General features: G+C 41.3%; 4 protein-coding genes across 8 annotated transcripts; 2 read left to right on the top strand and 2 right to left on the bottom strand.

Moving 5' to 3' along the window:
- The first annotated feature begins 6351 nt into the window (after nt 1–6351).
- Nucleotides 6352–39740, top strand: LOC115044470 (TGF-beta receptor type-2-like). Of its 2 annotated transcripts, none has more exons than XM_029503487.1 (10): nt 6352–6642; nt 13319–13463; nt 13554–13813; nt 29423–29721; nt 29815–30063; nt 30236–30349; nt 30932–31069; nt 32955–33096; nt 37784–37911; nt 38659–39740. In XM_029503487.1, exons 1-10 carry the CDS (start codon nt 6561–6563, stop codon nt 38914–38916), a joined length of 1815 nt encoding a protein of 604 aa, XP_029359347.1. In that variant the 5' UTR covers nt 6352–6560; the 3' UTR covers nt 38917–39740. The 2 variants fall into 2 exon arrangements, with proteins under 2 accessions (XP_029359347.1, XP_029359348.1); XM_029503488.1 differs by having other exon boundaries at nt 6561–6642; nt 13554–13747; nt 38659–38916.
- A 13416-nt stretch (nt 39741–53156) lies between these two features.
- On the top strand, nt 53157–88820 carry LOC115045295 (IgGFc-binding protein-like). Its single transcript, XM_029504907.1, has 36 exons — nt 53157–53209; nt 54098–54148; nt 54241–54365; nt 55096–55736; nt 56282–56715; nt 56797–56960; nt 57962–58138; nt 63217–63442; nt 63856–64101; nt 64615–64716; nt 65973–66120; nt 67392–67512; nt 67645–67977; nt 69751–69922; nt 70171–70268; nt 70663–70793; nt 71178–71347; nt 71860–72074; nt 72157–72348; nt 72821–73018; nt 73466–73902; nt 75008–75126; nt 75651–75847; nt 76135–76273; nt 77095–77277; nt 77483–77628; nt 78181–78527; nt 79608–79831; nt 80012–80153; nt 82330–82663; nt 82946–83062; nt 84132–84233; nt 84832–85021; nt 86659–86922; nt 87639–87781; nt 88260–88820. Exons 2-36 carry the CDS (start codon nt 54100–54102, stop codon nt 88482–88484), a joined length of 7251 nt encoding a protein of 2416 aa, XP_029360767.1. The 5' UTR covers nt 53157–53209; nt 54098–54099; the 3' UTR covers nt 88485–88820.
- Nucleotides 88821–89758: 938 nt separating this feature from the next.
- Nucleotides 89759–96227, bottom strand: LOC115045296 (dysbindin-A-like). The gene is made up of 10 exons (XM_029504908.1): nt 95837–96227; nt 94641–94694; nt 93674–93724; nt 93521–93581; nt 93280–93412; nt 92524–92656; nt 91969–91991; nt 91445–91591; nt 91161–91289; nt 89759–90869 (listed from the first exon to the last, which is right to left on the bottom strand). Exons 1-10 carry the CDS (start codon nt 95890–95892, stop codon nt 90610–90612), a joined length of 1047 nt encoding a protein of 348 aa, XP_029360768.1. The 5' UTR covers nt 95893–96227; the 3' UTR covers nt 89759–90609.
- Nucleotides 96228–97443: 1216 nt separating this feature from the next.
- Nucleotides 97444–110894, bottom strand: LOC115045477 (uncharacterized). Of its 4 annotated transcripts, none has more exons than XM_029505182.1 (9): nt 110596–110894; nt 109278–109431; nt 109024–109172; nt 107348–108059; nt 106973–107102; nt 106272–106444; nt 104254–104403; nt 103950–104155; nt 97444–102527 (listed from the first exon to the last, which is right to left on the bottom strand). In XM_029505182.1, exons 3-9 carry the CDS (start codon nt 109066–109068, stop codon nt 101247–101249), a joined length of 2697 nt encoding a protein of 898 aa, XP_029361042.1. In that variant the 5' UTR covers nt 109069–109172; nt 109278–109431; nt 110596–110894; the 3' UTR covers nt 97444–101246. The 4 variants fall into 4 exon arrangements, with proteins under 4 accessions (XP_029361042.1, XP_029361043.1, XP_029361044.1 ...); XM_029505183.1 differs by having other exon boundaries at nt 109278–109380; XM_029505184.1 differs by lacking the exon at nt 109278–109431.
- Between the last annotated feature and the right edge of the window lie 17150 nt (nt 110895–128044).

Raw genomic sequence — 128044 nt, 5'->3', positions numbered from 1 at the left:
GAATAGAGTCTCTGTCTATGTTTAAGGTCTATAGAAACCGTGTCTGTCCCCCGACCACCTAAATTTAGAAAAGTTAATAAACCCAAATTAAACAGAAGAGGAGCTAAAAACAAAAACGAAAGTAAAATCAAAACAGCTACAAATTCGATCTCAAATTAGATGAGGACTGTTGAATATTCAATCACTATCATCAAAATCTCTACTAGTAAATGATATCATAGCTGATCATCATATTGATTTATTTTGTATAACTGAAACGTGGCTGCAGCAGGATGAGTTTGTTAGCATTAATGAAGCTACACCCCCAACTCATGTTAACTTTCATATCCCTCGTACCATAGATCAACATTCAGTCATCATTCACAACAATGCCATATCTAAATTCAAATGAGGATTTCTCCCATACGCAGGTTGACTTTGTGATTAGCACCATGGCCACACTGTGTTCAAAGCTTGATGATGCCGCCCCTCTGAAAAAGGAAGTATTCAAACTGAGGCTTGTTCCCTGGTATAATTCCCAAATTTGTGCCTTAAAGCAGACATCAAGGAAATTAGAAAGAAACTGGCGTTCCAGTAAGTCAGAAGAGTCTCACAGAGCCTGGAAAGACAGCCTAAAAACATATAAAAAAGCTCTCCGCAGTGCTAGAAGTTCATATTACTCAGCACTCATAGAAGAAAACAAGAACAACCCCAGGTTTCTCTTCAGCACTGTAGCCAGGCTGACAGAGAGCCGTAGCTCAGTTGAACCAGTGATCCCCTTAGCTCTAAGCAGTGATGATTTTATTAACTTTTTTACAGATAAAATTCTCACGATCAGAGAAAGAATTTATCAGCTCTTGCCTATGTTAGATAAAAATCCCCTACTGAATACAGCAACTCTTGAATCAGCTGCAACGCCTCTTTTACATCTGTAATCATTCTCACCTCTGAATCTCTCAGAGCTAGCTTCTATAGTTTCATCATCCAGACCGTCAACCTGTCTATTAGACCCAGTACCAACTAGCCTCTTTAAAGAGATTTTTTACTTAACTGAGCCGTTTATTCTACATTTGATTAATCTGACTTTATTTCTGGGTTATGTACCTCAGGCTCATCAGACCGCAGTCATCAAACCCCAGCTTAAAAAGCCCAATCTTGATCCAGATGTTTTGGCAAACTATAGACCCATATCGAACCTTCCATTTATTTCTAAAATCATTGAGAAAGCTGTAGCAAAACAGCTACACTAGCATCTGGATGGGAACAGTTTGTTTGAAGAGTTTCAGTCAGGATTTAGAGCCCATCATAGCACAGAAACAGCGCTGGTTAAAGTCTCCAATGACATTCTAATGGCCTCAGACAATGGATCAGCATCCATACTTCTCCTTCTAGATCTTAGTGCTGCATTCGACACCATAGATCAGAATATTTTAGTACAGAGACTGGAACATGAAATTGGGATTAAAGGAACTGCACTAAGATGGTTCAAATCCTACTTATCAGACAGACATCAGTTCTTTTTTTTTTCATGTTAACAGCAGCTTCTCCTCGTGTACTGTAGTCATTCATGGAGTTCCACAGGGTTCAGTACTTGGACCAATCCTCTTTATGCTTTATCTCCTTCCTCTAGGCAACATTATCAGGAAACACAGCATCAACTTCCACTGCTATGCAGACGATACTCAGCTGTACCTATCAATGAAGCCAAATGAAGTCACTCAGATAGTCAGACTGCAGGCATGTCTTGAAGACATAAAAGTCTGGATGACTGGAAATTTTTTACTTCTCGACTCTGACAAAACAGAAGTTATTGTACTCGGTCCTAAGCACCTCAGAAAAATACTATCTAATCATCTCATCAGTCTGGACAGCATCACTTTGGCTTCCAGCTCCACTGTAAGAAATCTTGGAGTAATTTTTGACCAGGACATGTCCTTTGTCCCTCACATAAAACAAGTTAGTCGGGCAGCTTTCTTCCACCTGAGAAACATTAGGAAAATCAGAAACATCCTTTCTCAGGATGATGCAGAAAAACTAGTCCATGCATTTGTAACTTCTAGGCTGGACTCCCGTAACTCATTACTATCTGGATGTCCAAACAAATCTCTGAAAGGCCTTCAGTTATTTCAGAACGCTGCTGCATGAATATTAACAGGAACTAGGAAAAGAGATCATATCTCTCCTGTGTTAGCTGCTCTTCATTGGCTGCCAGTAAAATATAGAGTAGAATTCAAAATCCTTCTGTTAACATATAAAGCTCTTAAAGGCCAAGCTCCATCATATCTCAGAGAGCTCATAGTTCCTTACTGTCCTAGCAGGCCACTCCGCTCTCTAGATGGAGGTTTACTTGTGGTTCCTAGAGTCTCCAAGAGTAAATCTGGAGGCAGATCGTTCAGTTATCAGGCTCCTCTTCTATGAAACCACCTTCCAGTATCGGTCCGGGGGGCGGACTCTTTAGTAATTTTCAAGACCAGGCTTAAAACTTTCCTGTATGACAGAGCTGATAGTTAAAAAGTTAAAGTCTACTACTCTACTCTTTAGCTATGCTGCTATAGGCCTAGGCTGCTGGGGGAAGTACTGAGTTTCTCTCTCTCTCTCTCTCTCTCTCTCTCCCTGTCTCTCCCTGTTACCCTCTCCCTCCCTCTCTCTCGCTCTCCTTTCCTCCCCCCTTGCATGCGTTGATAAGAACCATTCTTCTTAAAAAAACACAGTTTCTCTCAGTTCTAAGCATTTATACTGCATTTACTAACCATGTTCTGCCAAAGTCTCTGTCTCTCCCAGTTCCTCTCCTCTCTCTCCCTGTCCTCATCCTGCAGGTGGTGACTCATCACCATCCCATGTTCCTGCAAAACCTGCTGGTCCCATATCTTCAAGAATTCTGTAACACAGCTCATCTCCATGAAATTCATGTAGCAACATGTTCATGCCTACACCCCACCTCCAATGCCTCTCTCTCTCTCTCTCTCTCTCTCTCTCTCTCTCTCCCTCTCTCCACCCAACCGGTCGAGGCAGATGGCCACCCCCCCTGAGCCTGGTTCTGCTCAAGGTTTCTGACTCTTAAAGTCTCTTTAAATAATTTATAAAGTGTTCGGTCTAGACCTGCTCTATATGTAAAATGCCATGGTGTGACTTTGTCATGATTTGGCGCTATACAAATAAATCTGATTTGATTTGAAATCTGATATATTCATATATATTCAAATTATTTTGACTGTGGCCGAACATACAGAAACACACACACTCACAAATACAAAAAACCTAAAATCTACATGAAACGTTCTCTTTGGGAAATAGCATTTATTGCATTTGACATTTATTTGAAAACCCTTTAAAACTAGACTTTCATGCAACCAAAGGATGCAAAGAAAGCCCTTTCAAAGACAGAATAATGCATTGTTAAGGTGAGCCTTTTACAGGTATTATTAACATTTCTTAAATTTTGGATAACCATTCTTACTGTGGTTGTCAAAACGCGTCAAATTAATTTTGGTAAACTATTCTTGTGATTGTCAAAACACATCGAATTAAAATACTCTGAACGAGGCTGTGATTAACTCTGTGAGAAATGTTAAGAGAAGATAATGGATTTTCAGATTTCTGTAGAAAACTATCACATTCAATTATCATTCTGGGGAGTAGAAATGTTCTGAAACAGCAACAATTACACTTAAATTATGGCAAAATGTGTCTAAAATAATGGTATGGTAATTATGGAATAAGGCTTTTAGTTATCACGTGCAGAGATTATGTAAATTCAGTGAAGAGCATAAATGATCCTGATGATGGTACCACTGTGTGATACTGGCAGCTATTGAATATAAAAATGTAAGGGGAGAACTGAATGCTGAATCTGTCTTCACGATGCCCTGGGGCCTCTGCAGAAAAGCCGAGCCTCTGACAATCTCAGATGTTAGCAATAGGTGTGGTGAGCATCATAACTAGCATATAGTCCTGTCCAATCAAGGTAATAGTTGAATAAAAGATGCACTGCAGAATTCATAACCTGCAAATGAGGGACTAACTATGAATTCATGGGTTGGTAAGAGAGGATAAAAAATTCAGAAACACTGTAAAAAATGCACTGCATATAATCATAGTCATGTACTTGAGAACTCACTGTTAAGGATAGTTATAATGTAAAAAGAAGACCCAGGCTGTGAACCCCAGAAAATCCCCTCACATCCTGTCTAACTGAAATAGGGATTCATATTTTAGACACAAAGACAAAATCAGTTTATTTGTGGTCTGAGGCTGTACGCTATAGTTTACTATGGCTGTCACATGGGACACAAATGCAAACACAGCTCCAATGTTCTGGGTCCTGACCTTTGGTGAGGATTTAAGACGAAAGGGTTGAACAGGAGCTGTGAGACACTATAAAGTGCGTGGCTCAGTTCCAGTGTTGTCAGAAACTAGCATGCCCTGACCTGTTGCAAATATGAGCAGAGAGACCGGCTCAGCAGTTTCACCTCTGTCACTAGGCTCTGTTTCTGCACTGCAATCAAAACACAACTGAAAGTGCTTCCAGATCATCCATCACACGTTTCACTGAGGTAAACAACTTAAGTTTGAATTCATAGACTGTGCATAAAAATTGACTTATACTCCAGGTCTGAAAAATGAAGTCATTGCTGAAGCAGCTTAAATCTGCATTCTGTATATGGTCTCATCTGCTTCCAAAGAACCAAGACATCAACAGTAAATTCACAAACTCAAGGTCTTAAAATGGCAAACAACTGTCTAAACTAATGTCAGAGGTCATGGTGGGTAGCCACTTGGTTGAATATCATTAAGGAGCTACTTCCAAAGCTTCTGCAGCACTGATCATGTTTATTAAAAACATGACATCATAGAGAAAAAACACTCAGACCTTGCATTCCCAGTGAATACATATTGTGCTCTTGGCCACATTGGTTTTCATAAAGAGTTGTTGAGTCTGCAGTAGTTGATGGATGGTTCATTCCCTGAGTTATTCGTTTGTTTTTAAGTTGAAATTTGGGAACAACGCAGAGGCTGCCAGGAAGAATGTGTTAGAGACATGACATGTTAGCGAGGGTGTTTGTCACAACAGCTAATGTCAAAAAGGCAAAAGACTAAACCACAACAGAGACAAACCCTACATAGCAGTCACAGTTTGGCCAATCAATGTCAAGACTAGTGCTGTAAAAATTACCTTTGTTGAAATTTACACAACATAAAGAATGCTAATGTCACTGTGAAGAAATTGTACCTTCAGGGGTGTTTGAAATCCCATCACATCCAGGCATGAATATGGGGAATTTAATAATTCCAATTACACCCAAGAGTCATAATCAAAGGGGGTCAGACCACCCCTACAATATTCAAACCCCGCCAAAATAAGGTCTGTATGCCAAAGAAAAAATTTACCAAGCTGACACACTAAGCTGGTGAACATTATACTTACTTAAAGGTCTGGTAAACAATTGAAACTGTTAAATGATACAACTAACCACTAGCATCTTAGACTGGAACAGACATGTAACCCAGTGTCACGCCTATTGATCTGCAAGCTGCTGTTTTAGAGCCTCTAGTTTGTTATTTTTGTGTCAGCCATCTTGATTTTTTGAAACCAGAAGAAACCATAATTGGAGCAGAAGGTGGAGCTGAGCTTCTGTCCACTTTTATCTACAGTCTATGGGCCAGACTTAGACAAGTAAAGAACAGAGATGCTTAGATTATGACACTAAAATCAAATATATACAGAATCTTTAACTTCTGTGGGCTTACATTGTTATTGTCAGATTGCTGCCAGGCTTCTGTCAGCATTTAGGTCAAGGCACCAGCTGTACCTCAAAGAGCTGATTCTGTTTTTGTTTTGTTTTGTTTTTTAATTGTCAGGGTTAAGGCTTCATAAATAAAATCCCCTTTAAATATCAGCCATCAGAAGCCATCGTTTCAATGAGCTATCTACCTTAAAATACAGAGCACATGACCTGTTTGCTTTTAGTGGTGACTTCATACACCTGATCTGCCTCTTTGGAGACTTTGAAATGTATTATAAAGACCATCTTCAAAGAACATAAGATTACTTTTGACACTAAAATGGTTCTAATATGTGACTAGTATCGGTGTTGTCGTTTCCAGTCATTTGAAAGTTTCTGAGTGTGTGTTCGCTCTAAGTCCTACCCTGCAATGACAACTACTGCAAGTTCTGAATATTTCAGGCAGCAACATTTCACAGCCTTGGGTTTATGTAACTGTAAACAGAGCTGTTTACTGTTACGATTTCCACTATTTGGATATGCAATTACACGCACACACACACACACAAAGAGAGAGAGAGAGCAAAAAGAGAGAGAGTCCTCCCTCCCCCGGTTTCCTGTCAGAGTGTATACTCAGTGTATGGATGGTTCAGCAGTCAGTCTCCAGCTGCTGAGCGGAGTGGAGCAACACACACACACACACACACACACACACACACCACACGCGCGCGCGCATGCACGCACGGACACACACACACACACACACACACACACACACATACTGATGCACCAGCGGACTAAGGGCTCTTTAAGGTTACCCTTCATGTGAGTATCCGTTGGGACAGAGGAACAGGGATCATGGAAGCACAGCGCTGCTCTTTATCGTTCCGCGGAGTTTTATTGCTCGTCTTCACGCTGCTGCTGGAGTCCGGGAATTCCGGTAAGTTGGCGCATATCCTCAATAGCGAGAACACTGACTGCCACGAACTCCGTGCTGCTGTCACTGGTGTGGGTTAATTCAAAGCTTGCTCAGACGGCATTTTCTAAAGATCCTTGGCAGCCCGTTACGCACGACGTAGCGGACAGCCAAGCGCAACAGGTGACTCGTAGAGCGGCCTGTCTTAGCGCGCAACTCCGCTCCTCTCCCCTCTGCTCTGACCGCTGCACACTGCAGCGTTGTCTCGCACTGCATATGTGTCTGCACATTGAGGTGATTAGAAAGATTTTTCCGCGATGAGATAAACCTTTACTGCAAAAAAATAAAAAGAAAGAAACGAAAAGAAAAGAACTTTACAGAGTCTGCCAAGGCTGATGGTGACAGTGAGGCTGGAAAAGTTATTATTCATAGTCTAAAAAGTGAAAATCAAACTTTGATACCTTCAATTATGCTGCTCCTGCCTCTTACCCTTTGAACTGATGATGTCATCAAGATCAAGCGTTTGTAACAGAAAACCACAGAGATTATAAATAAGGCAGAGAGGCTCGGGCATTTTTCAGACTGGATTATAAATCTAAATTTCTCTGCAGATACACAATGGAACTTGTAGGATGCTGTAGCTACTAAAAAAACTAAACATGAGTCTGTTGACTTGGAGATATTTTTCCTTTAAACTGTATCTTGTGAATCTTCCAACATTATCAAAGCGCCATACAAAATCATTAGAATAGCTCCCTAAATCTGTCTATAGTTCAGGTAAACTTCTTCTTCTCAGACTATAGATCAGGTCTGGTTTCTCTCCGTCCACAGAGAAATGCTCACAGACGTTTTGTGCATCATGAGTTGCATAGATTCTTTTCCACATGATCACAGTGTTCCTCTCCACATGTTAACAGTGACAGTATAACAGACCTTGCAACTTTCATTTTGTCGCAAAATGACTCCTCCCATGCCAGTAAACCATAGAAACCTCCCCTTCACTTGGTGACAAGTGGCAGACTGAACACTGGATTGGGATGAACTCATCCAAAAATAAACTTCTGTCTTGGCTGTATTGTTCCTTATCCCCTTCCCTCTTCCTGCTGTTTATTCCTTCCCTCCTCCCACAGTGAGGCCTATTTTGAACCTGGAAATCCCACATACCAGAAAGAGTGTGTGGTTGTGCTCCATTGTATGTGTCATAAATAGACACACACACACACCCTGACACTATGCACAGAAAAACATACAAGCTTCCACCCACATGACCTATTCTCCCACACCACTGCACACTTGCACACACACTCCTTGTTGTTGACTGGAGGAAGCAGCTCACCACTCTCAGTGTTGGAGTAGCTCAACATGCTGGTTACACAAGCAGCAGAGCTGCGTTATTTTGTTTTTATGTTGCTGTCACAGGAAGATTTCCTTCATCCTTCCTTTCCAGGAAATCTTCAGGGCAGAGACCGCTGTCAGAACAAAAGATAATTTGAAGATGACAATCAGAAGTCATGGATGAGTGGGAGAACAATGGGGAAACTTAAGTGCTGACACAGCAACTCTATCTGTCACTGGCTTTAACATATCTTGATGTATATTTGCAGTTAGATGTGAGTGTTGAGTCTTAAATTGAGGGGGCATGTGTGGGTCTTGTGCAGTGCTGTTAAGCTCCGACTGCTACTTTGTTTAAACCAACTTTATTGTCCTTCAGATGAGACGGTCACTCACTTTAACCCTTCTGACGTTTTCCATAGTTAGTTAGGAGTTTTTCACCATATTAGTCTTCTTCCCTTTGTGCATCCTCTACTATCAACTCACTTTACTGAGTCCCCGGGTCAAAGAGAAGAAAGAGGGATGGAGGGATGGTGGTGACAGATGTAGAGAAGGGGAACCTGAGAAAGCTTAATGGATGAGGAAAGGAAGGATTAAGGTGGAATTGGGGGAGTGGTAGGATAAATTTCAGGAGTAGGGCTTGCCTCTTGCCAGTCATCTCTCATCATTTAATTTCAGTGCATAACACACACCTACGGTGCTCAGGGATGAAGGAACCTTAGCTTCATACTGTCATCTGTGCTTTTTAAACAATCGTACTTTAATACGCAAACACAAAGAAATACATTTTAAACCTGTGGTTTCAATTTAAAAAAAAGTGTTATTTTTATCTAATTGGTGTATAGATTTTTCAATTTTTCCATTCACATTTCTGCAGTGGCGCTCCAGAATCAGGCTGTTTTGGAATTAGCTTTATTTCTGTGGTTCTGTGCTTTACTAATTCAGTAGTTGCTATTAAATTAGTAGTTACTAATTTACTAGTTCAGTAGCAAATCATTAAAATGCTTTAGCCCCTTTTGGCTAAGATCCTCTAATATCCAGTAGCATGATTTCCCTCCTGCAGAAATCTCACATTTCAGTTACAGCCCCTTCGGGAGCCATCAGGAGTCTACTTAATGACAGTCCATGCATTCCTCCTCCACCTTCCTGTGACGCAGTCAGGTCACTAGTGTTTTCACATTGTAATTCCTGCAAAGGGAGCATCAGCAGGAGCCAGTGGTAATAAAAGAGCAAGTCCAAGTGCTTTAGCAGCTGGTAGAGTGACCCACATACCACCAAAGACCTTCATGTATAGTTCGACTATGAACTGGCTCAGTCAGGACCCTTAAGAGTTAAGGTCTAGCCTCTAACTAAGACCAACATCACTATCATTTTATCGTTCCCTTTGAACCCAGCAAACATCAAAAATTATCCCCCCTCTTCCCTTGTGTAAAACCAGTGTTCATATATTTTCCTTAAATATATATAGAGGTGCTAACCTCCTGATTAATGCCGGTCCTGAAAAGCATGAAAACGGTGGTGTGCTTAAGGAAAGGCTTCATGAACATTTAGGGAGCTATGCAAGTTTTTATCTCTTTTTCATGTGAATGATATGAGAAGAAACAAAATGTCTGTGCAAATGACAGCTAGAGTTATGAATAGCCCAGCATAGCATATAGACTGGAAAGGGGCTGACACTGCTATCATGTTTGTTTTTGAAGTTTTTTAGAGTTTTTTAGAAACATATCTATCATCAGTTCAGTAATTTACTGTTAACTTATTGGTTTTGAATTTTTAAATCTGCTGTGTTTTCATGCATTAGCGTGTCTGTGTGTGGGCCACCACTCCCTCTGTTGTTCACTACAGATTACAACCTGTAATCCCTAATTAAGAAATATAGACAATCTTGCAGTGACCTTGCACTGAAAGAAGAATATGACCAAAGAAGGGTCTGAAAGTGTGTTTCAGCTTCTGATTTACAGCTTTCTGAGGTGGCAGTACATATTGTCTCTGAAAGCTTGACTTCCAGCCTTCCCTGTTGGGTGTGTCTGTTTGGTGTCCCTTTGAGAGCGACTGGAGCTCTGGCAGCAGATCATTGAGGATAATCCTGGGCTCCTCAAAGCATGACATTTTGGTGTTGCAACATCATGCATAGTTATGCTACCAAATTTGTGCATCAGACATTAAAGAGGCAGCAGGAGACAGTAGACATGCAAAAGCTGAAGTCTGAGAGTATTTTTACAGCAGCTCCTTTCAGGAGCTGATCCGAACGCACGTTATCAGGGAGAAAGAGTAGCAGTAAGCCTAAGTTACAAGTTGGCAGTGTAGCTGTGAATATGCCAACGAATGAATATGTCAATAGTGTTGACACTTGGTTCTTAGTTAGTAAATAAAACTCCAACTGAAGTTTATCCTTCTCCCCCCTTGCTTCTGAAGATAAGGCAGAAAATTAAGAGCTCTGTGTTGTTACAGAGTAGCATCATCATTTTTTTTTTCTAAAATGACTGTAAATGTGATTTACAGTACAGGCCAAAAGTTTGGACACACCTTCTCGTTCAAATGAATAGGAAAGTGTGTCCAAACTTTTGGCCTGTACTGGATGTCTTTCTTTTTATTTTCCTGTACTGACGATTTCTTACAAGTCCATTCAAAGAAATAACCCTAACCTTCAGACAGGAACAAAGAAGGTGAGGCTGTGCAGGAAGACAGCAGCATGTTTGGCCAACATGGCACGGCATGTCATCGACAGCTTACTAAGGTCACAAGCTGCACAGAAAACAACTCAATGTGCCTCTCATCCAGATTCAATCACTCACACTATACTGCACTGAAACAGCAGGTTTTATTAGTGGTTGTTTGGATGCTGTAACATTTTTCTAATTCATGCTGTCAGGGTTTTAAGATTGTTTTACTCCGGCTGTGCTTTGTGTTAAATGGGTAACTCAGCACACACACACACACACACACATCATATAAACATACCCTGCAGGAGGGAGTTGCTCACAATGTAGGGAGGGCAAAAAGTCTAGATTTGCATTAAATCTGAAGTCCTTCTCTGGTCAAGATCTGCAATTCAGGTCTGCAGACGTGCTGCTGTGTCAGTCAATGTACTGATAGCACAGATGGTGCTGCGTGAGATCTGAGATGCGTGTAGAGTGTTGTAGTTTTTTTGTTGTTGTTTGCAAGAGAGCTGCTCCTTTCATCACAGAGAAATCCATATCTGTCATATCAGACTTCTTCTGCGGAGATTAAGGACTTCACCTGCATCAATGTTCAGATGTTTCTTTGTACAGTTTATAATTGACAGTTAGAAGCTAATTATAAAAAATGAAATGATGATCAGAGTAGAATCTACAGGAATACACTTAATGTAGCACGGCTCAGTCAATAGACATCTTGCTTGAGGCAGCATCAGCTGCTTTCCAAGCTTCACAATTGCAGCCCATTCCCCAGCTGTTCACCAACCAGCTGACCAGTAGCAACCAATCATTTCAAGCAAGTGTATGGCTCAGGGCTCTTCAGTAGGTACTCTCAAAGTGTGAGTAGTTGTCATTGTACTCTATTCCAAACTAGAGTAGGCAGGGTTCATATTTTACATCTGCAGCTACAGGACATCGGACACCCCCCAGCCTGATCCAGACACCACAGGTTTTGACACACACAGTGTTACTGAATTGAACTGGGGGGACTAGATTTATCAGAGTGAATTTTTCCAGTGACCACAGTGCAGCACTTACTGCTGTAACAGTTAAAATTATTGAATCTACAACACAAGGAACTGTATTAAAGAAACATTTTAGTCACAAGCACCATTTGTCACAAGGCCAGTGCTGGCAGCTGGAAGGAACAATAGTATGGTGGCTCAGGTTACTGACCGAGGGTGATCATATGGACTTAAAATGATAGTAGTTGGTGCTGTGAATCATTTATGGTCAAAGAATCACCTCAAAACATTTCAATTCTTCAAAAAGACTGAAAACAGAAACCCTGAGCAAGAGATGGTAGTTGAACAGCTGCTAGCCCAAGAGTTGTCAGGACTTGATCCAGAACCTCACCATGACATCCAGTCTGACCAAGGATTTAGTGACACCAAGGCTTAAACTCAGACCTCCTTGCAAAAGCTACCTTGGTGAACCACGACACCAGTACAGTGCAAAAGTAGTACAGATTCCACCCAGCAAGACAGGATAATTAGAATCAAAAGCCACAAGGAGAAACTTCCTAGAATCAACGAAAGAGCATTTTAATGCTTTGTAAACTTCAAACTAACTATAAACAAAATGCACAAGCAGGAGGCTTGGAGCGAAAGAGGCAGGTCTGAACAGTTCAACTGGAGAAGCATGGGCTTCTCCAGTCATACTAAAGAGAATGACAGGGATAAAATTTTACCAATTGCACAGCCAGTTCAGGCAGCACGCAACCAATTGTCCCACATGCTTTACCTTCCATCCAACTGCCTTGATGATATCAAACCATGTAAGTGTATCCCATGGCCATTACAAGGTGCAAATGAAGACAGAGCAGCAGGAGAAGGAGTTCTGATTTCAGCTGTAACTGGTCAGCACCTGAAAATAAGCCACATCAGTCATCTTGCTATGTTTTGTAGAGTTTGTGGTGGATTTGATTTCACATCTCACAGATTTGCCCATTAGCGTCTTATTTCCAAAGATATCCAGCTTTCACAGTAGATCAGGTCTTTCAAGTAATCCCTGTGGCAGGCATTTCAGAAACTGCACAATTTTTTGGTTTGTGTGTCTGAAGTGGTCTGATCCCAAAAATAGTTGTAGTCTGGCACAGGCTGTCGTAGCTGTAGTTTGGTTCAACTGTGGCTGCCGGTCTTGGTGGTTTATTGTGGTCTTGGCCAATTTTTGTATGACTTGAACATTTCTGTAGGTCCCAATCAACACTTTTGAGGTGGTTGATCCAGGGAGATGGAAGGAAACCTGGTGTAACTGATTCACAGGTTGCGATGATGGTTGTCTAGGGTCTTGAGTTGAGAACTTGGCGTGGGTCTTGTTTCTTGCCTGCCTCTTTTTGTATATTGTGTAGTTTACAGCGATATGCTTAAAAGTGGCACTTCAGTTACTTGCAACATATATTTTTAATAACTTGTTGAACAAGTTCCCAATCAAGAGCAGTTTTGTGCAGATTTGAAACTCTGACAACAATCAGACAGAAAAAAATGAAGATTTGATACTTGGTTTGGACTTGTCTGAAAGACTTACAGCTGCACAAACCGTTTACAAAATATTTGAACATTACCGGGGCATCATATAAGCACGTGCAAAGTACTGCACAAAGTGATGGCCCAACAGCATCAGTCGGGAACTGAAAGTTTCTGTGTTCATTGTGAAATGTGTAACTAGCTTCATGATGTGTGTTTTTTCAGGTATGCCATCTTTTTACCCTTTTAGTCAGCTATGTAAATTCTGCGACCTGGAGCCGTCCTCGTGTAGTGGCACAGGGACCTGCATTTCCAACTGCTCCATCACCTCCACCTGCGCTGATGCCAACGAGGTCTGTGTCGCTATCTGGTAGGTACCAGTGGGCTGTTTCTTATCCCTCCTGTGGGATTCAGTAGTTGGCAGCTCATAAGATGCTGATTTCCTGTGTTTGTTTCCAAGGTGGAAGAATGAAACAGGTTTCTCCATTGAGACTCTCTGCCACGACCCATCCATGCCACTGTATGGGGTTATACTGGATGACTACAACAGCACCACCTGTGCAATGAAGGAGAAGAACACAACACATGGGATAGCTCACTTCTGCTCCTGCAAGGACGAGGAAGAGTGTAATGATAAGCTGTTGTTCTCCCCCAGTGAGTTCACAAAACCGACATCCTGTGTGAGATTAGAGGTGCAGTCATCTACACACAGGAGCATTAGTAAGTCTTCAGACCTAGTTACGTCATGTCCAGAGTCATTTGGCTTGCTTGAAAGTGCTGTTTTGCCAATGGTTCTACCCCTAATGACTCATAATGACAAAATGAAAAAAACCTTCAGGTCATCCCGTCAGCCATACTGCTTTTTGTTGGGGTTTGCGCATGACCAATCCCAGCTGAGAGTGGGGTGAGAGGGGGTGGCTGGGAAGTCACCAGTCTCATTCATCAACACCAACGAATGTCACCAATCAACCTATGTGAGGACACATCACCTGTAGGAAACATGTAGACTCACAGAAATGGACCCCTGAAGTTTTCTGCTGTGAAGTGACAGTTCTGAGAGGAGGAAAATAGATGGAACAGACAATATCAGAAATATTACACTGTTAGGAAAGTTAATATTCAGTTTCAGCTCAGTTTAACACCTAATGGTAGAGCTGTTAAATCCTAGGACCTTAAAACCGTGAGTTTTGGGAGTAAAAAATTATGCTTCCAAGGTTGTTTAATAAAGGAGGGCAAAGCTAGGAATGCAAAGCAAAAGTCTTTCAGAGACCCCACTGCCTTATTTCAGTTCACAATCTGAGGCAGCGTAAGCAGTGTCCCCTGGAGGATGTGGGTCCTGAATTAGGACAAAGTTCAAAGTAGAACAGAATTAACAGAAAGGAAACTGGATTTAATTATAACTTTCTAATAAAATAATAAAATCATAATAAAAAATCAGAAATAATTCAATTAAATGGTGGAAATAATTAAGTACAGTACAGACTGGTTAGAATATGATGATGACAATAACAATCAAGCATCATCGCCATATTGAGTATTTCAGCCTGCTCCTTTTAAATGTGTTTGTCTTTTTATTCAGCTGCATGTATCTGATTGGCTGTATATGCACAGATACACATATGGACACAAATCACATCTCCTTCACCCAAATGCATAAAAGCAACAGCATATAATTCTGATATGGTTTATATAGCTGTATTTCACATCTTCTGGAACTGTTATGAAACGGTTAATTGTTCAGTTTACAACATTTAAATAACAACAATACAGCTGCTTTGCTTCTTCAAACTTCAGATGTAAATGAGTAACCACTTCTACACTTATTCACTGCTCATTACGCTGTTGGCTGCTGTTTTTAAGATCTTTCATTAGGCATTAATCAATACTCCCCTTGTAATATCACCTTGTCCTCCTCTTCTTCTTCCTCCTCCTTTTCTTTCTCCTCATGCTCTGACTTGCTCTCTGTATGTAAATTGGTATTTAAAGCTGTTTGCAAGCATTTCAGAAACTGTGGGTGCTTTTTGGTTTGGTTGGCAGGGGGTGGGGGGTTTATGACTGCTACTGTCTTATGGAATGACAAAAGAATGCATCACCACATCACAAACAGGAAGTGGAAAGCCAGTGTTTGCGTCATATGTAAATAGTGTTTGGGGAGGCCTCAGCACGCTGTCAGTTACGAAGCTGGGTGTGTTTGGCTGCTGCCTTTCAAAGTGCTGAGAAGAAAAGTTGTCTGTCTGTCTCACCCTGTAAATGTGTGTCTCTGTGGGTGTGTGTGTGTTTGTGTGGGGCTGTGTAGGCCAGCCACACTGGAGAGCTCAGACTCATAGTTTCCTGTCTGTGTTTAACTCAAATCAGAAACATCTCCAGCACATGGTGAACAGGCCCTGAAAACAGAGAACAGTATTGCAGCAAGTGACGCTGAGCTAGAATCAGTCAGCTGTGCAATGGGGGAGCTAATTTATTCTGTTACGGAATCAGGTCTGATCTAATCACACTGCATATGAAGTCTTTGCTTCCTGACCACGGAACCAATATTTAATGTGCTGGAGTCAAAGTTATGAGGGAGGTGCATCCTTCACTGGATGAACATTGTGGTTGGCCTTGGCTGTGTCAGTAACACTTCCCAGTTTGCATCATGTGCAGTTCAGAGAGCAGACGCCACATGGTATTTTCATTATAAACTGAAGAGGCAGAGAAAAAGCAGTTATGCAGTGACAGATTACCACCTGGTCTTAGCTCCGTTCCAAACCCCTAAAACAACAATGTGTTTGTTGAATGGTTCAGACAGGTCTGAGATTCAGTCACATTGATGGCTGTTTCCCAAACTACAGAGGCAGTAAACCAATCGTGGTTTAGGAGGGAGCTGCTGAATTAAATGAGATTAACACAGTCCACTGGTTCATGAACTTGTGTTAATTTAGTTGAACCTGATTTATAGGATCAAACAGGTACCTTAAGTGAGATAATATAGGTCTGACATTTAATGTTAGACTGGGCCACAGGAGTAGTGCACTAGTTTCAGTATCACTATATCCAGGTAGACAGAAAGTTGACTGGACTTCATGGTCTCTGTTCTGACAGGCAGTAAGAGCTGTGGAGCTTTATACACAAAGCATTTGTCTGTACAAATGAGTCCAGTTAAGGTCAAGACACCTGGAAACACACGGGAAGCAACTGACCACAGTTTAGACAGCTAAAAGAAAGAGGAGTCACGTAGATAAGAGACTTCAGTGTTTGTTTGTTTGTCTGTTTCATTTTTGCTTGCCCCTACCTGTCGATACAACCAATAGGAATGCATCAGTGGTCACAAAATCTGTGTTGTCATAGAAACAATACACATGTTTGGCACTGTCAAGGGATTAGGTACAGGATGTCCTTGCTCAGGCTTCTAAATATTTATTTCAACTTGAGGCTAGAGGAATCTTGGTGCCATGGTTACACAGTGGGCCGGTGGTTACATACAGTAAACAAACAGCATCCACCTGACTGAAAGTCCAGCCACTCCACCTCCTCCAAACTTGGATGTTGTCAGTCTTTGAACTCCATCATCTCATCTCAACAACCACAAGAGATCACCTACTAGTGAAATGCAGCTCTGGGTCATAGCAAGCTGCTGCACAGACGACCTGTGGGCTCATTGTCATTAACACCTCAACTTTTAACTTATTGAATTCACAAGCTCACATTCACAGGTAAACAACTATTAATTAATTACTTACAATTGATTGATTTATTAGCTCAGTAAATTATATCCTAATGGGTTTATGGTGTCAGTTTTAAATCTTCAATACAACAGAGACAGACAGAGACAAACAACCATTCACACTCACATTCAGACCTACGGACAATTTAGAGTCACCAGTTGACCCAAACATGATGTCTTTGGAGGGAGGAAACCCACGCAGGCAAGGGGAGAACATGCAAACTCCGCACAGAAAGGCCACACTGTGCTGCCGCACTGCCCATACTAGGTCTTCTGTGGGCAGTAAATTAGCTATAATTTACAACCATGGGCAGAAATGGTAAGAAGGTTTTTCTATTCCCGAAGCGTATCTTGCAAACAAGCTTGAATTATGTCTTCTGGTCTGTATCTGATGCTGCACTCTGCTCGCCTGCTGATCTTTTACAATCATTACTTAACCTGCAACAACACTGCTTGATAATAACGAAATACTGTAGCAGGAAAGCCCTGGGACTGAAACCCAGTATTAGGCCTTAAACAGCCATTTAAACACACACACACATAAGGAACCCTGAGGATAAGGGCTGTTATTCCTTCCTCCCATTCAGGACACTTGCAGCAGGAAGTCTTAGTTTGTTTATTGGACCAGTGCCACAGCTTATTCCTCTACAAATGCTTCACATTGTTGTTCCCCAGCATTGCATTCTTATGACGTGAACATAATAGTGTGCTTGTGGTTTATTGCGTGAAAGTAGTGGACTGTGAGAGTCTTTGTGCATCCTAATGTGCTATAAATGTTGCTGAGAGGGAGTGACGTTGGGACCCCACTGCAGCGTTTGGTGGACTGCTGAGTGACAAGTGTGTTGCACATTCATTTAGGGGAATATGTGCTGGGTGAGCTAACACAGCATATTTCCTCAGCTCTAAAAAAAAACAGTGCTTCTTGTGGCTGACCATGCAGTATTAATTCCACATATAGTTTGACCTTAAGCAGTAATAAATTAAATTACCTGTGTTTTTATCCACGATTTTTTTCTCATCCATATGGAGCTGTATTTGTGGGTTTTAGCAGCAAAAACCTTCCTAATGTAGCCTTATAGCTCACTCTCAGGTTTTCTGCCAGAAGTCCTGACAGATGGCTTTTAAGGATCAGTATGAATCTCAGTTTTGCTTGCTTGCTTACTTGCTGCTTAAGCAAGTTACATACTGAAATATCATGTTGTGACAATAAACAGCCAGCCATGACTTGCTGAGGTACAGACTAATTAGGAATTCTTCGACCATTCATAGCATCAAACCAATTTGGTAGGCTCATTAACATATGGTCTTTTGTGACACCTATCCCTGAATACCAGACAATCATGACCGAAGTGCTGATTATAATGTTTTTATTTTGAGAAATGAATAGTTTTTTAAGAATACATTGGCTCAGTGTGGGTTGAGACTTGAGACTTGTATCGAACAAAACCCCTTTCCCACATTTTACATTATTGCTCTGTCAGTTACTGTTTTCTACTCCTTATTTTTGACATCCTGTATTTTCCCACTCATTGTGCCAACACCACTAAAGCACATCTGAAATGATCCCTCTCTGGACCTTGACCGCAGGGATACAGCAGACTTTTGTGATCAAGGTCTCATAAAGATGATTTGCAGTAGACTAATGCCGCCTCTGAGTGTCACTTACATGTGTTTTCCAGCTTGTGATCCACCTTCAGTGGGAAGGGACGCACTATATACTGCCTTGTCGCAATAACAGGGTATCTACAGCTGTTCTCTTGTGAAAGTAGTTTTCACATGCTTGGAAGTGTGCTATGAAAAGAATGAGTTCAAAGTAGAACTAATTCATTTATGTCATGGATTCCTTCTCTCACACAGTCTTTTTCAGCACATACATCGCCTGAGTACCTCCAGGCCATAAATGGCTTATTTTGGTGTCCCTCATGGTGAATGAAGTGTTCCTAATGACATGGAAGTGGTGGTGTTGGGGGAAGGGTTCTATTTTGACGATAAGGATGTAGAGGAGATAAAAATATGGAGAAGGAAAAACTGTTGAGAAAGATTCCAAAGAGGAAGAGGCAGGAGGCACACAGTGTCAGCATGTGACAGCTCCATGATTCTAAGGTGTAAAGTCAAAGCTCTGTGTTTTCTCCTCTTTCTTGTGCAAATAGTCCCCAGTTTGTGTCCACAGCATTACTTTTTTTTTTTTTTTTTTTGCTTCTTTCAAGCACTCTTTGCAGTCTGCAAAGAGGAAGCAGCGAGGATGATGGATTGGGGGTACTAGAGGAAAACATTGCTCAGTGCATATTCCAAGATCTGTTTTTTTATTCTTATATTTTACAGTTTCTTCCTTAACCATGGAATCTTGGCTCTTTGTCAGTGAGTGTATCAAACACTCCGTCATACAAAAAGAAGACTGTTGTGATCAGGCTCATTTAATCTGCAGAAAGAGGAGGGAGGAGAGTGTCAGGTCAAAAGACAGATGATCACAGGGATTAGGAGGTAGATGGTGAGACAGAGTGACGAAGAAAAGACACGGACCTGTAGATGTGGGCCTCGTTGCTGAGGCAGTGTGGGTTGCACAGGCAGAACTGTTACCATAGCAAGTAAATAGTGAGTATGATAGTCAGTTTTAGTCAGTGTTACCAGCCTCTGTGTTTCTGGCTCACAATCATATGATACCAGCCTTGATGAAGGAAGGCTATTTATATATCTAAGATGGTACAGTAACCAACTTCATTGATGGTAAACTTCAGAAGCTGTCGTATTTAAATCTGGTCATAAAATTATGTGCTATGTAATCATAACCTAAACAGACTACTTCCTACATATTCTGAAAACACAATAGATCACATACCATGACTTTATATGACTTTATAAATAATATATTTAACATTTTATCAAGCGATTTTTCTCTTTACGCAACAGCAGACATGGAGCAACATGAGTGTTCATTTGGTTTCAAGTTTCTGCACTGCTCTTTCTCCATTTAGCTTTACTTTGGTCCCACTAGAGGAAACCAAAAAATAAAATAAAAAAAGGTAACACTTATTGTGAAAGTCTTACTAATAAGTGTTACCGTAATACCATCAAGTATTCATAATAGCTAATGAGGCCCTTATAAATACTTGATGGCATTACGGCTAACCCTTTCACTTTTTACAATAGTGTGTCCCTGTGATAATCTTCCAGTTCGCTTTTAAGCGAATAAATGCTGAATGTAAATCTTAGCAATATAGCATGATGAATATATCATTAGATTAGAAAACGCTAAAATGATGACAACAATCATCATCATTCTGTTATTTATATTGAACAGTCAGTGTGATTATGCAAATAGAAAAATATCTGCAAATATCAGTCCATTCCAGTCCACTCCCTCCCATATTCAGAGAGGCAGCTGGTCTGACATGTAGGCCTTTTGCAGATGTATACAATTTTTTCCAAGAATTCTAAATAATTTTGCACTCTAAAATGTATTGATATCCAGTATGGTAAATGCACTGGGTACATTAAAAGAACAAAACTTTCACAAAAGAGACTTAGCCTCAGTTGAATCCACACTCTTGGTCCTTCAGTGCAATGCTTATTCGCACGTCCTTAAGAAAAGTATTGTTTACTGGCTAAATTACAAGTCTACCTTCACTTATTCAAGCCCATGCATTTGTCAGTTGTTTTAGGATAATGTGAATGTGGCCTGCTCTCCAAACCAAAATAATGCATGTATGAGCCCGGGACAGTACAAGCTCCAGTTTTACTGGAAAATATCTAATTATGTTTGTGGCCTTGCAGATATTCACAATATAGTTATTGTGAAACTGCATGCAAGCTGGCTGAAAAAGAGGATTTTGATCTCTTAAAAGAGGATTAAGGAAGTTGGTTAAGTTGAGCTATGAAATGGTTAAAGTGAAATGTGACCTAAATGTAATATGATAATTGAGATTTTATATCAAAAGGTGCTGTTGAGTGATACAAGTCAGAAACAGTTTTTGTATTTTTACACTTCACAGCTGAAGTACCAAAACTTTCTCTGAAGACTTTCACAACGAAAATGTAGCCATCATACTGTCAATCGGTCAATTGCAGCATTGTGAGTTGTGAGGACTGGAGATTTTATTTTACTCATTCGCACTCGACTGGTGGACGACCTCCATTTTTCCATGATTTGATGAAATATTTAACTAAATATCACACAATAAAATATATACTGGTTTCAATTGAAATGTCAGGCTCAGTCAACATTTATAATCACCCTAAGTGTTTTGTTAGCACAGCAGACAAAATGGCTCAGTAAAGCCTGTCAGATGTGTAGTAGAGCCTTTGCAGTGTTTATAATGGCTCACATATATTCAACCATCACCTGTTTCAAACATGAACTCACGTCTGGCTGTGTTATTTTCCGAGGAAAGTAGTTCCTCTTTAATACCCAGCTCATAACTTTGTTATTCATAAAACACAGAGAGGATCCAAGTAATTAGTAACTGTTTAGAGCACTAAGGGGGTGAATCAGAGATGGCAGGGTTTGAAATCCGACCTGTTACATCCTGAACCCACACACAGATGGCGTGAGGAACTCAGCCAGTCGCAAGGATCCCTTTATTAGTCCAAATGATGTCTCAAACCTCACTGAACGCTGCATGAGAACACTTTGGCATCCTGATTGGAAAAGGCAACATGAGTCCCATAACTAGTTTGTCTTGGCAACATCTGATCATTTTGTGCCACAACTACACACACATACACACACACACACACACACACACACTCCCTCACTCCAATCATAGCAGATAGATGGTAAAGAAATAGACATAAAACCTCAAAAACCTCTAGGCAATTTAAAACCCCTTCAAGTATACATACAAATACTGGCACATGGATTTTTTTTTTTTTTAACTCCTCTAAAAATCTGTGTGTGTATATGTTGACTTACTGCTGCCCTGCCCAGACCAATTCAAGTAAGATTTACAACAGTTACAAAATGAACCACAAAATTAAGATATTATTCATGCATGCACTGCATGATCACACAGCACACTGCCATATGACGGATTCAAAAGCTTTCACTTTTATAAAGAGGAATTTAAAAGCATATGAGTTAGACCCACTTTAGCGTAATGTGGCTGTTTGATTATATGACTGTTGTTGCTTCAGGCACAGGAGCTGCAAAATAGCTGGAAATGTCACAACATGCATGTAAGCTTCCAGCAAGTATTGACTGGATTGGACTGGTCTGTCTAGAGTTTGCAACTTCATGATACCATTTAGCCTCTAACTGTGCTTTTCCATCATAGTCAATAATCATGCAAATCAGCTTGTTATTAGATCTGTTTTCCAATTTCTGTCATGACAGAAATAAAAGAAATCAATCACTAGTGAATCGGCACATTATAAACGAGGTACAACTCGTTCCATAAATTGCATTACAAAATTATGTTAACAAAGTGAGCAAGTGAGGTGAGGTGACATTAGAATGATTTAATTTTGAGTGAAAATTTTTGTTTTTGTTTGTTGTTGCTTCTTTGAACCATAATTTAAGTAAGTGTAGGACTTTGGATTATTCCGCACATTGAGTAGATTTGTTTGAAAGGCGTCCTTTTCCTCTTATCATCAAATAAACTGACAGGACTTTTGTAGCCAGCTAACTGTATTAGCATTATCTTGCTGACCAGAATGCTCAGTATAAGAAATGCTTTATTAATCCCCAGAGTGAAATTCTGCATCTCTTACAGTTAAAACAGTAGGACACTGCATCGATGAATAAAATATTACTAACGCTGGTGTAGTTTTATGATTGGAGTTGGTGTGCTCAGTTAAGGTGGCAGCAGATAGATGTGTCCAAACTGCACTGTCTCTGCGCTCACTGTTCAACTGCAAAGCGCAGTGCCTATCACATAGATGCTCTGAAAGAGCCGACCATTTTTTCACAAAAGCTAATTTCAGATCTTTTAGAAATGAATAACTCAGTGTGTGGCAAAAAACTCTAAACTGTTTCTCTTTATGAAGTGTTTATATTTGTTTTCTCATGATTTCATTCGTTTAAATAATTTGACAATTTATTGAAGTTGCCGTAGTTGATCTTAGTTTTTACTGGTACATTTTAAGGACGCTGTAGTTCTCAGTCATGGCTACTCTGTGGAAAATCTGAGCACTTAATAGATGCAGGGAGATGCAACTTCTTCAGTGGTAAGTTCTCTGTGCAAGCTCCTCTGGCCTGCCAATGTGGCAGGAGGGTATCAGTCCCTTGAGAGACAAAGTGAGACAGTCTTTGAAAAAGTAGTCTGCCAGAGCAGAGCAGGACATTCCCAGCAGAGCCAAGGCAGACAGGCCCTCCACTGTTTCTCCCTGCCTTTCAAAGCTCTGAGGCTTGGCTGCTGCTCTGTCCTGGCTGACTGTCAGAGTCAGAGAGGAGATATTTAATGCTATAGCTCATAAAGCTGTACAGGCTGCTCACGCTATTGGGAGTGACCACTGTTGTGAAGTAGAGTAGAGAATCAGCTCTTTGCTAAGATCACAAACATGAATATGAATATATTTTAAAGTCATTGTTATGAGTGGAGGGCATGATTTACAGTGTTCTATGTGGCAGCAAACAGCATGTTGTTTTCATACAGCACGTTTTAAGAACCTGAGTAATGGCAAGAATTTGCAGTGTGATGCTTCTGCGTGTAGTGCCCAAAACACGCACATCAGGCTGTGTCCCCCAAAGACTTCACTTCACTTTTATGCCTTTTCTGTGGAAATGGATGCTTCGCCTCTCCGGAGAGGAGGGATGTATAGAAAAAAATTTATGGGTGCTGGATGAAACAGGCAAACTGGAATCCAGACACTGTTTGAATTGTAAACTACAGTATTTCTATATTGTAGTTTTCATTGTTAGTGGGCTTGTCCGCCATATCTGTACTGGATTCAAATTGCCTTCACATGCATACAGAGCTATATTAAGTTCCATTTTAAGACAAACCAAATATTTCCCTTGTGTACACCTACCAGCATGAAGTCAGATGATGAACACCCATGGCATGTTCAGCCACACTGTAAACACAAATGCCAGCTGCTCTAACGAAGTAGCTGCTCATCAGCTCACAAGTGTTGTTGTAGTATTATGGGTCTATATGATACTTACCAAATCCAACAAATGAATGGTAATTCTAGGTGGGTGCCACTCAGTGTGGGGAAGCCTTTGTTTTCCCATCACAAAATTTCCAGAAGTCTTGTGAGTCAGTTTTATCGTTTAGTTTCTGACTACAGGCTTTGAACATCTCTCTGTGGAGACACTTTCCCTGTATTCATGTAGAAAATAGACCTGACTTATAAGCAAGTGTCATGTATGCGTGTGCGTGTGTGTGTGTGTGTGTGTTGTGCGGATGTGTGGGTGAGTTTGTGGCTCATGCATGAACACCCACGCACCTCTGAATGTTTATCATGAAATTTTACTGTACCCTAAGCCAATCGTTATCTCACTGCAGCTCCTCTGTGGCTAAGAAAGGCAATGGTGACAACAGTTTCATGAGCTCAGTTATAGTAACACGCGTTGGTGATGGTAATAGCATTATAACAGAGGAAACATCATTTAGCTCCCTTGTGAAAAAGGTAACACCGTTAGTAAAGGTGTTCATTTTATATTTCATGTGTAAAGCTGGTTTTTGGTGGTTTGAAAAAAAGGGCAGCAACTTAATTACAAACTGAAGGTTTCGAACTGCAACAGAAAAACCAATTGGTTATGTCACAGTGGGTGGCCACATGGAAGCAACTTAAGATAAGCTACTGCTTAAACACTCAATGGTTTTCTGTGGTGGAAGGCTAACAACAGCAGTCATATGGAAATCTGAATTTGAATTGATAACCTTTCTACAGTCCCAAAATGACTCCTCTATTGGCTTTTAAAGCTGGTGTTTACGACAAAACACTTCATCTACCCACGTTAGCTTCACACTCAGTTTTTGCATGGCTGGCATGGCAGCAAACAATCATGACTCATGTTGTCAGCATTCACCACAATCAGCAGACGCTATAATATTTACCTCTTCATAGCAGACTCTTATGATTCAATTCATAGGCAGTCTTAATCAAATCAAATCAGATCAGATTTATTTTTGTAGCGCCAAATCATAACAAAGTTACATCAAGGCACTTTACATATAGAGCAGGTCTAGACCCAACTCTGTATAAAATTATTTAAAGAGACCCAACAGATCCCCCGATGAGCAAGCACTTGGTGAAAGGAAAAACTTCCTTTAAGAGGTAGAAACCTCGAGCAGAACCAGGCTCAGGGGGGGCGGCCATCTGCCTCGACCGGTTGGGTTGAGAGTGGGAGAGAGAGAGTGAGACAGGCATTGGGGGGGGGGGGTGTAGGCATGAACATGTTGCTGTTCATGGAGTTCATGGAGTTGAGCTGTAATGCAGAATTCGTGAAATATGGGACCAGCAGGTGTTGCAGGAATGAGCAGGATGAGAACAGGGAGAGTGAGGAGAGGAACTGGGAGAGACAGAGACTTTGGCAGAACATGGTTAGTAAATGCAGTATAAATGCTTAGAACTGAGAGAAACTGTGTTTCTTTAAGAAGAATGGTTCTTATCAACGCATGCAAGGGGGGAGGAAAGGAGAGCGAGAGAGAGGGAGGGAGAACCCTAACCCTAACCCCCTGGACCGATGCTGGAAGTTGGTTCCATAGAAGAGGAGCCTGATAACTGAACGATCTGCCTCCAGATTTACTCTTGGAGACTCTAGGAACCACAAGTAAACCTCCATCTAGAGAGCGGAGTGGCCTGCTAGGACAGTAAGGAACTATGAGCTCTCTGAGATATGATGGAGTTTGGCCATTAAGAGCTTTATATGTTAAAAGAAGGATTTTGAATTCTACTCTATATTTTACTGGCAGCCAATGAAGAGCAGCTAACACAGGAGAGATATGATCTCTTTTCCTAGTTCCTGTTAATATTCATGCAGCAGCGTTCTGAATTAACTGAAGGCCTTTTAGAGATTTGTTTGGACATCCAGATAGTAATGAGTTACAGTAGTCCAGCCTAGAAGTTACAAATGCATGGACTAGATTTTCTGCATCATCCTGAGAAAGGATGTTTCTGATTTTCCTAATGTTTCTCAGGTGGAAGAAAGCTGCACAACTAACTTGTTTTATGTGAGGGACAAAGGACATGTCCTGGTCAAAAATTACTCCAAGGTTTCTTACAGTGGAGCTGGAAGCCAAAGTCATGCCGTCCAGACTGATGAGATGATTAGATTGTATTTTTCTGAGGTGCTTAGGACCGAGCGCGGGACTCCATGACTGACTACCGTACATGAGGAGGAGCTGTTGTTTACATGAACAAACTGATGTCTATCTGATAAGTAGGATTTGAACCACCTTAGTGCAGTTCCTTTAATTCCAATTTCATGTAGTTGTTTTGCTACAGCTTTCTCAATGATTTTAGAAATAAATGGAAGGTTTGATATGGGTCTATAGTTTGCCAAAACATCTGGATCAAGATTAGGCTTTTTAAGCTGGGGTTTGATGACCGCAGTCATAAATCCTGAGGTACATAACCCAGAAATAAAGTCAGATTAATCAAATCTAGAATGAACGGCTCAATTAAATAAAAGATCTCTTTAAAGAGGCTAGTTGGTACTGGGTCTAATAGACAGGTTGACGGTCTGGATGATGAAACTATAGAAGCTAGCTCTGAGATTTAGAGGTGAGAATGATTCCAGATGTAAAAGAGGCGTTGCAGCTGATTCAGGAGTTGCTGTATTCAGTAGGAGATTTTTATCTAATGTAGGCAAGAGCTGATAAATTCTTTCTCTGATCGTGAGAATTTTATCTGTAAAAAGTTAATAAAATCATCACTGCTTAGAGCTAAGGGGATCACTGGTTCAACTGAGCTATGGCTCTCTGTCAGCCTGGCTACAGTGCTGAAGAGAAACCTGGGGTTGTTCTTGTTTTCTTCTATGAGTGCTGAGTAATATGAACTTCTAGCACTGCGGAGAGCTTTTTTATATGTTTTTAGGCTATCTTTCCAGGCTCTGTGAGACTCTTCTGACTTAATGGAACGCCAGTTTCTTTCTAATTTCCTTGATGTCTGCTTTAAGGCACGGATTTGGTAACTATACCAGGGAGCCAGCCTCCTCAGATTGAATACTTCCTTTTTTAGAGGGGCAGCATTGTCGAGATTCAAACGCAGTGTGGCCATAGTGCTAGTCACAAGGTCATCAACCTGCGTATGGGAGAAATCCTCATTTGAATTTAGATATGGCATTGTTGGGAATGATGACCAAATGTTCTCTTTAAATTTAGCCACAGCATCTTCAGATAAACATCTTCTATAGCTGAATTTATTCCTCAATGCTGTGGAGCCCATTAAAGTAAACTCAAATGTAATGAGGTAATGGTCAGTCAGGAGAGAGATTTCAGGAGAAATTGTTAACTTGTCACTGTGTTAGGACAAGATCAAGAATATGATTGTAAAAGTGAGTGGGTTCATTCACATGCTGGGAAAAGCCAATTGAGTCTAGTAGGGAAAGAAACCCAGAACTAAGGCTGTCGCTTTCTACATCAACATGTATATTGAAATCTCCCAGTATAATGATTTTATCTGTCCTGAGTACTAACTCTGATATAAACTCAGAAAACTCTGATAGGAATTCTGAGTACGGACCAGGTGGACGGTATACTGTAACTAACAGAACTGGTTTTTCACCTTTCCAGTCTGAGTGGGAAAGACTAAGAGTGAGGCTTTCAAAAAACCTGCAGCCAGATTTTGGTCTGGGGTTGATTAATAGGCTTGACTGAAATATTGCAGCCACCCCACCTCCTCGACCTGTGGTACAGGGATATGAAAGTTAACATGGGGGGGAGGTGTAGCTTCATTAATGCTAACATACTGATCCTGCTGCAGCCACGTTTCAGTTATACAAAATAAATCAATATGATGATCAGCAATGAGATCGTTAACTAGTAGAGATTTTGATGATAATGATCGAATGTTCAACAGTCCACATTTGATCTCAGTGTTATTTGAGACTGAATTTGTGGCTGTTTTAATTACAGTTAGGTTTTTGTTTTGAGCTCCTCTTCTGTTTAATTTGGGTTTATTAACTTTTCTAAATTTAGGTGGTCGGGGGACAGACACAGTTTCTATAGACCTAAACATAGACAGAGACTCTATTCTATTCTCAGCAGGTGACCGCTCTGATTGAGGCGCAGAGGAGCGTGTTAAACTGCGGCTCTGCCTCCTGGTCTCGACTCGGGATTGTCAGGGTTTTGGATTTCTAATAAAATCGGCCATATTCCTAGAAATGAAAACAGCCCCGTCCACGGTGGGATGGACACCATCTCTCCTAATTAGACCAGGTCTCCCCCAGAAAGACTTCCAGTTATCTATGTAGCCCACGTTGTTTTCAGGACACCACCTCGACAGCCAGCGGTTAAATGACGACATGCGGCTGTACATGTCATCACTGGTCCGATTGGGGAGGGGGCCGGAGAAAACTACAGTGTCCGACATCATTTTAGCAACAGTACACACCGATTCCACATTAATTTTTGTGACTTCCGACTGGCGAAGTCGGGTGTCGTTACTGCCGACGTGAATTACAATATTAGTATATTTCCGTTTACCCTTAGCCAGCAGTTTCAGATAAGACTGGATGTCGCCTGCTCTGGCCCCCGGGATACACTTTACTATGGCCGCCGGTGTCGCTAACTTCACATTCCTCAGAATAGAATCACCAATCACTAGAGTCGGCTTTTCAGCGGGTGTGTCGCTGAGAGGGGAGAACCTGTTGGAAACGTGAACTGGTCGCTGGTGAACCGGGGGCTGCTGCCTACGACTATGCCTCTTGTCTCGGACAGTCACCCAGCCGCCCTGACTAGATCCCGGCTGATCGGGAGCCACTGGGGGGGAGGAAACTATCTTAGCTGCCGTATGAACTCGTCTACGATGGCCCGTACCGGCTACAGGGCTAGCTACACTAGCATAAGTTGGGCTAGCTAAAGTGCGGAGCCGTGATTCTATTTAATTAATTTTCGCCTCCATTTCTACCATCATCCTACATCTATGACAAGACGTGCTATCATAAGAGGAGGCAGAAGAATAACTACACATGAGGCACACAGAACAGGAGAGGAGAGGAGGAGGAGGAACAGAGAGTGGAGACAGAGAGCTAGAGGACATTGCTAATCGGGTAGTTTGATTAGCGAAGAGCAGAACCGGTTATAGCCTTTGGAGAAAGGGGAGATATTGACTTTTAAACCTAGTGTTGGTGTGAAAATTATTTTCTGTCGGATTAATCGAGTGAATTAGGAAATAATAGCAGAAGAACAGTGGAAACAACACACGAGATGACAGAGCACAATAGAGAGCACAACCGCCAGTGACCAGAAATGACGCAACACGCTTACCGCACAGCTTGTGTGTTTGGAGAGAACACTAGGAACATCAAACACTTGAACCCAGATAGGGGACTCTCATAGTCTGCTCAAATTCACACTCCTGGCCTGCTGTAAATGCTGTGTGTCATGCCAGTTTAGTTCTAATCCTGCATCCAATTCTTCTTTGTTTTCTTGTCTTAATGGTTGTTTGAAAGGCCCAAAGTCATATAAGCTCACACTCTTCACCTTTTTGTAAATTCCATCTTCCATTTTATTTTACAGTTGTGGATCCACCTCAGGATTATAAGTTGATGTCTGTGATCCTGGTGAGCTTGCTTCCCCTGTTGGTGATGGGGGTCATAGTTGCAGGAATGTTCTACTGGTACCAAGCCCACCAGCGACACATGCTCCACCAAGAATGGGAGAACAGCATTAAAAAGCGCAAGCCAAGGGCCGGTGGGCTGGACTGCAGCGATGCCTGTGCTATCATGATGGATGATGACAGGTCAGATAGCAGCTCCACCCACGCCAACAACTTGAACCACAACACGGAGCCGCTGCCTATAGAGCTGGATCTGCTGGTATGTAAACATAATGCTACTAGAATCTTTTCTGTCGATCTGTTTTGCATTCTAGCTTTCTCACTGAAATGATCACTGTTTCTCCTACCCCAGGTGGGCAAAGGCCGCTTTGCTCAGGTATACAAGGCTAAGCTGAAACAAACCACCTCAGATCAATTTGAGACTGTGGCTGTGAAGATTTTCCCCTTTGAGGAATACGCCTCCTGGAAGAACGAGAAGGACATCTTCTCTAACACAGACCTCCGACACGAGAACATCCTCCACTTCCTGACAGCTGAGGAGAGGAAGGTGGAGAAGCAGTACTGGCTCATCACTGCCTTCCACCCCAGGGGAAACCTACAGGTGAGACCACCTTGGACAGGTGATTCAACATTAGTGGGTCGATGTAACTCCATGTAGTAAAGTGAAGCCCACAGTCTTTTTTCAGTAATTTTAGTATTAATCTATCACCAATTCTCCACTCCCTCCCTCTTTTCATATTGTCACTGGTAACCCCATGATCAATACCCTACAGGAATACTTAACACATCATGTGATCGGCTGGGAGGAGCTTAAAGTACTGGGCAGCTCTTTGGCTCGAGGAGTCGCCCACCTCCACAGTGACCACCTTCCCTGTGGTCGCCCCAAGGTAGGAGAATATGAATATATGTGTGTGCACTAAATGTCTGTCCATAGACCGGTTAATAATACAATTCAATAATTTTATTATCTCAGTATCTCTTCCTTATTACTGTACTTCATCTCAAGATTATATTTTTTGGGGGGGGTATTTTGATATATTAAAAAAAAAGGATTCTTATTTTGTGATCTATTTGGATATTATAGAATAATTAACCTGTTTTCACCACATAAACAGCCTCCAAAAAATTTACAGTATCTCTGTGTCCATACAATAGTGAGGTTAAATTTAAATATTTTTCTTGAGAGTGGCACATGATTGTCCTGAGCTTCATGCCACCTTGGAAACCAAAATGTAATCAAAAATGTTAGGCCTTAGGTTAATATCTACAAAAGAGTTACAGTAAAAAACAGAGCCATTAGCATGGTTTACTTATCAAGTTAATGATATATTTGTTATATTGTGGTGTTTCTTGTTTTCATTTTCACAAGTAATTTAATGCTTATAAACTCTCTAGGCTATACATCAATTATATCTACTTTTAAAACCTTTATTTGGAAATTCACAACTGCACCTGTGTCGTACTTGAAGGTGCCAATTGTCCACCGTGACTTGAAGAGCTCCAACATCCTGGTGAAGAACGATCTGACATGCTGCCTGTGTGACTTTGGCCTGGGACTTTGCCTGGACAGCAGCCTGTCTGTGGATGACCTTGCTAACAGTGGACAGGTCAGATGTCAAGCTCTTTCACTGTTCATTATGTAGCTTGATTATTTAGTTCTTCAGCAGTTAAACCAAAATATTTCCCTGTGGCTTGAGGAAAAGCATGAAGAACAAAATCCAAGCTATTATTCAGCTGTTTTCCAACAATGAATTTGACTTAAGCATTTGTAAATTTCAGCCATCGACTCCCTATCAGTAAAATGTCACACTTGTTATAAACCTAAGTACACACCGGCAGATGTTTCAGAGGTCTCGAATGGTGAAGGATCTATTATATCCTGCCATGGTAACCCTTTGTTTACCATCAAATCCCTGCATTAAAAGAGCTTTCGTTTGATAAATTTTATGTATTTTTTTGTTTTCTTTGTTTAAGTCCTTGCGTGTGGTTGTGTGTTGTGTGATAAAAGATGAAGTACAGGCTCTGTTGTGACATGTAGAGCCAATGTCAGCAGGACTTGGTATCTTCTTCTGTATGATTCACTGCTTATAGACGCAGCAGCTGCAGGTGAAGAGTGGCAACATCTGTGAACACACATACAAATAAGGACCATTTTGACCTGTTATCTATCGGTGGAAAAAAGCAGAGGTCATGATGTGTTTGTGAAAACTTTAAATCTCTAGCTGCCTGTAGTTAAAACTTCTGTGCCTTTACTAGAGGCCTATGGGAAATCTAAAGTCTATTTGGGCCCTGGGCCAAAAATTCATACAGCTGCTAAGTAGAATTTAAGGTATATATATATAACAATAAAGAATAAAAATAAATACCTAAAGAACTTCAATGTTGTCAACTTGTAAATAACCAACACAGACCCCTTTTCTCCCTAGATACGGTGACTTTTATAAACCCCTTAGCTTTTCCTCATCAATCAGCTGAAGACACAGCTGCAGACTTTGAACAGACTTTATCTACACTCCTAAGTGAAGAAGTTCTGATTTGGCTCTGAAGCCTCCAGACTGTCAACCATCTAGGTTCTTTTACCAGTAGAAACCTATTTGACAGAGAATGTGCAGCTGAGGAGAAGTGAGGGCTGATTCTGACCTGCTCTGTTCTCTGTCATGATTAGGTGGTGTAGTCTGTTAATGCATCACCTACTTTATTGTCCATTTTCCTCTAAATTGAAGTATCATTAAAAAATTAATACCATGTTTTAGTGGGACACATTAAGAATATATTTACTGTTAATCCTAACCCTGTACTAAATCAAGTGTGAAGTAGGGCCATTTTCCATTAGATTCCCATACAATCTGACTTCGGTTTACACCTAGTGGAGTGACCCCAAAATGAGGTTTAGATACAAAGCAGGTTTAAGGCTCTTCAGCACTGGCTTCATACCCAGTATCTACGTTCACTTTTATATAGTCTATCTTCTGGACTGGATGTTCTGCCGGGAGGACAGAGCAGCAACACATTCCAGTGAAAAAGACACAAATTTAGCCTGAAGGGGCATACCTAAATCTGGCAGTTTCCTACCGAGATGTTATTGGTTATATAAGAAGGGAATACCCTAATTTTGAGTAATTGCTGGGGAGTAAATTTTGTCAGCTCTCAGCAGCCCATAATAATCTAGGGCTCCTATCAGTTGTCTGTGTTTCCTGTTCAAAAGCTGCCAGGTCACAACGACACTGCAAGCCACAGCAGGATCGAAACTTTGATGATTAGATATCATAGCTCATCTGTAATTTGACTGCTCTGTTGAATAACCCATACGTGTTACAGGTGCAGTCTGGTCCAGTGTTCCCTCTACCTATCAAAGGGTGCATCTTAATGCATCTGACTGAGCCCATCAGCTAACTGTTGGACCAATATGAACCTGACAGTGGGAGAAAGTAAACATTGTGTTGGTGGTGTGCTGCAGTGGTCCTGTGTTAATCCTGTCTCATGTCTCTGCAGGTAGGCACAGCACGCTACATGGCTCCAGAGGTTCTGGAGGCTCGACTCAACCTGGAGAACATTGAGTCCTTTAAGCAGACTGACATTTACTCCATGGCCCTGGTGCTGTGGGAGATGACATCCAGGTGTGAAGCTATTGGAGGTTCGTGAATCCACACACATCACATACACACCCACATTGAGTAAGTGTTTCAGGCTGCTGTAGGTAGTGAGATGTCCTGAAACACAAAATCACACAGTCACGTAGGTATCAAAGCAACTCCTGCAGAGATGTGTACCACTGTGATAATAGAACACATCAGGAGCTTCAGATCCTAACATTAAGCTCAGTAGTGGAGACCAGGAGTTAACAGAGGTGAGTTTTAATCAGTGATGGGAATAGGATGTTAAAATATACAGCGTTACTAACAAGGTTACCATTACCAACAAATACATGGGGCGCGTTACTATAATTGAGCTTATTAAGCTGTTGTCACCAGAAGCGACTATAAATAATTTGTTTCTCAAGCAATAACTGATTTCAATTAGAGTGGGGTGCATGGCCTAAGGCTTGTGTCATAAACATTACCATCTTCACTTTGAGCTGTGACACAAGGTTGTGTATCTTTGAGGGAGTGAGGAAGACGAAGTTGTGGTGGTGCTAAATGTGGGTTTTTTAGCCAGATTTGACTAAAAGATACTCACAGGCAGAAATCTGTAACCTGGTTACATCGGTTATTTCCACATTTTCATTAACACTTTTTCTCTTCCACTAATCTCATCCGTTGTCTCACACTCAAAGTTCAGTTTATTGTTTGCTCTAATTCTCCTGCTTGACTTCACACATATATATAACTGCTGCATGTGTGTGATCTACATAGTACAGACAGTGAATTCAGCCTACTGTCTCTTGTTCTGCAGTGGGTGAGTGTTTGTGTGTCAGCAGGGTGCGTGATGGTCTTAATGTCAGACTGCAGCTTGACCTCAGCTCCAGGTCTACAGCAGGAATCTCAAGAATGTCTTCTATGTTCAGGAGGCGATCTCAACTCTGCTGTTGCCCTTCTTTGGGCAGGAAATCAGTGGACAGTGTACCTGTGTCAGTTGGCTTTGCGTGCATATGTGTGTGGGAGCATGTGGCTTTCAATGCTCATGAACCTTAAAGGAGCCATGTGAAAAATGTTGCTTTACCACAAAGCCAATGTTAGTTAAATCTGCCTTCAAAAAGTCCAATCATCTAAAGACTGACTTATCTACAGCTTGTATTCAAAGTGGAAAAATGGGATGGGCGAAGAATTTGATTGTTTGAATTTACCCTGCAAAGTATTTTTGCGAGACCAATTGCCCTTTTCCAGTGAAGCACGAGCAAGTTTCAATGCCCTCACAGTTACTTAAGTTTAGTTGCCTCAGCTCGTTAGCCAGACATGCTAACTGAGATAGCCACAGTTGACCCGTCTGCTCTGTGAATCAGTGTCCATTTGTTCACTTCTCAAACCAAACAAAGACATATTTAAATCTATGACTTCCAAAATTTCTACCTTGTGTTCTGATTGGACTAAATAACAGCCTTCTCTGCTAAAAGCAGGCAGTTTATCTGATCCCCATCCTTCCTTTTTCTAGACAGTCAGAGACATTTAGAATGAGACAGTCACATTCCAGCATGTGTGCTTGTTTCAGAGAGGTCGAGATAGACAGTCTCTATCTCTGTAGCAGTCTAGGACAGAGAGCAGGACAGAAATACCATCCTGCTCTGTTGTTGTTGTGGTCAGTTATAGTGTGTTCTCTCTGTGTGACTCTGAGTATTTTATGGACATGTCCTGAATTAGCCCGCAGGGTGCGGCAGCTCCTGCATGTCCTGTGTGAGCTAAGGCTGACTAGGGTCACTGAACAGAAGGAAGGATTTGCAATGTGCTGGCTGAGGTTCAATGAAGGGAGACAACCACTTGCAAAATCTGGTGAAGCTGTTGAGGTTACACCAAGGATAAGAGACAGAGGACAAAATATATTTTTCTGAATAGTCTTACTAATTTTATTATTATTTGCTGCTATGTTGATTCCTGGGTTGGATAAGAAGGAAAATTAATGCTTAGCTTTAATTAAGGTGAGAAAAGTAGACCAATCAGCATCTCAGCATCTCAGCATGTTCATTAGCACATATCCATGTATCCACATATCCATCAGTGCTGCACAAGTAAACATTGATGCAATTAATAGAAATCAAGCAAGAATCCTCTTCACATTGGGCAAAATCACGAGATTGGGTCATTTTGAAAACATGCTCAACCATATCCACTTAGTGTCTTTTTTCAGATTTTTGATCATGCCACATAGTCTTTATCAGCAGGTGCATAGCGCTGTCTTGATAACAGATTCTTTATCAGGTATAAGTGGGAGTGGTGAAGTCACTCTCACTGTACTCAGCGTGTCCACACATGCATGATCCAGGTTCACTTTCAGGCAGAAGAGGTGTTTGCCTAACTTACTGTATTTTAGTTTCTTTAACTGCCATCAAAACACAGACATTTAACTTTCACAGCTCCCTGACACCAGCCACAAACATGCTGCAGGAATTCAGCCCACAACTTTGGAGTGTTTTGTTTTGATTACAGTGGCCTTGCAGGTTAATTTCTGATCCTATAGTTTGCGCTCCGTCTAGCTCAGATTAGGGTTCTATCTTACGCCTATTTAGAGTCTCGTACAATAACGATGGAGCTGTGTTTCTCTTTAAATAGGAAATCCCAGACGGTGCAGCAAGCAACTGAGGCCTTGCGAACCTCTAGGCCACAAAGGTTTCAGACAAATAATCTGAAAAGGAAACTGTCGTAAACCATTTTCCGCCCCTCAGATTGGATATACCAGAATTTTTACTACAGGCTCCAGACAGCAGAGGAAAAATGAGACTGAGGCTCTGGTTGCAGTCTCAAGCGAAATCTGCTCTCAAACCACAGATGAAATTCTTCTCATAGCTTTCAAATGTCAAGAGAAGGAGAAGAGGCCACACCTCTCATACAGGCTGCAGTGGTCGTGAGCCAAATGCAATCCCCATTAAACGACTATAAGCACCAGATCAGAACATGAAGTGTAACCTGTTCCTCTTGGTCTGTTTAAAATCTGCACCATCTTTTCGCATCTCTGTTTTCGACCTGCTGTCTGCTATTTACAACATCTTGATTACAGCAGGACTAAACAGCAGAGAGCTAAGCACCACTCCAGCCTTACCATGATGAAGCTCCAGTTCCATATGTCGAAAACAGGAAGTGTTGGCCTGTAGAGTCAGATTCTCGGCACACAGCTTCATTCCCAACCCTCCAATTTCCTGTCCAGGGCTTCCACACTAACCTTCCCACTTCCTATCTTTGAGGATGCAGTGGCAGAGGCTGCAGGGACCTGGTTTATATGGAACTGCAGCTTCTCCTAGCACTGATCATTCTGTCCTGCTAAGTAACAAAAAGCTTATTGAATATTTAAACTATTAAAAAAAAGTTGATGTAGACTCTGGGACCAAAAAATTTATCCAAAACTGGAAAATCTTCAACATGCATTCTATTTTATGAGAATCATGACCCTACTGTAAATCTCACTTGATAAATTATACATGGTATTGTGTGAAAGACGTGTGGTGCAGCAACATAAATGGGTTTGGCCTTATCATCAGATGTCAGAATGTATCTTCAGATGTTCCTAAAATTCAATGGCATGATTTGTCATAAAGGGCGTATTTGTTTCAGCATACAAGAAGTCAGCCATCTTAGATTTTATGCACAAAATGTGCAAAACTTTGAAAACTTCATGGTCTGTACTACACCTGACATGCAGGCACATAATGAATGTTGGCTGTGTCATGCAGCCTCCACACAGCAGCCCAGAGCTTCACAACTTAAGCTTTAGCATAATTGCTCTCTAAGTTTCTTTCTCTACTATCCAGAATAGAGTACTTGTTGAAATGTGATTAAAGGAAAGTTGAAGCATTCAAAATATCCGGTCATTTGTTGAGAGCACAGTTGGAAAAAGTGGACCACTTGTTACTGCCCAAGGAGCAATCTAGGTGTTACAGAGGTCATTAGTCTTGAAAGTGGGTATCAAACATTTCAACTCACTGAAGAAATCATGAGAAAAGCTGAGATTCTTCCAAGTATGAAACACTTAATGTTAATAATAATATTAATGGCATTTGACAGCATAAAAAATAAGAGGCTGAAGTGGTTTAATGTAAGAACAAGATCAGGTGCATCTAACTTTTCTGTTAATTATTTCCTGGAGATCCAACAAAGATGACTCTGCAGCAGCAAGTGTCTCATTTCACAGCAACTGTGAGATCCTCAGAGCCGGAGACTGACTGCAGCTGTTGTGAGTTCTGTTTCATTAGGTCTGGACCGAGTCCCAGAACATAGTTTTTAGTTTCTCATGGTTTTGAAATCACACTTTCTCATCTCTTCTCTACTCATTCATCAACATGAAAACACGAAATAAAACGGAGACAGATTGTGAGTTTGTTGTTCCGCACAGTCTGAGGTTGTGAGCGGAGCTGGTTTGTTTGTTGTTACAAATGATCATCGAGTGTCAACACATTTTCTTTTGCACAGAGACATCATTAAAACTTTTTATTTTACTGTCACCATCATTTGCTTTAGTTCACAAAGCTGACAGCTCAGTGGTCAGGGTGAATGGCAAGGAAGCTTTTACACCTCCTGATTCCATGAACTCCATAGACCACCTGTCTCACTCTGTCTTCCTCTCATGTTTTTGTCTCTCTCAGAAAGCCTTAACCTAAGCTGAACCTTTCTGCAAGTTACTGTAACATAAAGCCAAAGACACAGATGATGACTTGTATCTGTTTGCATTTGTGTTTGCAGAGGTGAAAGAGTATGAGCCGGCATATGGCTCTAAAGTGCGAGAGCACCCCTGTGTGGAGAGTATGAAGGACAATGTGCTGAGGGACCGAGGCAGACCTGAGATCCCTGAAACTTGGCTGAGGCACCAGGTCAGACACACATCTGTGCTGTGCACATAATCTCCTCCAAAACAATGATCTAAAGACATATTCACCTTCCTTAGTTAAAACGTTTATTCATTTCTTTGCAGCAGAACAAGTTGAAAACGCAGAATGAAATGTCCCATTTTAAACTTTTATTTTGAAGGATTTTTTTGTGGTTTTATCCAAAACCTGCAAGGTTGGATGGTGGGTCCATGTGGGTGGGACTTGGGGTGTGGTTGAGGGCAGCAACTGTTTTGTTGTGAAACAATGTTCCAGAAGAGCTGACAGCTGGTTTTAAGGTTCATTTTTTTAAAACAGAATGTGAGCATTTCTCTGTGGAATGATACTTTCAATATAGTCATATAGAACCCAGACCTGATTTATGATCAAAGACCACACCCCTAGTCTGCATGGGCCTGAAAGACGTGAAGTGAATTAAGACATCCACCAGCCAGAGGATAACAGTTGCATCTATTGTGAGCTGAGTTTCTGTCTGGTGAATGGTTTTAATACCAAGATTCACTTCACTTTTACCTCTGTTTTGTTCTCTAATGTCCAATGATGTCCATCAGCTGCATCCGTGTTCATCAGATAATTTTTGTTGCTGCAGCTGGAAATCAGACTAATAACTAACACAGAGCTCTAATTAGAGACTTTTAAAGGTGTTATTAAAGATGGAGGGTAGCCATTCCTGTTAGTCCTGACACTGTGATGCCAGAGTCTCACATTGATTCCCTCCTCCTTTTATCACAGGGTGTTGCAGAAATCTGTGCCACCATAAAAGAATGCTGGGACCATGACCCTGAGGCCCGGCTCACAGCACACTGTGTGGCAGAACGAATATTTGAGATGGCGGATGAGATGGACAAACTCTCCATCCGCAGCTCATCAGCAGAGAAGATCCCTGAGCAGCCGAAAGTCCCGGTAGAGGTGGAGATCCCAGAGAAGGAGGTGAAAATCACAGAGATTCAGGAGTTTATTGTGGACTGTTCAGTGAGCGACGAGAAGTGATCCTCGAGCAGGGGTACTTGTTCTGCTCAAACATATTCAGGAGCTGAGCTCTTGCAGGACTTTGAGCTGCAGGGCAACATTCAACTCTGGCCCAGCAATGACAAACTCTGGGTGACGCTTCTGGTCTTAACTGTGTCTAAAATAATAACAAATTGCCTTAATCTGCTGAAAAGCCAAAAGAGTTAACTGGAAGCTTTCAAAGATGACAGAGAATGGAGACAGACAGCTCCGTCTCTATTACTATTAAACCAAAGACATTTAATGTGCACTTTATCATTCTATACCAAAGCATTACAGGTATGTGTCATGTTGATGTGTTCATAAAATCTGGTGTGTTGGAGTCCTGAAAGCTTTTGCCTTAAACTGCCTTTGTGTGTCCGACGTTGAGCCAAAGTTTGAACAGAGATGTTGCCTTAACACTAATGATGCTATGGCCTCCACCCTCACTGACCGGAAACTAAAGGAGCATGTATGTTTGAGCGTGTGTATGCTGTTGGTGTGCAAAAGAGAATGTGTCTGGCTGTGTCGTTTTTAACCAGCTAAACTTAAACCTGTTTGCCAGATAAACAAGTACAGTGTGCATAGTGACAGTCACTGTACATAAGAGAAAATCAGCCAAAAAGGGGACTTAATCCTTGTACTTATCTTTGAGATTAAAAATGTAACAGAGATGTATTTTTTTAAAACATTTTCTATGCTTCCTTCTCTGTATATATAGGAAACTGAGGAGGATGCCAAAAGTCTTTTAATCTGCTTTACATAAATGTTGTCATATGTAAAAACTGTAAATCCTTTATGAATTAAAGTTATTTCTGTTTACTGAGGTTCTGCTCTTGGTCTCTTTGCAATGAGACAATGAAAGTTGTCTGCATTCAAAGTTCTGGTCCAATGTATGTCTCTTTGGTCAAGTGAGAATATCTGAGTTTGAACTATGATGTTTTAATATCTTTCTAATGTCTCTGTGCAGAGAACAACTAAGGCTGGAGGGGTCTTCTCTGCACGTTCTTGTAAAGGGAATATGTCAGTAAATCCTATTATTATTATTAAATATTTTGTGCAAACATTCACTTGGATTTGAATCAACTGATTAGATTTTGATGTTTCATGTCTCAGAAACTGAGGATGTTTCTTGCATGAAATACCTTGTTAATGTTATAAAGAAGTTTTAAGTCTTTTGAAGTTACAAACCATCAAGAACCAAAGCTCTTTGGCCATTTTTGGATAAGGAGGGAATTAGGGACAGAGTCAGGCACTGTCTTTGACTCGAAGTGTGTAATGTGTGTCCAGACCCTCTGGAGTTATTTTCTGTGGTTATTTTATGGTCTTACATGGTCTTAGCTAAAATCAGCAGTTACATGGCACCAGACTGAAAATACTTTGAGATTTGGGGTTTTCATGGAAATACCACATGTGGATTAAAGTCATATGAACATATGTTTTATATCACTAAAATACATGAAAAGCACAAACACATAAACCGATCATTTGAAACATCAGGTTGCATAGTTCATGCTATTTTGATACTGGAACTTCTTTAAAGCACAGGACACACCTACTACACAGGCTCATGGTGTGCAGGAGTCAATCCTAGCTGGCACCTGGACAAGCCCAAATAAAGGAACGAACAGCCATTCACACTCATGCAAGCCTACAGCCAATTTGGATTCACTAATTCACCTCAATGTCTATAGACTGTGGGAGGAAGCCAGCACAAGCAGAGGGAAAATATTTGACGTAGTGTAATATTACACTACAGGCTTTGTAAAAGCAGTCCAAAACTGCATAGACTGAACATCTGTAAAGCTGCATACTATCTATGGACCATCTCACTGTAGAAAAGTAGTTGGATTGCATTGACGATCACGGTGTCTCAGTCATGAATGCCACTCAGTTTCAGGTTTCCTTCAGCGCTACCTGATATTATTTTATTATTTTATTATTCATTATTTTATTGATGGTCCTTTTATTCTAAATATGGTTTTTGGTTGGTTTAAAAACAACAAAAAAAACTACTTCCACATCCACATGAAAAGTGATAAAAAAGGAATACAGGCAAAAAGTATTGGAGTTTGGCAAATTCTAAAAAATAAGGAAACAAGCTTCAATCCTATCTTATTTCCTCTACCATAGGAAACATGGACCATCCTTTCTAGGCAATTAAAAGAGAAAGTAGACAATTCCTTGCTGCAACGACAATAGTTTAAGCCCAGCAGACATTAATTAATGTAGACACAGTGCACCTCTATTCTGTTTGTTTCCTTAATATAGATTAGTTCTATTTCTGTCAAGATTTTGCCAATATCTATAGTTATTATCAGCTCCTATTGTGTGACACAATAGGAGACAATTCTCACAATTCTCTCTTTAAAAATGAAGCAAAAAAAGAGATTAAAGAAAATTTATTTAGTAAAATTTACTTTGCAGAAGTCAGTTCTTTATTTTTATTCAACTGCTGGCATAATTTTTATGTTTTCAATTAATATAATCACTGGTTTCAGTCCTTTTATTTTGGTTTTGGTATTTTTGTTTTTTTTTTGTTTTTTTTTTAAACCTAGATATTGCTGAGTCAGATTTCTTTTATTTACTTCACATCCTTTCTTGATGTTTCCAATAAGGTTCCATTGATTTTTCAGTTTCCCTGAAACAGCCAGACTCCTCATATGTCTACCCCTCATATGTCTGTGTGCTATAAAAACATATAGACACTATGAAGATAAAACAGATGATCTTTGTCTTTGACAAGTCTTTGACAAGTGTCAAGTCTGCTCATTAGCGAGCACACTGATATCTTTACACATTGCAGTCCTGATATATCTAAGAGCAACTGTGAAGAGAGTGGTATAATCTTTGTTATCAATCGAACAAGTTGACCACATTAAAAATGTTTCAACCAAAATCATAATTAAAGAGGTAATTACATCTGGTTTTAATTTGATTATTGGTTATTGGTTTTATTTTAGGTATTTTCACAACTTAATGCAATTTAAACACTTGCATCTTATTTTCCATGTTCTTTTGCAATATAGTTCTAATTGTTTTGTTGCGTGTCTTGCTAAGTTACGTTTACTATTGTAAATTGTTATTTTGTTGTTGTATATTGTTATTTACTCTGTACCTCAGACCCTAAGAAACACAATCTCTGTCAGCTGTAAGTTGGCAAGTAAAGTTGAGTTGAGCTGATGATGACAACATGAAAAAGAATTTAGTTGTCTCCTCATCCGGTGTCAGCATGTGGCCAAGGTTTGTACACGTCACATCATCTTGCAGACCTGGACGAGACACAGTCAGAAATTTTATGAGGCACATCTTGGACTGTGACTGGGATCTATAGTGTTGCTGTTATCAGCTCTGCAGCTCTGCTTCTCTGTATCTGGACAAAATTGTTTCCTCTACTTTTGATGATTATTAAGCAGATGTTTCTCCACTCTTACATATGAGTGAGTTTTTATGTGCCTGAAATTTCTTTGAGAATAGGTGTATTCTGTGTTTTCTTTACAGTCCAAGAAATTAACTCCAAAATCCTAAAGTAATGAGCTGTGGTCCAGTAGTACATGAGTCAGGAACTAAGCAGTGAGTCAGACACAGTGTCTGTGTGTGTGTCTGTGTGTGTGTGTGTGTGTGTGTGTGTGTGTGGCAGCTGCAGACATTCCACGGCAGACCAGAATTAGTACCAGAGAGCTGTAATGACAGACTGGACCCACGGAACGGCTCTGGTTGGAGAACAGGGCACAGACGGCACCACATCATATGTGTACACACACACATACTTGCATAAACACAGCTCTGAACGACCCCCTCCTTCTCTCTGGCTCACTCTTTTACTTTCCATCTTAAAGCCTCAGTTCTCCTCCTCCTCAGTCTCTGGTGTTTGTTCCTGGCATCAGTAAGTCTTCTCAGGGGCAAACATCCTGTGCCCACCCTGGACTGCTCTCAGCAGTGAAGTGAGATGTGCGCTCAGGCCTGGCTTGTCTGGTCTCAGGAATAATAGCTGGATTTGCACAATTTGTGACTCTGACACGACATTGTCCACATTTTAATGTTAGAAGTGATGTTTCCACTCAGATTGGAGTTAGTGAAACAGTTTTGGTTATGGTGTAACTTCTGCAGAAAAAAAACTTTTTGTAAGGCTTCAGTGCTAAGAAGAAGCCTGAGTGGCTCGGTGAGTTAACACGCTTCACTGGGAACCTGCTGCATCCTGTTTGATATATTAAATTCATCATTGCTGTTGTTTGGCCCAATGAGACTGCTTATTTGTAATCTTATAGGTGGATGAAAATTTGATGCCAAAAATATGTGAATACACAAAGAGCCGGTCTGTCTGAATAATGATTAGAAGAGCAAGTGTTATACATACAGTACTGTAGACTTAAAGCACACTTCCTGTCTGCAGGCCATCTGTCCCTGTCCCTCTTGTCATCAGGATCACCAGGTTGAACCAACAACTTGGTCAGAAAATATTTGGGATTTTGATAATCCCTCAATTTGAGAAATGTGAGTTTTCATCATGGCCTGCGCCTGGCAATGCAGCGAAGAGTTGTTATATACCAAGGTCACATGGGTCCAAACTTAATGTGATTGATGAGTCTGGTTTTTATGGTTGTAATTTCAGCAACACTGAATATTTTGGAACAGGAAGTCTGTATGACTTTGTTATACTTTGTCTAATCTTCTTCACTTTGTACATTGTATATTGTATAGATTGAATGGCGTGGATCTGGTAGCATAACAAATTCCGCAATTTTGCCGTGAGACAGGAAGTTAGTGTATCTAAAATAAACATTGTTCAACTTGTCCAATTCAGTCTCACAATGAAGGTGCCATAGTAATATGGAATTACATACACAGCACCACTAGAAATAACTCTTCTGTGATGATCATCCTTTAATGTTTCTGACATTTTGATTGTGTAGTTTAAATCCCATGTACATGTGATTTGTCTTTGTTGTTTGGTCTTTGGCTCCACACAGTGGAGTCAATAAAGAACGTGTATTAAAAATGGGAGATCTTATTTGCACTAGAAGCTTGTCTTAATGATGAAATAATAAAATTGATACATGAATTTTTTTTTAAAGAGTTTTGTTACTTAAATACATTTTAAATAAATGTATTTTGTTTATTAAAAAAAAAAAAAAGTCCTATGACCGGCCTGAATGAATACCAGCTGGTTGCCCTCACCCAAAAAGTCATTAAGTGCTTTGAGAGGTTGGTTATGGCCCACATAAAAATGTCAATGTCACTGTGGACCCGCACCAGTAAGCTTACCGCACAATCAGATCCACTGACCATGCCATTTTGTCAGTGGTTCATACTGCCTTCACCCACATGGAGAGTAAGGACTTGTATGACTGACTGCTCTTTCTGGACTTCCTATCTGCATTTAATCCAAAAATACCCCAGACTCTGGTGACAAAAATTAACACACTTGGACTGAGCATCTGTAACTGGGTCCTGAACTTTCTAACAGACAGACCACAATCTGTTAAGATCCACAACACTTCATCCTCCAACGTCTTCCTCAGCATTGGCTCCCCTCAGGGCTGTGTGCTGAGCCCCCTGCTGACATATGACTGCACAGCAAACCACCCCAGCTGTCATATTCATACATTTTTGGATGACCCAGCAGTGGTGGGTTGCATCAACAACAACGATGCAAAGACATGAGGTGGAACATCTAGAGGGTTGGTGCAGAGAGAACAATCTCTGCGTCAATGTGAAGAAAACACAAAATTTGGTCGTGAATTTCAGGAGGAGCAACCACATCCCCTCTCCCCTGCACTTCGGAGGAACAGCGTCAGGTACCTGGGCATACATCTAACTGACAACCTCACCTGGAGCAACAATGCCTAGTGCCATATTAAGAAGCCACACCAGCGACTCTACTTTTTTTTTATAGGCATGCTGGACCTGGAAGCTCAGTCTTGACCTCATTCTACAGATGTGCAGAGGAGAGTGTCCTCTGCTCCTGCATCACAGTGTGGAATGGTGGCTGCTCTGCTGTAGAGAAAAAGGCCCTGCACAAGTTGGTGAAAGCTGCACAATCAATTGCTTTGGTCAGAAGCTTGGAAGCCTTTCAAAACACTGCGGCTTCGCAGGATGACCTTCAACTTTCTCTGGAGTTGGTGAAAGACATTTCAGACCTTGCAGAGTATGTGGAAGTGAGACCTGCTGACCCAGAGCATGTAGCATATAAAGCAGAGGAATTTATTGAAGTTGTTGGTGTTATTTCTGCACTTTCCGACAAAGATATTGACCACACATTTAGAGGAAGTACTCCACCGGCACCAGGCCTTAGACACAGCAACACACAAGGACCATGACATTTGGTATTTAACATACTGACTGCAGTTCGGGAGCACCGACCACCTACGGTGAATTTAACATATGCGGATGTTATGGTTTCTATTAAAATTCTAAATCCCTACTATGAAGTTTACTGAGGCAGTATAAAAGGATGAAGGAACACAAAAGCCACAGTAAATCCTGGACCCATGGGGTAAATCAAATCAGATTTATTTGTATAGCGCCAAATCATAACAAAGTTACATCAAGGCACTTTACATATAGAGCAGGTCTAGACCAAACTCTTTATACATTTATTTAAAGAGACCCAACAGATCCCCCGATGAGCAAGCACTTGGTGACAGTGGCAAGGAAAAACTTCCTTTAAGAGGCAGAAACCTCGAGCAGAACCAGGCTCAGGGGAGGCGGCCAGAGAGAGAGAGAGATTGGCATTGGGGGGGTGTAGGCAGGAACATGTGGCTGCATGAAGTTCGTGGAGCTGAGCTGTAATACAGAATTAATGAAATACGGTATTTGGTTTCTTCTTTTGTTGGACATTGCTTTCAAGTGTGAGATGCTGAAGGCCTTGGCAAGCAAAGGCAACTGTATGAAAGGAGATAAGGAGAGTTCACTTTGTCCCCATCAAAGGCTCTAGATGCACTGGGGCTATTTAACTTTGAGCAGAGTTACACTGCTCTGTTGGGGAAGCAATCGGGACATGATTGTATGTAATGCAATTTTCTATTTCTCCAGGTGAAAGAAATAATGTGCTCAACGTGACCAAGCTTGGAAGATTTAATACAAGCAAACACATAAACAAGCAAGCAACAAGTCAGAGTTGTATCTAACTAGTCAGCTGAGTTCTTTCTCCCAGGTGGGTTAGAGAATAAAAATAAAGGAAATAATTCAGAGATGAGTATACAGACTTCAGTTTATATTTTTTGGCAGAAACTACAGTTGGTCTCACCTGAGACATGTAGGAGCTGGCAGCAGCAGATCTGAGGAGCCCACTCATACAGTACTGTAAAAAAGTAGTTGCCCCCTTACTGAGTTCTTATTTTTGCACCTTTGTCACGCTTGCCATTTCAGATTAAGCAAACTTCAATTTAAGTTCAATTTAGGATAACTCATAAGTAAACAAAATGTAGTTTTAAAGGGCCGATTTTACTTATCAAGGGAAAAAGCCATCTGAACCTACATGGCCCATGAGAAAAAGTAATTGCCCCCTAAACCTAATAACTGGTTGAACCACCCTTAGCAGCAACAACTGCAGTCAAGTGTTTGTGATAACTGGCAATGAGTCTTTCACATCGCTGTGGAGGACGTTTGGCCCACTTTTCTTTGCAGAATTGTTTTAAATCAGCCACATTGGAAGGTTTGCGAGCATGATCCACCTTTTTAAGGTCATGCCACAGCATCTCTGTTGGGTTCAGGTCTGGACTTTGACTGGGCCACTCAAAACCCTCATTTTGTTTTTTTTAATCCATTCAGAAGTGGACTTGCTGGTGTGCTTTGGATCATTGTCCTGCTGCAGAACCCAAGTGTGCTTCAGCTTGAGGTCACCAACTGATGGCCGGACATTCTCCTTTAGGATTTGTTGGTAGAGAGCAGAGTTCATGGTTCCTTCAATCTCAGCAAGTCATCGAGGTCTTGAAGCAGCAAAGCAGCCCCCAACCATGACACTACCACCACCATGTTTCACTGTTGGCATGATGTTCTTTTTATCAAATGCTTCATTTCATTTTACGCCAGATGTAACAGGATGCACTCCTTCCAAAAAGTTCACAGAATATTTTCCCAAAAGCTTTGGGGATCATCAAGATGTTTTTTGGCAAAAGTGAGACGAGCCTTCATGTTCTTTTTTGTCAGCAGTGGCTTTCACCTTGGAACTCATATACACCATATTTGCCTCGTCTCTTTCTTATGGTTGAGTCATGAACACTGACCTTTACTGAGGCAAATGAAGCCTGCAGTTGTTTGATGTTGATGTTGTTGTAGGTTCCTTTGTGACCTCTTGGATCAGTCGTTGCTGTGCTCTTGGGGTAATTTTTGTAGGCCGGCCACTCCTGGGTAGGTTCACCACCGTACCTTGCTTTCTCCATTTGTGAATAATGGCTCTCACTGTGGTTCGCTAGGGGGCCAAAGGTTTAGAAATGGCTTTGTAACCTTTTCCTTGTCACCTTGTCAAACAGGTTCTATTTAAATGACCTCTTGATTTGAAAGGTCTGGCAGCAATCAGGTCTGGGTGTGGCTATGAAACTGAAACTTAATCACAGTTACCTCATCATTTAACAAGGGGGGCAATTACTTTTTCACACAGGTTCATGTAGGTTTGGATAGTATTTTCCTCTTAACAAATAAAATCATTACAGAAAAACAGCATTTTATGTTTACTTGTGTTATCTTTGTTTAATATTTAAATTTGTTTGATGATCTGAAACAGTTGAGCATGACACACATGGAAAACAATAAGAAATCAGGAAGGGGGCAAATACTTTTTCATAGCACTGTACATGGGTGTCTGTGATGGAAGCAATAATTATTATTCATTTTTTTTCTTAACCAGAGTTTGAACTGTGTTTAAATGTGTACTGACTTACTCAGTAAGCAGTCTGAGGAGTGACTGGAATGCTACAATTAATTAATTATTTTGAAAATTAACAAGAGATCAATAATAGACAAAAACACTGCTAGTTCAAAAAATAATCAACAACTCCACTGCAGAGGGATTATGGGACAGAATAATGGACTGGATTGGTTTGACCCAAGTGCTGGGTTCTACCATCATTGAACCCAACCTGGTGAGTGGAATGATTTGTATGGCTGGGTTACGTATTACCCATACACTGACTTACTTACTGTCTTATTACTTTGTCACCTTTACATTTAATAATCCTTCAATGATTCTGTTCCACCTCTGTAACGATGTTTGGGCTATTGATTTCCTGTTTCACTTTCGAAATTACATGTAATGAAATTTCATGGTTGATTTACTTCATGTCTTTGCTCAGTTTCCATCCTCAGTGATTGTCTGTCTCACTTGTGTCCATGTGTCTGGCTCAGTTATTTAAATTGCCTTTTTTCTTCCTGTTGAGGTCCTCTAGTTTTAGTCACTGTGCTTCCATTGCTCTCCAGATGTTATTGCTTGGAGTTTGGCTTTTGTTTACTCACCAGTTCCTCTCCTCTCTCTCCCTGTCCTCATCCTGCAGGTGGTGACTCATCTCCATCCCATGTTCCTGCAACACCTGCTGGTCCCATATAGCATGAATTCTGTATTACAGCTCAACTCCATGAACTTCATGCAACAACATGTTCCTGCCTACACCCCCCCCCCTCCAATGCCTGCCTGCCTGTCTCTCTCTCTCTCTCTCTCTCTCTCTCTCTCTCTCTCTCTCTCTCTCTCTCTCAACCCAACCGGTCGAGGCAGATGGCCGCCCCCCCTGAGCCTGGTTCTGCTCGAGGTTTCTGCCTCTTAAAGGAAGTTTTTCCTTGCCACTGTTGCCAAGTGCTTGCTCATCGGGGGATCTGTTGGGTCTCTTTAAATAAATTTATAAAGAGTTTGGTCTAGACCTGCTCTATATGTAAAGTGCCTTGATGTAACTTTGTTATGATTTGGCGCTATACAAATAAATCTGATTTGATTTGATTTGATTTGACCAGTGATCCAGTTTGAATCATATTGTAAGTCAGTTTTGCTACTGAAAAACCCCCTGTGCACCCATCTGCCAGTGAGAGAAGTCTGGCTACATGGTGTGACACAAATGACAGCAATGAGCTGTCACTCAAAGTGTTTGCTGCATTTTGTAAATACTTAACGAGATATTTACTATCTGTCAACTACACTCATTATATTTTAAATTCTGTAAAATTAAAAAAAATATGAAATGGTAGTTTCAATGTGAATGTTATTTACATTCACATTGAAACACAGAAACCCAGACAGCTATTTTTGACACCAACTTCTCCTGCTATAAGTGCTTTGCTCAGTGATTGCAGCTCTTACTGATGAGTTCAGAGGACCTGATGCAGCTGTATGTTCATAAATTACCTGTGGGATTCACTCATGGCTCTGAGCACTGTTATTCTCTTACAGATGGATGGGGAAGCAGCTCTTGAAGGACCATCCCAGCTCTCTCAAAAATTTGAGTGTTGCATTAACATCTAAATAGTCTGCTCTATATGACCAGTGATACTGGTGTTTGGCTTTTTTGCCCTGGTGTCACACAGTTTTTGTACTTGTAGATTTGACATTATAAATCCAAATAAAATGTACTGGAATTTTTAGGGAAACTGGATCAAAGCAGACAGGAAGGAAGTTTGAAATGCTCCAGGTTGGTTACCTACAGCCCAACTTCAGGTTTCTCAGTGCTAATTTAAACCACAAACTACATTTACCAGCTTTCAAAATTCAAAAAATAATTATATATATAAAAAAAAACATTCCAAAAATGTTCATTTAAAATGTATTTAATGGAATATAAAATTACAATAAATGGCATACCTAATGTCAAATTGTGGACTCCATCTTTTAAGGATTCTGTCAGTGACAGCGGCCCAAATTTTAAAGCATATTGTGCTTCTTTAAAGTTTCTGGGGTACCTGTTAGGAATTTTCATGGACAACAGATGAACTACAGCAATATTGTTTGAGAATGAGAGGAGCCTGTAGGGAAGCACCTGTTGGGAAAGAATGCCAAAATTAATGTTTGACAGTTTAGTCACACATACAGTGCAGAAGTATTTGCATACCCTTTTTATCATGTAAAGGATTTGTCAATTTATTTCTTTGTCAATATTCTCATTATTTGTTTGATTTAACCAAAGAATCCTGTGTAGAGCTTCCCTGGGGGTCTCTCTGAAAATGCAAAAGAAAAGATAAATAAACGAGACAAAGTGATTTTTTTTTTTTTTTTTCACATGACTGCTGCTGAGTGTTATAGTTGTGATAATAGTTTGCTTTAGGTTTTTTTTTATTCCTTGCCAATGAACTTGTTTTGAATTCTATTTACAATGGGAATAAAAGACACAGTTTTTTGTTGTTGTTTTTCGGTGTATGTATGGCCACATTTGGTTTGGGGTCCTTTGTGTGAAAGGTCTTAATCACAAGTATATATATATATATATATACTTGTGATTAAATTAACATTTGCAACAATTACATTAGCTATGTCTTTGTTTTCAGAAGATTTTTTACTGTGGCCAACATTTTCCACACCAACTTAAAGTAAAAGGACAAAAACTAAGCGTATTAGCTATCCTAAAAATGTTCATAAGGTGGCATCTAGCCTACTAGCATACTAGCCTTCCAATACCCTTACACTGTTTTAAATGGAGACATTAGCTGCTGCTAGCCTAATTATGCCTGACATTGGTGACACAGCATTTCTTCACATAAGTTCACTAATGTAACCAACACTTTAGCTTAATGTTACAATTTAGCTGAGAGTTAATAGCTAAGACAGCTTGCTCTTGGCTGTCCTAAAGTATTCTAAATTTCGTGTGGTCCAAACCAGGAAAGGGAGCTCAGCCGCTTGTATCAGTCCTTCGATTCCTCTAAAGCAACCTTGACTACGTGCAGCTCACTATCACTTATATCATAATTCCTCTCTGAGGGTGACAATTTACAGGAGAGAGAGGTGCAGAGTTGGAGGCGGTGAGATAACACCAGGTCAGAGGCATCCACCTCCACCATGAACTGTATGAGGGGAGCTGGGCAAAGTCAGGACAGAAGCCATGATAAAATGCCTGTTTGAGTCTGAAAATGGCCTGGAGGCCTCATTGATATAAAAAACAGACTTGACGGGAGAGTGTGTGCACCCCTAAGCAAGTTAACAAGCAAAACAATCCTAAATATAAATCCAAAGCAACCAAAGAAGTTTCACAGGTAGAAAAGTTGGAATGTTTGTTAATTTGCTGTGGTCACCAGTAAAGTTCATTCCAACAGTCCTTCACTGCTTGTGCTGCATTTGGGTTCTTAAACAAGGCAGTTACAGTGACTGCAATCAGGCAAGTCTAAAACACTACCAGACAGTTTACAGAGTGATTTGCAATAAATAATGAGATTTGAGTTCTAGATGCTGTACTGCATTTAGACTGCATACTCCTGCACAAGGGTGCTACTTATGTCCTACCACACCAGTCCAGGCTTATTCAGTGTGATTACCATGCTCCTCTCTGCTGCATGTTACAGGTCTGTCTTATGGAAACTGATTAACTGATTAATATGTGGATGTTTTTGCATTTTTGGCAAATAATATGACCAGTGATCAATTGTCACAGAACTGAAGGAGCCAATTCAAATGTGTGTGTGGATCAAGAACCTATCACTTAATCTTTAATGTCTCCAGAATGGTGCTATCTATGCATGTAAATCAATACATGTGACATAGTGAGCAGTGGGGCCAGTCTGAGACATAAACTTAAACCAAATATCCTCAATCGTAAACACATCTTTTATCAATAAAAGATAAAAGATTAAAAAGTTCCTGGTTATTTAAGTAAACGCCTCATTGGCTGTTCTCTGACAGTCTGAATTGTAGAGGGGCAGACCCATCTGTATAAACATGAGCCACTGGTTACACAGTGAGTGTAAAGATATATCTTCAGAATTACAGCCAGAGCTTAATTTCATCCTGAAGATCAGACACGGCATGGTTTGTGTTCCTTTATTCTATGTAATGACTCCCTTATTTGTTTCTTCAAGTCAGGAGCGTTCAAATATCTTCACCTTGACTTTAAGATACACAATGTACTTCAACCAATTATGTAAATTTGATTAAAGGATTATTATGGATGCTGCTTTGTACATTAGCAGTGGGCTAACCCATCTCCACCTTTAGTATATATTAGTTTTATAGGCAGTCATCTCATGCCACGCTGGTGACACTAAAGTATTAAAAAATAAAGAATGAACAAACAAGTTGAACAGGTAGGCCAGAAACTGATATTCAGCATAAACAGATACAAAAGACACATAAAAAAAACAACCATATATATTAAAGTTAATGGAATCTGATAACGAGATTGACTGAAAAAAGAAAAAGGCAGCATTCACGTTCATTGCAGGTAAAAGTTCTGTAGAGTATAAATCCCTCTATCATCACTGGAGAGCTAAATGACTTGAGTAATTTTTTTATGTCATCATCACAGGTTAGTGATGATGACATTATGGGAAAACAAATTATCTACATTAATGACCTGGTCAAAGGACAGAGGGCCAAAATCTCAGATCAAATAGAGGACATGAGAAATAGAAAAAGTTAATTCATGTGTTTGTGGTTGGTAGCTTTAATTAGCTCAGGTGCACTGAGGCAGTCAAGTGGTTTAGAGCTGAAAGGCATTCCTCTCTCTGTTTCCTGGTAACCTCTCTGCTAATTACTGTATAAACAATTAAGACATAAAAGCCCTCCCAAAAAATAAACATAAATGTTAACTTCAGAGGAAAGTAGGTAATCTGCAGTTTACTAACCTCACATTAAAGGATGGCAAAGCAAAGATCAGAATGAATCCAGTACATCAGATGAGTAATTCAGGAAAAAACTAACTGCTAAACATAGCAGATTAAGTTGAAGACAGGATCTAACTGCTAATGCAGTTTGGTGAAGCATTTATTTTGTGGCTGTTGATTTGAACTTATCATGGACTCTGTCATTTCAGTATATTCACTTGACTTGCTAAATTCAATCATGTGTCTTGAATTTGATTGTAAAACATTACGTTTTTAGAAATGGTATAATGAAACTCAATCAGGGTGACCTGGTCCTGTTCTTTGGGAGATTGTCGTGCTAGTTACAGTGTTCCTGCAGGTTAGATCCCCACCTTTCCTCTATTGACTGTTCATCACACTGTCAATCCTCCAACAAAAACAAACACACCAATACTCTATATGTTTTTCATTGACCCAGAACTGAGCTCTGTTGTTTTATCTACAGTATGGCTGTGTCTCTCCCTGTTTCACAGCTATAAGAGCGCTCCGATCTGCCTCCTGCTGAAACAGCATCCATGGTCAGCTCCAGGTACAGTAAATGCCTTTGTTGATACTTGTGGTGATTGAGAAACTTTCATTATGAATCTTTCTTCATGCTTTCATGAGAATATGTTCGAAACTATAAAAAGTCAATAATCAGGTTGATTGACTACCTGAATATTGGCTTAAAACACTTCACTTGCAGTATGTTAAATAACTGTTTCATTTATAATGATTCTTTTTATTAGGACCGGGTTTTAAAAAAATCTATGAGAATAATCTGCTATCCATCCATAAAGTCCGCTTAACATTTTTTCTGGGGATTTGTGAAACTGTCAGAATACTCTGTACAGAGCAGCAGAATTGACCACCATTTCTTTCTTAAGCGATGAAGGGAAAAATGCATTATCCAGTTAAAATTTAAATATGTTCTGAATCACCAAGGCATGTGCTGTCAAAGACAGATAACATGACCAAGATTTTGTTTTGTTATTTAAGGTGTGTTGCTTTATTTTTCAAATATCAGTCATGCATTATCCAGGAAAATATTCCACTTTGAAAGGGTCTGGTAGCTGCTGATTGCATCCTTATGAATGGAATCTTTCACGATTAAAGATGAAAAGACATTTGAATTATTAGTGAGTTCCCTTTCCTTTGCTTTGTAAATATTTAGTTTGCCAATATTTACACTACAATATCTGCTACATCAGTGAGACAGCACAACAGCACAATGAGCCTAAACTGGACATGTACACTTGATGATAAAAAAATCCATGTACCTGCAGAATTATGAAACTGTGAAACTGTGCATGTTTGCAAAGACGCCAAATTCTTAATGTTCAACACTGTCAAGACAGTAAGAAAAATGATTTAACATGAATAAATATGTATATGAGATTGAAATGGATTTTGACCATTGTGTATGTTTCTCTATTAGCAATGGAAATAAAGGGTCTTGTGGTCTGTTTGGCCGCTGCACTCTCGGCAGGTACTAACCCTACTGAATATTTATATTAAGCAGTATAATAAACTGTTCTGGATTATTTTATTTGGTAAAATATCTTATCTTCTTTCTTTCAGTGTGCCATGGTTGTTTGACGGGAAAAGAATTTATCACAACATTTCTTCCAAACTACAACAGAGCTGCTAGCTCTCTTGAAGTGGTTCTGACTGCCCAGGGCTCTTCAGCGAACGTTCTCATTAAGGTGCGATTCGTGTTTATTATGTTAAAGAGGTGTAATGCTGCTATCGTGAAAAAAAAAAAAAAAAAAGCCCAAAGCCCTCGTACAGCAGGCAGATGAGCATGTCTGCAAATACATGTAGAGTTGTGAAATATTGTCTCAACGGCTACATTGCAGCTTCAACAAAGGTTTCTTTCACATGATTATGATGCACAATTGCTTACTGTCCAACTGCTGTATCCTGTGAGTCATTCAACTACATGACCTCCAAAATGAATTAAACATATTAAAGTCAGAAATGACAATTAGAAAATAGGAAGAGGCACAGGGACTGTGCAGTGGGAATAACTTTACTTGTAAACTCAGCCACTGCCACTTAACATACTTACATGTTCACATATCTGAGAGAAGAGAACCACCTCAACCTGTTCTGCTAATCCTGACATCAGGATCTAATAGTTGCAAGACACAGTAGGTTTGTTGTAATTACAAGACTGAGACTAGTCTCAGTTTCCAAATACAAACTGTGGACTGGGACCTTTGATACCTTCACTGTGTCAATATTGAACCTAGACCTGCTATATTAGCAAAGCACACACCTTTGGACAGTATGGGACAAGTAGTACGATATATATAGACACATAAGACATTAAAATTGTATAAACTATATAGTGTTATATATAGTGGTTAAAAATTCAATTGCACAGAAAGTTAATGTCCAGTTTTCATGTCTTTTTTACATGTTGGTCCGCAGGTTGGTTCACTGGGCTTCTCCAAACAGCTGATGCTCTCTGCAGGTGAAACAAGACGGTTATTTCTGCCCCCCAGAGCTATGCTGACGAGGGATTATGAAAAAAACTCGGCTGTCCGAATCTCATCTAGCGCTGACATCGCCGTGGTCTCTTTCAACCAAAAGTTTGCCACCGGAGATGGCTCAGTAGTTCTACCAATGCAAGAACTTGGTACTGACTACTTTGTGTACACACCTAGGTGGAAGGGGAAGAAGTTAAGTGCCATTGTTAATGGCAATGACATCAACCTGATCACTATTACACCTGTTGCAAATGGGTTGGTAAATAATAAGAGGTGGTCCCGTGGTAGGCCAGTGACCATAATTCTGAAGCCCTACGCATCCCTCCTGATAAGGAACAACAATGATTTGACAGGCACACGTATTCGATCCCAAAATCCAGTAGCTGTCTTAGCAGGCCACATGTGTCTAAGTTTGGTAAGAACATGTGAACATGTCTATGAACAGCTCCCTCCAGTGGCAAACCTTGGTAAAGAATACCTCGTGCCCATGACTGGCATGACAAAAGCTACAAGCTTTGCAGTGATAGTAGCTACTGTGGACAACACTGACGTGGTACTGCTGGGCCAAGGGAAACAGCAATGGTAATGTATTAAAAAAATACTGTTGAATATATAGATAACGCTATGGTGATCTATCTCTTTGTTTGTTTACCATCTATCTATCCACCACACATCTAATAGATTACTGCAGAAATTAGCTGTACTTTTGCGCTTTTCCCAAATTCAGTGGATTTTAAGTGAGGTGACTGAAATAAGATATTTGGTTACTTTTCAGCCTATTCATTTTAGCACATCTTATGACTTTCAGCAGTGGACGGAGTTTGCCAAGTGATTGTGGACATAGTTCAGTTGTATGAGCTGCTCCACACCTGTCCTCCAGTTTTCATATGATGAAAACTCTACAGTTTTGTCAACTTTAGGGAGAATGAGCAAACTCCATCCACTGGTGAAGAAAATAAAAGTGGACCTTTAACAGTCAATGTCAAGCAGTTGTCAATATGTCGTATGTACCATCTCATACAGCATAAGATGTGGCATGTAGTATGTTCCCATTTCTTTATATGACTGGTTACTGTATATTTTGAGTTGTAAAACTGAATCTAACCAGGCTCATATTTCATACACAGGAAGCTTAGAAGAGCTGGACAAGTAATCGTTAAGAAAATTATCTTTCATCGTCCAGCGATTATCAAGAGCAACAAAAAAGTGTTGGTGACATTTACCAGTGACAATCACCCACATGACCCTTTTCTGATGGTACTGACCCCCACGGAGAGGCTTGCGACTGCATGGACTGTAGACACGATGAACAGTGTGGATAGTTATGTTTCTATTATATCAGAGAGGGAGGGGTCAAGTAATGTGAAGGTGTGTTTGCGGAGAAACTGCTACTCACCTCATTGGACACAGCTCCTGTCAGATAAACAGTGGGTGTGGTCTAACGTACCTGTGGGGAAATTGGCGGCTCATGTTAAAGTGCTTGGTGATGCCCAGATGGTAGTCTACGTCTACGGTGGGAAACATAGGCATGGTTATGGAACTGCAGGGATTTGCTCAGAAGGTACACCCGCAGCATACACACACACATAGACACAAAGGAGGATGAACTGAACTTGTGTGACAATTGATGTATTTCTGACAGATGTTGCTCCACCCACACCGGCCCCGGATCCCTGTGAAAGTGTGAAATGTAGGGCAAAGCAACGTTGTGTGGATGGCGAGTGCATCCCTGTTTCCACAGTAACTTGCTATGCGATAGGTGACCCCCACTACCACACATTTGATGGCCGGCGTTATGACTTCCAGGTAGGGTGAGATGTCATTACAGAAGAATATATCTGTTATGGGTCAACAGAGAGACGTTGACTTCATTAAAATTTTATTTAAACCCCTCTAAGTAAACAGGATAGAGGGAAAGAAAATACACAACAACAATAATAAACTTTTCCATCAAGTTCAAATAATTTTTTTCTGCTGCTTAAGATGTGCTGCCAACAGGCATATTTCAGGTCACGATCAGGGGACACCTGCTCCTACAGAAACTGAGTGACTTCTGGTAACTTTGACATTCTCAACCCCTTTGGCCTGAGAGCACCGTTATTGCAATACTGATGAAACGCGTGTTAAATGTAAAATTATGTTTGGAAGGAAAGGCCAACCATGACCTCTGAAGTCAGTCAGTCAGCATTGGGGAGGGTCGATGTCTGGAGCTGCTGATTCTGCTTATACAGAGTTAATTCAACTTTTGAGACATAAAAAGTCTGAAGCTGCACTCCAAAGATGTTTTGTGTTCAAGTCAAGACGTACAATGACTGTTTATCCCCAGGACAGTCAATGGATGATGACACTCAATTTTCATCCCTATCTTCTGGGAAAGATTATATCTTTTCAAAGTGAGGAAAAGCTTTGTTTTCGTTGATTCACTCTGTTACAGTGCTGATATGAAGCTGCTCATCCCGATCAGGTGATCACATACTGTACATACTGCTTGCTTCAATACATTGCAGTATTTTGAGCTCTAATTAAAATATTTGTTAAGGACAGAGTCTTTGCAAATACTTTTATTGGAACAGTAAAATGACTAAAGGATGTATAGAAACCAGATCAACATAGCCATTATCAGCCATGCTTTAGTCTCATCACTGAATAGAATTTATGGCTGACTTTTGCATTACTCCATCAGTTTTTGTATGGAAAAGTAGGTCTTTCACTGGTGCTTGTGCTGGTGCAGTACCATAACTTTAGCTCAGTGTTTCTGCTGCGGTATATGGTCAAATCCATTCAAAACAAACCTTTTTGTTTTCCAGGGCTCTTGCACTTACATCATGGCCACAGTTGTAAAATCAGCATCCGACCTTGTGCCTTTCACTGTGACAACCAAGAACAACCACAGAGGTAACCGGCGAGTTTCATATGTGAGGACTGTGACTGTCAGTGTTCACAAGCAGACGATCGTCATTGGCAGCCATAGAGGACGAGTACAGGTAACAGATTCTCTAACCTAACCTGCACTCTATTTTAACTAATGGTACAAGCAGTAAACAAAATAATAAAGTCACCAAAAACATGTTTCTGTGCTTGACCAATGGAGATGTTGTGTTCACAAGCATTATTGTTTTATACAGACAAGCTGAAAACACAGACATTGAAATGACATCAAATCAAATTAAAAATCAGAGACCCAACAGATGAGCAAGCACTTGGCGACAGTGGCAAGGAAAAACTTCCTTTAAGAGGCAGAAACCTCGAGCAGAACCAGGCTCAGGGGGGGCGGCCATCTGCCTCGACCGGTTGGGTTGAGAGTGGGAGAGAGAGAGAGAGAGAGAGAGAGAGAGAGAGAGAGTGAGCATTGGGAGGGGGTATAGGCAGGAACATGTTGCTGCATGAAGTTCATGTAGTTGAGCTGTAGTACAGAATTCATTATATTCAAGACATGGGACCAGCAGGTCTTGCAGGAACATGGGATGGCGATGAGTCATCACCTGCAGGATGAGGACAGGGAGAGAGAGGAGAGGAACTGGGAGAGACAGAGACTTTGGCAGAACATGGTTAGTAAATGCAGTATAAATTCTTAGAACTGGGTGAAACTGTGTTTTTTAAGAAGGATGGTTCTTATCAGCGCATGCAGGGGGGGAGGAAGGGAGAGCGAGAGAGAGGGAGGGAAAGAGAAAGAGGGAGAGGGGGAGAGAGGGTGACAGGGAGAGACAGGGAGAGAGAGAGAGAGAGAGAAGCTCAGTCCTTCCCCCAGCAGCCTCGGCCTACTGCAGCATAGCTAAAGAGTAGAGGAAAAGTTTTAAGCCTGGTCTTGAAAGTTACTAAAGAGTCCGCCCCCCGGACCGATGCTGGAAGTTGGTTCCATAGAAAAGGAGCCTGATAACAAAGATCTGCCTCCAGATTTTCTCTTGGAGACTCTAGGAACCACAAGTAAACCTCCATCTAGAGAGCGGAGTGGCCTGCTAGGACAGTAAGGAACTATGAGCTCTCTGAGATATGATGGAGTTTGGCCATTAAGAGCTTTATATGTTAACAGAATGATTTTAAATTCTACTCTGTATTTTACTGGCAGCCAATGAAGAGCAGCTAACACAGGAAAGATGTGATCTCTTTTCCTAGTTCCTGTTAATATTCGTGCAGCAGCGTTCTGAATTAACTGAAGGCCTTTTAGAGATTTGTTTGGACATCGAGATAGTAATGAGTTACAGTAGTCCAGCCTAGAAGTTACAAATGCGTGGACTAGTTTTTCTGCATCATCCTGAGAAAGGATGTTTCTGATTTTCCTAATGTTTCTCAGGTGGAAGAAAGCTGCCCGACTAACTTGTTTTATGTGAGGGACAAAGGACATGTCCTGGTCAAAAATTACTCCAAGGTTTCTTACAGTGGAGCTGGAAGCCAAAGTAATGCCGTCCAGACTGATGAGATGATTAGATAGTATTTTTCGGAGGTGCTTAGGACCGAGTACAATAACTTCTGTTTTGTCAGAATTGAGAAGTAAAAAATTTCCAGTCATCCAGACTTTTATGTCTTCAAGACATGTCTGCAGTCTGACTATCTGAGTGACTTCATTTGGCTTCATTGATAGGTACAGCTGAGTATCGTCTGCATAGCAGTGGAAGTTGATGCTGTGTTTCCTGATAATGTTGCCTAGAGGAAGCAGATAAAGCGTAAAGAGGATTGGTCCAAGTACCGAACCCTGCGGGACTCCATGACTGACTACAGTACATGAGGAGGAGCTGTTGTTAACATGAACAAACTGATGTCTATCTGTTAAGTAGGATTTGAACCACCTTAGTGCAGTTCCTTTAATTCCAATTTCATGTTCCAGTCTCTGTAGTAAAATATTATGATCTATGGTGTCGAATGCAGCACTAAGATCTAGAAGGAGAAGTATGGAGGCTGATCCATTGTCTGAAGCCATTAGAATGTCATTGGAGACTTTGACCAGCGCTGTTTCTGTGCTATGATGGGCTCTAAATCCTCACTGACACTCTTCAAACAAACTGTTCCCATCCAGATGGTCGTGTAGTTGTTTTGCTACAGCTTTCTCAATGATTTTAGAAATAAATGGAAGGTTTGATATGGGTCTGTAGTTTGCCAAAACATCTGGATCAAGATTCGGCTTTTTAAGCTGGGGTTTGATGACCGCAGTTTTAAGAGATTGAGGTACATAACCCAGAAATAAAGTCAGATTAATCAAATCTAGAGCGGCTCAATTAAATAAAAGATCTCTTTAAAGAGGCTAGTTGGTACTGGGTCTAATAGACAGGTTGACGGTCTGGATGATGAAACTATAGAAGCTAGCTCTGAGAGATTCAGAGGTGAGAATGATTCCAGATGTAAAAGAGGCGTTGCAGCTGATTCAGGAGTTGCTGTAAGTAAGTAAGAGATTTTTATCTAACGTAGGCAAGAGTGCTGAGTAATACGAACTTCTAGCTAACCCTAACCCAGGCTCTGTGAGACTCTTCTGACTTAATGGAACGGGTTAGGGTTAGGGTTAACCCTAACCCTAACCCTAACCCTAAACCCTAATTTCCTTGATGTCTGCTTTAAGGCACGGATTTGGTAATTATACCAGGGAGCCAGCCTCCTCAGATTGAATACTTTCTTTTTGAGAGGGGCAGCATTGTCGAGATTCGAACACAGTGTGGCCATAGTGCTATGGTATGGCATTATATATGGCATTGGGGAAGAATTGTTAGCTTGTCAATTTCAATGCCATATATTAGAACAAGATCAAGGATATGATTGTATCAGTGAATGGGTTCATTCACATGCTGGGAAAAGCCAATTGAGTCTAGTAGGGAAAGAAACCCAGAACTAAGGCTGTCGCTTTCTACATCAACATGTATATTGAAATCTCCCAGTATAATGATTTTATCTGTCCTGAGTACTAACTCTGATATAAACTCAGGAAACTCTGATAGGAATTCTGAGTACGGACCAGGTGGACGGTATACTGTAACTAACAGAACTGGTTTTTCACCTTTCCAGTCCGAGTGGGAAAGACTAAGAGTGAGGCTTTCAAAAGACCTGCAGCCAGATTTTGGTCTGGGGTTGATTAATAGGCTTGATTGAAATATTGCAGCCACCCCCCCCCTCCTCGACCTGTGGTACGAGGGATATGAAAGTTAACATGAGTTGGGGGTGTAGCTTCATTAATGCTAACATACTCATCCTGCTGCAGCCACGTTTCAGTTATACAAAATAAATCAATATGGTGATCAGCTATGAGATCTAGTAGACTAGTAGAGATTTTGATGATAATGATCGAATGTTCAACAGTCCACATTTGATCGCAGTGTTATTTGAGACTGACTTTGTGGCTGTTTTCATTTCAGTTAGGTTATTGTTTTTAGCTCCTGTTCTGTTTAATTTGGGTTTATTAACTTTTCTAAATTTAGGTGCTCGGGGACAGACACAGTTTCTATAGACCTAAACATAGACAGAGACTATTCTCGCTGAATAGAATCACCAATCACTAGAGTCGGCTTTTCAGCGGGTGTGTCGCTGAGAGGGGAGAACCTGTTGGAAACGTGAACTGGTCGGTGGTGAACCGGGGGCTGCTGCCTATGACTATGCCTCTTGTCTCGGACAGTCACCCAGCCGCCCTGACTAGATCCTGGCTGCTCAGGAGCCACTGGGGGGAGGAAACTATCTTAGTTGCAGTATCAGCTCGTCTAGGTTGGCCCGTACCGGCTACAGGGGGAGACTAGCTACACTAGCATAAGTTGGGCTAGCTAAAGTGCGGAGCCGTGATTCTATGACAAGAGGTGCTATCATAATCAGATCTCATATCAGAACCGTTTATAACCTTTGGAGAAAGGGGAGATATTGACTTTTAAACCTCGTATTTGAGTGAAAATAATTTGCTGTCGGATTAATCGAGTGAATTAGGAAATAATAGCAGAAGAACAGTGGAAACAACACACGAGATGACAGAGCACAGCGGAGAGCACAACCGCCAGTGACCAGAAATGACGCAACACGCTTACCACCACAAGCGGTCATCATCACTAACTGCTAACTAACAAACTTATTCATTTCAACATCGATTTTGGTGATTTGGAAGATCACATCACAGATTTTATCATTTTCAATGTACAGTCTGGGCTCAAGCTCCTCAATTCCACACGCATCTTAATAACAACACATAGTGCAACCTTAATTGATAGTATGCTATGTAGCGTAATTGATAAAAAAAAAAAGTAGAAATGGACTAATCATTGATTGTACAAGTAACCATCTGCCATTGTTATACATAACCTGCAGTAATACAATGATGCCCAGAGACAAAAAGAAAAGATGGTGCAACTCACAAAGTAACTCAGAAAATAACTAGATAAACAATTTATTGTCTTAAAAAGATTTTCTGATGTGTATAATTGGAACAGGGTCTATGTTGAAGCAAAAGGGATATTAAATACACATATGAAGAAAAATTTGTTTATGTATACAAAAATTTTAGGTCCTTGGTGAGAATATTACTAGTGATGTTAAGAGTCAGAGATCATCAGTTGCACAGTATAAATACTGTTTCAATGAGGAAAAGTGAGCATGACTTGAGAGCAATAGTATGTTTAAAGATAACCAGGTTGGACAAATTACAAACATGCCCTTTTTCAAATGCTTAAGGCCCGTTTTTTTTATATCAAAGTCTATGAAAGTACTTTAAATAATTTTTCATGCTCTCATTATTAGTATGCGTACCGCTTTGTTTCAGTATTATATAGGTTATATTTTATCCTTTCATTTTAGTATTTTGAAATAATAATAATACGTATAAAATAAACCAAGAACAAAGAAACAAAAATCTTTCTGCTCTCTCTCTTTCTTTCTTTAAAGAGGAGTATGGGAGATTGCAGAGATTGGCTGGAGGGGAAATGCCCTGATCATGTAGTGGAATGATAGAGGAAACTGACATTTTATAGTGGCCTGAAGTATGGTATAGATTAAAAATCTATTGAGGGTAATTAGCTAATGCACAGTGCAAGTGCAACATTGCAGTTCTGGCTGGTTCTGGTTCTCTTCACAAAGTCATCACAGTTTTCTTACACTGGACCAACAGGTGAATGGAGAACTTGTCTACTTGCCTGTTAGTCTGTTGGCTGGCAAGGTCTCAGTAAAATACAGTGGAGGCTATGCTGTTCTCACAACTCACTTTGGCCTGACAGTAAGATATGACTGGAACTCAAGGCTATATATCACAGTGCCATCCTCCTACTATGAACACCTTGACGGCCTCTGTGGAAACTACAATGGAGACAGCAGGGATGACCTGCCTACACCAAAAGGTGAGGAGGAAACATAACAGGAGGAAAAATGTTTGTTGTCATAAAACATAATCTTTAATATCCAAGAATAGCAGATTCAGTCATTTCATCTCAAAAGTCTGCCATCACTAAAGTTGTGACATCAACATTTCACATCAGTGTGTTAGAAGACCTTACCTTGTCATCAGGTCCTGCGTCCGACCAGGCCACGCCAGTAGACACAGATCAGATGTTAGTATTTCAATAGTTTAGTGCAAAGAAAGAAAAAAGTAGTCCTGCTCTTCAAATAATACACTGTCAAAAATAATTATTGATATCCCGACTCACTCACAATCCACTTTCTCCAACTATGCTAAAATGACCTGGTAAGAAGCCCCCTTACCCACAGGACACATTTTTGTGTTTCTGAAGTTTTTCCTTTTTGCCTCTTGTAGGTTCTCATGTATCTGATGTGCTAAAGATGATCAAACCCTGGAAAGTGAAGGATTCTGATCTGTTCTGTAATGATAACTGTGGTGGTCACTGCCCATACTGTTCAATTGAGCAGCAGAACCACTTCCGTCAGCCCAGGTTATGTGGCATTCTAACACAACCAGATGGACCATTTTCACCCTGCCATAGGAAGGTTGACCCTGGCCCTTACCTGGACAACTGTGGCTATGATGTCTGTCTTAACAAAGGTAAAACAATAACTGAAGATTTTCACAGTTTCATTATGTGTCATGAAATGGACAGGTTTTTAAACTGGGCCTGGTTACATGTCGGCTAACTGAAATATGCAGTCACAATTCTTCTTAAGCTAATTCAGACTTGTGACTGATAAAAAAAGAAGGGACCTAATTAACTCACCACTTCCTCCACTGCAGGAGACCCTGGTTCCTTCATCATCCCTTATAACCACAGTGTTTGCATATAAAAGCCCACTCGTTCATGGAGCTCACCATGCATCGTGACACTAAAAAAAAAAAAATATATATATATATATATATATAATTTCACCCTGTCTGTGGGTGAAGTCAAGCTGTTTCTGACAGTCACTGTCAAGATGGTGAGGGCTCTTCAGTCACCTGGGGTTACATCATAGAGGCTACATCCATATTCACTTCTAATGTGGGACATATGCAGCACATTTCTGTGATGTCATCAGAAACATGTTTACTTGCTTGTAATAATGATGTGATACTGGGATACAGGAGCACGACAGATTTTCTGTGAAAGCCTGAAGACTTACTATGATGCCTGTCTGCTGGAGGGAGTGAAACTCACTGCTTCTTGGAGAGATGATACCAAATGTTGTAAGTCTGAAATTTATTATTTTAACTTTTTTACAACTGCAAGTATGAAAACGTAAAATGATCCACGACCTGAACTGGAGGCTGTGTTGTGTTTTCTGCCAGAACCCTAACTCTGACTCTGACTTGCCAAACCACCACAGCTCCTAAGCAGGCGCAGCCGAGTCAGAATCAAACCCAATTCAGCCCAGTGTTACCTTTGGACCTGATATGAGGTGTCAAGAAAACCTCAATTGAATTTTCATAAAGATTACTAGAAACATTCAATTGGAAAAAATAACAAAGTCGCTAAGAAAAGTGAAGGTAAAAGGGCATTGTGTCTGCGCAAATACTTTTTTGCCTGCAATTATCCAAAAATACAACATAAATGTTTTATATTTGATAAACACAGATGCAATCTTACACTAATATGAGCAGTGGAAACAAACAAATCCTAAATTATCAGATGTTTGACTCCAGTCCAGTTTAGATGGCAGTTTTGTGCAGTACAGCTTGTGTTTCTGTTTGTGACATGACATGATGACAGATTTCTAGAATCTCCCTCGTGGTCTGTTTCAATTGTATTAAGTATTTAAATATCTGTTGTTGTATGTTTTTTTTTTTTGTAATCCGTCAGTCTCACTGATAAAGGTTCAGTTGGTAACCTTAAGCAGGCTGTTGTGGCTGGCCAGCCTGGACTAATTGTAAATTATGTTTTAGTACAGCTGTATGATAAAGGCTGGTGAGAGGCAGGACAATGCCATGACATAAAATAAGCATAGCTGCCTTTCGCTTTTCATGCCTTTGCATCAGCAACAGTCAGCACCCAAAGCTTTATGTTTCAGGTTGTCAGTTCGCAGATCTCCTTTATGTGAACATGATACTACAATAGCATGTTCATTGATCACAGACGTTTAATAATAATTAACTGTCAGATTTTGGCAGTTATAGGTCAAAAATCACTGTCATAACTCACAAATTCATATACCAATTCAAACGTCAGCCTCAGTTTGACATCATAATGCTCTGTTAAAACACCTCTGTAACACTGTAACTGTACTGTAAAGGAAGAACAGACTGTGTTTACTGGAACATGACTGAATTCAGCTTGAGTAAGCTGTGAGGTGGTGATTATAGTTTTAATTGTAGCTTAAGCTACAAATTTTTCAATCAATAAAAATTGATGAAGCAAATATATTGATAACCTTTCTGAACTTGATGGTGTTCTTGCAGTGGTTTAGGAATAATGCTCATGATGATGTGCACCCTTCCCTCCCCAGTCCCCTCCTGTCCATCAGGTACCCACTATGAGTCCTGTGGTTCAGCCTGTCCTGCTTCCTGTTCGTCCCCTGATAGTGAAAAACAATGTAAGGAGCCCTGTGTGGAAGGCTGCCAGTGTAATAGCGGACTGGTAATGAGTGGAGAAAGGTAACATTACAACAAAGTGAAAACACTAAACTGGTTCTTATGGGGACAGTGCTTTACTGACACTGTGCATGTCAGTGTGTGTATCTATATAGGTTAGGTGGGGACAGGTATCATGCAAAAACAGAAAAAAATGTGTGTGTGAGAGAGGGGTATTCCAAGTAGTTGTAAGGAAAAAAACAAGTAAAGTACTCTCCCTTTGCTCTTTGGTACAAGGGTGAGCAGTGCTTAGTAACCATGGACAAATGAACTGCAGCAGTAAACATGTATTGTCCAAAAAATAACATCTAAGAACAGTAAAATTGATGGTGGTGCAAAATATCTCTCTAAAAATGGAGAATAAATATAATCAGACTGAAATCAAACCAGGAGGGTTCACTGTTGTGCCCTGAAATGTTGCTTCTTTGACACCCTCCATCAAGTCCTCTCCAGCTGGACCCACAACACCAGTACTACTAGAAATCACTCTTCGACAGCTTGAGGGAAAAGCTCCAGCTGTCAGTATGAGGGTTTCACTGCCTCAGTTGTGTTCAACTGTGACTCAAAAGCATTGCATGTGAATAAACTCAATCCTGTAAAATGCTGCACTTAAACAAATTAAATAAACTGAACACAACAAGCAAAAACATGCATGCAAATTTTCACCACTGGAATTCAATATAGATATATATACAATTAAATAAACCACTTAGACAAAGATGACACTCAGCATAAAACCTGTACCAAGTCTTAACCTCTTTTGTGTTTGTGCTGCATCCAACTAGGTGATTTAAATATTTAAATTCATCATTAAACGTGACTGACAATATTGATATAGTAAAGGAGAACATTATGCAACAGATGCCATTGTTTAGCTAACAAAATAAAAAAAAAAAAAAAAACAAGCACGCCCTGTGGACAAGATTACAGCTGCTGGCACACCTGCACACAAACACATGCCTAACAGTTAGTGTTGTGAAGTAACACCATTCAAACTTCTACCGCCAAATGAGCTGAATGAAGAAATTGCAAATTGAGCCCCTGCAGTGTAGAGGGACAGTGCTGTAGTGAAGCTCAAATGGAGCTCCTCTGCCATATAGAAATTTAGAAATTTCTCTATCTTCTGACCCTGTAACGTGAAATAAATGCATAAGAGTAGGCATAAAGGCATATTTAGGTGCAAATTAACCACATTAAATCTTACAGATAACATATAAACAGTTAAATGCTCAGCTAATCAGCATAACTGAGACAAACACATTGTTAATAATTGTGTGTCTGTGTGCTTGTTCCAGATGTGTTCCTGTGTCATCTTGTGGATGTCAGTATAAAGGAAACTATTACCCACCAGCCATCACTTTTTGGGGTGATGGCACTTGCAGTTCAAGGTGTCAATGCCTTAAAGGGAAAGCCAGTGTAGGTCTCTTTCTTTATATATGTATATGGCACAAGTGGCCATCAACAAATTACACTGATCAGTATTTCATTTTATTGTGTTCCTGAATTGATCTGATGTTCTGTATGTTTTCTACTATCCTCCTGGTGAAGTGTAAACCATTTGCCTGTAAGAAGACTGAGTACTGTGGCTTGAAGGGTGGGATCAGAGACTGCTACCCGACAACTTATGCAACGTGCCGAGGCTCTGGAGACCCCCACTACACAAGCTTTGACAACCGGCGCTTCGATTTCCAGGGCACTTGTACTTATATTTTGTCCCAAAACACCAAGGGATCAGACCAAGACCTGATCCCGTTCCAGGTGCTGGTCCAGAATGAGAACAGAGGCCGTAACAAGGCTGTGTCCTTCACCAAGTCTGTCTCACTGAAGATCTTTGGGAACATCACCATCAGCATGAGCCGTGCTAACCCTGGAAAAATACTGGTAAGATAAATTTTCCTACAGTGCTGATCGCTTGTCCTCACCAGATATCTGTCTTGTGTAGGTACAGTAAAATGCAATAGACCACAGGTCTTAGTGGAGACAGCATCCAGAAAGTATTCTGCAGTCGTTTTTAAATTGGGTTTACATTTAAAGACTCATGTGGCCTGATGTAAAGCTGGTACCTCCCACTGTGCTGTGGTGGTTTCAGTGGATGGCATTGACACCTAATAGCAAGTTGGATGGGGCTTTTCTGTCAGGAGTTGTACTTGTTATTGGCAAATTCTCAATAAGTGATATTGCACATGTGAATAGTTATCCCACTCTAAATATCAGTCCTGTTATACTGCAGACCTATCCAGGTCTAATCGCCCCTCCAGCTGAGTGAGTGGGGGGCAGGCAGGTGGGGCTAATCCTAGTTGGTATATATTTCAAATGGGGATTTGAAAAGATAAAAGGTTCCTTCTAATAAATGCTTCTTTCCAGGCAGTGGCAGTATGTGGCTGTAGCTATTTTTACTATAGCTGAATACCACCACCTGTACTGGCAGGTGTCATTTCCTCAACACATACAGCATGCAGATATGGCACCTGTCAGGAGGCGCAAGTTGAGTGCTGTATGCAGCAGAGAAGGGATTCAATAAAAGCTTCCTCTTTAATATAAGCCTTCCTTCTAAAAAAGGCCAGCCGCTTTTAGAGGAAACAGAGTACACTTGAGGACAGAATTATTAGCTCCACCATGAAAATTTTATTTTTTATTAGGTATTTCCAAGGTGCTGTTAAAGAGCGAGAAAGACAGATTAGTTTTTAACATGGATGCTTCCAATATTTTTATTTGCACACAGAAACAAAGCAATTTCACAAAAACCAAAAATGACCAGGGTCAAATTTATTAGCCCCCTTAAGAATTCCGATCAGTTTGAGAGACAGCAAGGGTTGGAAGTCATGTGCTCTGATTAATCAAACCTAATTGAAGTCACCAGTGAACACTGACTCTATAAGAGGGACCTGTAGAGCAGTGGAGAAGATTCAGTTCATGCGGGATGATTCAGGACTCAGAAAGCATCATGCCAAAAACAAAAGAAATCAGTTTAGACTTAAAAAGAATTGCTGATGCACACAAAGCAGGAGATGGATACACAAAGTTATCACAGTGTTTCCAAGTGTCAAGAACTGGAGTGAGAAGTATAATCCAAGAAATTTAAAGAGAGCCACATAGTACAAAATAAGTTGGGCAAAGGTAGGAAACGCATCATTTCAAAGACTCTGGAAAGAAATCTAGTGAGAGATGTGTCTAAAGACCCCAGAACAACTGCCAAGGCACTAGTGAATGACTTGGCCAAGCCTGGATTCTGGAGGAGCTTGAGAGATTTGCCAAAGAAAAATGGGCTGGGATTTCTCAGGGGACGTGTGTGAGACTTGTGGAAAACTATAACAAAAGATTGCAGGCTGTTACCCAGTAAAAGGATATACAACTGCCTATTAGCATCGGGGGGCTAATAATTTTGACCCTGGTAATTTTTGGTTTTGGTGAAATTTTTTGTGAAATAATGGAAGTACCAAAATAAAAGCAGTGTTGAAAAATGATTTGCTCTCAAACTGTATTTGGAAGGTACAGTTTGATTAATTTTTCATGATGGGGATAATTCTGTCCTCAAGTGTATATATTATCAAGGCAAGATGTGGCTCAAGCTATACACACTATTTGTAAATGCAAGAAGGCCATTCTTAATAATATTGTTTCCCACCTCCACCCCTACCCCTCGACCTCATCTAGGTAAACAGCCAGCCGGTAAACATGCCTTACTCCATAGACGATGGCAAGATATCCTTGTTCCGCTCTGGCTACTATGGAATTGTGACCACACATTTTGGTTTGACGCTTAGGTTCAACTGGAACAGCCATGTCAGCTTGACTCTGCCCAGTTCATATTATGGGACAACAAGCGGTAAGTTGGGTGAATGTAATGGAATTTATATAACCCTAACCCGACAATCAAGTTTGCATCTCCCAACTTTGTAATAAAGCGCTCTCAGCTGATCATAATGGCAAGGTTTCCAGACAGACCTTTTGAACCTAGGAGGGTGAAGTGTCTATCTGAGGCTGTTTCGCTGCATCACAAACTCACTGTCTGTCATGAATGAATATGAGGGATGCAACTGAAGTGTTTTCATTGTGCTTGTTTTTCTTTGTCAGGTTTGTGTGGAAATTTCAACGGAAAACCTAGCGATGACAGACTGAAACCAGATGGCACCCAAGCCATAAACGATAATGGCTTTGGACACAGCTGGATGGTTTCTAAACTTTATTTAAAGTTATAAAGTTAATAAGCTGATATTGACCTAAAACTCATGCAAGCATATAGAAATAAATACATTGCATCTAGGCCTATGCCTCATGGTTCCTTCCAATCAAAGAAGCAGACAGTTTATAGCCTGCACACTTGGATTAGGTGAAAACTGTGTATTGAATAAAGTCTGGGGCTGAGAATTTTACACAAAGATCCAGCATAATATTTTCATGATCTTCCAACTCACAGTTGAGTTTGGCCCTGATCACTTTGAAACACATTGATAATGTTTACAGCAAGCAAAACCTCTTCAAATTGATCTGTGGGCCAACATACTATATCTATTTATGGTAACAGCTGCTGCAAGTTGTAACAATTAAAGGTGTCTTTGAACTCAGGCAGGGGGAGACCCCAGCTGCACCAGTGACTGTGCTAAAGGGAAATGTCCTGAGTGTGATCCTGCTCTGTTACAACGCTATCAAAAGGGAAGCTACTGTGGCATCATATCTGACAAGAGTGGGCCTTTTAGGTAGGTAATCCAGCAGTCACCGGGGTTAGGGTCCCACCGATCTGAATTGGTACGTTAAAGCTAGATGTCTCCATCAGAAAACCAGCTAGAACAACAACCAGTGCTGCAATGATGATGTGTGGCTAATACATGCTGTCATTGGTCAGACTAGGAATGAACATTACTGCCGGCGTGACCTGTAAAGTTTACCATTTATCCTTAGCCAATGGTTTCAAATACTGTTGCTAGCTTAATGTTTTTCTCTTTCTAAAAGGAAAAGGTTGCTTTTTCCATGTGATGTGACAGATTTTAAAAACAGTAACAAACTGCAGATAGTTAGATCTAGCTTAGTGTTTGGACTGTCCTCACTGTAACTGCTTGTCTTTGTTTTGTCTCTGCACACAGACATTGTCACAGTAAATTGGACCATAAAGCCTTCCTCAAAGACTGTATGTTTGACTTGTGTATGTACCAAGGCCACGCCTCTGCCCTCTGCAACAGCCTAACGACTTTCAGCACATCTTGCCAAGAGGCAGGAGCCAAGGTGGAGAGCTGGAGGACCGAACAGCTTTGTCGTAAGATGTGCAGACACACAAAGGCAGAGTGAAAGTTTAGAACTAGAAATGTTAATACATACATCCACCCATCCATCAATCCATTCATCCATTCAGTAGGGAAAAAAAACACTTGTTTTAAAGTCTCAACCACTTCAGAGCCATTAAAATTAGACACCGATGTTGAAATATGGACATTAGCATTAAAGAGGTTGCATATTCTCTTCAAACTGGCCATGCTGACTCATAATTGCCAGAAATTGGCATATTGCAGGCAAGCCTTTTACCAAATTGAACCTTTTTGAACATCTTCTCTACTTTTTTAATCCTTTTAAGGACTTGTAAGGATTAAAACTGTTGTAAATGTATCACAGAACCAAATAAAATAAATATCTGTGAAATGTCTTACTGTTAAAACACCTGTTTCTCCATTTGTCTCAATTGTGCGCTGTACAGTATGTTTAAATATCTGAAGTCACTGACATGTTCAGGAAGTTTATGAGGATCATTCTCAATATTTTTGTCTCCACCAGCTCCATCATGTGGTGCCAACAGTCACTATGAGTTGTGCGCCCCCTACTGCCAACTGACTTGCAGTGGTATGAGTACTCCCGAGGGCTGTGACGAAAACATCGCCTGCGTAGAGGGCTGTGTGTGTGACGATGGCTTTGTGCTGAGTGATGACAAGTGTGTACCTGTGGCAGAGTGTGGCTGTCAGTACGAGGGACAGTATTATCTCAATGGACAGGTACAGTAGAAACAGTTCTTTGAGCCCCTCCACACCTCCACAATCATGGCTGCTCACCAGCACCAGCATGTCTTCTGCTCAGGTGTTCCATCCAGGGAAGTCCTGCAGTACTCGCTGTGTCTGTTCAGATGGGGTAGTTCAGTGTGATCAGAAGTTCCTGTGTTCAGCCAATGAGAAGTGTGTTGTGAAGGATGGTTCCAGCTTCTGTTCTCCCAAAAGTACTGGCTCTTGTTCTGTGAGTGGAGTCAGGACAGTTCGCACCTTTGATGGACAGGTAATGTTCACAGTTTCAAGGAGTTGTTATTGACTTTAAAATTAACCTGTATCATCCAATTGCATATGTCATATTTAAAGACGCACACACATACAGTACAGGCCAAAAGTTTGGACACACCTTTTCATTCAAATGAATAAGAAAGTGTGTCCAAACTATTGGCCTGTACTGGATACTTTCTCCATTTAGGTCTTATCCTCGGTAAGGACATAACCACCCTATAACCTCCCAAAACAAAGATGACTTTTTAATAATATCTCCCAAATTTATTCACATTAAAGATCTGTATTCCTGTATTTACATTCATCTTCAACTGCTCATCAGTTTCCCAGTCGCAGGGGGTGCTAGAATCAATCCCAGCTTACATTGGGTGGGGGCGGGGTACACCCTTGGCAGGTTGCCAGTCCATCACAGAACACAGAGAGACAGACAACAACTGAACTCTTCATGAACTTCTGTCCCCCACCCCCAGGCTTATCCTCTGTGGGGGAACTGCCTGTTCAAGTTGTCAGAAGTGGAGGAGGAGGAGGAGGAGGAGGGAGGAGTCACAGCCTTCACGGTGCTGGTACAACAAAGCACGAGCAAGGATGGAGATGTCTATCGCAGTGTGGTTCTCCAGGTTTATGACATAGCAATCACCATGGAGACGGGTGTTCTTTGGGAAGTCAAGGTAGGAGGGACATATTTTAATGAGTATGCATTAACAGGTTTCTTTGTCACCACTCAGATGACTTGGTGCTGATAAGTATATTTAGTATCATTCAGTGATGCTGTGGGGAGTCCTGGGGAGATGATCTGCCTTCATTGACTAAACATGTGACGTCACTTCAGAACACTTAACATGGCCCTTTGTAGACCATGTAGGCCAAAATAAAATGAGACTCAGAACTGAGTACTGATATTCAACCACATAATCTTCAGGCTCTCTGTTAATGGTGTTTGCTTTCATTACGGGTAAAAATGGATCTGGAAATAGATTGAGTGATGAATGATCCGTCTGATGCAGCCTTTTCCCAAAAAAAGGAGTAAGATTTCTGTAAAACAGTTAGATTTGGGCTCTGAGGAATGACACCCTGAAGGGACACAGCTCATGCATCTGCTCCATTCTGTGCTACAGGTTGATGACATCAGAGTTGCTCTCCCTGGGTCACTGGTTGATGGAAAAGTGCAAGCCTATCAAAATGGCATCAACATCGTCATTGAAACTGACTTCGATCTGAAGCTGAGCTATGACACTAGGGCTGGGGTCATCTTGAGAATCCCATCAACTTATCAAAGCTCGCCACGCGGCCTCTGTGGCAACTATAACAGTGACATGTCTGATGAGCCGGCCTCGGGCAGTAAAAAGCCAGCAGACGTGGCACAAGCTTGGGTCATCAAGACAGACAACACTTCCTGTGAGACGGGCTGTGGTGCCAGTTCCTGCCCTGGCCCTGATAAACAGAAGGAGCCAGATGCCAAAAAGGCCTGTGAGATCATCAAAGCCCAGCAGGGTCCATTTGCAGGGTGCCACTCAACAGTGCCCCCGAAACCTGACTATGATGCCTGTGTCAGGTAAGGAAACATTTGAGAACTTCTAAATACATTCTTTATTTATATAACACCTTTTAAAGAGAAGAACAAAGTAATTAATAGGCCCAAGGCTGAGGAAGTGAAATAACACCAGGAAAGAGATAAGTTAAGATAGAGGCCAATAGACCCCTTTGAGTGCAAAGAAATATGCGCACGCTTGGGGCCAGAAAACCACTGAACTCTCCCAAAATCTATTGGAGATCGTCACTTTGTGTAAACTCTAACAGGACAGCTAATTGCCTAAGGGCTAGTTCTTTGGTCTAATGTAACTAAACACATAAATAATAAAGATCTGTGCTGTTTTGGTTGCTGTTCTGTTAAGTTACTCTTAAAAAAAAGAAATGACTTTCCTGGACTCTTGACTGGGAAAAGCCATTGCCAATCAACATTCCATCCAACCGGAATTTTGATGTACGTTACTGCAGTCAAAGAGGCTTGTGTTTTTAGTGCTAGTGTCATCTCGGGTAAGTTCCGTTAGATTACGCTGAAAAGCCTGGATTTCACAGAAAATTGTCTTTATATGGTTATGAAACATGTGAAACTGATGCTGCTTAAAGTTATTTTGCAGTGGACGTAGGTCGCTAGCTTGCAGTTAGCCGTCGTCGACACCCATGCTCTTCTATGCTCTGCTCTGACATTTTCTGGCCCCAAGCTGCATGCGCATTCTCGCTAGGCTCGGAATGTTTGTAACAAGATGGTAAGGGAGACATATGACAATAAAAATATAAGTCTACATAGAAGTGTAAAAGAAGCAGATAAGTTTAAAAAATGTGACTGACATCTTTACGAGTGTTTTTTTTTTTGTTTTTTTTTTTTTTTTGGTTTTTTTTTCCCCCCCCACAGTTGAGAGGCTAGATCTTAATGTTTATCTATTTTCTTAAACTCTTACAGTTATTGCCCTTATTTCAAAAAACACATGTACAACACGACAGCATTTTGAGCTTTATATCCCCTAAAGTTAAACAAGTACAATAAAAACTATTTAGAATTTCCATAGCTCTGCTATTGTTTCTGACAGAATTAAGAACGAAGCTACAAAATGAAGTTTCTGTGTTCAGACGGTTTGTGGTCTTTCCTGTGATTACAGTGAAATGTCGTCAGGCACTGGAGGCAAACACATTCTGTGTCGGCACATCCAGAACTATGTCACTGCCTGTCAACTGGTTGGAGCCAAGATAAGCAAGTGGAGGAGAGATGACTTCTGTCGTAAGTCTGATGTGATGTGCTGTTGTGTAGATGTGTTCACCCCCAGCACTGTGGATGAGTAGGGTTCATCCTGGATAAGCCATGGCAGGGTCAACTTGTAGAGATATAAAGCAACATACACCCATTCACACTCAGGCCCACAGGCCATTTAGAATCGCAATTAAGCCAAAGTGTATTTTTAAGGACTATGGGAGGAGGTAAGTGTACCCAGGAACAGCCCACACTGGCACAAGGAGAACATGCGAACCCCACACAGAGAGGCCCCAGTCCTGGGAATCAAATCCAGAATCTTCTTGCTGTCCAGCTAGAGAACACAAGAACAACATTATATTTGAACAATTAAGCTGAATAAATCATGAGCTGATTAGAAATAGCATCACTCGATAAAACACTGGGTCCTGGTTGTGTCTTCTGTTTGAGTCATGTCATACCGGTACACCACAAAGCGATGTAAACATCCACTGCCTGAGTCTCTGGGTGTTGTGTGTCAGTGCTGACTCTCGGGGTCATGTCTCTCCCTGCAGCTGTGACGTGTCCATCAGGCAGTCATTATGAGCTCTGCTCCTCCTCCTGCTCCTCCACCTGCTTCTCTCTGGAGCAGGCGGGGCCCTGTCCAGTGTGCCAGGAGGGCTGTCAGTGTGATGATGGCCTCATGTCTGATGGAGTCCAGTGCGTCCCTGTGGAGAAATGTGGCTGTGTGGTGGATGGGCAATATTATAAGGTAGTTACCATCATCGCCATCTTCATATGTATATGGTAGTTTACTAATGTTTAGTCTGGTCATTTGTTAGTAGCAGTAGCAGAGTACTTTGAGTAATTAAAGGAATATTCCATATTTGTATATTTGGTCATGAAAGTCTGTCCATGATGTCTGCTTTAGGCTTATAACAATCCATTGCAATTAATTGTATGATTTTCCAGTGTGAACAACTCAGATAATAGCAAATGGAAATATCACTGGAAACACAAAACATTTCTGTGTTCTCATGTACACATGGCTGTTTATAGTCAGGTGAGACGGTGTTGTTGCATGACTGCTCAGAGCGCTGTGTGTGTGAGGCTGGACAGTTCAGATGCAAGCCCTCAAGCTGCCAAGGGGATGAAGAGTGTCGTAACAAGGATGGAACCATAGGCTGCTACCCTAAAGGTGACTTTTAAAATGATGTCAGACTGTGTTTGCATCTCTGCCTGTGTGATTTCCTCAAGAGGAAGAGCGCCCTGCTTCATTTCCCATAGACTTAGATTCAGTCATAGCTGAAGGGGATCATTCTCAGGGAAACTGCATGGGAACGTTGGTTGGTTTTAAAGGTCTATGACTAACTGGTTATATAAAATTGCTATCATTGTTTTTTTTAATGATTTTTTTCCAATTAATAGAATATATAATTTAGTGTCCTAATTAGGTACCCTTACAGCAGGTACTTCATGTTCTCACAGAAAATTCAAATTAATTATGAATGCTCAGAATTTTACTATGAAAAGGGAATTCATATTTATCATATTATCATATTTATCAGAGTGGGGTCACTCAGAAGTCAGACCCAAGTCACACTGCCCAACCTGCCCAAATGGGCAATACGACATTGGATTGAGTCGAAACACAGTATTCACAGTGTTGCTGCCTATTTATTGGCATTGCCAGCACACGATGAATCTTGGGAGAGGTTGTTTCATGTAGGACCCACCGGCTGTAGCCTTCATTATCCAAGAAAAGAAGGGCACATCTTTCTTTCTTTATTAGGATCCCCTTTAGTACAAGCAATAGCTACGGTTATTCTACCTGGGTTCTGTCACATCTGAAAGAGACTGTTGGTCAAAGTCAGCGTATGAAGGGTCAAACTCTTAATTGAGAATCTTAATACATTGAAGTAGACATGTAGCAGACATTGCGTTATAATGTGAACACAGTGACGTTAACAACTCATACCGGTGTGTGTGCGCGTGTTTGCGCTCGTGCATGTGTTTCAGACCCTTGTGCTGAGGTGCAATGCAGGGTAAAGGAGAAATGTCTTGTGTCAGAGGGAGAAGGATCATGTGTTCCTGTCTCCAACGCCTTGTGCTGGGTTTTCGGTGACCCTCACTACACCACATTTGATGGATGGATGTACCCATTCCAGGGAACCTGCACATACGTTCTCATGAACACCACAGGTTTGATATTCCCTTACAGAGATATGTTTGTTCTTTGTTCGGTGAGCAGGTGTACTTCATTCACCAAGTGACCTGTCAGCAGTTTTTTTCGAGAATCATTTGGATCTTTCCCCACAGCCCTGTCACAATGAATACTACTCCTTTTAAAATATTTTCTTATATACCATTTTGCTGACAGTGACATGACTCATTGTGACCTGCTCAGGTGTTGATCCATCACTGCCAGATGTAACTGTGATCACCAAGAATGAACTCCGTGGGAACTCTGAAGGCTCCTTTGTTAGATCAGTCACTGTGGAGATGTTGGGCTACACTATATTTATCCCCAGTAAAGACAGAGGCATCGTGTTGGTGGGTCTCACTGCTAAGACACACAACTGTTCATGAAACTGTTAGTAAGATCTTGAAGATTTGGAAGGTGATATTTCAGTTTTCTCCAGTGTGTATTTAGAAGTAAGAAAATGTGTATTGAAGATGTGACTGTTTTCTGCATGATCCACTAACTTTGAATTGTGACAAATTTGCATAAATCCTGACAGCTGATTTGAAGGCTGTGAACATTTCTCTTCAGACCTTTCATACAGTATCAATTTAGAAACTCAACCTGATTTATAAACCAGGGACCACATAAATCTGACTTTAGACTGTATGGAACTTTAATTTTAGCCACATTGCTTTCACCATGCTTGCAGTCCTTGCTGCAATGTAGGGACACAGTCACATTATTACATTGCAGTACAGCTGAAAAAAATGGAAGCTATGTGTGAGGAAACCCTACTTTTAGTTGCTAAGTAAGGTCAAAGAAGTTTAGCTTTTATTTTTTATTTTCAGGAAGAAAGTTTACAGAAATCTGCGAAATCATAATTGTCCAATACTGATGCAATTAATCCCCGGTCTCCTCAGGTGGATGGTATTAGGACAGAACTTCCTATCCTTCTGGAGCAAGGCAGCATCTCCATAACACAGACTGGAATAAGGGGCACACTAGAGAGCGACATTGGCGTTGAAATCACATTTGATTGGTCCACACTTGTCATGGTGTCCATCAGCAGCAGTTACTATGGTAATGTTGCCGGGCTTTGTGGTAACTACAACGGCAACAAGGAGGATGAGCTGACAGTTGCAGGAGGCAGCACAGCTGCTAATGTGACACAGTGGGCGGCGTCTTTTAGCATCGCTGACGGTGACCCATTCTGCTACCACCTCTGTACAGGGGTGTGTCCTCGGTGCTCTGATGAGGACCGTAGAAGGTAATGTTACGTATTGTGGATTTGACTTTGTAGATGTGTAATAATATGTCATTTTGCTTTAAGGTGATAGTTTGTTAATAGAATAGTTATTTTCTGACCTGCAGTGGATTCACATCAGCTGCCAGTTTAGAGAAGCAGCAGTAATGAGTGCTGAGCTGCTATGGATGGGCTCAAATGAAAAAACATTTTTAAGTGACTGCATAGTAGAAAACTAATATAGGTTGAGCTATCTGCTGTTAAAGGGCCATTACTTTGGATCTACAATTTGTGAGCCAGTGTATCACTGACGATCAGCTGCTGATAGTACAATCAATTGGCAAATACAGAGAGGTAAAATGGTAAAAATTTATCATGAAAGTGAGGTCATCCCAGTCCATATACACACCAACTGATTAAAAGGTGCGTTTCCACATGGAATTTGAAGGTAGTGAGAAAGGTGCAATGTTGTATGTCCTTAGGCAGAGAGTTCCAGAGGTGGAGGGCTGAGTGGCTAAAGGCTCTCAACCCCATGGTGGTTAATGGGCAGGTTGGGGGTGAGTTGGGTGGAGAAGGAGAACCCAAGGGTGGGTATTTTGTAATGAAGGAGCTCAATAAGGTACTCAGGAGCAAGGTTGTTTGACTTTTAAGGTGAAAAGCAGAATCTTATAAACAATGTGATATTTAATTGGAAGCCAGTGGATTTGCTGCAGGACAGGTGTCATGTGACTGGTTGAGGGGATTCTGGTGATGATGTGGGTGGCCGATTTTTCATGTACTTGTATATCCCTCATGTATTAACATTAGCAAAAAGGGTTTCAGATACTATGCACATCTAAATGCATTGCAAACCGCCCTCAAACTATACACTTTCGTTTCCCTAAGAGATATTAAATCTTATATAATAACCACAATAAATTCCATTTTTGTGTTGCCGTACTATGGTTTGATCCCAAAGAGACTGTCTGAATAAATTACATGTTAAATAATGAATGTGTGTAGTTGGTGAAATGTTAACTTTATACTTGTTCTGATTTAAAAAAAAAAAAAAAAAAAAAAAAAAAACACCAAACTTTGACATTCTTCCTGCTCTGTCCCTGACAGGTTCAGTGGCCCAGATTTCTGTGGAGTCCTGGGCAATAAGAAGGGACTTTTCTATGGCTGTCATAGTAAAGTGCCGGTCGCAGAGTTTGAGTCAGACTGCTTGTATGATGTCTGTGTAAATGAGGGACGACATGAGGTGCTCTGTGATGCCCTGAGCAATTATGTGGCAGAGTGTCAACAAGCTGGAGTGACAATGTCAGCATGGAGAGGGCAGACCAAATGTTGTGAGTTACATACACTGGATTCATTTAGGCAGAAATGCAGACACAAATGGCAGTGCACTGTCTTTTTGGCCTGTCTTGTCTCAGAGTGCATAACAGTACCACAGTGCACCTCAGACAGATCCAATGTGTCAATATAACCCCTCGTCCCTTCCTCTTTCTCATCCCACCCCCTAACTGCAGCTATTGAGTGTCCTCCCAACAGCCATTACCAGTTGTGTGGTTCAGCCTGCCCAGCCAGCTGTGGTATCCAGCCGGAGATATGCACCAAAGTCTGTATGGAGGGCTGCTTCTGTGACGTTGGATATGTGCGCAGTGGAGGAGAGTCAGTACAACAGTGTCACTCATGCATTTAATACAGTCTTATTTAGAAGCAGATGTCTGTTGGTTCCATTATCTTTCCAGCTAGTACAGAGAACAAACTTTTCACTGTCATTAGGATTATTATTGCATCACCGTTTCTCCATAGAAACGTTATATTAAGAGCTGATTTTCTTTTTTTTTTTTTTTTGGGTATGCATGTATGTCTGAGGATGCAGGTGAGAGGTAAAAGCTGTGCATAAAAGTTGCCGTAAACCTGCATTTTATCTAATTACCATTAGAGGGAGACTCCACTGTTTGTAAAAAAGGATATTGATGTCTATGGGGAAAACGGTCCTACTTCTCACTTGGTCATATTCATCCGGGGCCAGGTTGCGGAGGTAGCAGCTCCAGCAGATGACCCCAAACTTCCTTTTCCCCAGCCACATTGGTCAGCTCTGACTGGGTTAGGATTAGGATTAGGGTTAGGGTTGGGGGATCCCAAGGCGCTCCCAGGCCAGTGTGGAGATATAATCTCCCCACCTGGTCCTCGGCCTGTCCCATGGCCTCCTCCCAGCTGGACATGCCAGAAACACCCCCTTTGGGAGGCATCCCGGTGGCATCCTTATCAGATGCCCAAACCACCTCAACTGGCTCTTTTCCACGAGAAGGAGGACCAGTAGATAGAGAGCTTTGCCTTCTGGCTCAGCTCCCTCTTCATCACTTCATGGTAGAGCGAACACAACACCGCCCCTGCTGCTCTGATTCTCCGGCCAATCTCATGCTCCATCTTATCCTCACTTGTGAACAAGACCCCGAGATACTTAAACTCCTTCACTTGGGGTTAGGACTCATTTCCAACCCGGAGTACGCATGATTTGGAGGTACTGATCCTCATCCTAGCCGCTTTACACTCGGCTGCGAACTTGTCCAGTGAGCAAACACAGACTGATGGGGCCAATAGGCCAATAGGACCACATCATCCGCAAAAAGCAGGGATGTAACCCTCAGCTCCATGAAATGCAGCCCTCCTCCACCACGACTACCCCTCGATATCCTGTCCATGAAAATCACAAACAGGATTGGTGACAAAGCGCAGCCCTGGTGGAGGCTAACCCCCACCTGAAACAAGTCCGACTTATTGCAGATAACCCGGACACAGCTCACCTTTGGGAATACAGAGATTGGATGAGACCTCCTCACCCCATACTCCCATAGCACCTTCCACAACATATCCCGGGGAACCTGGTTGTACACCTCCAATTCCATGAAACACATGTAGACTGGATAGGCATACTCCCAGGTCCCCTCCAGGATACATGCAAGAGTAAAGATCTGGTCCAGAATCAACCAGGACGGAATCCGTATTGCTCTCTTTCAATCTGAGGTTCGACAATCGGGTGGACCCTCCTTTCCAGCACCTTGGAGTAGATTTTCCCAGGGAGGCTGAGGAGAGTGATCCCCTGTAACATCCTCTGGTCCCCCTTTTTTTTTTTTTTTTTAAATATGGGAACCACCACCCCGGTCTGCCACTCCTTTGGTACTGTTTCACACTTCCGCGCAATATTGAAAAGGCATGTCAGCCACGATAGCCCCTCAACACCGAGAGCCATTTCTGGATGGATCTCTGCCTCCACCCCAGAGGACGTGCAAGTTGGACTCAGGAGTTCCTCAACAGTGACCCATCCTTGCCATAGATGGCTTGGATGTTCCCCTGTTTTCCCCTCTCCTGAGATGTCGAACGGTTTTCCAGAAACACCTCGATGCCTCCCAAAAAAACCAGAGCCCCATACAGGACCCGATTCAAGGTCTCCGAGAAGGCCAAATACTCCGAACTGCTGTTTGGTGCATACGCACAGTCAGAGTCCCCCCCCCCCCCCCCCCCCCCCAGTGCACCCGAACCCATCAGTCATCTCCACAGGTGGTGGGGCCACGGGGTGAAGAAAGTGCCATGTTGCTATCCCTTGTTTAATTAGCTCTGTGAATATTTTCCTGATGAGTTTATGGTCTCACTGTCAAGTTTCAAGTCTTCACTACAAAATGATGTTCATCTGACAGTCCCATTTAAAAGGGAAATTTGGCTGTGGCTACTGTGTGATTGACAGGCTGTACCAAACAATCAGGATACAGTCCAGAGCAGATCAGATCCTGCCTTCATTCCTCCTCAGCTTGTTTTCCTTCTTTGTGTTCTTTTTCGTCAGGTGTATCAAGGAGACAAGCTGTGGCTGTAACTATGATGGCCTTTATTACTTGCCAGGTCAGGAGTTCTGGGCTGACTCAAACTGTGAGGAGAGGTGTGTGTGCGTTGCAGGAACACGAGAGGTGCAGTGCGAGAGTACTAAGTGTCAGGCTGGAGAGGTATGCAGTGTTGTGGATGGAGTCAGGGACTGTTACCCGATTACCTTTAAAACCTGTTATGCACATGGAGATCCACACTTCGTCACCTTCGATGGGCACAAGTTTGACTTCCAAGGCAACTGTGTGTACAACCTGGCCAGTGTGTGTGGAGACACCAAAGGTCTGAAGCACTTTGAGGTGAGCTGAGGGAAAACAATAGTATTTGACTATTTTACATGTAAAGAACTATATATACTATACTATACTATATATACAAAAAGCAAATGACAGGTTTATATTGGTTGAGATATTCTCAACAACATTAATCACTGATGTGGACATACTTGTTCATGCTTCTTCGTGCTGGTGGTGATAATTTTGTTACATCAGGTAACCAGAATGTTTATCACATTTGTTCAACCCTGTCCTTTACATCCCCTTTACACTCCTCTCCCCTCTATCTGTCCTCTCTCCTCAAAGGTCAGCTTGGAGAACAACAACCGTGGCAACAAAAAAGTATCATATGCTAAAGTGGTCAATGTTAAAGTCTATGGCATGACCTACAGCTTATCGGTAGAACACCCAGATGAAGTGCTGGTGAGAAACACACACACACACAGGAGTTGAGAATAGTCAGAGGTTGTGTTCAGACCTCATGTCTCAGGTGGCAGCTCTAGATTCAGGTGTGCATACAGCCATGCTACATTCAGCATCCATTTGACATCCAGCTACATGAAATCATGTTCTTATAACAGAGTGAACACAAATGTATCCTGAGCCAAAGAGAAGGGACACATCCTCTGAAACAGCCTGATTGTTCCACAGTTTCAAAATGAACTAAACATATTTTACTACTTCAAATGGATACAATCACAATTCACTGTAGAGCTATGAGCTGCACATTGATTCATTTAACCCAAAGTGTGGGGCTGGCCCAGTGGTGGGGAATAGAGACTGGAGGAAATTTTCCTTGGGCTGCTTCCTAAATAATTCCTTTCTTTATTGACAACAAAGTTCCTACATTCTTTAAAAAAAAAAAAAAAAAAAAAAAAAAAAAATCCCACACAAAAGCAAAGTAATCACTAATGGCCTACATGTAGCCTAAATGAAAAGAACATTAGATAAGAGACAGGGAAAATTAAACATGGATAATGCATCAGAGCAATAAACAAGGGAGGGGCAGCAGGCCAGTGTAGTCCATAACGGCAAAAAATAGATTAGTTTGTGATACGTACCAGAAAAGTTGGTAATAAGTAGAACATCATGTTATTTTATGTGTCATTAGCCTTAGAATTTTGGTGTGGTCATGGGGACAGGTGGGTCTTTTCCCTCTGTCCAAAGTGGGGAATGTTTGATAATCACTGATCTTACCCTGCTCACACTCACACACACAGAAACACTTTAGTAACTGATCTGGCTGCTGATAGGCTAAAAACAACACTGCATAACCATTTACATACACATGAAGCAGGGAAATGTGAAATCAGGCCACTGTGACAATGTGCCACTGACACACATGTAAATATAGATTTTTTTTTTTTTTTTTTTTTTTTTTTTTCCAACTGTGAAGAAGACCTTTGGTGCATAACTACTATTTCTACTGATCTAACTTTACACTTATTGACACTATAATCTTTGTGTGTGTGTGCGTGTGTGTGTGTCACAGGTGAACGGCATAGGAAAGTCCCTCCCGGCCTTTTTCAATCAGACACTGGTCAAAGTGTATCGCAGACACAGACTGGTTGTCATTGAAACACACTTTCTTAAGGTATGAGCACACGTCCACACATTTAATCTGTTCTTTATAGAGAGAAGAGAACAACTGAACAGAAACTGGGTAAAAACAAATAAAATCAAAAGAAACTGAAATATTAACTCATCTAACTGACCAAACAAAATCTGACAGAGGAACTGTCTGATGGGATTGTCAGCCCATCAGAAATAACTAAAACATCATAAGAAACAGAGCATTAAAACTAGCCAGCAGGATTTCTGGAATAATAGCCCGCTTAGTTGGCAGATTGTCAAACCATTTTATTCCTGAGAGAAGGGATTAAAAGCTATTGTTGGTTTTAACACCACAAATACCTTTTTATGGATATCAACACTTCAGATAAAACCCTGGAAAGGTTCTAATATGGACCACAGGGTCATGGATCTCAGTGCTTACACTTGATGGTTTGAAGCCAGGTTGGATCCAAGCTATGGTACAACAGAAACTGCCCATAAAGTCACAAGGCTCCTGTTAAAGCAACTCACAGGCAAAAGACACAACCAATAAATGTTCCATTGCTGAAACAAATGAGCAGCTATAGTCCTGTACTGAACACAAGGAACTTGTTGCCGTTACATCCCTGACTCATCAGGTTTCCTTTGCGAGTGCAGTGAGGGTGGAGCTGGCGTCAAGCTATCATGGTATGACCTGTGGGCTCTGTGGAAACTTCAACAATGACCCCGCTGATGATCTGATGCTGCCTGGTGGGAAGCTGACGTCCGACGCCAATGAGTTTGGAGTTAGCCAGTGGCTGGCCAACGTGGAGGGCTGCTCTCGTGACTGTGAGCAACTGTTGCAGAATTATTTACATCCTCCTGCTACATGGGCCTAGTTCTGATGTCAGTTTAGAATCCACAGTCAGCCTGATCACTGTATTTGCAAGTCGAAACAGTGATGTTCAGAATCAGCTTTAGGCCATGTAGATAAGACAGCATGTCACAAAGGTGAAGCAGGTTATTAGATGAGGTGTTAGATATGACTCCACTAACTTGACCTCTGCAACCCAGCACATTTCCACCTCAGCCATTTATGTCAAACCTTTGCTAATTACAACTAAAATGTATAAACGCAATGTTTACAGGCATCACTAGTCATCTGTTATTCCACCATGGCAGCACACAGCAGAGGTCTGAATGACTGAAAACATTTGTAGTACACAGCCTGCAGAAAGATGACAAATTTTTCTATATATCCACTAATAGCATTACAAGCACATTTAGACTTATTTAATAGGTATAACAGGATCATTTAAAGAAATTAAGGTAAATTAATTCATTGCTTTGCTGTTTACTCAATTTTCATATTGGTTCTGCAGGTAAATAAGAATTCTGGAAATACACATCTCTCTTTATTAGATTATTTACATTCATGAAGCAAAAAGCTGTCAGGCCAGGACTCAAACAGGACTCAGGAGCAGAGGCTTTGTAAGTCACAGACTTTATTCTCGGCAGCAATGACCTCAGAACCAAGTGAATAAAGAAAACAGGGCTATGAAACACTAATATTAACGGGGAGTCACGAGGGAAAAAAGGGGGACAACACAAAACACTCCGTAGGGAGGAAGAACCTGGCTAAAAAAAAAAAACAAAAGAAAACTCACTCGCGGAGGATCAAGGTAATTCTATGAAAATGTTATAAACTCAAAATCGCTCTCAAGGAGGAAAACACAAAAGCTATGAACATTAATCTATATAACAGAATTTACAAACAAAAGGTCACTCATATAGAGGAAAAAACAAAAGGCTATGTTGAAAAAGAGCTAACTCTGATATAGAAATTACAAACGAAAATTCACTCAGTAGAGGATCAAAAAGGCTTACACAAAGAGACGAGGGCTGTGGCATGGACATAATACTGGTGTGAGACATGAAACGACGACACACTGGCACAAGACAAGGGGAAGACAGACTATTTGAACTGTGGGGGAAAATGGGGAACAGGTGGAGACAATTGGTAATCAGGAGGACACACCGGAGACATGAGGAAGGGCAAGTGTTCTGAAACGAGAGGAGAGTTAGGTATTTCAAAATAAAACAGGAAATGACGAGACAGTGAGCCCAGAAAAGACAACCTCACCACGGTGTGACAAAAGCTGTGTAGACATAATCATACTTCTGATACTGGCAGCTGCTCAGAGGTACTGTTTCAACAGTTGCAGATTGATATCAATAGTTTTCTAACTGGCTAATTTGGGTGCAGTCTGTAGTCTGAAAGAATTGGAGCTTGTTAAAATACTGTTGAACTGCACAGTTTTAAAAAGAGTTTGTTCTAGACCTGCTCTATATGGAAAGTGCCTTGAATTTGAATTTGTTATAATTTGGAGCTATATAAATAAATCAGATTTCATTTAAAGCATTACCGTGTCGAGACAAATGTGAAAAAATCCATATGTGTGACGTTAACGGTTTTCTACTGACAGGTAAAGGCTGTGCTCCGCCCTTGCAACCTGACTTCAAACGTCCTGGGTACACATCAACCTGTGATGTCATAACGAAAAAAGACGGGCCCCTGGCTGACTGTGTGAATCGAGTGGATTCCAAGCAGTTCCATGACGACTGTGTCTACGACATGGTGATGAATGAAGGCAAGCAGGAATCGGCCTGTGACATCATTAGCGACTATGTGGAGGAGTGTCAGAGAGAAGGCGGCAATGTGAAGCCATGGAGGACGAAGGAGTTCTGCTGTAAGTCACCAGGTTTATGTGTTACACAAAACATGCTTGTTGCAGGATTGAACTAACACCTACAGCCACCGAACACCTACCTTCACCCCATGGTCAGTTGTCATAAAGGAGATAGTTTAGTTGTCACTGAAAGACCAAAGTGTGCGATTTTACTGATGTATCAACAGGTAGCAGATTTTGCAGGGGTGAGAAGGTCCCTAAGTGGCTTGACTTCATTGCTCTCCACTGTTAAACACAACATGATTATGCTAAAATGATAAGAATTAATCTAATATAATACTTTTTATTATTAGTATTGTTAAAAAAATTAAAAATTATGTGCAAAATATGACAAATATATTTACTAATATCGTGCTGTTTGTGACTTATGTCATGGTGTCATTAATACATTTGTATCATATTTTGCAGTATATTATACTAATACTGTTTATTATTATATACAAATTAATTTATCTTTGCAAAGCACTTTAACTGGTTTTCAGCAGGTTTCCATATCTACATACAAAAGCCAATTTTGTTTAGAGTGACCGACCTCATTCAGAGAATCACAGCTGAAGGTACAGATATATTAAGATTTAATAGTGGAATTATAACTTTTCTACTTCAGGATAACGTGGACAAAAAGAAAGGTGATCAGAATATAATGGCAAATTCAACTGGTAGTTGTATGTATTCTAATTTTATCTAAAAGTGTGTGTGTGTGTGTGTGTTCTCAGGGATGCAGTGTCCAGCCAACAGTGTGTACAAAGTCAATGCTCCTGGTTGTCCAATCACCTGCGCCTCTCTGTCTCAACCTGTTCAGTGTAAAATCCCACCCAGTGAGGACTGCGTGTGTATCTCTGGCTACCTGCTGAATAAGGTAATCGTCTTCTATCCTTTCCTGACAAGCAACTTTGTTTCGTGCTCCTACTTCCTTCTTTCCTTTAAGTACATCATGAAGAAATCAGGTAGTTGTTTGTTTTTATTTTGAAATGACTTTTGATAAAATTGTAAGATTTCGTCATCAAAGCCATCTCACAAAAGTAAGACATCTTCATATCTAAAAATGCGTCATCTCTCTATTTTAACATCAACGCCAGACATGGGATTTATCAGTTCAGTAAATATTTTCCTGATGAGTCTCTGGTTTCAAGTCTTCAATGGTGGTCCTATTTAGAAGAAAATTGATCATAAAGTGGGTGATGGATTAGGGGGTGTGGCTGTTATGTGATTGGCAGACTGTACCACACAATCAGGATAGAGTACAGAGCAGGTCAGATCCAGCCCTCACTCATCCCAAGATGCATCTTCTCTTTGTGGTGACTGCTTGATACTGACTGATATTGCTGCCCTTCTAGGGTCGCTGTGAGCCATTGTCTGCATGTGGTTGCCACGTCAACGGTCAGTACATGTGGTCAGGACAAAACATGTACGTCGACTCTGGCTGCCAGAAATTATGTTCCTGTCATTCAGGTGTGGTGGTCTGTAAGGACAGCCCCTGCAAAAAGTTTGAAAGCTGTGTTCTCAGGAAAGGGGCGAGGACTTGTGTCAGATTACCAATTCCTGTCACCGGTAATTGGTGAAACAGGTAGAAACAAGGCAAACAGCTTCACACATCTACTCTTAATTTAATCAATTTCTGGAGAGAATATGTTATAAAGTTGTGTTTGTACTGCACTGCTCAGTTCAACAGCAGCAAAAACTGTCCATGGCTGCTGTAATAAAGTGCTGTCCTTTTAGCTGAATGTACACAAACATTAATTATCCTATTATGACTTTGTAACTTCCATAATGAACTGACTTTATAAAGTAGTTAACTTTACCCTCTCACTTTTCATCTGTCTGTGTGTGAACTGTATTGTCAGTTGGCATGAGGAAGTAATTATTCCAAGAATATTAAAATTGTTTAAGCAGCATGACTGTGTTGTACCTGTGACTGACATAGATTTTATAACAAATTAAGTTATAAATACGAGTTATAAATTCGACAGTTCCACAGGCAGTCATTGACAACAGGTAGCACAGAGCAGGAAACGATATGTTTGTTGAGCACGTGGAGATGGAAGGAACTGGAATATAATAAGTTGTGGTACATCAATCTGGATTTAATTGAGTATTAATGCAACCTGGTACTTAAACTCTCTATCAGGTGAGATCACTAAAGTAAACTTAATTCTCTATTAATATCCAAAGGGTTTATTTAGCATCATTCCTGTGTCCAAGATATAATTTAAATGCTTTCTTAGGACTGGTTGACTTTATAAATCCCAGTCTTGGTAGGTCATTCTCTAGATATCACATCCATCTAGCTGGAAAGATTTACAGAGCAGACCGAGACTTGAAATATTGATTCTGACAGGATGATTAAAAAAATCAGTTTAGTCTTAGTAACCCTGCCAACTTATTTAATAGGCAATGTAAAAGACGAGACTGTAAGTGAATGCTTGTCTAAATGTATTCAAAAGGACACCTAATAGGATTATAAACTAGAACTAAAAGCTTACAACTATTATGCATGGAAAGATAAAGCAGAGTAATGGCATCCTGAGCAGAGAAGGTTCATGTCTGCTGCCAGCATCCGTGTCTGAATTTTATTCTCAGCCTTTGGAGTCAATAATGCTCGGTACTTAGGAAGACAGAAAACCTACGAGTGGCTACAGGTTGATCTGACTCAGATAGTAGGATCAGAAATAACGCAAGACATATCAGTGAGTATGTGAGCCCATACACAAATCCAGTACCAATTTGTACCTGCTGACATTTTACATCAGCTAATGTTACACAAGATTTGTCATCCTCCATGTTTGGAACAAGTCACAACCCACTAACCACATTTTTCAAAGATTCCACAGTAAGACACAGACTGAAGTGTTTATTCCAATTTGAGGATACAAAAAATGGATTATCTGATTGTCAGAAAGAACCTTTGCATCAATTTAATTTAAACTAAATAAACAAGTTACAGGATAAGTCTAATGTTAATGTTTCTTTCAAAACTTTAACCAACCTACACTGTAGTAAATTGTAAGGTGAAGGTGCTCCACTGTTTACATGCCAGATAAAGTGTTTTTTACCACAAGAGAAAGAGAAGCAGATCCCATCCTTCTAGAGGTTTACATCAAGAAGAGGGGAACAGGCCAGTCCATTTTTCTTGAAGATCTGAAGCAAGTCAGCACAGCAGCTTGTGTTGCTTTCAGGCTGACCACATCAGGACTGCATCATTTCTCATGGGAGAGTGACACCAGCTGCTCCGTCAACAGTGTGGACTGAGTCACCGTAACTATGTTAGAGCAGATATTAGTGGTTGTTCACTTATTAAAAGCATGAAGGGAAATAAGAGCTAATAAATGTGTGAGGACTTTTGATGGTCACCCAAAAAATAAAAAAATTAAAAATCTGATATCTTCCTACATACAGAACTTATTACAGACAGATATAAAGTTGCCTATGAATGACAAGGTACTAAATAAACTAATAAAGCTGTCATATCAATGACTGGTGGACTTAGTGCATTCTGTCATTGATTGAAACCTCAGTGAGTTGGTGTGACAGTTTGTCACCATGTGACCACTCAATGTTCTTCATATCTGTAAAAAGCAGCTTTAACCTCAGCACCAGTTGAAGCAGAGGCCAGACAGTGTTTTTTTTTTTGGGGGGGTGGGGAGTAGTGTTCCAGTATCCAAGGAGCGTTCAGGGCTAGTTACTAGATTACCCAGAGGGAAGGTCCCCTGAAGAGTCACTGTCTTCAGAGCCCCCGGCTACACCAGCATCCTGCAGGCCAACCAGCGACATGTCTGGCTGAACGTCCTCCTCATCTGACTGTACCAGGGGCTCATTGCTCTCCTCATTAGCCACTTCCTCTTCACAGTGCCACACTGTATCCTGGTGGGATGGCTGGTCGTTGGTGGGAGGAGCTTGGTTTGCATGGTTTCTTGAAGATTCAGATGAGCAGGACTCAAGGTCTGGACCTGTTACAGAAGACAGCTTTTATGTGGTTAAGGTCACATTTCCTGCCACCCCAGAACTCTAAGTAATCAGCTACACATGTAATCAAATGTTAGATTTGACTTGATAACAAATTAAGTTTTTATTTAACTTGGAATTGAGCCCCCCCCCCCCCCCCCCCAGTTCATGTTATGACCTTAAAGAAACTTTTTGAGTTTGATTGACCAAACACAGTGGCAAAGACAAAGTTGCTCTAATTATTGCCATATTACAAAAAAAAAAAAACAATGTGAGTGTGTGCGTTACCGGGTTACCTGAGGTCAGTGATGACTCCACACTGATGTCATCACCAGTTGAATTCAAGAAGTCATCTAAAGCCTCCTCGTCCGAAATGTTAGTTACTGTCATCTGATCCAGAACATATACATCGGCTCCTGTTGACTCTACATGTGCACACACACACACACACACACACACACTTTACATTTCCTTAGATCTTCCGATGAAACCCATGACTCCTCTTTCACATGCGTTGACCTCAAACCAACAAACCCATCACCAGGCTGCAGAGAGGTGAGTGAAGGAGGGGACCACTGACCTCGGTGCTGCACGTATCCAGTGGACAGGTACTGCTCTACATCCTGGTTAAAGGCCTCTTCATAGACTTTCTGCCGTTCTCTCAGTTTTTGATTCTTGGTCTGCTCCAGCTCTTCCACCTTCTGAGCATGCTCAGAGTTCAGGTCCACTACAAAGAAGAAGGCAAGTTACTTCAGAGCACAGAGAGTCCCATTACGAGTCCCATTGTTAATGACTTAAATCTGTTGTGTTCATGTGGGTGTTGCAAAGCAAACATCATGTGTTCACTTCAGCTATAACATCTATTAAACACTACTTAACCCACTGAGATTTCCCTTAGACCCTTGTCAGCTGTTTGATCATAACATAAGTCACCACATTTTGCTTCTACCAAATATAAACCATCACCAGGATCAAACAACACATCACACACTGATCTGGAGATTGTCCTTCACACATTTGTTTTCTCCAGATATGCATGACACACCCTACGTGAGAATACTGTAGCATAAATGGAATTCAATTGCAAAAAGTGCAGCAACTCACCTTCCAGTGCCTCTACCTCCTTCCTGTTACAAGAAAAACATCAGACAAGTTCACATTGAAAGCCAATCATCACCATCATCACAATGTGCTTATATGGCTGAAACAACATATAGGTTAGTTTTCCCTGTCCAGCAGGAAGCAAAGAAGACAAAGGCTTTTATCACTGTATGTGATACTGAAAGAGCCTGAAACATCCTCAGTGACTCACAAGATGCCCTGTCCAACTGTCTCTACAGTACTGATAATACTCCTGCTGAGTCTGGTGTTTTTCTAAGAAGCCTGCACCCTCACAGGACAGAAAAAGAACATTTCACATATAATGACAAAGAGCGCTTAACTATAATGACAAAGAGCGCTTAACTTTTAACGCTATATTAAACTTTGCTGGACAAGACTTTATATTCATGAATTGTGAAACAAAAAATCTAACTAAGCAATCAGATGCCATGTGTGTGATGGGTCACAATGATCGGTCTTGAGAAAGAATCTGCCCCACATTTAAAACTTGTAAAAGGAAAAAAAAAAAAAAAGTTTTAAAGAAGAAAAATCCCATACCTTTTCTTCTTTTTATAAGCTTCTAGTTGATTTATATGGTGCTGTCTGAGTTTCTGTTGTTCACACTGACAGCACAGAGTCTCCAGGTACACCAGCCTGCTCTCCATCTCCTCAAAGTCTCCTTCCAAATGAGCTGGAGATTAAATTGTGTCAAAATTAATGAATGCATTCCTGGGTTTTTGCCAAATGCAGCTTTGCAGAGGTCGCTGTGAGCTTTACCCTTGGCTTCAAACTATTAAAACCCAATCAATGCATCCATGAGTGCGAGTCAATGGTTTTGCTAAATCTGAGGAAGTTCAATCAAGGTGCTACTGAGATACTGAGAACCAAGAAAATCTTGAAACAATGTCAAAATACTGCTGCTGAAGGAGGACCAAACTGTCTGACATGAGGATGATATGATGCCCGTCTTTCACTAATAATTAACATGTCATCTTCTAAAGGACATTCATTCATCCCTCCATTACCCATCTAAAATGTAGGGAATGTATCACTGCTGTCACTCTGACAGCCAGTGTTATAGTCCTAATATTTTAGATTGTTTTCATTGGGGTGGTGTTTGTTTGAAGAGTGCATTTAAAGCGCATTGTATGTACCAAAGCTGTAGTATGGTGGCTCTGTGGAATGTGTGTGCTTTTGGTGTTCCAGTGCTGCTTCTGTGTCCTCATCAGTCAGAAACTGAGAGAAATAAAGCTTCATCATTAGTTCCTGGTGGTGCTACTGCTGACCGGCTTCATTAGGTAGACAGAAACATACCGATGCTTGCTGTGATGGCCTCCAGCTCACTGATAAAGGCTGGCAAATTCTGCAGTTGTTCCTGTAGCTGTGTCAGAGCTGCTCTTCTTTTCTCCCAGTGGGCTGACAGCATCACTATGTCTCCATCCACAGCCTATCCCACACGCAAAGTAGTCCAGGTAAAAAAAAATTTTTATTATTATTTTTTTTATTTTTTTATTTTCTTCACACATCTTGCAGAGAAGTCTAGCGCCTACTGTACCTCTGCAGCCTGGGCACAGTCTTTGGTTCTTTTATGAAGCAAAAACCAGTTCTCCTCATACCTATGGAGGCAAATTTCATATGCATAAATTAACCTTTTACAAATATGCCAGAGCTGTATGGAAAATGGCTGTGCATTTGTGCGTGCAGAGACCTGCTGAGGATTTCCAGCCCAGCACTGAAGTGAGGAAGACTCTCCTCAAACCTGAACAACAAAGAGGAAAACCGGTGTTCTTTGAAACATTGATACACCTCAGGAGGACCCACAATCATTTATCTTTATACACATTATTTAAATGAGCCAGGCAGGATATCCCTAAGAAAAAATTGTGTGTTTTGCCCAGTGGCTCACTGCCATCTGTCCCAGCAGCCTGAAATCCCCTGTTGGAAAGAAACAGTGATGCAGAATGCAGCTGTACTGGTGAACAACACAAAATGTAGGATTCTAAATTGGAGTCTAAATTATATTTTAGCAGAGGTGGAATTTTTGCCATTAATGAAACAATACATCCTTTGGTAACTTCTGCTACAGCACAAGTTCTCAGTTGTCTCTCCTCACTCACTAGACTTCTTTCCACGGTTACCTGCCCCTGCCCCCACCCCCTACATCTTTTACATATGCTTTTACGTCGTGTCGTCATCTGTGGAGGTGTTTTTTTTTTTTGTATATAAATGTAGAGAGTAAAAGTAAAAAGTCTTCATAAAAATAAAAACTAAAGTAAAGTACAGATACCTGAAAAATCTACTAAGGACAGTAACGAAGTATTTGTACTTCGTTACTTGTCACCTCTTGTCACCATACTTTGCTTGAGGGAATCTACAGGAGCTGTTTTTACTATAGCTACATATCCGACATTAGTATTAGCAGCTTTTTAAATTCTGAAACTTTTTGTAAATTCAAAATCAAATTTAATTCCTTTACTCAACAACATCTTTCTCTTATTTTGCTTCTATTTTTAATCGCCTCCTTCCTTCTACTCATGTTAGCAAGTTAACTAGAGAGAACCATGTCCTCACTTTCTGATATGAGTTACTGTTGCGTCCAATCTGCCCTAAGAAGTAGCCGCACTGTAAAAATGTCTGCACAGACACACTTACTGTACACTTGGATTTTTGCTTACCTGGGTCTCCTCTTAATTTTTGTGTCTCTTGATTTATCTCCAAGAGTCTTTAAGCTGAAAAGAGGAGCAAAGAGATTATGTCAGTTCTGGACATCCCTTTGCAACAAGACAAATATAAGTTAGAGGGACTACATGAAACCTCAAATTATTTGTAGAGTTTATTTCATAATTATCCTATAGTATAGAGGCTATTATTAAACTGACAAAATTTTGTATTGGTTGATGAGATCAATTATATGGCATGTAAAGTAAATGCAGTTGGTCAACAGTGAGGATCTAAAAGCAGCAGATCCTCTACAGACCACTTAAGTCTGAATCCAATAGTGAGTCAGTCCCCAACGACTCCCATGTTAAAATGTCCAACATTACAGCAGAAACAAACATGTTAACAATTTGGTAAAAAACCTTTGTGGTCTCAGTGATTAATTTCCTCCTTCTTGCCAACTGTGCAGGGGTGAATCATAACATAACTCACCTGTTTAAATACTTTAAATAATAAAGTAATGTTAATGATGCTGTGGCTGCTTTAAGTGAAAGGTTGTGTGAGAACATACTTGATATGATGAACTATCAGCTAAGCTCCACCTCTTTGGCAACTTTTAGGTGACAAAATAAGGTGCAAATGTGCAAAGTATCTCGTGTTGAATAGTTTTTGTTAAGCGTTGAGATGTAGTTTCAATTACAACCACGACTTGAAGACAGGACGTTTGTACCATTTCTACTTTTGGTTTTATATATATATATATATATATAGGATGAGAAAATGAATCGGATTTTTATTATTGGTGTAAAAACAACATGGGATCGACGTGTTTCAGTGGGGTTAGACAGACAGACTAACACACACACACACACACACACACACACACACACACACACACACACACACACACACACTTTAACTGGTTTCCTCATATCCCCATTAACAGTCCGTTGGAGGAGCAGCTCATCACATGACCATCAGCTGAAAGCACTGAGCAGGAACTGAGAGGACCGATGGCTGTTAGCGTTAGCCACCCTGACGAATATTTCACCCCTCTGTCAACACATTCAGCTCCATGGCGACGTCCCTCACACAGCTGAGCTAATAACACAAACGTGTGCATGCATGTGTATGAGCTGGAAGTTCAGCCACAGCCTCTATCTTTAGCAAAAGCAGCATGACTCCGTGTTTTACCGCGTCAGATTGAACCCACCCGGTCGTGAAGTCCTGCTGGACCATGTGAAGTCTTTCCCTGAAGTTTTCAAACATGATTCCTCTGAGTGTCAGGTCACTCTCGTTCAGAGCAGCAGCTTTCACAGACAGTCCACAATCTGCTGCTTCTCTCCACTGACTGTCAGCGTTAAAATGGTACTTAGTCCCCGCCCTCCGACCGCCAAGCAGCCCAGCGACCTTTCACTCAGGCCAGGCGAGGTTGGGCGGGTCGCTCACACAGGGCGGAGTTAAGCGCTTAAAGAGCGCCCGGCGTTGCTCTTCTTCTTCTTCTTGGGTTAGGGTTCTTCTTCTTCTTCTTCTTCTTCTTCTTCTTCTTCTTCTTCTTCTTCTTCTTCTTCTTCTTCTTCTTCTTCTTCTTCTTCTTCTTCTTCTTCTTCTTCTTCTTCTTCTTCTTCTTCTTCTTCTTCTTCTTCTTCTTCTTCTTCTTCTTCTTCTTCTTCTTCTTCTTCTTCTTCTTCTTCTTCTTCTTCTTCTTCTTCTTCTTCTTCTGTAGCAGATTGACGTACTGACGTTCTTCTTCCGCCCTCCTGTGGCTCCACCTGCCTCACAATCCAGGGTCTAAATTTTATTTATTTATATATTTGTTCAAAAAAAACAAAACAAACTCAACTACAGTTGTCTGGGCTCGAATTGAAAGATAGGATCGGTGTTCATGCAGGCGCTTTGGATTTTTAAATTAGATACCTTTCAATGAGTCAAAAAATATAGAAAATTGATTTAAACAGACTGGGAAGTGTGGGGTAGCATTCTCTAATTTACACTAATGTATAAAATATTTTGGATATCGTGAGATTCGCATGGCCTTCATTACGATTTTTGTGCTTTTGTGCTCAGAGAAACGGCACACACTTTTCACCCTAACCCCCTAACCCTAACCCTAACCCTGTTTGCTTGGTTGAGGTATGTCAAAATAATTCCTGGAACTTAAGTACGTACAATATCTGTATAGGAAATCGCTGTCAACATTCTGAAGTCTTCAAAGAACAGATTTAAAGTTCCCATATTTCTCTCTGTTTTCTCTGTGTACTGAGGCGTTCAGAGTACAGTTCATAAAAAGTATTAGGTAACTGTTATCTGGATCATGAGAATCTGCTGTTTTGTTTTGTTTTTTTCTTGTTTATTATTTCATATAATATGAAAACTTTAAAGACGGTTTAATTTGAATAATTAGTTTGATGGTGTTTTTTTTTTTTTTTTTTCAATGCTTGACTCAACCGGCTTTCCTCTACCTTATAATTCATGGTTTTTGCTTTATGTTAGTCAAGCCTGATCATTTCACATATAAAATTTCTATTTGATATGATGATGATGATGATGATGATGATGATGATAATGATGACAATGAGGATGATTGAGTTTGTTTGAACATATTACATTATACATACATATATGTATTACTCACACTCCATATTTGACTCCTGATGCATTGTGTAATTTCTGTCATTTTGATATCTGATTTCTTTGTTGTTTCCACATTGTATCATGACCATAAAACTCACAAGAAAGAAATGAATTCAAGGAAGCTGCATTATTTAAACTTCATTTATTTATAATCCAAAAATGAAAAAAAATTATGAAAGGTAGTATTTCAATATGTCAGTGTAATCCGCAGCCACAATAAAGACCTGCAGATATGTGATATGTTCAGATAGTGGACAAAGATTTGTGACACACTACTGTAAGACTTAGATATGAGCTAGTGCCTTTTATTCAGCACATGAAGTCATCTGTGGCAATAACCTCAGATTAACAGAGGTAAATACACCTGGCAGTAATTATACAAAGGGATTTTATTGCAACTTCTCATTCAAATCATTCACATTTACACACACTGTATACAGTTCTCTTAGATGTTGCTGGACAAATATTTATCATCAATTTGCTCATCTTACCAAAAAGCTATGAATACATAATAACATAGACATAACAAAACAATAGCTGTGGTAGCACTTTCAAGTTTTATTAGAGAATACATAAAGTCAAGAATAGAGGCATGAAATCATGTGTTATGTCCTCTCTCAATTGGAAACTCTTCCTCTCATCAAATCAGGAGGATCTACCACTTAAAATCTGTGGATCCCAAAGTCAAGAGTAATTTATTGCACATTTTTGCTCTAAATTAACCTTTATGTTTTCCAATGGACTGGACACCATTGGCAGCTGCACATCTGTATAAGGATGTTCCACTGAAATTCAGGTAGCCAACACATGAAACACAGTAATAACAGTGTTACAGTAAATGTTATCAAATTGCTGAAGTTCAAACTAATATAAGGATCAGCCCTTTCTAAAGATTGCCCACCTGTGTGCAGTAATGACATAGCTAAATAACTTAACAGTTAACGCTTCAATTAATGATCACTGATGAGTCCTTTGCACATCAGAGAGCATTAAACGTGTGATAACTTCTTCAAAACAGCACTCCAAAGAAAGAAAAAGGGAAGCATCTTGTTTATATTTAGTGTCTTATAACAGTTGCATTATAAATCAACTAATACAAAAAAAGCAGTTGTTTGCTGTAGTGAATAATTATTTTCATGATTGGTGGAAGATGCTAATGATGTAATGTGGAGCCATTAAGCACCATGAGTGGAAGAGCTTTCACTTTACAGTGACAGTGAAACATCAACCTTAAATCTCAGTTCATCTACAAAAAACACACACTTACATCAATAAATAATGTCAGTTTATGTTTTCCTACAACTGAGGCAGTTCTACAATGAAGCTGATTCATGCCTTTATTCGTAGCTTAGTTTAACATGTGTTGGTTTTAAGTTAACATACTAACCAGTGACTTAGTCTGCTAAAATAGTGTATGGTCACAGTATGAATAAACAATTTACAATTACTTATTTAAAGCCCCTACATGTAATGTGATCATAGCAAATGAAAATAGTTTTGTAGGTATTTTGTAATTTGATTGTGATCCACTGTTGTCCCAACAGTGGAATTTGAAGTCATAAGTCAGTATCTTCTCTTAATCCTACACAATGGTTCCTTAAAGTGAGGAAATGTGCAATATTAATTTATGTGTTAACTAAGTGTATTTAATATCGCCATAGAATTTTAGTACTCTTCTGACATTCCAAAAATAAGCTTATGAGCATGTTAATAGCACCTGTTAGCACCTGATGTGACCCTCAAACCTTTTGGAAAATATCAGGAAATCAGCAATATCAATGAAGGGATTTTACACATTTACATTTATCATATGATCACCATATTGACAGTGAAGGTCAAAGGACAAATTGAAATAAATATTTGCAGTTTCACAAAACACATATTCAGTATCTACAAAGTCATCAATGCTCAGATATGAGCATGTCAACATGAAGTCCTTCTCTGACTAGAAAAAAAAGAAAACAACAGAAATATTAAAACTAGTGCTATTGGCCATGGTACAGACATAAGACTTCAGCATTAGAAGAAAATGTTAAGGAAATAAAAAGAACAGCAGTTTTTCTGGTGTACTTCACCTGTATACTACAATAAAACAATATTAGTATTTAAAACAGACTGATAGAATGGGAGGTCCTACTGTTAATAACATAGGCTGTAGGCATTGTGGTGACTGGCAGCTGGTTTTACACTTCTGCTTCTGACCACAATGGATGTAAGGGCAATGTAGACAATGTGGAAGGACATCTCCAATGCTGATTCCTTAAAGTCAGGTTTCAAATCAGTCTCAAATTAATCCTCTCCTGTCCAGCTGAATGTGTAAAGAGGCTCTGATCGGTGTGATCATTCCTCCTGTTTGACTGACTATTAAAGAACAGTTCTTAATAAAAAGGTTAAAGTGAAAAAGTCAAACCAGCCCTGAAGAGCCTTAAACCCACATTCTATCTAATGAACACAAAGGGGCAACTCCACTGGTTTTAAAAAGAAGTTGCATTGTATTGAAGTCTCAGGAAAAATGTTCCCATTTCTTACTTGATTTCATAGCTTAGTAAATACTTTCACAATGAGTTTATGATTTCAGTCCTCAATCCAACTTGATGTTTATTTTTAAATGACGGAAAATAGACCATAAAGCCGGGGATGGATTAAGGCGAAGCTGCTGTCTGATGGCCAGACTGTACCACTTGTATGAATCCAATGAAAGCATTAAGAATATTCACGCTGCTCGTTTGTTAAACCCCCCTCCCCCCACAAGGTTATATGATATTAAGAGGGCAGTCCTACTTGTCATCTCTTGACAGGTTATTATGACCTAATCAATAGGTTTTGTTGCTGCTTTGCAACATCTGGTGGTCATAGTAATGATGACAGGAACAAGGATAAAAGTGCAGTGATGGCATTTATAGACCATCAAAGTCCATCTCAAGAGGCTCTTTGGGTGGATGAATGAGTAAAAGTGAAAAGAACATGAAACATGTTTGTTTCCTATGTAAAATGATTAATTTATGTTGCTTCTATTGTCCATGAATCAAGTGAACCTATATTTCTATTATTGTTGTAACCTTGACAACAAGGATTATTTACTGTGGAAGAAACCTAACCAAGACATGACCATTAGCATAGTGACCACCTTCATAAAGACAGGTACACTCTTTGTACAGTCTGTTGTTGAGTAACTATATCAACGAAAATCTGCGTTTGCTGCAGTAGTAGATTTACCATTGCAGTCTTACGAGTCCTATCAGAGGGTTGAAGAAAATTGCCTGAGTGGTTGTTCAGGTTGGAGGACTGGTTGGTTAACATAAAACTTTAGTCATCTGAGTTAGATACCAGTATTTTGAATAGAATGTGAGATTGTTCCTCCTTCACTTCCACTAAAATTGGTTTAGGAAAGAACAGTATGGATAGGAACATTTTTCCTGCAAGTGAAATCTGGTTCACTGCTCATTAAAGCACTATATACTATTGATTTTTGAGACAGATTGGAAACAATATGTAAATGTATGTTTTCATTCTGGTGAGTATTTCAGATGCGAAACCTGATAGGTTAGCCATGTTTAAATCAAGTGGCAGTAGCTAGGTTCATTCTAAGGACTGTAACCTGATTTAGCAAAGACCTGCCAATAAAGCACCAGATTATGACTGCCTCTTTGGGTGAGCCACTGAAAACTGTTCAGTGGACTCACACAAGTTAACATATGTGCTTTGAAAAAAAAAACAAACAAACAAACAAAAAAAAACAATACCCACCACTTGTTAGTAGAATGATACAAAAATATCAACCTATTGCTTCAGATTGAGCAGTGAAGTATCAGAACTCACAAAAATGATCATAGAACAGATGTAGACTACAAACCAGTCACTATGCCACTTTCCAACCAGCAATTATCTATCATCATGCACTGCTTTTCACCAACATTCATGTTGTTGTCTTCAATATGAATCCCCAATTCCGTGAATGGTGAATCTGTGAAGGGTAGCTCGGCTGTTCATTAGCGCTTCAAAAGGATTCTGGGGCTGGTCCTGGTCTTAATAGCTGAGGTAGAAGGCTTGGTCTGGGTAAGGCCCTTTGTTGAGCCCTTGGAAGTGCTAGAATAGCTACTGACAGGTGTACTGTCCTTAGTGGAGTCCTCTGTGGTATCACTTGGAGAGTAATTTGAAGCACCTTTGGAATTATGGGTTGAGTAACTGTTGGCTGGTGAAGTACGCTTGGTAATGTCCTTGATCATATCTTTGTTAGTTCCCTTAGCAGTGTGCTTGGCAGAATAATTGCCTGCTGGCTCGGTGAGTACATCAGTAGATGTCACTGAGTTGATAGCAGTTCTAGTTATAGGAGTCCTTGCGGTTGCAGTTCTGGCAGCAGTCCTAGAATCGGTAGGTCTGGTAATTGGCTTGGAGATTGTGGATGAACCCGGAGGATTTCTCTGGAATCTTTTTTCTCTTACATGTCTGCATACGACCTCACTGACAGGGCTGATGTCATAGTCTGTGATGACATTGTTGAAGCTGACCTTTTCTTGACAAGGTTCTGGGTCAGCGAGCCTCGCCAAACTCAACTTTCCAACTCTTACTTTGTCCTGTATAGCTTCACTGATACAGCTAGTGTCAAGTTTCATCTCCTCATCACGACCACATCTGTCTTGTCCGAGTTCTTCATTGTGGCTTCCAGTGGTTCTACCATTATGGCTCACATACTCCACTCTAATATCTTTACCACTGTTGGCCTCCTCCTGTACAGCCTCACTAATTTGGCAGGGATTCTCCACTGAGACATCAGCCTTGCTGACCTGCAATGTTCTGCATTTCTTTGATGAGATGTTGTCCAAAGAGCCCTGGTTTGGAGTGGCTGGGCTGGTATCTGGTGGGAGGCCCCTCCTCCTTCTTGACAACCTCAGGACCCGAGGGCTGTCACTTTGCTGTCTGACAACTGAACCATTAGTCAATGGTACTTGAGCTGCAGTCCTGCCCGAATTTCTCCCTGAGTTTTGGAGACCATTAAAGGTCTTGGGGTTGCTATAGTAGTTAGAGACTGTTCGGTGGTGCAGAGGAAGTTGCTGTTTTCGAGGCAGTTGGTGGTTTCTAAGTCGGGAGAGGTGTCTGTTGTTGGTTTCTTGGGGTCTGCTGTGGGAATGGCCTCTTGGTTTACAGGTATTGCTAGGCCTTGCGCGGGGCCTGGGTGATCGTCTGTTCCCAACCCCTGCGCTTGGCTTTAAGGGAGGAATTGACCTGACACAAGAGGGTCTTTGTTGCGCGAGACCAGTCACCATGGCAACCTGCAAGAGAAACAGATCATGACACCTCATATCCATCCCTCCACCCATTATCCATACCACCACCACAGGCACAGGAATCAGAATGCTGTTAGGTGACAGTGCTAACCACAGTTCATATTAAAGTCTGGAAACGATTACATTGTCAGTTGTATCTTATGATGATCCATAAATCTATAGAGCCCCAGTGAAAGAGCCAGAGCACCTCTTCTATTCTGTGATTTATTTACAGTAAAAGGGAAAGATCATAGGTAGGGAATAATTCATGTTTTCATTTGATTGCTTTTTCTGCTATACTTGCTAACAACAGATGGAAATTCACACACTGAGCAATATATTAACGTGTGAATAAAACTTATATAGCCTTATGAGAAATAACCAGAGAGGAGAATCAAAGACAAAAGTACCCAACAATAAATAAACAGGCGTTAAAAAATGCTACAAAGAATAAACATCCACAGACTTTGTTTACTATCAAGAACAGATTAAATGCACCATCAGGGAAAACAGGGCCCTATTTCTGTCACACAAACACAACAAGAAGTGCAAAGCATGAGCACACAGATGGCACGGGCGTTTCCAAACCACCTGCTCTTTTGGCTCACAAAGGTGCAGAAACACAGATATGAGAAGACAAGGCTGTTTCTTATGTAGTTCAATATATCTACTATGTATGTATGTATGTATGTATGTATGTAGAGCTCTGTTAGTATGGAATGGTCAAGGCAGTGATGCACAGCAGAGAAGCTTAGTTTGTACCATATTACATCTTCAATGAGCAGCCACGTTGGTTTACCAACCATCCAGCCAGCTAGATCACATTCTCATACATTAGTTAATTATTGCTGTTGTAGACGAACACTCAACATAATGTTTGTGTTTGGAAATGTCAATAACATTACCTGTTAATATAACCCATTTCTTTCATTTAGTCTGTAAGGTAATAGTTTGTGAGTGAGTTTTGGGGGGTTGTATGTATCAGATATATGATTATTTTTACTGTAATAATGATATAGTAGTAGTAAAGTTGTAGTAGTAGTAGTAAACCTCTAATGATTATAAATTTCAGTTGTAGTTAGATTTCTGAAGTTTAGTGACAGGGATGTAATCAAACACTTGATATAGCCTCTGGAACTAAGTTATTTGTTATTCAATGTTAGCATTAACCACTGTTCAGTCTCACCACCAGCATTGAAATATATATAGTACAAGAGGACAAGATATGTGTTCTGAGCAGCAACTTCTTCAGATCAAAGTGGATGCCACAGTCACTCCAATGGACAAGCGCTTCATCCTCCACATTCTCTGCACTCTCTACACTCTATACCCTCTCAACCTGTCCCTCCTCTGCACTCGAAACCCTTTTTACAGCAAACTTTCAGGCAGAAAAGCAAAGGATAATCAGACATTGGTAGGCATTCTGACCTGGAGGGAGAGATGGCGAGGTCTCAGGAGGTGTTTCTGAGTTCCCTCCCTCTTTTCCTCCTGCATCTTCTCTTTTCTCTTCTGCTGTTCTTCCTCTTGTCCTTCTTTCTCCCTCTTGCCCTTTGCTGGGGCAGCTAGGGGACAGAAAAAGCTGACTGCTGCGGAGCCTTCAGGCCTCCCTCTCAGAGACCGAGAGTCCCGTTGCGCTGCAGCACAGGAAGACAGACACAGAAGTTCAAATATACAAATTAGAGCAAAGAGAGATACAAGAGAGAGAAACACAAACAGGTCAGTAGATAAGTACCTGCTCTTCTACTGAATATGCTCATGTTCTTCCCATCAGCTGAAGTCCTTTGACTGGCAGAAAGGTAGGAAGTAAGATTCTGATTCTCAGCTGGCTCCTTCTCTCGTCCATTTGCTAAAAATGCCATGTTGCTAGGCAACGCTGCTGAACCTTAAGTGAAATATGAAATATCTTTATTCATTTGAGTGTCTGTGTGGCCTCAAGTTATCGAAGTCAACTCAAGTCCTTGTTTTTCTCTGGGATGACACTGGAGTCAGAAGTGTTTAAAAGATTTGAGCTTGCTGCATAAAACACAATCTGAAAACCTTTATCGGCTTTTCCTTCAAACAGTTACAAGTTCTGAGATTGCATTACCAGCATATACTGTATCTAAATGTGGACATTTACTCCAGGTCTGTAAAGTGAGGCCAGTGCTGAAGATCCTTAAATCTGCATTCTCTCTAATGACCATCAAGGGGGACTCCATTGTTGTCAGATTGTATTGAATTCTATGGGAAAATTACCCTTCTCACTTGATTTATTAGGTCAATAAATATTTTCCTGATGTGTTTATGGTCTCTTTCTCTAGTTTCAAGCCTTCAATACAACATAATGTTCATTTTCTAACACAAATAGAGGAAAACAGACCATAAAGCAGAGATGGTTTAGGAGTTGTGATTACTCTGTGGTTGACAGACCACCCAATCAGGATAGAGTACAGAGCAGGTCAGATCCAGCCCTCACTCCTCCTCAGCTCCACCTTCTACTCGATATATTTTTTCTATTGGTTTAAAAGAAACAACATGATGACAGACAAATGACAAACTAGAGGGTTCAAACAGCAGTTCACAAAGTAATGGTGACAGTGGGTTGTGACTGGATTAAAAAGGTACTTTTAGGACAAATAGGTACATAATATAATGAAACTTTGCATTAAAATACTGCTTTGACCAGTAAGCAGACACTGGGGATTAGAAATAAAAAGCTGTATGTAGTAAAAGCCTGTGTAGTAGGATCTCCAGGGCTCATAACGTTTACATACAGCAGGGTCCTGTTTCTTCTGAGATGGGGAGAGACCTGGGGCCTGTATCACGAAGCTGGATTAACATGCCCAGGATCTCTTTTCATTATCTGGCTTCAGTTACCCAGACATCTGCAATCCTGAAAAGTGGTCTTGCAAATCCGGTTGTCTACTCTCTAACTGAAACCAGTGTTTTCCATCTATATCAGTGTGCGTGCACATAAAAAGGGCGGGGTTTGCTGCATACAACCAATAAGAGAGGAGAATGGAGAAGACACAAAGCTGAATATTTCAGAATAGAGGGGCAAACTATAAAGTTTACAAAATATGAATACTATAAATCATTCTATGAATCCACACCACATCTGTGAAATTTTCTGAATGTGTCCCATAAACCTATGTTTCTGATCATATGCCTTGTTTTACAAGTGGGGCAAAGCAGACTTGGGAGCGATCCATTTACCTGGTCTAGAAAATCAAACACTCCTCTTGCAGTTCTATCCCCCACATCAATGGGCAGGCAATTTTCAAGAGAACTGATTAGTCAGCAGATGGTCTTATATACCTGTTGAGCCCTAAACTTAATTTGCACCAGGGCAAGTTAGGCATGCCGAGTACAGTACAGTTACAGTGGAAATGCACCTCAATAAACCACCTTTGTGAGTCTGAAAACCCAGGTTTCCTAAGCTGGCTAAGCTGAAATCCATCACTTCTTGATACAGGCCTCTGCCCAGTGAGAGTCCCAGAGCTCATGAAGCAAGCTTTCCATAGGTTACGCATAGGCAGTGATGGTGAACTACAGAAAGTAGGAATAGTTTGTCTAAAAAGTTTTTAAATTTTTGTTAAAGGGATCTGAAAGTGAAAACTTTTGTGAATCTTCTGTAAACAAAAACTGTTGTGCCAAACCATTTTGAAAGAGCAATTGCCAGCGAAAAAGTCTAACACTCAGCTGACCAATGGTCTAACTCCATCACTCTGTCACTCCAGGGATGCAGGAGAAATCAACTCTGTAATTTACCTCTCAAACAGAGAAAAGACAAGAAATCCTCTGTCTTGGGTCGACGTCTGGTCAGACAGGTGACAACAGCCAGGTTGTTGGTGTGGTTACTCTGTGCTGAGGTCATCAGTGTTGGTGGTCCTGGAGAGCTGGGAGGTGACTGTGCAAACTTCCTCTGGGCTTGCAGCCGTGGTCTAGAGGAGCACACGCACTAAATTATTTTGTGCAGATGAGCCAGTTTTGCATTTCCCCCAACACATAAAATGTGGAATCAGGCAACATACAGACATCAGTGTCTCAGTGAATCTGTTCAGCTACAGTGCTGCAGTGAACGAATATTTCATCTTCATTTTCAAAGTAATGATCATTCTCCTGTGCCTGCACTGACTGAGTTCCCTTAGCAAGGGAGGTAACCCAGTATTGTTCATCATTCAGACCATAGTGCATAGAAAATATTTAGAAGAAGGGTGTGATACTTTATGTACATATACAGAATAAAACCTGGTCACAAAAGCGAAATATAAATGTCTGTTGTAAATTAAGAGGTCACAAGAGGCTGTTAGAGTGTGAAGACATCAATAGTGCTGTTTAATACAGATGAGGTTTAAGGGAGCATTTTAATGCCAAGTAAACTTTTATAGGCCAGTCATGCAGACAAACTCAAGAAACACTGACACACACACACACACACACACACACACACACACACTAGGGCAGCTGACCTCTTGCTGGCAGGGTCGTCCCTGTCACAATGTATGTTGGCAGAGCGTCGCTGTGGAGGACGACTCTGTAAGGGCCAGCTCCAGGTTGACAGGAGGGACTGGCAGTGGCTGATGCCATTAACCCGGGAGCCTGAGGAGAACAATCACAGCATTACACAAAGCAGTTTCATCTCCTATAGTAATTTAAACTGTGACACAGGGGAGAAACAGGAGCGATAAGCTCTTGGTCTCAGAATCAGCATGTGAATGTCAAAAACCTCCCATTTTAGTATGTGCCTGAGGCAAAAACATATCAGAAATGATGAGTTATAAATTAATAGTTGTCAGTGCAGAAACAGTCTCAGACAACAGAGGATGAGTAGAGGTGTTACTGACCGCTGAGGCTCATGGGAGTGTGGGATCTCAGAGTCCGGGCTGGGACCGACATTCTCAGCAGCGTCGGTGTGTGTTCAGATGTGCAGGTGTTTTTCACTGAGTGTCTGCACTGAGCACTGTGTGTATTTTTGTCACTTCCTGTGAGTTTGTAGTTCAGCAGATGCTCTGTGTGCTGTGTTTTATGAGAACGTAGGGTCCGGGTCGAAACCAAGTTCTTCTGGACTGAGTGTGTATGTTTGTGTGTGTCTGTTTGCTGTGTGCTATGCGTAGTATTCCCTATACAAGCTCTGGACTCTGTGTGCGTGCTCTGATGTGTGTACATACATTTATTTTTTGGTGTGTGTGAGTCCTGAGACAAGTTTTGCCCTTTGTTGGTTTGATCATGATGGTGTGTGTGTTCTGAAATGTGCATGTTTTGTGAACTGTGTGTGTTTTTGTGTGTGTGTGTGTTTGGTGGTCTGTGTGTGAATCCTTGTTGTGACAGGGAGCTCTGTCTTGTACGTGCATTCTTCTGTGTGTGTGTGTTAGGTAGCGTCTGAGCCTTTCGAGGAGCATGAAGGTGTGTGTTTTTCGACGTTCGTTTGTGTGCGCGTGTGTGTATGTGTGAGTGCTTGTGATTGGCACGATGTGTGTCTCTGAATTCCCTGAGGGAGAGGAACAGAACTTTGCGAACCAGACGTTCCTCACACCATGGCATTCCATCACTGATGTCCTGCAAAGTCACAGACACACACCATCAGTCAATCAGACTGACTGACAGACAGTAGAACGTGGGGAATAAGAAGCTGTGTCTGCTGAAAAACGTATTTGGAATTAATAAACTATTTCTTTCTATTGCTATCTATTGCTTTCTTAAACTGGACAGCTAGATTTATATCTGAAACTTAACTTATCCAAAGATGAACCTCCTGTTTCATCATTATCTGTCTGACTGACTGATTTTATTTATTTATTTATTGTTATTATTATTTATTTTTTTATTTTTTTTAGAAAACTGTTCTTGGTAGGAGTGTGGTGGTGTCAAAAAGTACCAAATCTGAATTATTAAAAAAAGGGTTATGGTTAAAAAAAAAAACTAACAAAAAAAAAAAAAACACTCTAGTAAACATTATGGAAATAGTGAAGTGCAGTACTGATTTTTGTCCACCCAGATACATTTATGTTAGTATTTTCCGTGCTCAGTTCACACCTCATCAGGGATCAACAGTACAATTTATCTTATCTTATGTCCATGTCTACAGCTTTTTATTTTCCAAGATCAACAGTTTATGACATGTAAAATGAAAATGACAATTCTGCTATAAACATGAAGACACTTTGAAAGTGTGCACTTTAAAGTTAAGTTTAAGTATGTGGCCTGTCTGTCTCCATCTCTCCCTATGTTTGTCTTTAATAAAATCCAGCACTGACATGTATGGCTCAAGCTGCTCAAAGAGGTCTCATTGTGTCTGTACAGAGTGAGCAAGTGAAATTCCACAGTCTAAAACCATCAGACACATATTTTCTAAAAACTGAATGTTATGATGGAAACATCCAATATATTGAGGTCAAATTGTGGATTTTTTTGGTAATTTAAATAACATTTGCCATAAAAGAATTGTTTATTTATTTAATGTGAAAAATCCAGCTCTGAAGGTGAAAGTGTATGTACCACACAGGAAGGAAGCTGCACTCACGTATTTCTTTTTGATGATGTTTCGTTTGGGTCTGTCTGTACTCATCTTGCCCAGCAGAGACTGAGGTGCACATGAATTACAGAAGCCTTGGAATTTTGACCCTCTTGGTGGTGTTGTCTCTACAGGTGTAGAAATCTCACTTTTCACTTCTGCAAAAGAGGAAAGTAATTATTTTTATTGACTATAAAAATAAGCATATGCACTGAGACATACAGTCTGTGATGTTCCTGAAGTCATTAGGTGTCATCACACACCCTCACTCTGGTGACTCAGCCAGCATAGATCAGGCTCTGGCTTGAGCCACAGCAGCACTGGTCCATATATGACTGTTCCGCAAGCTCTTGCAGCAGCTTCTTCCTTGTAGCCCCATAGATACAAAGCAAATGTAGACCTTCATCAGCCAGTGACCTGCAAAACCTGTATCATTATAATGCTAACAGATTCAAAAAGATGGATTCTTCACTGCTGATGACAGAAGCACAAATTCTGAACCAAGCTTCCATTTCCATTCACAGGATTTCTGGACATTCCAAGATGTTAACACAAAAGGGAATACATTTTAATATTAAAATCTGCTGAAATAAAAAGTAATGACTGGTGTATTCAATTAAACCTAGGTACTTCTGCAAAGGTAAATAAAAAGTTTCATCGCAAGCCTTGCTTAGTACAGAAACACAAAACACCCCAAAGGTATGGTGTGAGGCCACAGCCCTCCTGACTCCAGGTTCATTTCATCACCCCCTCTCCTGACACATGCTGAGGCCTCATGAGATGTTCCTGAAATGTTGCTATGGAAAAAGCAGGTAAGAGGACCCTGATTAAAATGAGGACTTTACCCAACCTAACCCATCTGCAAACATGTTTCATGGTTTCTTGGTGCTCTAAACCTGCTTTATAAATATTCCAACGACTGTGTTAGCCCCAAGTGTTTCCGACAGAGCAACAAACAGTCCTTCAGCCTCTCCACCTCCACACTGGGAGCAGCTCTGGACAACTACCTCTGTACCAATGTGGAGACTGACGAGAGTGAGCAGCAGAAAAGTTTTCAACTGTGTAATCATCTATGATGATAAAATTTGAGAAATACTCAAAAGCATTAAAGGTCTGTGCTTGCTGCTTGGCAGGTTCACTTCTTCATGGTGAAGACAGAGATCACTGAGCCTCTGTCAGTGTCACTCAACATTACAGTAGATATAGGTGGGCTCCAGTCAGGTTAGAGACAGCTGATGGAAAACAATGAATGTCCGACCACCTGAGGCAGGATCACCGGCCTGCAGCCTCTCATCAACGACTGGACCCACCGGGACGTGGTGTGCCGGATCCGGTAGACGGCGGTCAGCCTCAGGGTCTGCGAGCACGTCCTGACCGGAACGCATCGCGGTCACCTTGGCTCTGAACAGGTCAACTCTGACATATGAAGCGACAATAATCGATCACCACCTTCAGCGGAATTACCGGCCTACGACAGGAGTACACCCACAGTCTGAGGGAGCAGATCCCCACACCCACCAGCACACCCTCACACCGGCCCTCACACGAACCCTCCCCCGGCTCCGCAGAACCGACGCTCACCTTCCAAAGCCGCTGGGCTCAGTGTACCGCTGGAGTCGGCACCGGCACTGCTGCTCGGTGCTGCGGACTGCACCACTGCGGTCACGTGAGCCGCCGTTTCCGAACCAAGGCCAGCCCTGGGTATGTTACAGTGCGCCAGTAATAGCGTAAGTACGGTCACAGGCAGACTACGACCTCGGTCATTTAGCGTGCACCACGTGACCCGGAAATCGACCGAGGTCCATAACTCCCTATGTTTGAATTCCTACAGTAAACTATTTTTTCCCACACAGCATCGTTTGTTCGTCCTCGATCGATGAATTCACTCCAAATCCCGTCTCCTCTCAGATCAGGAAGAGTGGCGTCAGTGCTTAGCTCACGCCTGCGCGTTTATTAGTTCATTAAGGTACAGGTTCTGCGAGCGGCCAAAAAGTACGACAACTATATGAGCGATTCTTCGTGAATTTTGTGTCCCTTTGAGATTTAAGGAAACACAACAAATTTTCAGTTTTTTATATTTTTTCCACATTGACTTTACACTAAAATTAACTTATGGGCACTATAAAATGGGTTAGAGCAGTCATTTATATGTATAAAGTGGCCATTGATGTTTAGAATTTGTTACATCACGTTTGTCCCTTGGTGAGATTTTGAACAATTGATCCTGCTAAATTGTACAATTACACATTGATGTAATATTGTATTCAAACATAAATAATACATATGTTCTAAGAGATATTAGTATTTATTTAGTTATTATTAATTCGTTCAGAGGACCTGCCCCTTGGGGTCAGCGTAATTTCCATCACACTGAACAAATTCAGGGAGGAGGTTTTTTTTTTTTTTTTTTAAGATTTTAGGACTTGGTGACCACAGCATGGTCATTTAACAGGTGAGCACATAGCTAGAAGAAAAACATGGCTCTATGGAAGCAGCTGAAAACCAAAGAAGTGAATGTAAATGTAATGGAAAGAACCTACTACGATGGAAATGACTAAACCATTTCATTTGGCTTATATTACTTCAAACATGCAAAGTTAAACTGTTAAATAAAGCATTTTATCTGTTAATTCACATAGTGTTAGAATAAATGTACATAAAATGATTATCACAGTATTGCTTATATTCCTGCAGGGTTAGTATTGCTAACCCTGCAGGAATGCAGAGACTTGTGTTTTTCTTACAGGAACTGAGATCATACCTCCGGAGATAAGCAACGACCTTCGAAGGGGAACATGAAGACAGGGAGGAGACGGAAACCAGATTACTTCGGTTATGAACTAGCTCCTCAATGTGTTCGTGTGTCATGTTTCAGAGGCGTAACTTGAATATGATTATACAACAAGCATCTATTCATCTACTACGTTGCAGCTGTGCGTTCCCCGCCCTTTAGAGCTGCAACATCATTTAACTAAGGACCACCCTAAGGAAATAAAGAGAGGAGAATAGAAGAGATACGTCAGAGCAGGTAGAGAATGTAACTGAACATATCTCTGTCTGTTGTGGTTGCAAGTAAAAATGAGCGCTGTTGTCCTTTGTCTTTCTTCCCTGTGTGTTTAATAATGTTCTAGGTGGCTTAAACCTGACACATAGTTGTAGATTTTTAAAAAATCCCACATTTTTGGTCAGCTTCAACAGTAGCATAGATACTTATGTGTAGGCCTGTAAGCAGTGGCAACAGGTGCTCTTTTTTTTTGGTGGGGGGGCAATTAAGATTGGCATGCATAGGGGTGTCATGTCTGCAAGCCCAACTCGTTTCAAATTATTTGGGAGGGACTACACTGCCATCCTGCTTTCAGCTATAGCATCATTTTGACACTGAATTTGGAAAACGAGATACGAGAAGGAGATCGTTTCTAAATGCAGTACAACTTCTCCGTTGTGGGATTATTTTGGTTTTGCTGGCTATGTAAGAAAACGGTCACAATAAAAAAAAAAAAAAGCTAGCACAACCAATTTCAGACAGCATCTCATAAATCACCATTCCTCAAAATTTGCACAATTAAACAAATCTATTAGTGCCCCTGTATCAGTGGATGGCCCCGTTCAGCCGGCAGAGGAAATATGAACATGACAGCGAATGTTAAGCACACCTGGCACCGTTGCAAGCCCAGTGAGGTCCAGCCTCAAGCCAGAGAAACTGAACATGCTTGTGTTTCTGGCCCGAAATGCCTTTTTTATGCCTTTTTTTCAGAGGGCTATATATATGTATTATTATTATTATTTATTTATTTTTTTTTTTTAACTTATTTGTTGGTATTGGCCGTATTCATATCAACTAAAATGACAAGGGAGATACTGTTGGGAAAAATGCAAGGTAAAAACGGTGATGACTATTGGACCTGGATAGTGAAAAAGTATTTTAAAAATTGGACCGAAAGAGACAATTAATTGTGTAGCAATATTTGCAATTGTTACAGCTCTACTTATGTGAAACATCCTCTCTTGGTTTTTATGTTGGCACAAAAGGCCGCAGCAGAGAGATGGAAAGTGTACCAAGAAAAGATTAAATAAAGATTAAATCCAATCAAATACCAGAAGTTCCTCAGAAAAGATAGAGAAGATGTAGAAGGCGCATAATTAACTCCTGTATGAAAAGTGAGACAAGTCCATTTCACGATTGAAGGGCTGAAAGAGAAATCTGATTAACAACTCCTACAACTAACCCTAACCCTCTTGCCTGGTGCAGTCTTGAAGAGGGTTATTGATTTCACCAAGAAAGTCAACTATCTTAACACCACAAACCCACATAAAAAATAAATAAATAAATAAATCAAAACTTAAGAGTGGCAAACCAACAACACTAGCCCAGTAGAAATACTCTCAGCACAACGAAATGCAGAATTGAGGGGTCAAGAATTTGTTGGAAAAGAAAAGAATCAGCTTTGAGGAAAAACGATCCAACATCAAATCAAATCAAATCAAATCAGATTTATTTGTATATCGCCAAATCATAACACTTTACATATAGAGCAGGTCTAGACCAAACTCTTTATAAAATTATTTAAAGAGACCCAACAGATCCCCCAATGAGCAAGCACTTGGCGACAGTGGCAAGGAAAAACTTCCTTTAAGAGGCAGAAACCTCGAGCAGAACCAGGCTCAGGGGGGGCGGCCATCTGCCTCGACCGGTTGGGTTGAGAGTGGGAGAGAGAGAGAGAGAGAGAGAGAGAGTGAGATGGGGGGGGGGGGGGGGTATAGGCAGGAACATGTTGCTACATGAAGTTCATGGAGTTGAGCTGTAATACAGAATTCATGAAATATGGGACCAGCAGGTGTTGCAGGAACATGGGATGGTGATGAGTCACCACCTGCAGGATGAGGACAGGGAGAGAGAGGAGAGGAACTGGGAGCGACAGAGACTTTGGCAGAACATGGTTAGTAAATGCAGTATAAATGCTTAGAACTGGGTGAAACCGTGTTTTTTTTAAGAAGGATGGTTCTTATCAGCACATGCAAGGGGGGAGGAAGGGAGAGTGAGCGAGAGGGAGGGAGAGCGAAAGAGGTAGAGGGAGAGGGGGCGAGAGGGTGACAGAGAGAGAGAGAGAGAGAGAGAGAGAGAGAGATGCTCAGTCCTTCCCCCAGCAGCCTCGGCCCACAGCAGCATAGCTAAAGAGTAGAGGACTTTAACTTTTTAACTATCAGCTCTGTCATACAGGAAAGCTTTAAGCCTGGTCTTGAAAATTGCTAAAGAGTCCGCCCCCCGGACCGATACTGGAAGTTGGTTCCATAGAAAAAGGAGCCTGATAACAAAGATCTGCCTCCAGATTTACTCTTGGAGACTCTAGGAACCACAAGTAAACCTCCATCTAGAGAGCGGAGTGGCCTGCTAGGACAGTAAGGAACTATGAGCTCTCTGAGATATGATGGAGCTTGGCCATTGAGAGCTTTATATGTTAACAGAAGGATTTTAAATTCTACTCTATATTTTACTGGCAGCCAATGAAGAGCAGCTAACACAGGAGAGATGTGATCTCTTTTCCTAGTTCCTGTTAATATTCATGCAGCAGCGTTCTGAATTAACTGAAGGCCTTAGGGTTAGGGTTAGGGTTAGGTGACAGCCAAGGTGACAGCCCTGATCAATGATGAAAATGGGTTAGGGTTTAGGGTTAGGGTTAGGGTTAGGGGGGTTCGAAAGAGTGTGAGGGGTCCCAGGGAAACAAAATCACCCCATTCATAGGTGAAAAACTGAAAGAAGACTAAACAGGGGGTGCAAAGCACACACACTCAAGAAAATGGGAAACCACCACCAGGACACCTAGGACCACTACTGTCAGCTCTCAGCGACTAAAAAGGGAAACACACACAAAAACTACAGTTGGCAGCCAAGTAAATGCACAAAACAAACCCTAAGCTACCGACATCAGACTAAGGGTAAAGAAAGTTAATTCTAATCCAAAAAAAATAGAATGGAGGGAAAAAAAAATCAATCAATCAAAATCATAACACAAAAAAACTATTACGAACCAAAGGAAAAGAGCTCAACCAACAATATAGCAAATTAATTGAACCCCACAATTAGGACCCAGGCCGACACACACCCGCTCCCGAGTGACGACCCATGAGCTGTTGCAACCGCAGTGGTGGTTAGAGAGGACGGCAGACGCGCAGGCCCAGGCTATTGTTTCATTACTCAGTAACACCAACACCTATGAACCGCTCAGACACGATCCATTCAGCGGTTACAAGAGGAAAAAAAATAGAATACCTACAAGTACTACAGATGGGAGGAACCACAGACCGGATAACATCCTGTTGAAGATCTATGGTGGGAGGAGATGTTCAGGCGGGAAGCAGCGCAATCATGGACTGATGAATTGCAGCCTTGCAGGTAAACTTGGATGAGGTGAGTTAAAGAGAGGGTTTGTCAGTCACTCGGGTTGTTGCTGGAAGGAGCTGTCTTGTTTGGTTTGTGGACACACTTGCTGGGGGGAGGTGGTGCTCACTGCTTGTAGTGCTGCCGGTGTTGAAGATAGCTACTTAGGGGAGCTGTCCCAACTTAGGAGGGGAGGCTAGATGCCTCTTTTAGGTAGCCAGGGCTGGGGAATTAGGAGTGATTGTGGACCTCAGCCAGCCTTGTTTATCAGTGGCTGGCAAGCCGCCGCCCACTGCCCGCACCGCCGACTGCTTGCTATTGGTCTTCCTAACATCGCACGGTGCCAAAGCTCAGACCCCAGGGGAGGGTTTCACCAGCTGAGCGAGCTAATGTTTATTTCATGTATCATTACTAATTTTGTACTTTGTATTTGTGTATTATAATTATGTATTCAATATCCTGTTGATTTCAGTAATTGCATTTTAGAGAGAAACAGTGGGCTTAGCGACTCAAACTACCAGGAAGGGGGGAGCATTTGCTGTATTTAAAGTAGGCGTGGCCTGGATTCCTCCGTGTGTGTAGTTGTTGTGTGTTTCCATTCAACCAGTGTGAGCCCTTTTGATAGTGTGCTGTGTGTAAAGGTTGCAGTGTACAGAGTGCAGCGTTTATGTGGTTTTCTGACAGTTAACAGACTTTACTTACCTGTGTAGTTGTTGGTCCTCGTGCTCCTCCTCTTCCCATACATGAATTTTTATACTTGTGATGAAATAAAGTCCTGCTTGTTTTTCTGTACACTCCTTGTGGTATTGTGTTTTTCACACTGACAAGGCCCTTATTGGGCCTGTTTATTACACTGGTGGCAGCAGTGGGACTAAATTCCTTTCAAAATGTCAGTGGACGAGAACATGTAATCCGCAGGGAGCAGCGCTTCGGCTCAACTCAATCACACACCTGAGGCTAATGGCTTCAGACAATGGATCAGCCTCCATACTTCTCCTTTTAGATCTGGAGTGCGGTTGCAACCGACACTTATGACGAGACTTCCCTTAGTTGTTGGGAAACTAGAAGGGACGGGCACAGTAGGCCAAATGCCCGCCCCTGTATCTCACTTTGTTGGAATGGCCTGTCATCATCAAAATGGATCTGAAATGTATCTCTGCCAAAAATAGGTGGGTTAACTGATATGGGGGCTAATGCGTCCATTATACTCAAATCAACATGGTTAAACTTGGCAGATGGTTTGCCAGTTCTTTAGCTCTTGTCGCTGAGCTTTTAGTGGCTGATGTTACCATTTCTGAAATCTTGCTGGGATTTGATTTGTTTTTTTTTTTGTCTAAATATGGGGCTATTGGTGATATGGGTAACCAATGCTGCCATTTACTGAGGAGAAAGTTCCCCATGATCCCTGATTCTGATGTAATCACACCCCAAGTTGTCACTGTTCATACAGATGCCATCGTGCCCCCCCGGAGTGAGTTTATCATCCCTGGGAAGGTTGAGGGGTTACAAGGGGGATGTACAACTGGCATGCTGGAGCCGTTGGCTTCTAGACATTGTGATGTGTTTGTAGCCAGGGTCATTTGTAATGTAAACCAGGGTAGAGTGCCTGTCAGAGTTATCAATGTCAGTGAAGATCCTCTAATTTTGAAATGGGTGACCTTGCCAGTGGTTACTGGCAGATTGAGGTTGATCCCAAGGACAGGCCTAAAACTGCTTTCGCCAGCAGACAGGGACTCTCTGAGTTTAATGTATTGAGTTTCGATTTGTGTAACCCCAGTACTTTCCAAAGGCTCATGGACCTGGTGTTGGCAGATTTATAATGGACCACGTTTGGTCTATGTATGATGATATTGTCTTTGGCCACACATTTGCAGAACATCTCAGCTACTTGGATGAGGTGTTGTCCAAGCTGTGTGCAGCTAACCTAAAAAAGTTAAATCATCCAAAGGTGAACTTTTTTAGAGGTTATTTCACTCAAGTGAAATATCTGTTTCACTTTATTTCTGGAAAGTGTGCATTAGTGGCTGGTACCAAAAAAACAGAGGTAAAAAGCTTTGTTGGGCTAGCCTCCTGTAGCGTGCACACCACAATTTAGAATTTGCTCTCGTTGAAAAGGGGCACCAGTCCTCAAAGAAGACTATTTTCTTGAATTTACTAATTAGTTTGATCAGTCTTACCCAAAGCAGTGATTTTTTCACATTGATCTCCAATCTCCACTTCAATGAAACACAAAACAACAACTGGGTCAAATTGCGGTTTATTGGCTAAATACTAATAAGGAAAAATAATCACATAAAATTAGGCTAAACATTACTATTTCTAATGGTTAGGTTATTGTGGGATGGAGAAAGAGGATAAGTTTGGCTATGTGTAGCGTGGTTATTTTGAGTGGAGAAGTTCAGATAGTTCATTCAAAAACTAAAGGTTATTTCAGCATCAACCCAGTTAGACTAGAGGGTGGACTGGCCTACTTTGAATCACGTCGTGGTGCTGGGATCTCTTGGCTGGAGCCCAAGGTGGATAGCTGGGCCTGAGGTTGACGTTGGAATAGTCACCCTAACCCTAACCCTAACTCACTTCCAAATCATATTATCATAACTCGGGAAGGGATTGGCATTGCCAAACGACGCAAAACCTCCTGAATTTCTCAAACAAAATTTGGAAAAAAAATTCTTAAAGACTCACTTGTGAAATTTAATTTGAATTGATCTGGCTTTTTGCTGTAACAATATAAAAACTTGCGTAAGAGAAATAGAACACTTGTTCACGTATGAACGGGAGTGGGACGGCTCAGAGATAAAATAGAGTCGCGCAAAAAGGAAAAATGTAAAGAAAAGACTTAAAGAACCCAAAAACTAAAATACAGTGAAAGACAGAAAAACTTCTTGAAGACTCAGACAAAAACTCTGCCTAGCGCCAGAGAATGCAGCTGTTTTTATCCTCTGGAGTATGTAGGGGGGGCTTTGTGGTGGTCACCACCCCATGCAGTTCACTTTCACTTTCAAAGGGGTTAGCTTCATAACAGAAAGCAGCTGATTCTAGAACTTTCTAAGGTGGATTTGATTTTCACGCATGTATCTTACCTTCTCCAACTATGGCCCATTCACATTTAATAACATACACAAACTATATAGTTATCACTAGAAGTAGTTAGTACAGTGGCATCAAACTAATCTATTGGTGTACATAATACATTTCAGTTGATAGGGAAAACAATTATTCTAAACACACATAAACATTTGATAACATGAGATATATTATATATAGATTATTTATTTTGTTCTGTGATATTTTAAACATGCTTTAATTAGAGTAGTGGAATAGTGCCTGTGTTTTATCTCGAGGCCCCCCTTTTGTATGAGAGGATAGGAGAGAGTTGCAGTTGAAGACAATGTTCTCCTTGATAATCCTAGTGGAGTGATTTCCTGGTGTGAGCACCACAGGATATTACCTTGATGGACCTCAAGATACCTTGTTACATTGTTTGTTGAGAGGTGAAAACCAACCATCAATCCTAGGTTATGGCTGTTGTTGCCACATTTAACCAATGTCACTTTGTGGGGGTTTCATGCATATTGTTCATTTCCTGTGGGAGAGGGGATGCAGGAGTTGTTGGTGTTGGACATTCCATTGTTTTCTGTAGTTTTATCAAGTGGACGTGGGCTCAGGAGGCTCTCCTTGGTGCCAGAGCCCCCCCCCCATGCCCTTACTGTGACTTGTTTATCTTTGTAAGAGGGTTTGCAGACATAACTTGCACCAACTAATGCAAAAGGGGAGGAGGTTCAAGTGGGGGGATGATTGTCAGCAGGCCTTATGCAGTTGAAGTCCAGTTTGATTACTGCCCCAGTATTGGCGTACCCTAACCCCCAAAAGAAATAGATACTGATGCCAGCGATGTTGGAATTGGCGTGGTACTGTCTCAGGAGGAAGGGGTTGCTGAACGTGTTGTGGCCTATGCCAGCAGGGCTCTAACTTAGGAAGAGCGTAGGTACGCAACCACGAAAAAAGGAGCTATTGGCCATGGTAACTTTTCCCAAGTTCTTCAAACATTATTTGTTGGGGGAAGACTTTATTTTGCATACCGACCAGGGCTTCTTGAGGTGGTTGCATAACTTCCGGGATTTAGAGGGACAGCTAGCTTGATGGGTGGAGCAGTTGACTAATTTTAATTATGTAATAGTGCACCACCCTGGAAAACAGCATGCTAATGCTGACGCTTTGTGTTGGCTGCCAGCCTTAGTTGAGGAGGCTGGTACTCAGTCATTACATTGAGCGCGCAGGCGATATCCAGCACACCAGTGTATGCAGTGACAGCCCAGGAGCAGGGGTCCGCTAGAGCAGTGGTCCCCAACCTTTTTCTAACTGCGGACCGGTCAACGCTTGACAATTTTACTGCGGACCGGGGGGGTTGAAATAATAATAATAATAAACGTGAATCCACTGTGTACTCATTTGGAACTTTATTAGCACATTGCTCCAACATTACAATGCTATTATAACATTAGGAAGTAATAACTTTATTAACACATTGCTCCAACAATATAACATATTAAAACATCAAAAACTGTCCGTAACGCTAAATCAATGGGAGCCCTGAGCTTGTTTCTTTGCAACGAGATGGTCCCATCTGGGGGTAATGGCAGACAAAGACACCCGAAGTGTGTTGCTTAAGTCCAGTCTACTCCTTTGCCTTGTTTTGGTGGCTGTCACTACAGAAAACCCCGCTTCACACAGATAGGATGTTGGAAATGGCAACAGGATTTTCAGCGCTGTGTTAGCGATCTCTGGGTATTCTGCCATGACTTTAATCCAGAACACCGGCAGAGTTGTTGTCTCGAACACTGTTTTAAGGCCGCCGTCATTTGCGATCTCCAGCAGTTGGTCTTCTTCTTGCACGGACATGCTGGATTCAGCTGGTTTGTTGACAAATGGGTCACGTATCCATTCCTTGGCCGTTCGTGGGTCCTTTGAGGTTGGGAAATAGCGCTCAAACTCCTTTAACAGCGAAGACAGGTGATCGTGCACCAGCTTGGTGAGTGAGGGCGCAGACTCAGTCTCACACAAAATCCCCGCTAATGTTTGAAACATGTCCAATATGCCTCTGTTCACGCGCCGTCCCCACAAATCCAGTTTGGCTTTAAATGCAGCTACTTTATCTGCCAACTTAAAGATAGTTGTCATTTTCCTCTGGAGTGACAGGTTGAGTTCATTGAGCAAGCTGAATATGTTGCACAAATAAGCCAGTTTTGCGACCCATTCCTCGTCACTGAAATGTTCTGCCAGCGGTGACTTCTTTTCTGAGAGAAATCTTTGCAGCTGCTCTCGTAGTTCAAACACTCTGGCCAGTGTTTTCCCACGAGATAACCATCTTATCTCTGTGTATAAGAGAAGGCGTTTGTGCGCCGCGTCCATCTCCTGACAAAGCTGCTCAAACAGACGCGAGTTAAGCGCGTGTGCTTTGATGTGGTTAATAACTTTAACCACATCATTCATTACGCTGTTTAATTCCGGTGGCATTTTTCGGCTTGCAAGCATTTCCCTGTGAATGATACAATGCGTGGATTCACACTCAGGTGCAACCTCCTTAATCCGAGCAGTTAATCCAGACAGCTGTCCGGTCATGACAGCAGCGCCGTCGGTACATATGCCGACACAACAGGACCATTTCAGTTTTCCTGTTATGTAACCATCCAGCGATTTGAACAGTTCTGCGGCTGTGGTGTTGGTTTGCAATGATAGTGCACATAACAAATCCTCATGCACATCCTGCTGATAAATATATCGCACATAAACAAGCAGTAGCGCCTTGCTGTCAACATCTGTAGATTCATCAGCCTGGAGTGCGTACCACGGTGATTTATCAGTCCTCTCCAACAACTGTGTCTCAATGTCTTCCGCTATTTCCTCAATGCGCCGAGTCACTGTGTTAGCTGACAGAGGCACCTGTGATATCTTTTTAACAGCATCCTCTCCTAGAAGTTCACAGCAAATGTCTTTAGTGGAGGGCATGATCAGTTCTTCACCAATAGTGAATGGCTTTTTAGCCTTAGCAATGCGATTCGCCACTAAGTATGATGCTCTCAGTGCATTTTCATTTACTGATGTGGAGGCCCTCAGTAATTTCTTCTGTCCTTCGTGTTCATGTTTTTTTCTTTCAAAATACTCCGGGGGCTTGTCTTTTATTCCTGGGTGTTTGGTCTCTAAGTGGCGAAGTAGTTTTGAAGGCTTCATTGCCTCATTTGAGAGCCAGTCGCCACATATTATGCAGAACGGGCTTGGTGTGTGGGAATCACCTGTCGCGATAAATCCATACTTCAAGTAGGACTCTTGGTACTGTCTGCTAAAAACGTTCTTTTTCTTGGAAGTCGTATGCTGCTCTTCTCTCTCTTCATTGTGCCTTTTACCTTTCGCAAAGAAACTTTCCAAAGACGCCTGTTTCTTACTCATTTTGCTAGATGGGTTCAATTTTGGCGCGCAAGTGAGGAGAATAAGGTTATTTCAAAATAAAAGACCGCTCAACTTAGACTGGGACTATAATAGAGGGGGACTTACTACTCTATCTACAGTTGGTAGGAGAAGAAGAAAATATTAAGTATGAATGCAAATAACAAAAGAGCACGGAGAACATGTAGTAGGCATTGTAGCTTGTTGCCCGTGAAATCCGATGAGTCAATTAAGAATTATCAACCTACCCCGCACAATTAATTATCTTTTGTAATTTGCATTTATACTTAATATTTTCTTCTTCTCCTACAGTCTGTAGATGAAGTAGTAAGTCCCCCTTTATTATCGTCCCAGACTTAGATAATAAATAAAACAGAAATAACTAAGTAATTCTTGTGCGGCCCGGTACTGATTGATCCACTGACCGGTACCGGTCCGCGGCCCAGGGGTTGGGGACCACTGCACTAGAGCATATCTGGGAGATGAATTTGTTCAAGCTCAGCGACAGGATGAAGAGATTATTCAGCTTCCTCAACTCAAAGGGGACGCTGGAGTGGTACAGGCAGATCTGCAGGGTGGGCCAAGCCTGAGGAAATATGCCCCTGTATGGGACCAACTTCAGATACAGGACCACCGTTTAGTTCGTGTCCCCCCATCCAATTCTGATACAGTATCTGGAGTGCAAGTTGTGTTACCTAGGTCCATGGTCCCCCCAGTTTTGGCTACACTGCACAATACCGTTACTGGGGGTTATTTGGGAATCCAGAAATTGCAAGCTAAGGTAAAAGACCGGCTACTGGCCGGGTTGGTTCAGAGAGGCAGTGGTGCAGGGAGTGTGTGGAGTGTGCATCCCACAAAGATCGGGGGCAACCTCCCTGTGCCGCACTTATCCCGTCTGTCCCATCTCGGCCTTATGAACGTATTGCACTTGATGTTCTGGGTCCCTCACCAGAAATGAGACGGTTAGGGCATAGAATTAGAGCATAGAATCTAGTGACTCCACCTTAAGTGTTAATGTTTGATAGCATTGTTTTGGTTCTTCACTCGGTTCTGAGATCATTGCTCGCACAAATAAAGATCTGTTCCTCGCAAACCTCTGCATCTGAGTCCTTTCTGGGTCCCGGCCTGACATCAAGAAACCTGTGGCTGAAGAAACGGGTCCGTATGGGGGTAAAAAATTGTTTCAGGACCTCAAGGTCTCAAGACTGGAGGAACGTTGATCAGAAACTAGAGAAGAATCCCGCAAATCTTCTAGCACCTCTTCAGGCAGTTCTTCCTCCTCCACCAAGAGAAGCACCAGCGACAGCGTTTGTTTTCCTAGTCGTAAGTATCTTTTTAACTCTGGTTGTTTTCAACTCTCAAAAACATCTGCCATTACTTCAAACTGTGTACCTGCATGAACCGCCCGGGCCAAACAGAGCGAAGCTAACGTCATATCCTTCGTTGCCTCAGCCGTGTATAGCTCCGAGGGAAATAAAAATAGAAATTAAAAAGTAAAAAAAAATAATTGGCATAAATGGATGGGTCTATATTAATAATTAATGTGTCTAATATTTTTCAGATTATATAAAGGAGAAGAGGAGGAATTTGCACTACGGAAGAGGCAGATCAGCCAACAGAACCAGATCAACGTCCAAAAGAGCCAGATCGCCCTACAGAAGGGAGGAAACACTAGCTAGATTGCACTCCCCCTGGAGGATTCCACACAGATTACGAAGACCTCGATATATCCTTTGAGAGGTTGTATGCATTGGCGTGTGAGGGTATGATGTTTTAATGTGTTGTTTTTTTTTTTGTTTTTTTTGTTTTTTTTTAAAGGTGTGACATGGAACAAAAGGTAAATGATGAACGTCTGGTTGAATTACATGAATGTAGAAGAAATACTATTTCAGAGGAAGCCTTTATCGCTATAAACTGTGAATGTGCCAGGCAAGGAAACCAGGACCCAGAATGCAGAGTTAATCAAAATATGAAGTTTATTTATGATTTATTTATTTATGAAATCACTGTCTGGAAAGGGTTTGCCGTGCTGGGCAATGAGTTTAGCAACTTCATAGACTGCTGCTGTGGCATTTTCCTGCATTTTGTTGGCACGGGAAAAAAAACCTGTTGTTGAGCTCGCAGGCTAGCTGCCATTTGCTTGACTTTGTGTGTTCATTCAGCACCGTATGCTGTGTAGCTCTGATGCTTGGTCTCATATTGCCGACGAACATTATATTCTTTCATCACAGCAACAGCTTCATTGCAAATCAAACACACAATTTCCATTGATTTCTGAATGTCTGAAATCTTCTGCACTCACTTGCTATTTTTCGTTTCTTCAGTTCTGCCATTTCTGACGCAGGTGATTATCCCCTTCATGGAGAGAGAAAACACAACTTTCAGATTATTTAAAACTCTCTTTCTATCTTGTCATGTGAATATCATTGGTTTAAAAAAAAAAAATTTTTCATGGTGTCACGACATTCCTCTCCCTTCATGGAGAGAGAAACACTCTGTGTACCACGTCATGTGAATATCATTGGTTTTTTTAAATACATACTCAATCTGCTCTAAACACTGAAAGGGTTTCCTTTCACCAAAGCGTCCTAACTCTTCACCAGTCCCCTGGAAATGAATTTGGCACTCTTCTTCTAATACCCGCCCTTGAATGCTCTCATTGGTTCTCGCCTAATTGCTAGGGTGGGATCGACAGCTGGGAAAAACAATCTCATTTTGCGAGAGGACCTGTCAAAAACTTTTGACGAAAAGGTGTTTATATTACTCTCTCACGTGGATGGAGTGATTTTTCAGGGTGATGGCGGGAATAAATTTATCCTGCCAAAGTCTCTCGTTCACCTGCTCAAAGTGAGTCAGGTAGAAATAGTCCGGCGCATCCTCCAGACACTCGTGCTCCTTCTGACTGGGGTGGTTGGCGATAGAGCTGTAGCAGATTTCCGAACGAAAAAGGGAGATGACGTGGTTCAACAGACGAGACACCACAGCTTTCACCGTTTTCAAAGAATGGCCGACAGCCGTCCGTTGGTCGCGTCCCCTCTCTCCGGTTCACTTTCCGATGAAGATGTTGAAGATTGCTTCGGACTAACCTGCGATTCATAAACCGTGTCAGGAACACTCTGCGTAGCCGTCGGTGGTGTTGAAGGCCGCTTAGGACTAGCCTGCAGGGAGGGAGGCATGTCAAGAACAATCTGCGTTGCCGTCGGGGAGCTCGACAGTGTGAGATATCCGCTCGATGGAAGAGGAGCGAGCCGTGTGAGATGCCTTTTCCAGTGAGACCACAAAGTCCGTGGTTTAGGAGGACGAGGACTGGGCAGGTGAACCGATGTGAATAGGAAATACATGATTTTATCTTCTTGTTCTTTTCTCTCTTTTTTTAAACGTACGGCTAAGAGGAGGAGTTACTCGCACACCAATGGAACAGAATTATTTCTTTAAGCGTGTTGGGATTGGTCAGGAGGAGGACGAGTTATTCGTAGACCAATGGCACAGAAGGGGTGGAGTCTAATACACCAGCAGAATGTCTTTGGAACTCTGACTGCTCGCAAACAGAGTTTTAATTATCTCTGCGTATTCCTCCATCACCATCAACCAGTTCTTGAACGGAATGTGCAAACATCTCTGAAACATTTCGCATTCGTTGTTGTAATACTCCAACACAAACTTGTCCTCACACCCTTCACTCACCCAACGGGCGGCTGTGTAGTACCATCGACCCAACGGGGTACTCTTAGTCTCTCTTGCAATGCTGGCTGCAATTCTTTTTTTCGGAACTCCTGATGATTCAGCTTCTTCTTCTTCTTCTTCTTTCACAGCATTCCCTCTCAAATTTGTTACACCCACCAGCGTCAGCGCTGACCAGTCTATCGAGGTGAGTGTCGCTCTCGAGCCCGTTGGGCTGTAAACCTCCTCTTTTTCCAACTGGTAAAAAAAAATGGAGTCTGAATCTGGCACAAATACGTCACCCTTTTAATGGTAGCTCCTCGTAATTCGTGATAACTCATTACAGGAGTCTCTCCGATCACAACAGTCCGGATGGTAGACTCTGACTTTATGTTTTCAGCCATTTTTTTCTTACTCTCGAAAAAAATACTCTATTTGCTCTCAACACTTTGGGGTTTCCTCTCCTTTCAGTACAGCAGAGGATTACGTCCTACCTCTTCTCCAGTGAACCTGTAAATGACTTTGGCGCTCTTCTTCTAATACCTGCCATCGAACAATCTGATTGGTTGTGACCTCATCACTAGGGGCGTGGACACGCCAGGGGAATGGTTAAGGGGCTGGGAAACGTTCTCATTGGTCGACTAGGGCGGGGTAAAAGGTCAACTAATATCAAAGGACCTGTCAAGTTTGACGAGGTGTTCATATTGCTCTCTTGCAGTGTTTTATGATGTGGTTTTCTGACAGTTGACATTTTTAGAGAAACACAAGAAACTTGTGCGACAAAAAATGGACCAGACTCAGCGATCACCTTCCTAGCAACAAACTTTCACACTGCTCTATGTTCCCTACAGATAATATCCAACTAGGCCAGTGAGAGGTGATAGCTATCATGTCTTTGGGGTCATCAGGTGGGAACCTCCTTTCACCGGTGTTTCGTCTAGTTAGGCCCACAACACCTCCAGAAGGCTAGACCGTGAACACTGGCGTCCCAGAGTCACTCCCTAATGCCAGCCATCACCACTCCTCACACAAAGACAACTATCTCAAACAGCACTACTATCACCTACTCTGACCTCTCACCAATTGCACCAGTGAAAGCGGGGTGGGGATACAGACCCTGGTTCGGGTAGGGGGCATGAGAGTATAGAGAGTGCAGGAGGTGGAGTCAGTACAAGCTACACAAGCAGATTCAGCGACTAACCTCATCTAAACAATCCTATATTCAAGTAAAATCAACACACCAACACAGGCCAACTCACCTGGACTAACCGCATGGTGGCAAAGAGGCTCAAACAGGCCACACCCCCACTTAAATACACTTCCCCTTCCTGGATTTCTTCCTCTGCTTCTCCCTAGAGTCTGTCTATCTTAAGAGTTCCCCCCGCTGGGCCCCCAGCTACTATTACCTCTTCTAACCCAAATCCACTGACTAGATCTTACTGCCTCATCTGACATTTCCTTCACTATTTTCCTCACCCTCTGGCCGCTTCCTCCTAACTCCCTCTACATCCTACTTCCACTGGACAAATCAAATCAAATCAAATCAGATTTATTTGTATAGCGCCAAATCATAACAAAGTTACATCAAGGCACTTTACATATAGAGCAGGTCTAGACCAAACTCTTTATAAATTTATTTAAAGAGAGCCAACAGATCCCCCGATGAGCAAGCACTTGGCAACAGTGGCAAGGAAAAACTTCCTTTAAGAGGCAGAAACCTCGAGCAGAACCAGGCTCAGGGGGGGCGGCCATCTGCCTCGACCGGTTGGGTTGAGAGAGAGAGAGAGAGAGAGAGAGAGAGAGAGAGAGACAGGCAGGCAGGCATTGGAGGGGGGGGGGGGGTGTAGGCAGGAACATGTTGTTGCATGAAGTTCATGGAGTTGAGCTGTAATACAGAATTCATGCTATATGGGACCAGCAGGTGTTGCAGGAACATGGGATGGAGATGAGTCACCACCTGCAGGATGAGGACAGGGAGAGAGAGGAGAGGAACTGGGAGAGACAGAGACTTTGGCAGAACATGGTTAGTAAATGCAGTATAAATGCTTGGGTGAAACTGTTTTGTTTTGTTTTTTTTTTTGTTTTTTTTTTTAAGAAGGATGGTTTTTATCAGCGCATGCAAGGAGGGAGTTAGAGAGAAAGAGGGAGAGAGGGTGACAGGGAGAGACAGAGAGCGAGAGAGAGAGAGAGAGAGAGAGAGAGAGAGAGAGAGAGAGAGAGAGAGAGAGAGAGAGAGAAGCTCAGTCCTTCCCCCAGCAGCCTAGGCCTATAGCAGCATACCTAAAGAGTAGAGGACTTTTTAACTGTACGCTCTGTCATACAGGAAAGTTTTAAGCCTGGTCTTGAAAGTTACTAAAGAGTCCGCCCCCCGGACGGATGCTGGGAGTTGGTTCCATAGAAGAGGAGCCTGATAACTGAACAATCTGCCTCCAGATTTACTCTTGGAGACTCTAGGAACCACAAGTAAACCTCCATCTAGAGAGCGGAGTGGCCTGCTAGGACAGTAAGGAACTATGAGCTCTCTGAGATACGATGGAGCTTGGCCATTAA

The sequence above is a fragment of the Echeneis naucrates genome, chromosome 6, assembly GCF_900963305.1.
Source record: "Echeneis naucrates chromosome 6, fEcheNa1.1, whole genome shotgun sequence".
Classification (NCBI taxonomy): domain Eukaryota; kingdom Metazoa; phylum Chordata; class Actinopteri; order Carangiformes; family Echeneidae; genus Echeneis; species Echeneis naucrates.
The sequence above is the reverse complement of the archived record's forward strand: the minus strand, read 5'-3'. Positions and strand labels throughout refer to the sequence as shown.

Coding starts and splice junctions, on each gene's coding strand:
- LOC115044470 (XM_029503487.1), top strand. CDS start 6,561: ATGGAAGCACAGCGCTGCTCTTTATCGTTCCGCGGAGTTTTATTGCTC. Junction 6,643..13,318: donor GCTGGAGTCCGGGAATTCCG/GTAAGTTGGCGC, acceptor GTGTTTTTTCAG/GTATGCCATCTTTTTACCCT. Junction 30,350..30,931: donor TTCCCTGTGGTCGCCCCAAG/GTAGGAGAATAT, acceptor TCGTACTTGAAG/GTGCCAATTGTCCACCGTGA.
- LOC115045296 (XM_029504908.1), bottom strand. CDS start 95,892: ATGTTTGAAAACTTCAGGGAAAGACTTCACATGGTCCAGCAGGACTTC. Junction 93,725..94,640: donor AAAATTAAGAGGAGACCCAG/GTAAGCAAAAAT, acceptor TTTGTTGTTCAG/GTTTGAGGAGAGTCTTCCTC. Junction 91,992..92,523: donor GCTTATAAAAAGAAGAAAAG/GTATGGGATTTT, acceptor TTCTTGTAACAG/GAAGGAGGTAGAGGCACTGG.
- LOC115045477 (XM_029505182.1), bottom strand. CDS start 109,068: ATGAGTACAGACAGACCCAAACGAAACATCATCAAAAAGAAATAC. Junction 107,103..107,347: donor CACTCCCATGAGCCTCAGCG/GTCAGTAACACC, acceptor TGTTCTCCTCAG/GCTCCCGGGTTAATGGCATC. Junction 104,404..106,271: donor GTCTTTTCTCTGTTTGAGAG/GTAAATTACAGA, acceptor ATTTCACTTAAG/GTTCAGCAGCGTTGCCTAGC.
- LOC115045295 (XM_029504907.1), top strand. CDS start 54,100: ATGGAAATAAAGGGTCTTGTGGTCTGTTTGGCCGCTGCACTCTCGGCA. Junction 54,366..55,095: donor CAGCGAACGTTCTCATTAAG/GTGCGATTCGTG, acceptor GTTGGTCCGCAG/GTTGGTTCACTGGGCTTCTC. Junction 85,022..86,658: donor GGAGGGCTGCTCTCGTGACT/GTGAGCAACTGT, acceptor TTCTACTGACAG/GTAAAGGCTGTGCTCCGCCC.